This window comes from Rhinopithecus roxellana, chromosome 11 (genome assembly GCF_007565055.1).
Source record: "Rhinopithecus roxellana isolate Shanxi Qingling chromosome 11, ASM756505v1, whole genome shotgun sequence".
Classification (NCBI taxonomy): Eukaryota; Metazoa; Chordata; class Mammalia; order Primates; family Cercopithecidae; genus Rhinopithecus; species Rhinopithecus roxellana.
The window spans coordinates 73,930,806-74,074,984 of NC_044559.1; the positions used below are offsets into that span (position 1 = coordinate 73,930,806).

Below are 144,179 nucleotides of genomic sequence, written 5' to 3' on the forward strand. Positions count from 1 at the left end.
TAACAGGCGAAATAAAAGCTCAGAGGTTGTAATTTGCCCAACTTCACACGGCAGAGCTGGGAACTAGACTCAATGTCTTTCAGTGCTTATTCCTAGTGGGATTTATCTAAATTGGCATTGAAGATTTGCTGCCAAAAGTGTTTTCAGGGTTAAACAGAATCCAAAGGTGCTAGAATTACCATGGTTTGATATTTGCTAAAATTAGAATTATTCTGTCATCCTGCTAAAGAGCATCAAGTAACTTTTAGTACAAAATAACAGATCTTTTTTTTTTTTGCTATTTACTGGTTAGGGAAACTCAAATCATACTGTGAGAGAATGAGGACGAGCATACAAGGCTTCAATTTCACTATTTATACACAGCCATTTAGCCAACTGCAGTCCCATGAAAGACATTCCTTACCCATCATGTCTGACACCATTTCTTAAAGTCATAATACACATACTGTATTTGAGATAGTTCTGACCTGACCCATGTATAACAGAGAGCAACACTAACACAGCAGAAAGGGCTAAGCCTATACGAGTTACACACATTTTTTAAAACCACATCCTGCTATTTCAGTAGATTGACTTCTATCCAGAAAGTGCAGGAGCATTAAGTCTGTTCATACAATAACCCTATCTGATTACCCAGGGTCAAGCTACTGTTTATCTTTGCTAGACAGAACCCATATCCTGAGTGGGGGACCTCAAACCTTCCGTGTTTTTTGCATTACCTGGCGTACCACTTCCAGGCAATCCAGGCTCTGACATTCTTTATACATAATCACCTAAACCATAATAAAAATACTCGGAATCTTTTTTTTTTTTTCTTTTTATAGTAAAAGTAAACACAGACAGAGGGATCAGGAGCTTTGCCTTTATTTTCCTTTTCAAGAGTGCTCAACATTTTGCAAAAGAAGGACAGTGCTGCCCTCTACTGCTGAATGTTGAAATATTATTAATACAAGAGATTCCTACTAGCTTTGTGTACTAGATTACCACAATCTATTATATTGTTCTAAATGAACCCTTTAAGAGTTATTTAAAAGACTGTGTTCTTGGCAAATACACTGAATTTGTTTCCTTCATTATCTCTTCATATACCTTCATCTTGTAACATCTTGCATCTTAGGACATGATGCAACCAAAAGAAGGACATTACAACTTAGGGGAAAAAAGCTTAACATGGCTCTAGAAGTAAGAGGCTGTACTGGTGATCCATTTAAGGAGAAACAGGGCAAGGAGAGGAAATTTTCTTCTGACTTCAAGGTCTGTAGCTTTCCCATTCTTCTGTTATTTGGAGTGTCTTTGTTTTTTTGCTAAGGCAATTCATTTCCTTCTTTGTGTTTCTTTGGAGAAGGCTACTGCCCCAGGATGTGGACAGAATAGTGTTTCTAAAACATTTTCTATTCTTCAGAAAAAGATAATACAGGTATACAAAGGGCTATCATTAACATTTATGTTTTAATTAATTATTAATAAAGTTGTCTTGTTACCTTTAAATTGCCTTGAGATTTTATAGATCTCTACAAAGACTTCTCGGACGCTTCTAGATAGTTTGAAAATTGTGTTCTCTGCTTTCTTTTTCATTTGAAAAATATTTCGGAGTACATGCCTGCAAGGGGCCAGATCAAGCAGACTTCAAAGAGAGTATGCTTAACCATTACCACCCTACAGCAAGCCAGGGGCTAATTTCTTATCTATGACAATAGTAAAAATAATATTTCTATAACTGTGTTAAACATGTGTATATCAACACTAAGCAAAATCCTTTTAAAAAATAATTTACATATAAGAATATTAAAACTCAGATACATCAAGTAATTTACTCAAAGTTTCAAAACTAGTAACAGGCAAAGCTAGAATTTGATTCCAGGCCCAAGCCTATGTATTGTTCTACTATGCTGCTCATAATTTAATAAAAAAGCTAAACAAATCTCAAAGGCAAGTGCTTGTAAACAACATCTGTAATGATAATGACAGGCCCAGTTAATATTTGAGTACTAAGTGCCAAGTACAATTCAGAGTTTTGTATGAAATCATTTAATTAAATTAAATAATTTAATCCTCATAGCAACTCCATGAGGTAGAACTATTATTATTCCCAGATGAGGAAACTGAGGCATACAGAGGAAATCTAGTTCCAGAGGCCATGCTTTTAACCATTAGGCTAAACTGCCTCTTAAGCAACGTACAAAAACTATACAGCACAATTTTAAAATGGTGCCATGGAACTTAATCACGTTCAACAAGTAGGTAAAACCATCAGTTTTCAGTCCTATTGATCTATCTGTTATACAAATATTTCAGCAGCTTTAAATAAAGTTCTGCATGTGTGGGTACTCAGTTCAGGAACTAACCTTAGACCCTGTCCACTCTATGCCCTTCTATGAGGTAGGAAGCAGATAAATATTCTCACTTGGTTCAATCCATGTGTGTGGATTATGGGAGGAGTCATACATAAGGGAGGGAAGGAGATAACTGAGGGAAGAGAAGGAGACATGGTTCCATGAAGGCACACTCAGGAAACAAGCCAGATAATTTGAGAGGAGAGGTTGATAAAGGATCACTTTCCTTAGCAAGAAGAGTAAACTCATTACAGTGGGAGAACAGCACCACCTCAGGAGCCCTATGCTTATCTTATAGCACACTATTTAGCCACACTGTGACTCTAGAACAGATCTCTTCATACAGCTTTGGTTTTTAAAGAAGTATTTGCTCAGCACACAACTCAGCTTCTAAATAATATCCTACTCATAGTGCAAGCACTCACCCAAATATAACGACTCCAAAGCACTTTGTGCTTGAGTGCAAAGAATGATAAACTCATCCCTCCCCTGACTTTTTCCTAAGTTTAGGCCTTCTGGGTATTCAGGGGCAAGATTGAGTAAAATAAGCATGTGTGGCCTGGTGCAGTGGCTCATGCCTGTAATCCCACACTTTGGGAGGCCGATTGCTTAGCCTAGGAGTTCCAGACCAGCTTGGCCAACACAATGAAACCCCATCTCTACAAAAATTCGCTGCGCATGTTGCTGCACACCTGTGGTCCCAGCTACTTGAGAGGTTGAGGTGGGACAATCACCTTGGACCAGGATGCGGAGGTTGCAGTGAGCCAAGATCGTGCCACTGCACTCCAGCCTAGGCAACAGAGTAAGACTGTCTCAAAAAAACCCAAAAAACAAAAAACCATCCACATGCTGATTTGCTTACAGGTTCATGCAGTGCTCACTGCTCTTCTTGCCTGTCCAGCCCTGCAGGCTTTAGATTTCCAAGACAGTATGTTCTAAAGGAATTCATTCCAGGTGATGCTGTTGCTATATGGGTTCCCTGTTCCTCTTTTCCACTTCTTTTGAAGAAAAGGTTTCAGGGAAGGGAGCACGGCAGAAGGGAGATGCTAGGAGGACTCCTGAACAGACAGTCATAAGGAAGGCAGGAGGCAGTGACAACACCAGCCTCTTTCTCTTCTGACCCTTACTGCCCTTTCCCTGGGCACTCACTTCATCTGGCTGCCTATCTGTCTGGGCAGCATCCAGCTCTTGAGTCTTTTGCTTGAATTATCCATTCAGCAAGGAGGCAGTGTTGAATCAATTCTAAGCCAAAGTGTTAAAATTAGCGATGACTTGGAAAGCATTCTGTTTATTTCAAGACTGGCATTAAATTAGAGGAGCAGCCTACAGGGCTCAAGACAGAAAGGTACTGCACTTAATCTCCAAGAACCTCACACTCCCTAGGAAAGCAGTTTGAGACTTGGATCCTACGTAATATACAGGCTTCCTTCTCCCCCAGTAATTGCCCTTTTTAAAATTCAGATCGGATATTGCGGGGACATGGAGAAAAACTGCACATGGCACCCTCTTTGTCCCTATCAGCGTTGGCTTGATTATGGGGCTGCTTAGGATGTTAATAAATATTTGGTCTTAGCCAACAGTGTTTAGGTAACCTAGGGCTGTTTTTCTCCCAGGGAATGACGTAGGGAGTGACCATGATATTGCTGGCCAACGCTGTGAAGATCATACTTTTAAATCAAATTCTGAGAAGGTTAGGCTATACAATGTCCCCCTCAGCAGTTGCCCTCTGCCCCTGCTTTTGGAAGGACTGAAAGTTCATTGTCATTTGACCTTCGGTGTTGAACTTGTAATGCTTAAAATGTTATTAGTGAAACACTGTGGGCAGTAACCTTTAAAACCAGAAGCAGTGTTTCGGAAAAGAAGTAGATAATACAAAAAGTTGACAGATGTTACATATCTACAAAACTTTGGCTTGTGTTTATTACTCTGAATGAAAATTCATTTTAAGATTTATAGTACTATCCAGTGGAGAGGGTCTGTGATATTGTTTTCTTCTGAAACACCAAGAGAATTGACTCTTCTATCATTTGTTGAAGGCTTAGTAAGTGCAAGAAACTTAGGGAGACTCACAGGTCCCTAGACAAAAGAAGCTACATGGCCAAGAAGCATATAAAATACTCAACATCACTAATCACTAGAGAAATTCAAATCAAAACTACAATGAGATATCATCTCACACCAGTCAGAATGGCTATGAATAAAAGTCAAGAAATAACAGATGCTGGTGAAGTTGTGGAGAAAAGGGAATGCTTATACAATGCTGGTGGGAACATAAATTAGCTTAGTCACTGTGGAAAGCAGTGTGGCGATTTCTCAAAGAACTTAAAACAGAATTACCATTCGACCCAGCAATCCCAGTATTGGGTCTATACCCAAAAGAATACAAATCGTTCTACCATAAAGACACATGTACATGTATGTTCACTGCAGCTCTATTCACAATCGTAAAGACATGGAATCAACCTAAATGCCCATCACCTAAATGCCCATCAGACGGGATGAAGAAAATACGGTACATACACACCATGGAATACTATGCAGCCATAAAAAAGAAAGAGATCATGTCCTTTGCAGCAACATGGATGCAGCTGGAGACCTTTATCCTAAGTGAACTAATGCGGAAGAGAAAACCAAATATTACATGTTCTGACTTATAAGTGGGAGCTAAACATTGAGAACATATGGACACAAAGAAGAGAACAAGACACCGGGACCTACTTGAGGGTAGAGGGTGGGAGGAGGGAGAGGATCAGAAAAAGTACCTGTCAAGTACTATGCCTACTATCTGGGTGACAAAATAATTTGTACACCAAACCCACCTGACAAGCAATTTACCTATAAATCAAACATGTGCATGTACCCCTGAACCTAAAAGTAAAAAAAAAAAAAAAAAAAAAAGTTTACCATCTACGAAGGGTGTGGCAGATATGCAATGGTAACAATAGCTGACATTTAGAGAGTGGTTCTTATATGCAACTAACCACTTCGTATATGTAATAACTCACAAAATCCCCACACCAACTCTGAGGAAAATACTATTATTTCCACAGAGCAGGAACTTCCACAGAAAGGTTAAAATAACTTGACTAAACCTGCCAAGTTCGTAAGCGGCAGCCAGAATCTAAACCTAGATAGTCCGGTCCCGGGGATAGGTTCTTAACCACAAAGGCATTTTCTAAAATTGTTAAAAGTACAGAAGCACAGGAAAGAGACATTTTGGCTAGAATAAGGGTTAAGGGAAGGTTTCATGGATGAAGTGGCATTCGCTCTGGGTCTTGAAGGTCAACAGATGGAGAGGGCTCCTGGGGAGGAAGGACTCTTAACGGGGAAGGAACAGCCTGACGAAGAGGCACTTTGGGTACCAGCCAGCTGACGACAGCAAGATTTGGTCCGGTGCGCGCGGGAGGAAGCTGGGAAGGGACGCCGCGCCCAGATCCCGAGGTCCTTGAGCACCAGGCCCTCTGCAAGGAACCGGGGAGGAAAATCTCAAATTATTAATAGAAGAGCGGCAAAAAGGAATTCGTGGGCACCCCTCCCTGTTGGAAGGACTTTCCCTGCCAGAGACCAAGGCTGGCAGCACAGCTACACTTCCCTCAAGGGGAAACAGCCGACCAAAGTGGTCAAGGTCGCCCGCGCGGGCTCCGCAGCTGTACGTCCTGGCCGAACACTCGCGTCCCGAGCACAGACGCTGCGTATTTGGCTGCTAGCCCGTGCCCGCCAGGCCGGGCCTGGCAGCGCCAACACCTGCTCGGCGTGAACAGGAAGACCTGTCCTCGGGAACTCCCTCCAGACACTTCCCCGTATCCTCCTGGTCCTCGAAGGTCGAAGAGGCGCCCTCTCCGGGGCACCAGCCGCGCTCTCGGCTCCTCCCCTCAGCCGGGAGACCGAAGGAATAACAGCCTCTGCGATAGGAACACGCTCTACCAATCAACCGTAGTCTCCGCCCACGCCTCAGCCGGAGTAAATTGCATTGGTTACATCATTCTCGGCCCGATAAGATTGTTTTCTTGGATTGGCTAATAGCGTTCCTTCCCGCCTGGCTCTTCTTCGTCACAAGCTGACGATTGGTTAATCGCGTTGCCAAGCTCTAGACGCGGCTCGACCATTGGAGGCCGCAGGCCCGCCCCCGTCGGCTAGGTGAAGGTGAGAGTCTCCTCCAGTCGCAGCGGCCAGACCTGACCGGCCAGCTCCGGGCGCGGGGTGAAACCATTCGATTCCTGCTCTCTCGATATGGCGCCTCCGTCAGTCTTTGCCGAGGTTCCGCAGGCCCAGCCTGTCCTGGTCTTCAAGCTCACTGCCGACTTCCGAGAGGATCCGGACCCCCGCAAGGTCAACCTGGGAGTGGGAGGTAAGGATGCAGTGCTCTGGAGTGTGAGCAGCTCGGGGAGTGGAGCGGACCCACCCCAGGTCGTGGACGCTGTGGGAGAAGCCGAGGCCCAGTGTGGCGCTGCTTGAAGAGGGCGGCGCCGGAGAGGAGGCTGGATCCACGAAGGCTTCCTAAAACCTGCCCATTTTACAGATCCGGGTGTGGAGTCCCTGGAAAGGGGTAATGTGTCCGAGGCCGCACAAACCAGATGTAGCAGCCAAGACACAAATTCAGTCTTTCTGATTACCCATTTTGCGTTCTTTATACTACAGCCTCATAAGAAATGGGGCTGCCGGAGATGGTAGAGATAGGGAGAAAAATAGGAAGCCTGATAGGCTTAGGGTTCTGGTTGCTGGGAAATGGGTAAAGGAGAACTTTTAACGCTAGGAAGCTCTGTTCTGGGTCGGTAAATATTTGAGTGACCACCGAGTGTCAATCAACTACCTTATTAAGCTTTGTGGAGGGAGACTGAGGTTTGATTTTTGCCCTTAAGGATTTAAAAATCTGCTGATGTTACACATGCTTTGAGACAGGTTAATGCTGCCCCCGGAGGGTCTGGGGAAATGTTCTGGCCCTCACAAATGTGGTAGGAATGGGTAGAGATGGTGGAAAGGAGTGAAGTGGATAGTAGAAGCTTACTTTCCACACATCCTGTCTTCATTTCTTGATTCAAATGATTCTCATCTGTACCTTGGACAGCTAAGAGCATGGGCCTCAGTTTCTCCATCTACCAAGAAGATTTGTATTGGAGTGCCTCTCAAATTTTTTACCCCTCACCCTCTCTGATGAGTTTGTTATTCTTCTCACTGTCATTTGGATGTTTGAAGCCCCACAGACACTTACTTTCTCCGTTTGGATTTTGCCACATGCAAAGCCAGAGGGATGAAAATGGGTAGCATAAAGCCTTATGCTAGGGAATAGACTTAGAATAAAAGGACTAGAAATTGTGGAAAGAGAAGGTGGAATCATTTTGTAGCAGAGTGTGATATGAAGGACGCTCAGAATCAGGTTTCTCATAGATGATGTTTTGTCTATGCATAGGATTTGTTAAAAAAAAAAAAAAAAAAAAAAAAAGTCGGCCGGGCGCAGTGGCTCAGGCCTGTAATCCCAGCACTTTGGGAGACCGAGACGGACGGATCACGAGGTCAGGAGATGAGACGATCCTGGCTAACACGATGAAACCCTGTCTGTACTAAAAATAGAAAAATTAGCTGGACGTGGTGGTGGGCACCTGTAGTCCCAGGTACTCGGGAGGCTGAGGCAGGAGACTTGCTTAAACCCGGGAGACGGAGGTTGCAGTGAGCCGAGATTGCGCCTGGGCGACAGAGTGAGACTCTGTCTCAAAAAAAAAAAAAAAAAAAAAAAACAGTCTTCCCTAAGGAGTATGTGGAGGGGTAAGGAAAAATCCATTGAAAAGTGATGGTTTGTTGAAGCTGGGTGGTGGGTACATGGGCATACGTTATATTATTCTCTCAGCTTTTGTATAGGTTTGAAATTTTTCATCATAAACCTTTTAAAATAAGTCAGTACTACATAGTTTAGCCCACTGAGGGAAAATGATGTTTTTAGCAGGCAACAGAGTGGGAGAAATGTTGAAAGATTGCCTCAACTTGAATTTGAGTGGACACCATTTGATCTCTTAATTTAAATCCAGTCCAAAACCTCCAAGTGTTTCTTTGCAGCCAAATATATACAAAGAACTAGTATTACTGTCAGTGTAAATACATCTTTTTAAAACGTCAGATTTGGCCAGGCGCGGTGGCTCACACCTGTATTCCCAGCACTTTGGGAGGCCAAGGCAAGTGGATCACCTGAGGTCAGGAGTTCAAGACCAGCCTGGCTAACATGGTGAAACCCTGTCTTTACTAAAAATACAAAAATTAGCCAGACGTGGTGGTGCACACTGGTAGTCACAGCTACTCGGGAGGCTGAAGCAGGAGAATCGCTTGAACCTGGGAGGTGGTGGTTGCAGTGAGCCAAGATCATACCAATTGCACTCCAGCCTGGGTGACAGAGTGAGACTCCATCTCAAAAAAGAAAAAAAAGTAGGGTTTATATAAGTGTTAGCTCTTACTGTTATTGTTTTTCTGGCATTTCTTTGAGTGATTCTCATAAAAGATATTGAATAAAAACTTTCAGTTCAAGAACTGCAAAATGAACTAATTTATGACATTAGTTTGGAAATAAACTGCTCGTGCAGAGAAAAAGCACCCCGACAGCACAGGCCAGAAGCAATGGACTCAGGATTGGAGTCATTGGCTCAGACGGCCACCCCAGCTGTGATGGTGCCTTTGTCCTGTTTTCCAGGAACTCCAGCTCCTTACCATGAGCAAATGATTTATGCATGTAATCTCATTTAATGCTCACAACTCTGGAGGGTGGTTTATTACTATTACTGTTTAGAGGCAAGGAAGCCAAAGACTGGAGAGGTGAAGCAATTTGCCCCAGGTCATTTGACCACTGGGTGGTCGAGCTGGGAATCCAGGCCAGGTCTCTCAGACCTCAGAGTCTCTGCCCGCACCTCTATTTCAGGTACCTCCAGGTGGTAGCCAGTACACTGTAGTGGGAAGAGCCAGGAGACCTAGGTACAGGCCCAGCACCGTGGTCCAGCAATGTGACCTTGGAAGGGTTACTTAACATCCCTGGGGCTCAGTCTGTTAAATGAGGAGCCAAGACTGAATGACCTTCTCTGAAATTCTACCTTTAAGATTCTACTGTACTAAAAGTCTACTCCACAATTCACTAGCACATTCTGTGACTATAGTGTAGGATAATAATTTTACTGGCCTCATCAGTTGTCTGAGGATTAAATGAATAATTATGTGTGAAATGTGATATGTAAATGAAAAGTGTTATATATAAATGTTATTTTTGATTATCAATGTGACCCGTCTTTTTGTGGATAGCAGGTGTTTGGATAAGGATCTAATTACAGTAGAATAAAAGGCCTCCTTCCAGCTTTTATATGTCCTAGCCTTATTTATACACATCCCCAATTATACCCCTCGTGAAGAAAATGTAATTAAAAATTGACCTTAGGGAAGATACTTTTTTTCCCCCAAGTTAAGATAAAACCGAATGGAGGTTATCTAGTTAATATACCAGTGATTTTTGACACGTTTAGAATAAACTGCAACTGTAATCTCAAGTCAGTTTCTACTTGGAACTAGTTTCCCCAGAGTTGTTCTTCTTGCTGTGATGATTTAAATAATTTCCTTATAGGTAAACAGAGGAGAGCATCACATTTTCCACTGCTAAGCACAATGCTTTCTAAGTTGATCATTTTAGTGCTTCTCAAAGCTTCAGACTGAAGTGGTTTTAAGGACATGGGAGATGGATCCAACCTGGTACAACCTGTAGCAAGAAGTTTCTTCAAAGACTCCAGTCCATTTTTTCATGTGAGCCTAGCTTTCTTTTGGCCCAGATATACTCTGCTAGCTTTAATATTTCTTGTTTTCAACATGGTTTCCTAGCATCTTCAAATAAAATAGTTGGAAATGTATATTTTATCAGGTGTTTCTGAGTACCCCGGCCTTCTCCCTAGTATCCTAATTGGGCTTTTGAGTGGGGATGGATGAGGGAAGTGGAGATCTTAGGAGGAAGATGTGGGTGATGGTTTGACCATTTAAATCTCCGTCTTCTTTCTTCCTTTCCTTCTTGCAAAGCAAGACTGCTGGGCCCACATGGGCCCACCTGTAGACTTTGTGAGTCCCCTAAAAGGGCTTGTACCCAAGAAGAAGACCAGTGGGGCATGGAGCTGGGGAGCATGCTGATAAAAAGGCCCTGACATGGTCCCAGGGGTCTGCTTGCTTCAGGCTTTCTCTAGACATCTCTTGCTTTTAAAAAAGCACGTGGATCCATGAACTGACAGCCTAGCTCTTGTTATCTCTGTGATCCTGGGCAAATCATTTGACTTTTCTGGCCACAGTGGCCAGATCCTTAAAATAGACATCACAGTATCTATTTTGTGGGTTGCTATACAAATTAAATGAGAGTAAAGAAATGTATTTAGCGCAATACATTGTATGTACAAAGTAGTAAATCCGTGTTATTATTCTGCCCTCAGGTTCCATCAATGTCTTTCTCTGTGTCCCAGACCTCATCTCTGAATGTCAGGCCTATAGTGGACACATCCTACAGCTCCCTCAAATTCAGCGTGTTCAAAGCACAACTCATCATTTCTACCTTCCCCTTGATCTTTTCTTTTATCTTCCCCTTGTGTTCTAGAGCTTGGTCCACCCCGCCACCACCACCCACTCATTATCCAGACGTGAGGGAGACCTTGGAGTCAACAGCAGTCCTTTCCCCAGTCCCCTGTTTATTTGGTCAATAGGTTCTGTCTTTTCTACCTCAAATCTATTTCCAGTGGCACTCCTTTTCTTTATCCCTGCTGCCATTGCATGAATTCAAGGCCTCATTATTTCCCTTCTGGAATATAGCGGTAGCTTTCTACTGCTTCTACTTCTAATGACTCACCCTTCTTAACTACTGTCTCTGTCCTTCTCTCCAGTTTATTTTCTGTGGTGTCACTCAAATGATCCTGTTAAAATGTGCAACTGTTCATGTCACTCTCTTGCTTAAATGCTTTCAGTGGTTACCCATTGAAACTGAAGTTCCTTAAAAGAGACTCCAGGATTCTTTTAGCCACTCCTTAATAATAATAAGCTAATAATTAATAATAAACTAATCCTTAATGGATTCCACATCAGAGTCATGAAAATGCAGATCCTCAAAGACCTCATGCTCCCCAGGCCTCTGGGGCCTTACACAGGTGTCCCCTCTGGCATGCCCTTCTTCCCTTGTTTACCTTTTAAACTCTAATTCATCTTTCATTCTTCATCCTCTGCAAAATCTTCTTTGACTCCTCAAAGTAGAATTAAAGGTTCTATCTATGCTCTGTGTTTCTTGGAGGGCAGACAGGATCTTATTGTATCAATCTCTGTAGCTTCTACTAGCCAGTGCCTGGCTCATGGTGAGACTTAGTATTTGTTATGTGAATGGGTGAATGAAAGAGTGAATGAGAAACTCAAGGATCCAACAAATAGGAATAAAAATTCTTGGGGAGAGCAGGAATAGTGGTTGCTGATAATGCCTGACCTCACTGCTCCAGTCACCCAAGAGGAATCTGGTTCTGCTTCACTAGGGCAGTTAGAAGAGGCATTGGGAACAAATCTAGAACTCAGCCTGGGAAAAACTGGGCAATGGAGAATTGGCCAGTTTTTTTTAGTCACAGTATAGACGCAATGCCTCTCCAACCATCCCTAACCCAAGTAGTAGGAATTTTAGAGTTTCACAAAATATGCAGTAGTGTTAAGAACAGCAGTATTCCAGTTTTTTCTTTCTCTTTCATATTTTATTTATCTGTAACACATTATTTAGAGTGACATATTATCATAAATGTAAACATATAGCCTAATAATGTTATAGAATAGATATAACACCCAGACACAGAACTAAAACATAACAGAACTGGTTTTTTATAAACACCCCAGATTTTTGTGCATCTAAATAGTATCCTTTGTAGGTAGTTCAAATATGCTTTTCTTGTTCCAAGATTTCTGGAAACCCCTTTTAGACTGGCTGTCAAGGCATGTAGGACCCACACAAGAGATCATTTTTTAAAATAATTGTTCTCCGTGAGTTTTACTCAGTGTATTCACCCACACTCTTCAATGGAGATGATGCAAATGCTATTCCCAAAAAATAATTAACTTTGAAAGGACAAAGATTTGGCACTATCGAGGATATTCAAAATAATGAGATGTGGCCTCTAAAAACAATTCCAAAAGAAGTTTCAAGAATATTTTGAACAATGGTAGCATTATGATCATAGATAGGTTGATGTGCTTTAGGGACAACTCTTACTTGGAAGTAGTTATTTTGGTACATCTTTAGAGAAACCAGACCAAATCCCAGCTGGTGAAGGAAGCTTTTTGAACTTGTTGAGAAGTTTGGTGGACTAAGGGGTATACTATGAATGGTATGAGAGTATCGTGAGTTGGGCCAGGCATGGTGGCTCACGCCTGTAATCTCAGCACTTTGGGAGTCCGAGGCAGGAGGACTGCTTGAGCCCAGGAGTTTGAGACCAGCCTGGGCAACAAAGTGAGGCCCTGTTTCTATGAAAAATTGAAAAAAAAAATTAGCTGGTCATGGTGGTGAATGACTTTGGTCTCAGCTACATGGGATGCTGAGGCAAGAGAATTGCTTGAGCCCAGGGGGTTGAAGCTGCAGTGAGCTGTGTTCATGCCACTGCACTCTCGCCTGGGCAACAGAGTGAGACCCTGTCTCAAAAACAGAGAAAAATATTGTGAGTTAGATTCACTAGAGCCGGAAGGTAGACTATGAGTGGTATGAGAGTATTGTTTGATTTTCCTACCCAGAGGCATTTGGTCAGTGGCTCTCAGTCCGTAGCCCTGCCCACATTTCTATTACTAGCTTGAAATGTTTCTCAGATTTGCAGATGACACATTCCTGGAGGGTAGAGTTAGCTGATAGAAGACATTCAAAGCGATCTTATAAAGTCTTTTATTTACTGTATATCCTGTGACCTAATAAATTAACGTTCAGATATTTTTCCTAAGAAAACACTCAGGAATATGCATAAATATGAGCATTTATCACAATGTTTATAATAGCAAATAATTTAAAGCAACACAGTTAATACATTATATATAAAAAGAAATATTATTTATTCTCTAAAATGATGTTGTAAATGGCTCATATGTATGAAAAATACCCAATTGCATTCATAATAAGAGAATTGCAAATTAAAACTACTTGACATATTATATTGGCAAAAATTCACTCAGTGCATAAGGCTATGTGGAAGCAAACACCCTTAAACAGTGCTGGTGGGAATGTAAACTGATATAATTCCTGTATCAATTTGGACAATTTGGAAATATTTGTCAAAACTACAAAAACACATACTTCTTAGCCCACTCTTTTGTTTTCCACCCGGCATCTTACAGATATATTTGCATACATGTGAGATGACGTATGTACAGGGTTGTTCACTGAAGTATTGTTTTAATAGCCAAAGATGGTAAACAATTCAAATGTCCAACAAGAGACTGACAAAGTAAAATATGGTACATTCATCAGTTAAGCAACTGTAAAAAAGAACAAGGACACTATGTGCAAATGTAAAACAATCTTCAAGTGGAAAAAGCAAGGAACACAAAATAGTGTGTAGTATGCCGTATGCTACCTTTTGTTTAAAAGGGCATATGTAAGAAGCTGTGTTTGCTTGTGTAAGCATAGGGAAATGCTGGAAGGATATTTAAGAAATGTTACTGGGAGGGATTTGATAACTAGGTAGATAGAGGATAAGAATGGGATGGAGACATGCAAATATGTCACCTATTAGAAGAATAGTTAATAAGGAAGAAAAATTCATAATATATATTTAAATGGAAAAAAGCATGTTGAAATTCTATGTACAGTATGATCCATATTTTATAAAAGAATATGGCCATCGAAAATAAAGCTTAGAAGGTTGTACACCAAAATTTTCATACTCCTTGTCTCTGAGTACTGGGATTATATGTTATGTTAGTTCTCAACACTGCTATAAAGAACTACCTGAGACTGGGTAATTTATAAAGAAAAGAGGTTTAATGGACTCATGGTTCCACAGGCTATATAAGAAACATGGTTGGGAGGCCTCAGGAAACTTACAATCATGGAGGAGGGGTGAAGGGCAAGCAAGCACCTTCACATGGCGGAGCAGGAGAGAGAGCAAAGCGGGAGGTGCTGCACACTTTTAAACAACCAGACGTAGTGAGAACTCACTCGCTGTCATAAGAACAGCAAGGGAGAAATCTGCCCCCATGGTCCATCAACACTGGGGATTACAATTGAACATGAGAGTTGGGTGGGGACACAGAGCCAAACCATATCATTCCACTCCTGACCCCTACCAAATCTCATTTCCTTCTCACGTTTCAAAACACAATCACACTTTAATTATGTTTATTGTTTACCTTCTGGGCTTTTCCCAATTTTCTGCAATCAACGTGTTGTTCAGTAAACGATAACAACAACCCTAAAATGTGATTTTTTTTTTTTAAAGTCAGGGATTAATGTTGGGCAGAAATCAAGAAAATAAAAATCAGAATCAGTCTTAAAATTTTGTTTCCATTTCACAATCACTTGCATAAGTGTAGGCTTATTCAGGACCTAAACATTCAAGCAGAGAGGCAAACGACCCCTGCCAGGAGTCCTACTTGGAGAGATTATTGACGTGGGTGCAAGGCTAAAGCAACTGCCCTGTAAAGCTCTAATCCTAACATAATCATAGAATAGTGTAGGGAAAGAAATTGGTGATGGGTAACTCAGAGTGACTTAAAAATACTTTCAGAGGAAGAGGAAATACCTAGAGGTTTACTGTAGAGCAAGATTAAATATTGTGAAACAGATCAATTTAGATCAATGAAAGGGTGAGGCAGATGAAGTGGGATGAAGTTGGAAGGGTAAACACTGGCTGAGTTCAAAATACAGAGAGGATAAAGATGTGTTTAAGTGGGTCCTTGGGTGATTGTGTCACCTGTTGTTGAAATCCTCAGGGCATTTGCTTATCATTCGTCTTATTTCTGCTCTTCTAGGACAGGAGGAGTGGTGGGCCTTCTTCCACTCCTTCTCGATGTTTGTGTTAAAGGTGCCAAGTTCATGTGGAAGTAGCACCTAGGCTTTTTCTGGAAGTCTTTTGGGGAGATGCAGAAGGAAGAAGACTGCTGGGCCAATGGCCTAGAGACCTCAACGCAATAGCGATATTGACATGACATTTGCAAGATGCTTTTTACTTTGCAGAATGCTTTTCTATGTACTGTCTTATGTGACCAGGCTCTGTGATGTCCCAGTTTTATTTCAGCATTCTACTTTTTGGAGGTCACATAGTTAAGAGCTGTAAGTTGCACAAGGATGGGGACCACATCTGCCCTTATGTTTGCCCAACACCTACCCCAGTGCTTGGCTCAAATTAGGTACTCAGTAAGTGAACGAACTTTTCTCCAATTTCCTTCACTGTTCTGTTTTGACTGGAAGGTGGTGGGATTCTCCCAGTTCACAGTTACAAACTCTTACCTTGGATACAGCCTGAGCCTCCTCTGTGTATAACCCTTTTCCATTCTCCAGCGTATCGCACGGATGACTGCCATCCCTGGGTTTTGCCAGTAGTGAAGAAAGTGGAGCAGAAGATTGCTAATGACCATAGCCTAAACCACGAGTATCTGCCAATCTTGGGCCTGGCCGAGTTCCGGAGCTGTGCTTCTCGTCTTGCCCTTGGGGATGACAGCCCAGCTCTCAAGGAGAAGCGGGTAAGTTTTGGGTGAGAATGTATTTTCTCTTTAGAAACGGAAAGTCATCCTGTTCTTACAGTTGCTGACTTCCCCTCACTCCACTAGAGGTCCTGCCATTCTAAGAGCCTTGCTGTTTTCTAGACTTACTGGGCCCTGCCATGACTAAGAACCTTTGCCTGGCCCTTCCCTCCACTTGGAATGCCCTCCCTTACTTCTCTAGCTCTCCAGTCCCACCTCTGAGTCCTTCAAGAGCTGAGCAGGGGTCACTTCCACACTGAGTCCTTAGGTATTTTAGGCAGAGCTTGTTGTTTAAGCTCTCTAAGTTATCACAGGACTTTGTTCACAGCTTGGGAATAACAGTACTTAATTGTGCTTACTACAGTGGACAATTTTATAAGTCTTCATCTTCCACAAGACCCTAACTTTCCCCAGAGCAGGGATCATTGCTTACTTATTTACCTTGCAGATCTTCAGCATTTGGCTCTTATCTGGGTACCTCAGATTACAGAGGTTTGGATTCATTCATTCCTTCAGTCATCAGATGCCCACTACTAGAGCCAGGCACTGTTCTAGATGCTGGAGCACAGCAGTGACTCAAACATACAGAATCCCCTGCCTTTGCTTTCAGTTTTGGGGAGAGGAACAGACTATAAATGTAATCTTATTGACTGTATCAATAAGAAAATGATGTAGTATACTAAAGATGATAAATGCTATAAAAATAGAGCAGGAGGAGGCATGTTAGGAATTCTGGGAGTGGATACAGTTTTAACTAGGGTGGTTATGATAGAAATAGAAATGACATTTGAGCCAAAACTAAAGATGAGACATAAATGAAAGAATGAATGAACTAGAAAACCAGCAGTAATCATTTCTTCCCTTAGATTTTTCTTCTCTAGATTCAGCATTTCCAGATCCTTTAGCCATTTTGTGGAGACCTATTTTCTACACTCCTCACTGCCTTGTACTACTTTTCCACTTTTAGATCTTAGGATCCAGACAGAAATGTTCATTTTTCATCCCCAGCATAGTATTGTTTCAGCTTTGAGATTACTGAGCATTGTAGAAAGGAGGGCTCGTGGGCCATAACTCATTGTCACATCATGACATCCCACTCTTGCTTTGATTGCCTGTAGGAGACTTGGGGCTTTTGCTGTGGCTCACATCTTTTCACCACTTGCTGAGACCAGCTCAGACGGGGAGACCCAAACCCAGCAGCGCTAGAGGAATTAAAGACATACACACAGAAATATAGAGATGTGAAGTGGGAAATCAGGGGTCTCACAGCCTTCAGAGCTGAGAGCCTCAAACAGAGATTTACCCACTTATTTATTGACAGCAAGCCAGTGATAAACATTGTTTTTATAGATTATAGATTAACTGAAAGTATTTCTTATGGGAAACAAAGGGATGGGCCAAAATAAAGGGATGGGTTTGGCTAGTTATCTGGAGCAGGAGCAAGTCCTTAAGGCACAGATCGAGCTTGCTATTGTTAGTGGTTTAAGAACACCTTTAAGCGGTTTTCCACCCTGGGTGGGCCAGGTGTTCCTTGCCCTCATTCCGGTAAACCCACAACCTTCCAGCGTGGGGGTTATGGCCATCATGAACATGTCACAGTGCTGCAGAGATTTTGTTTACGGCCAGTTTTAGGGCCAGTTTATGGCCAGATTTTGGGGGGCCTGTTCCCAACAACCACTGTCTTCTTTCTTCATCTAGTTCAGCACATGCTTATGTAGTACCATGTGCCAGATGCCGTGAGAGATGCTGGGGCCACCCAGATGAATGAAGCATGGCTGTGGCCACAGGCAGCTCCTGGTTGCTCTCCTAGTCCTCACAGTGAAGTCATAGTATTGACAAATTGTTATCTCAGACAAGGGTTCTAGAATCCAGCAATCATATGCTGACATGTCTAGCAGTGGCCTGCTCTGTCTAGCTTCATACCAAGTCTTCCTGGATTTCCCTTGTTCTGGATACTCCTGTTTACCCAGGTCCAGTTGCCTGGCTCCTTGTGAAGTCTGTACTTATTTCCTTTGATGTTATGATTTTCCTTTATAACAAGTACATTCTTAGGCTGTAGGACAATTTGCCAAAAATCATTTCGCAGAATGACCAAATTGCTATGTTACTGATTCACCAAAAATTTGTTTCTGTTAATTGCTGATATTTAGAGCAACTTGTGTTTCACTGAAGCCATCCAATATTTAATATAGTTTTAGGGAGTGATAACTTCTTGAGAATTTGATATTTCAAGTGTCATATATATCATGGATGTCAAGGATTAGTTAATGTGGAGTCGGTTTATCTCTTCTAAGCACATTTTTAATGTATTCTGACTTTTTCAAAAAATGAATTGGCTTTCTGTAGTGGGAGAGAAAGGGTGGAGTTAAAAGTTGGGCACAGGAAGTGAAAAATTATGCCTGGAAATGTTTCCACTGGTATCTATGCATCTGTCATGTTTCCAGAAGTTAAAACCATGTTCAAGGGAAGTCTTGCTCATATGCTTAGGAAGTATTAGCACTCCAGAGTGTCTTAGGTATCTGAAATGTGAAGTCATGTATGAAATTGACATTCAACTTAGCTGGATGACAAACTTATAAAAAATAAATGCACATTTGTGTTGTATCATCTTGGTAGCAATTTGCATAAAGAATTCAGGTAAGCCACAATGTGGGGGCAAAACTTTTAAAGTAATAGCAAAGGATGAGTGCTCAGTAAAGATCACTGTAAAGAACAGAGAAGTTAGCCCACCAAATCTGACATACACTGAGCATTTTCACCCCAGTGCACTGCCTTCGCTCCTCTCTGTAATGTACAGCTGTGTTTACTTCTGCATCCCTTTGAGTGTCACCTTTGCTTATGTTTCATTTTTCAGATAATATTCTTTCACAGATGCTCACACCTATAAATACAAACAGAACATTGGTGCATAATAGTGCTGATAATTGGTATCATTGCCTTGTTCCTGGCTTAAATGGGGTTTCTGCTAAACGATTTATTGTTTTTAAGCTGACTTACGGGTTGAATGAATTTTTTTCAGTCATTTTCAGGGAGTATCCACTGTTTCCTATTTTACTAAGCATTTATCTCAGGAATAGCCAAGCTTTTCTTATCTGTTGTGATGATCATTTGGGTTTTCTCTATCTAGCAGCATGACAGGCTTTATGTCTCTTATAATCCATTCATGGGATGACTCTCAATCAAGGGGGTAACTTGAATGTACTGCTGGATTAATACTGTTCATTAGTGTTTACTTGGGAAGTTAGTATCAAGGTACGAGCTAAGTCTCTCATTCTACTTTTTTCCCTTTTGTTGTCTTTTAGCATCAATGTTATGTTAGGTTCTTAAAAAGATTTAGGAAGCTTTTCTTCTCTAAGAAGAGTTTTAAAACCTTTTTATTGGCCGGTGTGGTGGCTCACACCTGTAATCCCAGCACTTTGGGAGGCCGAGGCAGGTGGATCACCAGGTCAGGAGTTCGAGACCAGCCTGACCAACATGGTGAAACCCCATCTCTACTAAAAATACAAAAATTAGCCAGTTGTGGTGGTGCGCACCTGTAATCCCAGCTACTCAGGAGGCTGAGGCAGGAGAATCACTTGAATCCAGGAGGCAGAGGTTGCAGTAAGCCGAGATCATACCTCTACACTCCAGCCTGAGCAACAGAGCGAGACTCTCTCAAAAAACAAAAAGCAACAACAAAAAACCCTTTTTATGATGGAAAATTTCAAATCCATATGAAAGTAGAGAAAACAGTATGAAGAATGAATCCCTGCTAGTATGAGGAATGTATCCATCACCTAGCTTCGACAATTATCTGTATAGGGTCAATCTTGTATATTTCCCTCTACCCCACTCCCTGCCTCCCTGCCTCCCTGCCCTCCACCAAAGCTGGATTATTTAATAGTAAGTCCCAGACATCTAAATAGATGTTTTAAATTGTTGTAAAATTTTATGACTAATACATGAATACGTTCATCTTATTTTTGAAAAAACGATTTACAGATTAGGCCAAAGTCCCTTTCAACCACTACATCCTTGGACCCCTCTCCAGAGGTTGCCACTGTTAGAAGATTGGTGTGTGTCCCTCCTTGTATTTATTTATTTATTTGAGACAGAGTCTCGCCGTGTTGCCCAGGCTGGAGGGCAGTGGTGCGATCTTGGCTCACTGCAACCTCTACCTCCCAGGTTCAAATGATTCTCGTGCGTCAGCCTCCCGAGTATGTGGGATTACAGGTGTGTGCCACCATGCCTGGCTAATTTTTTTGTATTTTTAGCAGCAGCAGGGTTTCACCGTGTTGGCCAGGCTGGATCTCAAAACTCCTGGGCTCAAGTGATCCACCTGCCTTGGCCTCCCAAAGTATTGGGATTACAGGCGTGAGCCACTGCGTCTGGCTAGATATACTTTTTCATGTGATCTTTTTCTTCCTTTCTCTTCAATCCTTTAGACAAATTGGGCAACGTGGTTTATGACATTTTTCTGCTGACTTATGCTGAAACGTAATTAGAATTTTGAAGAGGCAAAGTCAAAGATCTATAGGCAGAGAACTACATCATTAGAATGTAGTGACTCGGTCTGTAATGGAAAACCTGGATTTGTGCTGAGCTGTGCCACTCACAGCTTTGTATCCTTTGGGAAAACACATCTCTGAATCAGTTCCTCATGTGTCAGGGGATATAGACTTGACTTTTGAGGGCATGTGGGCATTGAATGTACGTGAAAGCATTTTGTAAATGATAAAATATAGGAATAGGAAACCAAACACCACATGTTCTCACTTATAAGTGGGAGCTGAACAATGAGAACACGTGGACACAGGGAGGGGAACATCACACACCAGGGCCTGTCAGTGGTTGGTTGACAAGGGGAGGGAGAGCATTAGGACAAATACCTAATGCATGTGGGGCTTAAAACCTACATGACAGGTTGATGGGTGCAACAAACCACCATGACACATGTATACCTATGTAACGAACCTGCACATTCTGCACATGTATCCCAGAACTTAAAGTAAAATAAATAAAGATAAAATATGACTTTTATTGTTGCCTATGTTAGGTCACTTTAAGATGAGAGGAAGCCGGCCAGGTGCAGTGGCTCACACCTGTAATCCCAGCAGTTTGAGAGTCCAAGGCAGGTGGATCACAAGGTCAGGAGTTCGAGACCAGCCTGGCCAAAATGATGAAACCCCGTCTCCACTAAATATACAAAAAATTAGCCAGACGTGGTGGCAGGCACCTGTAGTCCCAGCTACTCAGAAGGTTGAGGCAGGAGAATCACTTGAACCTGGGAGGTGGAGGTTGCAGTGAGCCGAGACCATGCCACTGCACTCCAGCCTGGGCAACAGAATGAGACTCTGTCTCAAAAAGAAAAAAAAAAAAAAAAAACAGAGAGGAAGCCAAGGAGAGGAAAGTAGTATTCGTGCATCACCTCTGTTTTGTTAGAATGTACTTCTAAGGATTAATAAGCCTGAATTCTAGAGATGAGGAGTAGTACAGATTGATGTCAATGACAAGTTAGGAACACTGTTTTAGAGGCTTATGCTAGAGGGTAAGTTTGATCTTAGGATGGGTGCTGAGGAGATGGGTTTGCCTTCCAAGGCATGTGCACGCGTGAACATGTGCGCACACACACACACCCACACACACACATACACACTGTGGCCTTCGTGTGTCTACCTCTGTGTTCAGAAAGGAAGCTTCTTCTAGTGTCAGACCTCCTGGGTTGAAGACTGGCACTCCTGCTTAGTAGCTGGTAACTTTGAGCAAGGTTCTTCACCTCTCTCAGCCTCAGTTTCCTTAGTTGTAAACATGGGCAAATCATAGTACCTTTTTTATGTAGTTGTTGTAAGGTTTTGATGAGATAATATAATTAAAAGGCTTAGCACAGAACAGGCACAGAGTAAGTACTCATTATTACCTTATTTTTATAAATATTATCTAACCTCACCATTATCAGCCTGTGACCTATTTCTTCTCTTTCAGGTAGGAGGTGTGCAGTCTTTGGGGGGAACGGGTGCACTTCGAATTGGGGCTGATTTCTTAGCGCGCTGGTACAATGGAACAAACAATAAGAACACACCCGTCTATGTGTCCTCACCAACCTGGGGTGAGTTTTTCAGTTGAAGTGAGAGGAAAAACAGAAACCAGAGAGAATTATCCTCATGACTCTCCCTGGTTACACAGAAAATGTAATCCAGCCCTGGAACAACTTACCGTTGGGAATGGTTTGAACAGTGGGTTATGGCAGTGCGTGAGAAACCTGCTGCTCAAAATCAAGTTAAGAATGCTCTTTCTCAAGACTCTTGGTAGACTTGTATCTACCAAGGCTATGTTGAAACTCCCCAGAGGAGGCATAGAATGTAGATGCAGGAAGTATCATTGTAGTAGAATATAAGTCTGGCATTAATGTGACTGGTTGAACTTGTTCTTGGTTACAGTCATTCCTCTACATCTTAACCCCCAACCTGGATGATGCCCAGTGGACATTGAGCCTGGGAGGGCCCTGGAAGCTGACTTGCATCCTTTCCACTCATGCCTCCTAGTGTTTGTAAAAGTGCTTAACTTTTTACTCCTTTGCATGCAGAGAATCACAATGCTGTATTTTCTGCTGCTGGTTTTAAAGACATTCGGTCCTATCGCTACTGGGATGCAGAGAAGAGAGGACTGGACCTCCAGGGCTTCCTGAATGATCTGGAGGTGGGTGATTTAGAGGAAAAAGTAGAGAATCGCATGGTGTCAGGAATAGCAGGCAAAGTCTTTGGACCAGTTGCTAAGTGAAGGGGTCTGAGACACCTTCCCCACACCAGATGGTGGTTTCTGACATAGCATGTAAGAGAGAGGGCACAAAAGAGACATGAAAGAGTGACAAGAATATGATTGCCCTTTGCCCTCCATCACTGACTGACCTGCTGCTGTCTCCCAGTATTCCCGTCAGTGTTAGAGCTGACATAGCTTCCTTCTCCTCAGAACGCTCCTGAATTCTCCATCGTTGTCCTTCACGCCTGTGCGCACAACCCAACTGGGACTGACCCAACTCCGGAGCAGTGGAAGCAGATTGCTTCTGTCATGAAGGTAACTGCCTCTTCTGAGCATCTCTTAAAGAATAGTATGTGTATTTAATGTATTCAGAAGTAATACCTGTTTGCTGTTTGCTGAGAAATTAGGAAAATGGGAAAAGTCCAAAGAAAAAATAAGTATTAACTGTAAATTTTATTACCTAAAGAAAGACACTGTTAATGTTTTGGTAGATAGAATGTCAGACTCTGTGTGTGTGTGTGTGTGTGTGTGTGTGTGTGTGCGTGCGTGTGTGTGTCTAGTTTTAGATATATATGTTTTACAAAGATGAGATCATTTTGTCCGTACTGTTTTTTGCAACACAATTTGTTTTTCATTTTCACTTCTTTATATACATGTCATTGAACATTTTGCAGCATCATTTTTCATAGCTATATTATATTCCTTTCATGGATGTGTCATATGAGGGATGGGGTAAATATCTGATGAATATTTAGGTTTACTTCAGATTACTTGATCTGATGAACAATTACGTAACAAAACTTCCTTTTATGATTTCTTTGGTGTAACTTTCTAGGTGGGAATTCCTAGCTGAAACTGTGTCTATTCTTCGTTAACGAGTCTGTAGAATACTTACTGAGGAACTGCTGTGTATTGGGGACTGTGGGAATACAGTATTGAACGGAGCAGATGCAGTCCCTACCCTCAAAGACAGACAGCCTGTCTGGGGAGATGGACGAGTACTAAGACAGCTGTGATACTGTGAAATAGCTGTGTTGATGGTGTTATATGGGGGTACATAGTGCAGACTTTGGGCAGTGTATATGTGGGAGTTGGGGGGGTTGGTGGCAGGAACTTTCCTGGAAGAAGTGGTTTCCATGTTGAGTCCTGTAGGATGGGGAGGAGTTAAGAAGGCATCAGCAGACAGGCGTTGACAGGGAAGGGATGTACTCTGCAGAGGGCAGAGCATAGTCAGAAGCCCCAGGCAGAGATCATGGGGAGTGTGAGAGATGAGGCTAGAGTGAATAGGGGCAGGCTCTGTGCTGAGGCTTAGACTTTATTCTCAGGGCAGTAGGGAACCACTGAAATCTTGGATGTCAGGGAATGACATGATCTTAAGGTCACCCTGATGTCACAGCGGGGAATGGATCAGAGAGAGGCAAGACTAAACAGGCTGTGGGAGCAGTTAGGAGACTGTTGCCATAGCCCAGGTAGGAGTTGATGGTGACCTGGATGAAGTAGGTAGCAGTGGGGACATTGAGATGCAAAAGGATTTGGGAGCTCTGAAGAGACAGGACTGATAGGACTTGGGGAGTGCCAGGATGGGGGGCATGAGCTGCAGAGGAGTCATCCTGGACTAGGAGTCCAGATACCCCCCCAGTCCCGCCTAATCAAGATACACCTAAGAGATGGGAATCAAAGTACAACCAAAGGCTTGGACAGTTCTGGGGAGGGAAGCGGTGTCCACTCAGAGAGCTCAGCTGTAGAAGCAGGTTCCCTGTGGAGAGCTCTTTGAGGAGATGAGTGACAAGAATGGAGGCTACTCTGTTCCCTTCCTCTTGAGTACCTAGTAGAATAGCCTCAAGGTTTTGAGGAGCCCTGGGGATACTAAGCCTACACTTGACTAAGGCTCTCACGCCAGAAATTCATGGAGGAGAATCCACCAACGTAGGACACTGCCTCCTTGCATCAGAAGTAAGCCCTGTTTATATAAGCTGAATTGGGACATTCTAGGACAATGTACTTTTAAAAAGTTTACGGAAAAGGTGGCACTTGCTGGTTGTAGAGAGAAACGGATGTAAAGTGGTGTTTGGGTGCATATAGTCAAGAAATAGGAGAAATGGACAGCGTTTGAAATTCCCTCCAGGCATCAGCTGGGGAAGGAAGGCTGGTATCTGAGGTTGGTGCCAGAAGGATTTCCTGCCTTGACTCACTTTCCTTCCCCGCAGCACCGGTTTCTGTTCCCCTTCTTTGACTCAGCCTATCAGGGCTTTGCATCTGGAAACCTAGAGAGAGATGCCTGGGCCATTCGCTATTTTGTGTCTGAAGGCTTCGAGTTCTTCTGTGCCCAGTCCTTCTCCAAGAACTTCGGGCTCTACAGTGAGTGCTCTCCCGAGGAGTTACAGCCCCATCTCCCCGCATCACTCCCCGCTTCGGCAGCCACAGCTGATTGTGTTCCCTCTCTTTAGATGAGAGAGTCGGGAATCTGACTGTGGTTGGAAAAGAACCTGAGAGCATCCTGCGAGTCCTTTCCCAGATGGAGAAGATTGTGCGGATTACTTGGTCCAATCCCCCCGCCCAGGGAGCACGAATCGTGGCCGACACCCTCTCTAACCCTGAGCTCTTTGAGGAATGGTAAGGGGCTCCCAGTTTGGTGGGCCAGGGGGTGGAGAGTGCAGAGCAGTAATTGTCCCAGTACATTTAACGGGGTCTCTTCCTTTCATTTTGGCAGAAGCAGGATCAAATTACTTTAACTTCTTTGACTCTCAGATATTTGTAAAATGGGCTGATACCTACCTCACATATGCATAACACAACACCTGGAAGAGAGGAGGGGGCACTCGGTGAATGGTAGTTTTCCCCAATTCCCCCTCCACCCAGTCTTCCTCCCCATAAAGTTAGAAAACCCAGGAAGGCATTCCCAACAGAATAGAATACCCAGCATCTAGGCAGTTTCACAGTTTGGGAGCTCTTGGTTTTTGTCTGTAATTTACCTACACTTTATCTTATTTTAGAACAGTAGTTTTATATAGTAGCTACATCTGCAATCTCTATTTAATAAGTCCTGATGAAACATATTACCCTATTAATATCTATAGCAGCACCTCGGTGAAGCCTGAGTTGAAACGTGAGTGTATTATGGCCAGTATACCCAAGACCAGCACTAGACTCGCTAGGAAATGTAGTCCCTTCTTTCTTCCCCCTAAGTCTCTCTCTCTCTGGTATGTTCATCCACCCATCCAGACATCCACATGCCATAATAGGCAGGTTGTGATCCCATTGTCGGCTGTCATTTAAATTACGGTTTTTAAACCTGTGTGTTTTCGGGTACCATCTTTCCTGTCTGGATTGGTATTTATGTCGCTGCCCATGCTTCAGGAAAGGTAATGTGAAGACAATGGCTGACCGGATTCTGACCATGAGATCTGAACTCAGGGCACGACTAGAAGCCCTCAAAACCCCTGGGACCTGGAACCACATCACTGATCAAATTGGAATGTTCAGCTTCACCGGGTTGAACCGTAAGTGGCCCCCACCACCTCCAGCACATGTGTGCATGTAGACACACAACATTCCTTTCAGTCGCTGGCCTTGAGCTCACCTTCATGGCCTTTGCCTAATTGGGTAGCCATTGCTTTGGACCAAGACAAGTTAGGTTTTCTTATGGTGTCCCACGGTCTCGCAAACTCTTTGGGTCTCAGAAGAGTATTGTGGTCTGCCCTGCGACCCACAGCCAAGATATTTCCATTTTTGTGGGCTGGGAAGTGGCTCAGAGCCAGCCGGTAGGTAACAGGATTGGTAGCTAGGAGCCTTAATTTATGAAAGGTTCTTATAAATGCTCAGGTACGTTTTGGGTTTGTCTTAATCCTGAATATAAATATGTATGATTATTCAGAGACCTGATTTCTTAACAGATCTTTCCTATTTCTAGGTATTATCCTCAAAAAGGGGTTACAAAGTTATCTCTGCATTTCATAAACAAGAACCTAGATTGGGCTGGGCGCAGTGGCTCACACCTGTAATCCCAGCACTTTGGGAGGCCAAGGCAGGCAGATCACGAGTTTGGGAGATCGAGACCATCCTGGCTAACACGGTGAAACCCCGTCTCTACTAAAAATACAAAAAAATTAGCTGGGCATGGTGGTGGGCGCCTGTAGTCCCAGCTACTCGGGAGGCTGAGGCAGGAGAATGGCGTGAACCGGGAGGTGGAGCTTGCACTGACACCACGCCACTGCACTCTAGCCTGGGCAACAGAGCGAGACTCTGTCTCAAAACAAAACAAAAAAAAGAACCTAGATTGGTGGTTGGAATTAAAAGCTGATTGAAAATCTAGTAGGCCTCCCGAATTCAGGTGATTCTCCTGCGTCAGCCTCCCAAGTAGCTGAGATTACAGGCGTCATTTCTTTAGTAATTCCCACAGTGCAGATGTGGCCACTCACCTGTGTGTCCCAGTGACTCTAGGGAGGGATGTGTGGCTGGCTTGGTTTGTAGATAGAACAGCAGAGGCCATGGGGAGGTATTTAACTGGGGCCATCACGGCGCCAGCGTGAAGTGCTCTCAGAAAAATCCAAAGAAAATAAATATAAATGAAAGTGAATAGAGCTTGTATTGTGGGCCCCTCAAAATACTTTGGGGTAAAATGAAGCTACCTAAGAAAGTAAAGAAATAGCTCAATTAGCTATAGATGTCCTCTTGACTGTGGAACGGAGAATTAATTCACTCACAATTGTAAAAATATTACAAGTAACAGAAATATTAATAATCTTTAGTAGTAATAGTCTAAAAGCTCACAATATGGGAATGTCTCCCTGTAAAATATCCATATCTTCCCATTATCCACAGGAGGAAATTAGTTTTATTAATATTATGAATTGGGAAAATGATGAGAATAGAACTGTGCTTATAACACAAAAGTTGTATTTTTAGCGCTTGACATCATTTACCCTTACTAAAAACAGGGGTTTTGTTTTCCTCCCAACTTTTTTTTTTTCTTTTTGAGACAGAGTCTTGCTCTGTTGCTCAGGCTGGAGTGCAGTGGCGCAGTCTTGGCTCACTGCAACCTCCACCTCCTGGATTCCAGCGATTCTTCTGCCTCAGCCTCTCAAGTAGCTGGGACTACAAGCATGAGCCACCACACCTGGCTGATTTTTGTATTTTTAGTGGAGACAGGGTTTCACCATGTTGACCAGGCTGGTCTCAAACTCCTGACCTCAAAGTGATCCACCTGCCCCGCCTCTCAAAATGCTGGGATTATAGGCATGAGCCACCATGCCCGGCCTTTTTTTTTTTTTTTTTTTTGAGACAGGGTCTCGCTCTGTCACCCAAGGTAGAGTGCAGTGGTGCAATCTCGAGTCATTGCAACTTCTGCCCCCTGGGCTCAGGTGATCCTTCCACCTCAGCCTCCGAGTGGCTGGGACCACAGGCGTGGACCACCATGCCCATCTAACTTTTTTGTAGAAACGGGGTTTCACCATATTGCTTAGGCTGATCTCAAACTTCTGAGCTCAAGTGATCTGCCTGCCTCGGTCCTCCAAGGTGCTGGGATTACAAGCGTGAGCCACTGCACCTGGCTGGAAAAGTTTTAAACATACAGAAAAGTTGGAGGAATCGTACAGTGAACTCCCATACACTCGCCATCTAGTTTCTACAATTCTCACATGACAATACTTCCTTTGTTATCTTTTTTCTGTCAGAATGGGGCTTTTAACCTGGAGTCCCTGGATGTACTTTTACCCCTGAACTGATGTTTAAAAAATTGTGTATGTGTATTTTGGCCCTACTCTAGGGAAAGAGTCCATAACGTTTACTGGCTTCTCAAACTCTGACACTCCCTTTTCTGAAAAAGTAGAAAGGCCTCATTTTTACTAAAACAAAACCAAAAACCAGCCTAGGAGCCGTTTAATCACTGCCTCAGGGCACAGGTTTTTAGAAACAGTGGTGCGCCTGGGGCTGTGTTGGCTTGAGGCTCTATCCCCTTGGGTGACCAGTTCACACAGGTAAACCATTTCTGAAGCTTGCTTTGTTTGTTTGTTTGGAGGGGTCAAGGGAAAACTTACCCTTTGCCCTCTGAAAGTTGGCTGGAAATCAGCTGACAAAAGGCAGATTAATAGGAGAAAAGGCATACACGTTTATTTATTTATTTTTGAGACAGTCTCACTTTGTTGCCCAGGCTGGAGTGCAGTGGCACGATCATGGCTTACTGTAGCCTTGACCTCCCAGGCCCAAGCAATCTACCCACCTCAGCCTTTGTAGTACCTGGGACCACAGGCATGTGCCGCCACGCCCGGCTAATCCTTAAGATTTTTTTGTAGGGACAGGGGTCTCCTTATGATGCCCAGGCTGGTCTTCAACTCCTGGGCTCGAGCAATCCTCCCTCCTTGGCCTCCCAAAGTACTTGGATTACAGGCAGGAGCCACTGTGCCTGGCCAGCATGCAAATTTATTAACTTGCACAGGTGTCTTACAAAATAAAACTAAAATAAATGGCCAGAAGATTGATGCTTTTATACCATCTTGGGGTTACAGAAAGAATGGGAGCTTGGAGCTTGGCAAAACAGGTTCTCTTGGCAGACAGAGAAGAGAAGGCCTGGTTAGCAAAGGTGGTCTTGTTATATTATGTAGATAAGTCACAGGTAGCAGCCCTCGGAGAAAATAGCTGGTAAAGATCTATTTCTTTTAGACCTTTAAAGGCATCAGACTCTCAGTTAATTTCCCCTAGATCTGGACAAGGGAGGTCATCAGAGAAAGTCTAGCTGCAGCCATGCAGATGTTCTCTACAGATACAGATCTCTCTCACAAAGGACAGCTTTGCAGGGCTAATGTGTATGTAGGCCCTCTGAACAGCCATCTCAAAATATGTCAAAGTATCTTTTGGGGTGAACTGTTTTGGTTTCCTTCAAGGAGCCCTGAGTCCAGGGTCCAGAGTTTTTACTTCCATAGAGAGGCAGTGTAGCATCACAGTGTACAGCCTGGACTTAAAATCCTGCCTGAAAATCCCACATCCACCACTGACCGGCTGTGCGACCTCGGAAGGCCATTTAACGTCTTTATGGCCTATCTGTAAGACGGGCACGATAAAGTTATTATCAGGATGAACTAAGATGCAGTGCTTAGAACATTGCCTGGCACATAAGTGTTCGCTCCTCTGATTATGATGATTTTATTATTATTCCATTTCCTCAGGTTGGTGGTATCTTAAAAGTACTAATTACTTAAGCAATAATTCACTAATTTTTTTTTTTTTTTTAATTTTTTGAGACAGAGTCTTACTCTGTCACCCAGGCTGGAGTGCAGGGGTGTGATCTCGGCTCACTGCAACTTCCTCCTCTTGGATTTCAAGCAATTCTCCTGCCTCAGCCTCCTGAGTAGCTGGGACCATAGGCACGTGCCACCACGCCCAGCTAATTTTTGTATTTTTAGTAGACACTGGGTCTCAGCATGTTGGCCTAGCTGGTCTTGAACTTCTGACCTCAGGTGATCCACCTACCGTGGCCTCCTGAAGTGCTGGGATTGCAGGCGTGAGCCACTGTGCCCAGCCAAATTCACTAAAATTCTATCAATGGATTTGCCAACTCGCAAAACTGCTCTAGAGACTGTTGTATAAAGGAAGCACGGTAGTCTGTTCTTACTCATATGTGATACATTTCTGCAAACATGGAAAAACTCTGCTGCATCTGCAAGAGAGCTGAGAAATGAACAGAAGTCTGATGGTGCCAGGTCAGAGAGGTCTGTGTCATTTCTCAGCTCATTGGTTAATTCACACAGGATTGATCAGTACCTCATGCCTGGGGCCTTGTCCAGTGTATTGTCAATATGAAATGTCAAAGGGAGGCTGCTGCGGGTGCTCAGCGTTAAGTCCAGGTTAGGGAAGAACTAAAGGAAGCACTTCATAGCCAGCGTTTTATAACGCTGTCCACCTGATGTTGTTTTTAGTTGATAGGAGTGTCCTGGTGGATGTAAATATATAAGGCTTGGTTGGAAGGCAATCCCAGATTAAAATTCCCATCAGTAGTAGCCATATTGAATTTTCTGGGGCTTCAAAGGTGAACTAGTAAGAGTACTTTCCAGAATCTAGTGAGTATATTTTTCTGTTTGTCAGTTGTTCAAAATAGCACCTTTTGTTTTGCTTCTCTCTGATAAGGGGAAAGAAGGAAAGCTGTACTTGTCATACAATTGCTGAGCCTCCACTGCTTTAAGGATCCCCTCTGCTCTGATTGTGTCTCCTTTTGGTTTTCAACAGCCAAGCAGGTTGAGTATCTGATCAATGAAAAGCACATCTACCTGCTGCCAAGTGGTCGAATCAACGTGAGTGGCTTAACCACCAAAAATCTAGATTATGTGGCTACCTCCATCCATGAAGCCGTCACCAAAATCCAGTGAAGAAACACCACCCGTCCAGTACCACCAAAGTAGTTCTCTGTCATGCGTGTTCCCTGCCTGCACAAACCTACATGTACATATCATGGATTAGAGACACTTGCAGGACTGAAAGGCTGCTCTGGTGAGGCGGCCTCTGTTTAAACCGTCCCCACGTGAAGAGAACATCCCTTGAGACGAATTTGGAGACTGGGATTAGAGCCTTGGGAGGTCAAAGCAAATTAAAATTTTTATTTAAGAATAAAAGAGTACTTTGATCATGAGACATAGGTATCTTGTCCCCCTGGCTAAAAGGCAGGAGTGTTGCGTGTGGCAACCATGTGCTTCTGTGTGGTGTTTGACTCTATACAAAGTCTAGTCCCAAAGATCAAGTTGTCTGAAGGAGCCAAAGTGTGAATGTGGGTGTCGGCTGTGGCATTAAACTCATCATCTCAACCCGGAGTGTCTGGTCTCCCTGCTCTTTCTGCATGGTTGTGTCCCTAGTCCTAAGCTTTGGTTCTTTAGGGCGACTGTGTTAAGAAGGATATTTAATCATGACACACACATATTTAACTGAAACAGAAGTTTGACCAAACAGTATTCACTCGTGATGTGTGTAGTGCGTTCTATTTTTGAGCCATTCTACTGTGTTCTACTTCACCTAAAAAAGTAAAATAAAAATGTTGATCAAGACCCATGGAGTTGATTTTGTGACCATTAATAGGTTGTGACCCCCAGTTTAAAATGAATGCTTTTGAGGGTTTTACTAGTGGCTAAAGGAATAGCTTCCTTCAGTGAACTCACCATATAACTCCCTGGCGATTTTGCGGGCTTGTCGTTTGGAGGCCAGCTGTCTTCTTATGTTACTTAAGAAACTGGACTTCTTGGACTTGTGAGAGGGGATGACTTCACTTAGGTTGATTATAGAACATCAGCCTGTCCCCTGCTGTCAGAGTCCCTCCTGGTTTATTGAAGCAGTTAGAACCATAGAAACATAGATCACAATTTTCAGAGTCCAAGGGCCACTCCAAGTGGCCATTTTGTAGAATTTGGTGGGATTGGATGTTACTTAACACAAGAGGTCTATTATTTGGAGTTTTTAAATATTTAAAGTTAATTCTTGTGATTTTAATAGGATCTGCCACTTTCTAGGACTCATCTGGGTTGTTAGAAAATCCTACAGTCCTGAGGGATGATTGGGGTCTTAGAAGTCATCAAGTCCTGCCTCTCCCCCAGTGAAATAGTCTCTCCCATACGTCGCTGACTCATCCATTTAAATTGGTGGGGTGGTGGTGGTGGTGATGGATTCTTTAAATACCTGCTGAGGCATCCCATTCTGCTGGTGGAGCCTCTTAATTAAAAAAAGAGGCTTATTTACCTTTAGCTCATGGTGAAAGTTCATCTACCTTCAACCAGAATTTGATCTTTGTCCCACTCCCTTGCCCCTCCTTTCCTTCCTTTAAACCACAGATAGTAAATCTACTGGCATTTCTAATCTACCACCTTTCAAGTATTTGAAAGTAGCAGTTGTCATTCCTTGTTTACACTTTTCCATGTGAACCGCCTCTCCCCCACCACTTTTGTTTCTGCACAGGATGTGGTTTCCAGATCCTTCCCTGTCTGGCCGGAGCCCCGGGAGTCCTTCAGAGGGTACTCACTCTGCCAGTGTGTGGTTGGACTGGTGGAAGTTCATGAGTGAACATGATTAGATGCCCTCCCACCCATCTCTTCACAGCCTTCTGAACAAATCAGTCTTTGTTCTCCTTCCAATTTAAAGACACTTGTCATTAGTAAGGGAAGGCAGCCAATAGAGAAGTGGAAGGATTCTACCTTCTGTCAATCTGGCATTCTCTCCAAACACTTTAAACCACTCATTCTCCATGGGGATGATACTGCCTCCATGGGGACGAAAATTGGTTCTTTGGGGGGCAAAAAAAGCCTGAAATACTAAAATGTCACCTTCCAAAGTGCAATCCTACCTGACCGTCTTATTAGTATTTAATTTCTCGTTAGGGAAAATTAAAATTTTCTCTTTAGGGGGCTGCCAAAACCATTAAAGATAAACACATCTTTAAACCTAAGTGACAGTACCAAAGTGCTCAAATGTTTTTAGCACTTGAAAAAAGCCCATCTCAGTGGGAATCTGGCCTTCTTACTTCTATTCTGACAGATATATTGGTTGGTGTGCCTCCCACTGCATTCACCTGAAAAAGGGTTGTGAGTTTGGGAAGCCAGCAGGACTCCTCAGGCTTCTGACATGCCAGTGAACTTCAGAGGTGGGATTTTCACCAATTTTGCCCACTCAAGAGCAGGGCACTCCGACCTCCAGGTTCTGCCAGTTCCCAGGTGTATAACCATGAGCAAGAAGACAGTAACCTCGCAGACAGTAACTGCGCCTCCACAGGGTGGTTGAGAAGGAAATGAGCTAATGGGTACTTGACACAATACTTGGAACATAAAGCCCTTGGCAGAATAGTTGTTTCCATCATTTATTATTACCGTTAGTGAAATGAATAGCCTCTACTGAGGTTCCTGAGAAGAACCTTAAGAGGTTTTGGCATAGGCCCCTAATCCTCCTGTTTGCTTTGAGAAATTAGTAGTAGGTGTCAGATTTCAGCCTTCCTTCCACACGGGCATTAAATGCCCAAACACACCTTCCCACCTGCCTGGCTGTTCCCTCCCTCCAGCATCGGCTTAAAACTGACCAACAGGCCTGGCCCATTCTTGTGTTCCGTTCCCTAGCCTTTGGTTGCAAACTGCCAGAGTCATGCCACTTGGACTCCTTTCCGAAGGTTCTGTGGAAGCCAGCTAGTGTGACCAACATTCTGTCTCAGGGGCTTGTCTGGGTTTAGCCCCCAAGACCTTGAATTTGGACCGCACCTAGCACAGCACCTCACCCATCACGTGGGTCCAGCAAATGCCAGCCCTTCTCACTGTTATCTTAGTGTTCCTTCCTTGTCTTTATGCACACTGGCTTCTCATTTGGGTTTTACTTCTCATTTCTGGCATTCACTCCTGAAAAATCTTACCATCTGCCCTCCCAAAGTAGTGTGCCAAGGCCTCCCCGTGACCTCACCACAGCCTTACACCTGGCCCGGAGCGGCATGCTTCTTCATGCAGGTGGGCCACAGGTGAGATCATTACACATGGGCATCACTCAACCTGCATCTCAAATGAAGCCACGTCAGAAGATTCCAGGGGCAAGGAAAACAGCCACATTCCAGGAAAGGCATTTTCATTTTATTTAAAAATTATTTACAATTTATTGAGCCTTCATAAATGCTTTATTTTAAAATCTTTTTTTAAACCATTTTTTTTAACCTGAAGAAAATCTTTGTGGGGGGGGGCGTGTATTGGGAGGGGAGTGGTGACAGGCTCCATAGGGATTTTGCAAAGGGATGGGTGTAATGCAACAGCAGTGGCTTGAGTCTGGTGGCCTCAGGGGTGATGAAGACCAGCCAGGTAGGCACCCCCGGGGCCAGTGGTCAGCTGGCAGGAAGCCTGCATGATGGTAGTTCTTGCTCAAAACTCACCATTTATTGGTTTGGGTCTAGGTACCCAACGCTGAGGGCTGACACTTCGCCTATTCCTACCAGGCAAGAGCAGGTGTTGGGACTGGATGGCTGTGAAGTTATCTACGAGAAGTCATGCACTGCTGAGCCTCAGGCCAGGCCAGGCAAGGGGTGTGGTGACGTCAATAATCATTGCTGGACAAGGCGTCTCTAGCTCCAAAGTCTTTACTTCCACATGCTGTGGCCCTCCTGTCTGCAACACCTGCTCTGGGTTATTGGGAAGAGGGGACAAAGTTATGTGGGGGTGTTGGTTGTGCAATACTCTAGGGTGTGCCAAGAATTTCTGAGGACTTCCACTTCTTGGTGGGTGCCAGCCTTCCCCATCAATTCATGGACACTTGAGAAGACCACTTATAATGAAAAACCTGTCTCGAACTGCCCAGTTTCCACTTCACTCTGCATTATAGAAACCCTGGGCTGAAAGTTCCACTATTTAAAATAGTAGTTTTATTTGTTTTGTTTTGTTTTGTTTTTTGTTTTTAACTCTTTGTAGGTCTGAGACCTTTGAGAACCTTATGAAAGCTTTAACGCTCTGGAAAAAACATACACGAATAAATACATTAAATACTAACAGTTTTAGGGGTTTCATAGACCCTCTGAAGTCCAACTATGGACCGCCTGGGGTGATGGACCCCAAGTTAAGAACCCCTGAGTTAACGGTTCCTGTGGGTAAGCATTTTCTTCTGAGATGCAGATAACCCAGAGGAATGATCGGTATCCCTCCTCCCTGTGAATGATTGATGGGTGTCGGGAGGTGGGAGTGAGGGTTTTGGAGGAAGAGGAGGGAAGCTGGATGGTATACCATGGGGAAAGGTTTGGGAATGGTTTGGAGATTTAGCAGACAGCACTCAATCAATGAGTTCAATGAGTACCTGACTGAGAGCATCTAAAGGGTAGGAGATAGATTGGAAAGGGAGATACAGATTCTGAAGACAAACCTCACTTACTTCCAAGTTTTCCCTAAGGCTGGCTGTGGTGCTTTTCTCTTTCTTTCTTTCTTTTTTTTTTTTTTTAGACAGAGTCTCGCTCTGTTGCCCAGGATGAAGTGCAGTGGTGTCATCTCAGCTCACTGCAACCTCTGCCTCCCAGGTTCAAGTGATTCTCCTGCCTCAACCTCCCAAGTAGCTGGGACTACATGCCCAGTAGAGATGGGGTTTCACCATGTTGAACAGGCTGGTCTCAAACTCCTGACTTCAAGTGATCTACTTGCCTCGGCCTTCCAAAGTGTTGGGATTACAGGCCTGAGCCACCACGCCCAGCTTTGTGGTTGCATTTGAGAACTGTTTTAGTCTTGGAAGCAGGTATGTGCGGTCACTCTGCCATCTGGTGGTTATGCTTGGAATTGCACCTGCCCCAACTTCAGGAAAAAACCAGAGATCTAGTTAAGTTCTTGGAATAAAGTACACTCAGCTGGTCTGCTAGGGTGTAGTAACGGGTGGGAGAGGGACAAATGCATGAAAGAGAAGAATGATTCTTCAACATTCCTGTGTAACTCTCACTGACGTCCCATGAGAGTATGTATCTTTCTTGGCTAGGTCACCTGGGCACTCTTTGGCTTGTCATGGCTAAACTTGCTTTCAGCACTTACAGTTTTTCCATGTAAGTTTTGTTTGTTTTTTGCTTTGATTTGCACTTAAGACCTGAAGTTCCATCTCTGGCTCCCAACGGGGTCTCTCTGCATCCTGTTCCTTCTCTTCCAGGGCAGAATTATTGATCTATTGAAGACTGCTGATTGGGAGCCAAAACAGATGTGTCCCTGGTAAAAACAGTGACTTGAGGTTCCATCTCACATTCTTCCCATTCCAGCTGAGACATATTTCCCCAGGCTTCTGGAACCCTTATCTAACAGGAAACCAGTCACTAACAGTTTTCTGTGCTGTAATGTCAATCACATGCCAACATGGCTGAGTCCCACTTCTTTAAAGCTCTGGGGGGAATTCTTGGTCCATCCCCTGAACTAATCTTCAGACTTCCTACTGCAGCCTCCCATGTGCCTGTCTGCCAATGGCACCTTGTGAGCCAAGCTATGCATGAAATATATTAGAAAGTTAACATTTTGTTCTGGAGGAAAGAATGGCGAGTTCCAAGATGATAGGTCTCCTGTGGCATCAGGGGATCCCCAAGAATAAAGAAGAACATCGGGGTCCCAGAGTGGCATTATCAGCTTGCAGTCAGACATCTCTTCTCCAGTCCTAGACTATGCTGTGGAAAAGACCATTTCTAGCATGTTCCATTAGCGGCACCTCCTTCTGTTATGGCCATGTCAAGGTTGTGAGTCAAACTGGAGGTAATGAGGGAAAATCTGCCAAACTGACAGCTAGGAAGAGATGGAAGGGAAGGCAGAACGTTCTGTCACCTGTGGGAGGCCTTGGGGGAAGCAGATGATGGGAGGGTGGGTTCTTCCCCAAAGCTCTGGAATTTCACACACCCAATGAATGCTGGCTTCCCCCTGTCATGTGATCAGAGGCGTTAAATTGGAGTTGTCCTCAGAGCTTCTCTTTCCTTCTGGTGACCTCTTCCTTTTTCGGCCACCTGAAAAAAAACAGGTTGCAAGTATCAGCCTGTAACACTGGAGGAACATTCATAATTGCTTGGCAGTCTGAGTTATTTTCAAAACAGAAGCAGAAATGGAGACAAAGCCCTTGACAGCTTGGCTAGAACTAACCTGCATTGTATGCTGGTGCTGATATTGGCATATTTACATCTTGAAAGATTAGGATGTACTTTTCACATAAGATGCCATCTCTGAAAAGTCACAAACCCAGGCTAGTGCCTGGAATTGAGATTTCCTGGAGGGGATTGAGTAAAGTCCATGTAACACCTCAGGCCCATGCCTCCCGCGCCCCTTGGGGGCCAGCCCCTCTGACTGCCAGACACCCTCAGAGAGGACCAATCTCATAGGCTTTGATGTCCCATGAATCAGGGTTGATTGCTGTAGCTGGGAGCCATTTCCAGGGACCTGCATTCTCTAGCTCTGAAGCAACCTCCTTTCTGCAGTGGGGCAGGTGGGCATAATTACATAGTTGTCCTCAAGGATGAGAGAGCGATCTGTTCCCAGGTCTGTTTTTAGGAAGGCATATCTTCACCTTGTTCTCTCCACCATTGACTTCCGTGTGTGGAGGAGAGTGCTCTCTTTCTATTGAGTCTCCTGGACACTAATTCTTTAAAGAACTAGACAGTAAATATTGGAGGCCTGTGGGCCATATGGTCTCTGTCACAATTACTCGTCTCTGACATTGTTGCCATAGATAACAAATGGATCTGTCTGTGATCCAGTAAGTCCTTACTTACAAAAACCAGTAAAGGAGGGAGGTCAGAATTGACCTGTGGGCATGGTGTACAGTCTCCTGTCCTAGAGGAAAACAACTGAATGAGACAGATCCCAAAACTATCAAGGGTGCAGTGCTGGCCCAATCCCTTTTGCGGATTTCCACAATTGTACTTCATGGCTAAGAGGAGTCCATGGCTCCTCCCCCAGGAGGAAGATGCTAACATGCTTTTCCTACTAACCATCAGCAGGGTGGCTTTCATCTGGGTGAAGAACTAGCTACTCACTCAAGGTTCTCAGCAGCTTCTTGCCCACGTTTTCCTCAAAATCGCTACTGCAGGGGCTGGTCTCTGTATCCAGGTTGATGTTACAACATTCACTATCTGATGCTGAGAAAGGAAAGAAGAGAGAACTCAAGTTGTCTCAACCTACACACTCAGGCATCAAGACAGGGTGATTCTGAGTGACATCCCTCAGTAGGTGAAGTTTAAGACTTGAGCCAAGGCGAGGGTGGTGTAATAAGGCAGGGATGCCCAGGAAACTGCTGGGTGTCATTAGTTAGCAAGAGGCATTTTAGTGCCACAAAAGGAAGAAAAAGATGGAGAACAGGAGCAGGAATCCAATGATCCATGCAAAGTCAGAAATCATTCCCTCTCCTCAAACACTGTTTGGCAAGAGAGAGGGGTTAGAGAACAATGTGTTCTCCACCCAGTCTATTTGCCAGACTAAAAGCACACGTGAGGACAGGTGGAGGTCTCCTTGGTCCATTTGCACAAACCCTGGAAAGCCACAGGGTTCAACAACAATGTCCCTGTCTTCTCCCGCAGGACTCAATGGGAATTCAAAGAATTACAGAACCTGAGAGCCCAGAAGGGGGCCAAGCCCTACCACCAATGCAAATAAAAAACTAAACAGAAGGCAGAGTGGTGTGCTGGAAACTGCACTGAACTAAAGCCATGAGGCTGAGCCTGCTTCTGATGCAGTGTTTGGACTTGAGCAAGTTGTTTCCCCTCTCTAGGCCTCCAGGGTCCTCATGTGTCGCAGGACGAGGGTAGACTAGACGATCTCCAAGACTACTCCATCACCTTCATTCTTACTCTTTTGTTACATTTTCATGCTGTGTGCTTTAGCTACTAGATTTGGTGTTGAGGGCAGAAAAAGAACATCAGTTCTAAATTCAGGTCCTGGAACAGTGACCATGTATGTCCCAGATTTTCTGGGTCAGTCACAAGTTCAAGCATATTGTCTTGTTGACTTTAAATTTTTTTTTTTTTTTGAGACGGAGTCTTGCTCTGTCGCCCAGGCTGGAGTGCAGTGGCGCCATCTCGGCTCACTGCAACCTCCGCCTCCCAGGTTCAAGCGATTCTCCTGCCTCAGCCTCCTGAGTAGTTGGGATTACAGGCACCCACCACCATGCCCGGCTAATTTTTGTGTTTTTAGTAGAGACGGGGTTTCACCATGTTGGTCAGCCTGGTCTCGAACTCCTGATGTTAGGTGATCCGCCTGCCTGGGCCTCCCAAAGTGTGGGATTATAGGCACGAGCCACCATGCCAGGCCATCTTTAAAAATCTTTGAGCGCTTTTTCAGGTTGTTGCTCTGGACTTGAGGAGCCCTATACTATGGATTGAAGTAGGTCTGACAGGTCGGGCAGGGGAACTACTGGCTTGGGTGCAGGCCTAGGGGGCTACTGAAAGCTTGGGGAAGTACATCTCGGTGAGGCAAACACAGAAGCTTCTCAGGACTGCTGGGACCCTGGGCGCTCAGAGCAACACCACTGTCAAGGCAGCAGTGTTCAGCGTCTCGGAGGTGATATGATCTGAGACCTCAGGAAAAGTCTATAGACTACACCTTTGGTCAAAGCCACAGCTAGTTAGAATGTTTCCTAATCAGTTTCCTAATCTGTGAGGTAGGCCTAATAATAGCTACGTAACATTTATAAAGCATGGTACTGAACACTGTGATATGCCTTTTATGTACACTATCTCATTTATACTCAAAGCTACTTTATAAGATAGCTGTCATAATTTATACCTATTAACATAAGGATACTTATTCCGATAAAAAAACTGAGTCTTAGGTTTAATAACTTGCCTAAAATTGCATAACTCCTAAATGAAGGAGCCAGGGTCTGAATCCAGGCAGAAACCCAACTCCTAATACTGCCCTACACAGTTTTCCTGGGAGAATGAATCAGACAGGGCCTGATGCATGGTAGGTGCTCAGTAAATGTTTCCTTTCCCTGGCTGTGTAAGGAGGTTGGAGGTTTAACGCAGGGGCTGCGGTCCCAGGGCTCCCCTCAGCCAGCTTTCCCTGGGCCATCCCAGTACCCAAAGGCAATGATCCCCCTAGTTCCGCTAGGCCCAGTCGGCCTCCCTGACCTGCTCTCGTGGGAACGGCTGCAGGAGACAGCGTGAGCTGCTGTGTGCTGTGCTCCTCGAAGTCAGTCATTTCTTCCTGGGTGAAGGCCAGCTCCTCCATCCTCAGGTACACTACCTCGCCGGGGCTTCTCAGCCCATCTGAGCGGCTGCCTGGGGAGGACAGCGAGTGCATCACCTCTCTGCTTTGGAGAAGACCCAGGGCTCAGGTGGTGTGAGCCCTGGGCAGGGCTAGAAGAGGAAGGCAGGGTCGTCCTCACCCCACACCAGCCCGGCCTGCCCGTCTGCCCAGCTGACTTACACGGCAGGCTGTTCCTGTTGTTCAGGAGCGTGATGGCGGGGTCATCCTTAGGGGTCTGGGGTGTGCCCCGGGTTGTGGGGGCCTTGGTGGAGTCCCCGTCTGTGAAGGCCTCCATGTCAGGGGACTGAGGTGAGCTGTCCATGTGGCAGGCAGTGAGTGCGTTCTGATACTGCTGCCGTGTGATCTGGAAGGAAGAGGGCAGGAGCTTAGGAGCAGCTAGGCAGAGCCCTTCTGGATGCAGCCAGCCTTCCCAGGCTCAGGGCCAGCCTCGCTGGGGTGCTTGGAACCCTTGGCCTCTGAGGCCTGAGATCCACCAACGGGGGCCTTACTCACGCTGTAGCAGTCCAGCAGGGACAGTGAGGGGCCCTTTGCTGCTCTGCCACCAGCTCCCACTGTTCATTTTTATTGGCACCTGGAAGAACCAAACCTTCTGAGACGCTGGAGAGGATGGAGGGCATCTTCAGAAAGCAGGGTGGTTGTCCATGGAGAAGTTTAAAACACACATTTATACTATTGCCAAAGGCCCAAAGGGTCAGTCGGGGGTGACTTGGTGAGAATAAGGTAGGACTCCAGCAGCGAAGCTCTCAAGCCCTAGGTCTCAGTGTTGGGAAGCTGGAGGCTAAGGCCTGAGAGAACACGGGCATTTCTGATTTGGGCTAAGCGCATCCCTGGATGTAGGGTCATGCTCCTATGTTGGCAGGGACCACAGCAGGAGGTCTCCCAGCTGTCTCCTCAAATCACAGGAGTCAGACTTGTGATTTTCCTGATGTGTCCAATGTCACCCACAAGTGAAGGCATCTGGAGGGTCAGGCTGCAGCCAGACCAGACAGGAGTCTCCACGATTCCAGGCAGGAAAAATACAGATCAAATGTCTCTTCTAAAAGGCAGCAGGGTGTCTCGGTCACCCCTGTTCTCTGGGTATACAACACAGACTGGCACTGTGAATCCTTGCTAGCAGTGAAAACAGACTAGGTTGTGTGCCACCCTGTACAGGGATGTGAAACCGCTCGCCAGTGGCTGGCACTGGGGGAAGAATGGAAATAGTATGTGGCATAATATCCTTCCCAATCATACCATCTCCTAAAGCGTTTTCATCCCCCCTTCACTGCATTAGCGCTAGAGAACGAACAAATTCTGCTCATTTTGCCTTCTCTTTCCTTTGGGGCAGAATTGGTATCACATGTTGAAACAGAAAAGATTTCTGCTGGCAGTAGGAGAGGGGATGGTTAAGGCTTATACACTGTGACTGAGAGTAGGCTTGAAGTTGGCTTTGTATCTGGTAAGGTCTCAACAGTGGCTCCTAGTCAACTACTCACAAGACCCATTATTTTACTGGACACGATCAATCCTTTCTTTAACAAACTTCAGGATATTTTGCAAGAGAACCAAGCAAATTCTAAGCACAACTAATCTAATCACAAAACACCAGTTAAGAATGCATGCCTTTTTGCAGAGCATATGGGATACACACATACAGAGATTCCAGGCTTCTAATCATACTCCTGCCCATTTGGGTGGGCAAATAGGGTTTTCTATTGATGGTTTAAATCAGTGATTCTCAAACCTCAGCATCAGAATTATCTGAAGGACTTGTTAAAACAAGATTGTTGGCCGGGTGCGGTGTCTCAAGCCTGTAATCCCAGCACTTTGGGAGGCCGAGACGGGCGGATCACGAGGTCAGAAGATCGAGACCATCCTGGCTAACACGGTGAAACCCCATCTCTACTAAAAAATACAAAAAACTAGCCGGGTGAGGTGGCGGGCGCCTGTAGTCCCAGCTACTCGGGAGGCTGAGGCAGGAGAATGGCGTAGACCCGGGAGGCGGAGCTTGCAGTGAGCTGAGATCCGGCCACTGCACTCCAGCCTGGACGCCAGAGCGAGACTCCGTCTCAAAAAAAAAAAAAAAAAAAAAAAAAAAAAAAAACCAAGATTGTTGGGTTTAACTCTGAGTTTCTCATTTGCTAGGTCTGGGGTGGAGACTGAGAATTTGCATTTTTAGCAAGTTCCTGTGTTCCTGGTGCTGCTAGTCTGGAGATCACACTTTGAGACCTGCTGATTTAAGACCTAGTTAAAATCAGATACAGGTACTACTCAGGTTTTGTTTTTTTTCTTCTGAAGGATTTTAAAGGACAAAGCAGCAAAGTGTTAACAACTGGCTTTGATATTTTTTAGGTCAAAATGGTATGTTCTTTGTTCTATGGCGTGGAACCACAGGTCTCCACTTAGCATTTATCCAAAGTCTTCAATCGATTCAATGTGCTTGTTGAGAACACCTGACTTTTGCCACTCCCTCTGTTGGGAAGTGAGAAGTCAGGTTCCAAAATTTCCCCCAAAGATGAGGAAATTTGGCTCTAACACCAAAGGGCGGGAAAATTCCCTAAATGACCCTTGGTAAGCCCAGTAAAGCAGCTGATCTTACTCTATTTGGGTTCTTTAGTTATTTAGATTTGGCTTCTACTTTAGTCAAAGGACAAATGTCCCTTCACCTAAGAAATACGGCAGGAAACATACTGCCAAGAACTGAAGTTCAAGTCCCAATTTTGCCACTTTCAAGCTGGGAGACCTTGGCCAAATATATATACATTTTTAATCAGCCAATGGGCAAATGAATACACTGGCCACATTGTTAACCTCTCTGATCTTATAAAAGAGGCCCAGAGATAATGAGATAACATGAGTGAATCTATTATACAAAACTGTTAGGAATGGTTGTTTAAAACATGCCCACATGCATGTCTCACCATTTGACTTTATAATGGGCATACATTTCAAAGACAACTGTCAAGCTTACCATCTCATCATGTCTAAATTGCCCATGGCACACAGGGTGGAGGTGGGGCAAGGAGCAGTGTCCCCTCTGCCCCCAGAGTCAGTGTGACTGGAGACACTGTGAAAGCAAGACTAGGTCTTGGAAAAATAAAACCTTAATCAAGAAAATAAAGCAAAAGGAAAAGTAGGGGAAGGAAGGCAATTCCAAGTATGGACAGTGGAGAAGGGGGACAGAAGGAAAGGGACAGTAAGTGAAGAAAGGAGAGGAGAAAGAGAGAAGGAAGGGGCTGTTTCAGTAGGCTTTGAAATGGATTTGCTGGCTCAGGGCTCCTCTGAGTTGGTAGACTGGCTGCTTCCCCCAAGCTGGAAGTCTCTTGGGAATGACTATTGTTGCAAAATGCTCTATATTATTCAACTAATTTATTTTTGGAAAAGTTCTGACCAGATTTTATCTTCAGTGAGTTCTACCAGTCTTTTTAAAAAATTTTTTTTTGAGATGGAGTCTCGCTCTGTCTTGCCCAGGCTGGAGTGCAGTGGTGCAACTTCTGCCTCCCAGATTCAAGCAATTCTCCTGTTTCAGCCTCCTAAGTAGATGGGACTATAGGTGCACGCCACAGCACCCAGCTTATTTTTTTGTATTTTTAGTAGATACAGGGTTTCACCATATTGGTCAGGCTGATTTTGAACTCCCGACCTCAGGTGACATCACCCTCCTTGGCCTCCCAAAGTGCTGGGATTACAGGTGTGAGCCACTGCGTTTTTAAGAAACAATGATAAGCCCCTCTTGTTACCCGGAATCAAGGACCCAGGAACTCTAACCCTCTCTTTAAGCATCATCAGGGAGGAAAGGATGGGAAGAAAGTAGTTTTGGTAACAATACTGAGTGAATGGGACACAATACCTTGTAAGGTACTGAGTTCCTCATCATTGGAGGCATTCACACAGATGTTAAACCACCACTTGTCAGTGATGCTAAAGAGAAGATTCAGACAGCCACAGCCAGGGTCTGCCATTAGTGGGAAGAAGCACAGCAGTGTATGGCAGTGAGAGTGGGGAGGGGCAGGGGCTGGAGAGGGTCTGCACTGTTGGTGGGTGTTTATATAAAAGGAAAGGTACCACCCAATGGCTAAATCATCTATGTGACTCATGGCCTTAACAGCCTTGCTTTCACACAGCTCCGTTTTTTTAAAAAAGTTTTTAAAAATCATGAATTCCTGCCATGTCATTGTGTTGCCTTAAAAGAAATAGTTGACAAAGTGCCAATGTATCCAGGGAAGCAACTCTGCTCTGCTTCTTCCACAGGCATTTCTAGGTTCGGGTATCACTTCTTGTCAGTTCCTTCCCCTTGTTCAACAACTTACGATAACTTCTTTTAATCTAGCATAATACTGCTGAAGATAAATATAACGTGAGTCCCACGGGTAATTCAAAGTTTTCTAGTGGTCACATTTTACAAAATAAAAACAGGTAAAGTTAATTTTAATAACATATTTCATTTAACCCAATATATCCAAAATAATTTCCCATCATCATGTGATTAGTATAAAGTGATTAGTGAGGAATTTTACATTCTTTTTTGTACTGGTCTTGAAATACAATGTGTATTTTGCATTTATAGCACATCAGTTTGAAAGAGTCACACTTCATGCGTTCAACAGCCACGTGTACTAAATGGCTGTATTTATACATGGCTACTGGCTACTGTACTAGATGCTGAAGGTTTAGTGGACCGCCTAAACGGCTGTGCCCAGTTTCCCTGACCTGGCCTCGCAGGGCCGGCAGCACTCCCACTACTCACCAGGACAGAACCACTGGCCCCGCCCAGCTCCTCTCTCTACCCAGTCCCTTGAATGCACCATGTCTACTTGCCTTCCATATGTGTTTAAGGGTGTCCCTTTGCATGGCATTGCCTTACCTCTCCTTTTGTTCTTTCCAAATTCCTAAAGTACATTCTCCAGCCAATTAGTGCTTAAAAAATTCCAGATAGTGGCTCACGCCTGTAATCCCAGCACTTTGGGAGGCCGAGGTAGGTGGATCACGAGGTCACGAGTTCGAGATCAGCCTGACCAACATGGTGAAACCCTGTCTCTACTAAAAATACAAAAATTAGCCAGGCATGGTGGCGCATGCCTGTAATCCTTACTACTCAGGAGGCTGAGGCAGGAGAATCACTTGAAATCAGGAGGCAGAGGTTGCAGTGAGCCAAGATTGTGCCACTGCACTCCAGCCTGGGGGACAGAGAGAGTCTCTGTCAAAAAAAAAAAAAAAAAAAAATTCCACATAATTTTGTAATGAATTAGATAGTACCCACATTGGTCACTATTATTTAACTTACCTTAAGTTTCCTCTCTCTAACTAGGTCTTAATCTACTTATAAGGCAGAGGATATATTTTTATTAGATTTATATTTCTGTAGTATAGCTCATGGCACCCAGAACTGTTGTTAATGCTTAACAAATATTTATTGATTAGCTGATTGAGGGAATCAAGCCACTTTTCAACAGACTCCATGTTTTTGTTTCCTCTTCATTGCAGTAGCTATAACCATTTATTAGCAACAGCTTTAGTTCAAATTGTCTTCTCTCATAGAGTGGCCAGTTTAGAATCCAAGCACCCACTAAGCTACAAAGGAAGCGGAGGTCTGTTTATTCTGAAACTAGCAAAAAGCAAGGGTCTTTCTGGACATTTTGACTTAGCAGCCAAGGTGTCCAGAAGTTAACCTTTAGGCTAATGTGATGTCTCCTGTCATTTTATTTTAGAGACAGGGTCTCGCTCTCTTGCGCAGGCTGGAGTGCAGTGGCATGATCACAGCTCACTGTAACCTTAAACTCCTGGGTTTAAGCAATCTTCCTGCCTCAGCCTCCCGAGTGGCTGGGACTACAAGTGCATGCCACCATGCCTGGCTAATTTAAAAATTTATTTTTGTCGAGATGGGGTCTTACTTTATTGCCCAGGCTGGTCTCACACTCCTGGCCTCAAGTGATTCTCCTGTCTCAGCCTCCCAAAGTGGTGGGATTACAGGTGTGAGCCACTGCACCTGGCCTTCTGTCATGGTATGATGTTCTGTTTTCACTTTCAAGTGGTTTATTCCTCCATGAAGACACAATGCTGCAATCTAGGGATTTGGCCACCAGATGGTGATGAGGAATCTTGGTCAAGGTTATGCAGTCCAGACTGTAAGACATCTGCCAAGTATTCTTAGCTTAATGATGACATAGAGCACATTTCAAAAAACCTTCATAAGAATTCTTTGGTACCTTCATAACTTATTAACTACGATTAACCATGGCTTTGTTTAACACCTTTCCCAGATAACTATTAGATGCACCTTTCTATCTTATTTTGTAACTTATCTTGAAGTTCAATTACTCCTGGACTTAATTCTGGACCTTCAGTCTGTTGGATATAAAAAGCCCTTGCAAAACCTTCCAGCAACCAACCACAGGGGCTTCAACCTGTGAAACTACTTATATTGCAGTCTTCCCTTTAGCTTCCCCGCAAACCCTCATGTTAAAAAACACAGTAACAACAAAAGGAAACGGGGAGAGACAGGTGAGGGAGGTAGATAAATGAGCAGCCTAAATAACGTCCCTAACACAGTCTAATCAATCAGGAGGAGGTAATTTTCAATGTTAATCTAAGGCAGAATTTTATATTAAAAAAAAGAAAAGAGAAAATCAAAACAAAAAAGACACGTGTTAAAACAAGAGTTTGAACTCACAGAATTCCTTTTTGGAGAACTACCCATTTTAATCAAAGTTTTTTTTTTTTTTTTTGAGACGGAGTTTCGCTCTTGTTGCCCAGGTTGGAGTGCAATGGCACCGATCTTGGTTCACCGCAACCTCTGCCTCCCGGGTTCAAGCAATTATCCTGCCTCAGCCTCCCGAGTGGCTGGGATTACAGGTGCCTGCCACCATGCCTGGGTAATTTTTATATTTTTAGTAGAGATGGGGGTTTCGCCATGTTGACCAGGCTGGTCTTGAACTCCCAACCTCAAGTGATCTCCCTGCCTCACCCTCCCAAAGTGCTGGGATTACAGGTGTGAGCCACTGTGCCTGGCCTAAAGAGGTTTTTGAATAACACTTTTTTTTTTTTGAAGACAGAATCTCACTCTTGTCACTCAGGTGGAGTACAATGGCGTCACCTTGGCTCACTACAACCTCCGTGTCCTGGGTTGAAGCGATTCTCCTGCCTCAGCCTCCTGAACAGCTGAGATTACAGATGTCCACCACCACGCCGGGCTATTTTTTCTTGTATTTTTAGTAGAGACAGGGTTTCACCATGTTGGCCAGGCTGGTCTGAAACTCCTAACCTCAGGTGATCTGCGTACCTCAGCTTCCCAAAGTGCTGGGATTACAGGTGTGAGCCACTACACCCAGTTGAATAACACTTAATTGGTTTCCACTTTCCTCTCAACTTCTCTACTTTTGAAATTTAGTCTTCTTAACTTCAAAATATCCAGATGGAAAGAAAGACCAAGTTCTGTGCTGCTCAGCTGCACTGATCACAGCAAAGTCTTCTGTTTGGACAAAAAGGACAGACACACCTGAGAACTGACCTGGGATTTGGCATTCTCAACACTGCCACTATCTCACATTAGGAAACAGACTTTTATGTTCCTTGTGATTTGCAGAATGTTCCTTTTCCTTATGTTCTAGGGTTGGAGATATGAGATCATTGGCAAGTTTTGTTTTTGTTTTTGTTTTTGAGACAGAGTCTCCCTCTGTCGCCCAGGCTGGAGTGCAGTGGCACGATCTTGGCTCACTGCCACCTCTGCCTCCCAGGTTCAAGTGATTCTCCTGCCTCCGCCTCCCGAGTAGCTGGGATTATAGACGCCTGCCACCACGCCTGGCTAATTTTTGTATTTTTAGTAGAGATGGGGTTTTGCCATGTTGGCCAGGCTGGTCATGAACTCCTGACATCTGGTGATCCACCCACCTCGGCCTCCCAAAGTGCTGGGATTACAGGTGTGAGCCACCATGCCCAGCCCATAGGCAAGTTTTAAGAAAATCCTTACAAACTTAATGCTAGGTAATCATCTTACCACATTCCTCTGAGGAGTTGCCAAATCCATCTCCTGAAAGTACTGTCCAATCTGTAAAGCCTAATGATGTTTTGCCCATTGAACATGACTCTTCAAAATCTCCTTCACTTTTCTACTCCAAGCAGCAAACCAAATCTTCATACTGATTTTCTCAACTTCTGATATGAACGGTTATGGATTGAATGTTTGTGTCCCCTCAATATTCATATGTTGAAACTCTAACCCCAATGTGGTGGTATTAGCAGGTGGGGCCTTTGGGAGGTGATTAGGATATAAAGGTGAATTCCTCATGAATGAGATTAGTGCCCTTATAAGAAGAGAGCTTGTCAGCACTTTGGGAGGCCGAGGTGGGAATAGAGCTTGTCAGCACTTTGGGAGGCCGAGGTGGGAATATCACTTGAGGCTAAGAGTTTAAGACCAGCCTGGTCAACATGGTGAGACCCTGTCTCAATTTAAAAAAAAAAAAGAAAAAAAAGGAGAGAGTTTACTTCCTTTCTTTGATCTCCACCATGAGAGAATACAATGCGAGGTAATCTGAAAACTAGGTAGTAAGCCTTCATCAGATGCTGAATCTGTGGGCACCTTGGACTTCGCAGCCTCCAGAATGGTGAAAAATAAATATCTGTTCAAACCACACAGTTCATGGTCGTTTGTTACAGTGGCCAAAACTGACTAATGTAAATGAAAAGAGAAACAAACATAAAAATTCTGGCTGAGTGCCATGGCTCATGCCTGTAATCACATCGCTTTGGGAGGCTGAGGTGGGAGGATTGCTGGAGGCCAAGATTTTGGAGTGAGAGCCCTGTCTCTACAAAATAAATAAATAAATAAAATAAATTAAATAAAAATCCCACCACACTTAAAATAGAATCCAAATTCCTTACTATGGCCTAAAGATCCCAGGTGTCCACCTCTGATGCTACATTCTCATGGAGCCTCTGCCTTTGCACACCATGGGCCGGCACTCAGACCTTTAAACTACCAAGCTCCTTCCAGCCTCTGTTGTTTCTATCTTGAACATTCTCCCCCTCCCCTTTCAAGTCTCAGCAAAATTGTCCTTCCTCAGCCTATTTGATAACCATTTCAAGAGCAGTCTCCTTGCCTTCTCTGCCCAATCACTGATCCCAATGACCTCTTTATTCCCTTCACAGCCCTTATTACTACCTGAAATTACCTAGGTTATGTACATGGTTGTCGTCTTTCTCCCCCATTAGCCTGTAAGCTCCCGAAAGGCAGCAGCTTGCTGTCTTCACCACAGTATCTCAACAGTGCCAAGAACACAGCAGGCCTCCATTAAATATTTGTTGAATCATGTACTCATATTATGACTTTCCATTTCTTTCCTCACAGATCACATGTCCAACACGACAACCAACCAGACTTAACATATTAGAGTTCTTCTTTTCCCACTTTTTTCCCTACCTCCCCTTCTGGGGAAGGTCTGCATTAGCAATGAGAAAGCTTCAGGACTGGAAGCTACGAGGAGCAGAATCATGGGCTATGGTTTTCTAAGGTTTAACCTCCTTGTCACATTAGACTTAAGTGTCCACAGTCGTATGCACCCATGAGCATTGCCCGGTCAGCTTGTAAAGGCACTTCCCTGGGTTCCTTTAGCTCCGATGTCCTATCACTAACTCTAAAGCCCACTGACTTTAGGGCTTGGATTCTGGAGGCGGAAAGACCCAACTTTGAAGCTTGGCTGTGCCATTTACTAGCCATGTGACCTTATACTCCTCAAACCTCAACTCTTCATCTAGAAAATAGGAATGACAGCAACACCTACCTCATAGGGTGGCTGTGAGATTAAATGGATAATTCAGGCAAAGGACTCAGTAAAGTGCCTTGCACAGTTTACTGCAAAAAATAGTTATTGTCTCACCCCGTCCCCCAGGTTCTATCCCTCCCTCGGAACATTCCACGGTTACTTTTCAAAGTTACTTTTATACGCTGATATCAGTTTTAACTCAGGGCTATCCACAAAGTCCTGAAACACAGAAAACCAGCCAGCACACACCCCTCTCCAAATAATCAAGGTATGTATTCTGGAAAGAAGGACCTTCTTCCACCCTAGTGTTTTCAGTGCACCTCTCATGACCCAGCCTGCAACTGGTACAACAGCTACCAAGTGAACTCACTGGGTGTTTTGTTGGCCTGGGATAAATGGGGCTCTAGCTAGATCTCAGGCCAAAGTTTGTAACGGTTTGCAGAATACTAGGAAACAAAACAGGCCGGGTGCGGTGGCTCACGCCTGTAATCCCAGCACTTTGGGAGGCCGAGGCGGGTGGATCATGAAGTCAAGAGATCGAGACCAACCTGACCAACATGGTGAAACCCTGTCTCTACTAAAAATACAAAAATTAGCTGGGCATGGTGGTGGGCGCCTGTAGTCCCAGCTACTTGGGAGGCTGAGGCAGGAGAATCGCTTAAACCACAGAGGGGGAGGTTGCAGTGAGCTGAGATCATGTCACTGCACTCCAGCCTGGGCGACAGAGCAAGATTCTGTCAAAACAAAACAAAACAAAACAAAACAAAAAAACCCAAACCAAAACAACAACAACAAAAAACACCTACGGAAACAAGAGAAAAGGGAAAATGTTAAAGGCTCCTGTGTGATGCCAATCCCAGTGAGGAGTATGAAGAAACAGCTCCCCTCCTCTTTAATTATGAGGCCATGAGCCTTGCTACCTCTCTCCTGGGCAATTGCACATGGTTCTTCAAATAGCTTAGTAATTTTCAAGCAGTCCCACTAGTGACTACAAAAGATTTTCAGTTAACACACAGGTCAAGTTGTGTTTTAGACTTTAAGGTATAAAAATATATTATCATATGTAAAAGTATAGCATGGTTTCTTCTTTTTAACCAAAAGACAGGTAGATGTATAGCATGGTTTCTTCTATACATCACTTGGTTTATTAATCACCTGCAAACTTATCTTAGAAAAATCTTATCTTAGAAAAACCAATGAATAAAATCAAGCTGATGCCAATGGTAGGGGATCCCAAGGAAATGATTCTGGCAGCAACTTGTGTCAGACAAGCTAACCTATTGCTTTGTGCTTCATTTTCCCACATGGTAAAAGGGGGCCAGGAGATGTCAAAAGAGTGACAAATAATGAACAGTCCTAAAGCTGACTCAAAACAGCCTTTATACAGCCAGTAGCAGTTACCACCCAGCAGTGTATTGGAACACAGGGGGAGTCTTCTTGCCCCGGACACCCAGCCAATGCTGCCCACTGGGAAGGAGAGGATAACCTTCTGGGAGAGTTACCTTCACAAACTGCACATCGCTGAGGATGTGGACTGAGTAGTCGGGCATGTAGAGGTTGTTGTTGCTGCTGTACAACTGGGTGTTGCTGCCCCCAAAGTCACTGCGCTCTCGGTTTGGAGACTCAGAGCGATTCAACCCACTGCAGCGAGAAGGGGACCGGTTTACTGCAGATGGTGAGAGATGGAGAAAAGACAAGGAGGGATGGGTGGGGAGGAAGAAGTGGAAGGGAGGGAGGGAGACAGGGAAGGAGGGGGAGACAGATGTTGTTTACTGAGGTCCTATACAACTTTCAGGCAATGGTAACACTGGGTGGTGGTGACAGGGCTCACCCGTCCCATCAGAGCCTGGGAAGTTGCTGAGCTGCTTTGTCGATGTTTATTCCTTTGAGGAACAAATACCTAAGACAAACACATGGCTCCCTTCCACTTGGGCTGCTCCCCACAACCTCTCCCAGTGAGGAGCTGGAGCATCTGTTTCCCCCAGACGGGGGACGGGTGGTTCACATTTTCCTTGGTTCTTGTCTTCAGATTAGGTGCACATGGACCCTGCACGAGATGATGTCGGTACTATAAGCGTGGCTTGCTACCCTAGACCATGAGCCCCTCTACCATGGTGAGGTATTTTACATCAACTCCAATCACAAAACTTATTTTAGAAAGGCCAAGGCCTTGGGTTTGCCCTCAAAACCATCGTCACAGCATAGGCAACCAATCCTCACGTGGCCTTACATTATAGTGGGAAGAACTCAGGCCTGCTCCCACATTGGCAGGGCCTGGGACAAACGGAAGCCCACAAACCACAAGGATAAATATTTTTAAGTTAGAAGTTACATTAATAAATGGTAAAAATAGGCTTATCCTCTTCCTTGACAAATGTTCATAGCAACCATGCCAGAAAACAGAACTGTGGGTGGATAGCCAGCCCTGTCCCCAGGGCTTCTGGACCCCTGGTCCCCTAGGATTGTTTGGGTGGGGATTCCAGGATTCTGGATATCTGAAATGTGGTTTAGAAGGGAGGACACAGGCTTTGGCTCAGCACATCCCTTTGGCCCTGAGAACTCCTTGCCCCGTATAGATGGGCTGGACTGAGAAGGGCCAAGGTGTGGGTCTAGGACTGGGCTCCCTCTTGCATAGGCCTGAGGGGGGCACTGGGATAATCTGCACGTCTTCTGTCAAAGATCTCCTGAATGCTTTAGCCAGGTTCTTTTCACATTTTTAAGAAACACTTCTTGGAAAAGTTCGATTAAGACCGTGTCACTTGGTTTTATGTGAGCTGCCCTCTCCAGGAACAACAGAAAAGAGGATACCAAAGGTGACTCCAACATCATCTCAACCATGGAACCACCCCAAGTGGTAGACTGCAAAGCTCCCCCAATCCTTCCGCTTCTTCCAAAAAAGGGGATGAGGAGGCTGTCAGCTTCTCTTAACACAGATTTAGCTCAGGGGGCTCAAATGAAGAATCAGATTATTTATAGATTCTGCTCTTTCAGGGTAGAACCTTGGGAATTTAATCCTGTCTCTTGAGATAAAGCAAAATATTTGATTAGCATCGATTTGGAATGAGTCATGGAAAGTTGATGATCTATTTAGCTGCCAAGCTGTTGCCTGGCAAACCATGCAGCAGAAAGAGTAAAACGATAGGTTGAATCATTTTCTCATTAGAACCATAATCATCACTGCCTTGATCTGATTACAGAATTAAGGAGTCCACTTCCAGTCTTCCCCCTTCTCAGTAAGTGTCATCCACTTACATGCAGTTCCTGAAACCAGAAACCCGGGATTGTCCTTGACTCCTGCCGCTCCCTCAGCCCCACATGGAGCCTCGCTATCCATCTGACATAATGAGCCCATCGGTCCTATCTCTGTCTCCACTCAAATCCCAGCTACCTCAGCCTCACCTGGACCACAGTCTCCCCACTTACTATCTTATAATCTGTTTTCACCTCAGCTGCCAGAATCGCATTTTTAAAACACAAATCAGCTTCCTATTGTGTCTGAATAAAATCCAAATTCCTTGCCGTGACCTGTTCCCTGCTTTCCTATCTGATCTTATCTTGGGGCCTCCTTTCCCCTCTCTTGCTTTGCTTTAGCCACTGGCCTCCTTGGGTATCCTTAACCATGCAGGCTTTGCCCACCTCAATGAATACCATTTCCCCTCCCAATCCCACATCCTTCCCCCTCAGCTAATGGCTGTCTGCTCCTCAGTCACTAGCTCTCAGCTGAGGCACCACCTTCTCTGAAGACCTTGTCTGGTCACCGTAGGAAGATTCCTCCTGTTCTACTCTATCATGATCCCCTGTCCATCCTTTCAAAGCACTTTCACAAGCATTAATTACATATTAGTAACTACTTGTTACATCTACTTAATTCAACTTCTAATTCCACGAGGGCAGAGATGTTGTCTTCTCTGGTTATCCTCATTGTACGCCCAGCACCTAGCACCGTGCCTGGCCTAGAGAAGGTACTCAAGGAAAATGTGTAGAATAAATGAATCAGCACGTCAGGGTCCCACAGGGCAATACAATGACTCTTATAGTTTATAATCTAAATTTGTTGTAAAAAAAGGTTTCAGAGATCTTAAATCATCACAAAGCTAAAGTCATTAAAGCTCTTAAATCATCAAACTAAAGCTCTTAAAGTCACCAAAGCTCTTAAATCATCACAAACCTAAAGTCATTCTGGGGAAGCTGACTTCCCCAAGAAGCGAGGGTGGGGAGCAGGACACTCCAGAAATGTGGCTGGATAGAGTAAAATAGTGTGCAACTAGAATCAAAGGGCACCAAGAAGCCTTAGGCCTTGGCCCAGTAACTTGAGGAAGAGGCCACATGGAGCAGAAAGACTGTTTGTTTAATAAGGGCATGTGAAACAGGGGGCCCTGAAGTCAGATGCCTAGGGCCCTACCCATCCACTGTGTGATGAGGGACCAGACCCTTCTCCAGAGCGACTAAGAACTGACAGGGACAGGGACAGTGATGGTGCTGTAGAGAACAACATGCAGCACCAAGGTGATTGTAAAAAGCAGTAGTGTTGGACAGAAAAAGGTACATTTCACTTCTGGGCCTGATCCCTTGAAAACAAACTGATGAATTTTTAAAAATAGAACTACCATTCAAGCCAGCAATCCCACGGCTGGGTATCTACCCAAAGGAAAAGAAATTATGTAAAAAAGATACCTGTACATGTATGTTTATTGTAACACTATTCACAATAGCAAAGATACAGAATCAACCCAAGTGTCCATCAATGGATGACTGGATAAAGAAAATGTGATTCTCTACATATGTGTGTGTGTGTGTGTGTGTGTACACACAATGAAATATTATTCAGCCATAAAAAGAATGAAATCATGTCTTTTGCAGCAACATGGATGGAAATAGAGGCCATTATCTTAAGTGAAATAACTCAGAAAGTCAAAGGCTGCATCATTTCTCTTGTAAGTGGGAGCTAAATAATATGTACAAATGGACACAGAGAAATAATAGACATTGAAGACCCAGAAGGGCAGGAGAGGGTGAGGGATAGAAATTACTTAATGAGTACAATGTATACTATTGGGGTGATGGCCACACTAAAAGCTCAGACTTCACCACTATGCAATAGATCTGTGTAACAAAAATGCACTTGTATCCCCTAAATCTATAAAAAAAAAAAAAAAAAGAAAAAAAAAAAAAAAAACAAACAAATTGATGAGTTCTGACTTGGCCAGACCCACCTGTGGCTGTTTTAGGGTAGCGGCTGGATAAGTCTGCGTTCTTTCCTCCAGGCTAGTTGCTACAGAAAAGGGGGGCAGAGAGTCCTGCCCAAGAGTAGCTTCTTCGGCCCCAGTGCAGCATCTGGAAAACCATACCTTGACCTGGTGGGTTTTGACCTCAACTCGGTTTGGGCATAACCAAGGGAAGACAGTGTGAGCAGGGCTTGTGGCTTCAGCTGCCCAGAGAATCACCACCATGTCTCAATAATCCTCCACTTTGCCTGGCCAGACATGGGCTTCACACACCCTACACCAGTTGTTCCACATCCTCATCTCTTATGTCACAGTTCAAGATATGTTCAGGGAGGACAGCAGGGAAATAGCCCTATTTTATCTACCAAACTCCTTCCATCTGTGGAAGCTTCTCCTGTTGGAGACAGAGGCAACAACTACATCCCAGTTCCCTCCAAAGCTCTCATCGTTTCACTGGCACCCAGTGTGGGTGACACCCACAGGGACTCACATGTCAAACACAAGCTACATCACTGTTATGCTGGGAGGAGGAAAACCACGTCTTTTTTTTTTTTTTTTTTTTTTTTTTTAAGTAAAAACAATGCTATTGAAAGTTTATTTATAAAATCATAAAGGATTTCCAACACCAAATGATACAACTGTCTTACAAAGATCGAGTCTATAAAAGCGATTTTTAAAAGAAAAAAGAACCTTTACTCCACGAGAAAGTCCTAGCTCCTCTGAGTATTGTGCAAGATCAATGTTTTCGTGTCCTGGAGTCTGACATTCCTCAATATGTGGGATGCTGATGACTTGGCATTTTGGTAATTGTGCACATACACTCAGAGGTTTCTGAGCAAGGGACATGGAAATGCTTTTAATAAAAAGCAGAAGAAATCAGTAACAGACGAGTGTCCTGGCAGTATGGCAAACTAGTTCAAGTTGTGTAATTCCCCTTGGCATATCCAAAAAGCACAGAGGCACAGTTTGGGGGAGTGAAGCAAGGAGGAAAATCCTAAGTATAGTGCAAGGAGGTCTGGAAGGAGACAGATCAAACAGTGATATGTAACACCGACCATGTGACCTGTCAACAGGCGGCAAGCTAAGCCACCAACCTATCCCTTGCCCACTCTTGCTCTTGCATCAGACCCTCAGGTTGGCTCAGGTGTAACTGGGTGATGAGGAGCAGGGTTTTCTGCTCTATGAAATTGTGACAGACCTCATTCCTGTAGCCTTTGAGTGGTCAGTCTGTAAGAGATATCTGTCCTGGGTTGGCTACTTGGATTGCTGAGGTTTGGGTGGAGAAGGCACCAGGGTAAAATCGGGGGCAGGGTGGCAAAGGGTATGGAAGAGGAATTCACACTGTAGTTGGGGCTGGATGGAATCTCCTCTCCTTCTGCAGTCATAGTCAGGGGCCCTGAAAATCTGGACGCAGCAGCTCTGGGACTCTTGCTTCATTTGTGACACCTGTATCCAGGGAGCCTTCACAACCCTATCCTGGAAGCAGACCCCAAGATACAGAAGTAGAATGCTAAGCTCCCATTTTCCTTATGGGGATTTGAGGAAAAAGGAGGGTTCAGGGGTTGCCTGCCTGTATCTTTTGTAGCATCAGTGAGGGATGAGGGGGAATGGCCTACTTTGGTCTGACTGTGATTGTGCCATGGGCCATCTCTGTTCTCCAAAATGGATAAGGAAGCTTAATTACATAGACCTGTAAGAGTACAAACTAGAATTATTAAAATTCATTATACTGGGGTAACATTTAGCATCAGATAACCAAACACCAAAGCCAGCTGTCTGTCAAAACTACAGTGTGAACTCTGAGCCCAAGTTAGGATCCCAGATGAACTCACTCACTTTACATGGAGCTTTAACGGTTCCCAAATGCTCATCACACACGAGCCAACCCGAAGGATTATTTCCACTTACCACATTCTGCAAAGTAGAAATATTATTTTTAGAGATTCCCTGTATATTTGAGGAGAAAACTGTCATTATTGATCTCAGTGCACATTATGAATTGATAACTGAGCACTGAAAAAGAACCCTTGGTTCCAAAGTCTCTGTCTCTGTGCTTTTGTGGATTTGAAAGGACTGTCATGGGGAATTCAAAATTATCTCCACCACCAGGAGAAGAAAGGAGAAGCGAATCTGGGGAAAGGGAATGATAACTGCAGTGGGGCTGTGTACTTTCAGGGGAAACCCCTCATCAGAAGTTTCATTTTTAAATGAAAGCACCTGCCAAGTTGGTTAACCACACCACACCCTGGAGGTAATCTGCAAACCACTGTGCTCTTATTTCAAACTAAGGCTCAAATAGAAAGAGACTCCCCATGGATAATGATGGCAATATTTGGTGCAGAGACCTCTGGCCTCAATCTAGTGTGAGCACCAGATTTGTTATTAGCACTGCTTTCAAAATGCAAATAAATCACAGCCCTCTAGAGGGCACAAAATGTCTATATTCAGAGGTGAAGCAAGGTCTCAGGCAGTAGGTGGAGAGCACGATCTAAGACTTAGATTCCAGTCCATGTCCCTCTACCTACCTACTACACATACAACACTGACTTTCTCAGAGTCTGTTTTTTTGTCTGTTGTTTTTCAATGACAATTCCTGCCTATCTCCCAAAGTGATTGTGGGGAGTCAAATAAGACAATGACAGTTCTTTTTTAGACTTAAAGACCCTACTGGTTTCTAGGATTTATTTTTCCCCCATATAAGATAGGGTTGAAATTTAGCATATATGTAAATTAATGTATCTGGATCAGAAATCAATATTTCCACTCAGCACATTTTGCAAAGTAAAAAGATTTTTTTAAGGTACTTTGGCATATTCTAGGAGAAAATGGCGTCATTGTTGATCTCAATGCACATTATGAATGGACAATCGAGCACTGAATAAGAACCCCTGGTTCCAAAGTCTCTGTGCTTACAGGGCCAGAAGTTACCTGGAACTTCTTTCTACAAAATCCCAGACCTCTGAGGCTACTTCTTTTAATGATATGGAACAAAAGCAAGAATGACAGAGGAAATATCACAGAATAGGTCCTGTGGATGTCACCTGATCACTGGGAAGGCACAGTGATTAGCTCTAGATAGAGACCAGACATAAGGTGGAGAGGAATAAGCCAAAGGAGAAGCTAGGCACTCCCTACCTTTGGTTTTCTCCCACTGTACCGACCATTGCTCCATCCTGCAGAGTTAAACCAAGGGTGGGAATAAGCTTACCTCTTTATGAGTAGGGTTTGCATTGTGTTGACACTAATCTCTTGTTGTGTTGAATACCCACAGTCATGGAAAAGGGGGGAAAGTTGAAAATACTCTCAGGGGCACGTGACAGCACCCAGAGTTGGATCAGAAGCCTCAGCACTTCCTGGAGGTTCTGCACAGCAGGAAGGAATCACTTTCATCTCTGTCTGACATTGGGTTATCATGAACTTCATCATAATCAATACAGATGAACTAGAATTAACCTTCCTTTAACTGGGAAGTTACAGTTAACTAGGTCATCTGGTTAACTGAAGGTTAATTAAAAAGGAAAACGTATCCTCGCTTTGATCTTTTGGGCTGAAAGTCTTTTAAAATGTGCATCTCCCCTTTCCTCTGAACCTTCACAGCACACTGTTGGCATCACCAAGATTCACTGCATGTGAAGGAACTTGAAGGTCCATCATGTGGTCATTTCTAATTTTGCTGGCATGTAGGAGTAGACCATTTAGCTGGCGAGGGCACCAGATTGGTATCTCACATTGACTGTCCGTTCCTGTAGTCATCATTAAGGCATGAGCTCTCACAAGGCAAGAAAAACTATTTCTTAGTGGAAAATCACCATCGAAAGAGAGAGAGAGAAAATGTTGGTGAAATTTGAGAAGGTGGTTAACTTATCTTATATAGATCAACATGAGGACCAGATGGTTTTTGATGAAAAAATTTGATTTTGGGAAAAAACAGAAGTCAACAGAAATACTACTGAGGTTGCAAATTGGAGAACATAGCCTTTTTTAAATGTTGAGGGTCTACTATACAGACAGAGAAACATAAGCAATTTCTCGATGACTGAGGATATGGTGGGGTCTTAGTATCATTACCCCAGCAATGCGATAAGGGATACAGATTTAGAGGGTAGAGGAAATGGAACTATGTGCTCACTGCAGGGCAATTTAACACATACATTCCTGGTTTAGTCATTATTTGCTCTATGAGCCCAAGAGAACAACCTCTAGAGACAAAAACAAACAGTTGATCATTCAGATTTGTTGCATTCTACTCAGTCATTCAATTATTGTCTAGCTCTATGAGGAATTGTTACCTGATTTAAAAAAAACCCAGTGACTATTTCACTTATTAACAAAAGAGGTTAAACCTAATGAAAAGTTGTTTTGAAAGTTTTACATATAGCATCCTTTGTATGAGCAGAGCTAGTGAGAATATGATGATCACACAGTAACATTATTAGGAAGATTAGGACATGGAAGGAAACAAAAGTAGAAAGAAAATAGGTAGAAATAAAGCATAGTATTCCACTATTCCCATTTCATTCATGCTGTCCTCCTCATCCCTCCATTCTGTAGTCAAACAAATGAGGAAAAACTCACACTATCCCTCACCCCCACCATTTTTCCATGTGCATACACAGATACATTCCTGGGAGGTAAGCTCACAAATGACACCACTGAACCAGCAATGCCTGGGTGGTATGTGCAAATGAGTGCTGTTTGTGCAAAGTGCTATGCCTTAGTCACAAGAGTGCCTGTTGGAGAGATTAGTTCTCAGGCAGGAAAGTGACAGAGGCCAAAGGCTTCTTGCAAACCCCTCTGGATCTACGGAGACCCGAGACACCCGTGCATGTTTACCTGGGGAGCCTGCCAGAGAGTCCCCTCTGCTGACAGCGAAGGTACGAGACACAGAGATGGGCACTAAAGAGTCAGGGGCCAAGGATTTGAGTTGCAAAAGGGAAGATATAAACACAAAAGGAAAGAGACAAAGAACAAAGTGGGTGAGACAGTCTGTTCCTGGATCTTCACAACATCACACTTCTCTGCAAAAAGGAATCTTGACTCTGAAAACACAGAAATCACATCCTCTTACAAAGTCACTCTCCAGAAAGACAAGAAAATAAAATGGATTTTGCTGAAAGTCATCTGAAAAGATGTGCAACACATCTTGGAATCAGAGGCACAAGCACAAGCCGAGCCCTGTGGGAAGCATGTAGGCAGCACTCTCTGAGGCCCCCATTTTGAGCCAGCAAACATGCTGGGAGCCCAGAGCTGCATTCCCACCAAGCTCTCCCAGCTCCCATGGAGCTCAGCTGCCAAGGGCACCTGCATGGGTACTCAGAGGCCTGAATGGAAAGCGTGTGCTCTTGCTACAGGCATCCTTGAGGAAGCTACATCCTGCCTCTGACTCCTAGGAGCTCCCTCTGGTCACAGTGTTGGTGAAGAACTGTGCATTGCTAGAGGATAGGGATAAAGGAATAACAATATCTCTAGCAGTGTTAATGTGAATCAACTTGAATTAAATCATAGCCACTTCGTGGTAAGTACCAGTGGTCCAAAGCATCTCTCTGTTCCCTTTTCCTTCTCTTTCCCCACAGAGTTGGAAATGGTGCTGGCTATCACTTGGGGGCCTGGGTAGAGTTGAGTGTGTAGTAACAGTCCAGTCCCTCCCCCTTCAAGTGGTGTCTGGGCACGGGACCCATGGGAACCTGTCTTCATCTCTCTTCTCTGATCATTCCCAGAGTCCTTTTTAAGGAGCTAAATGAAACCAGTCTGCAGATGATAGCATACGGAAATAGATAGCTTCTGCAGTTTTATTTGCTAAACCAAATGATTTTATTTGAAATGACCTACCTGATAATCCTTTACTCTGACATGAGATGTTAATGAATATTAGAATGGGCCTCCAATATTATGAGACACAGTTAAGAAACCCTCTATTCTCAAGAAGAATCATAGTTCTAAATGTAGAAATGTATACACCAAATTGTACCCATTGTATACACCACACTGTAAACATTGTATACAATGTATTATACAATGTATAAATGTATACACCAAACAGAAAGGAGACTTGTTCTTTCCACATCTGCACACCTGTGTGTGCACCTATTCCAGCTACCCTGGGTTCCTGGCAATCAGAACCAAGAAGAAGACAGTGTAGATTATGTTCCCTTCGCCTCATACAGAAAAGCCAGAGACTTCTTTGTAGCCTCAAGTTCAACTTTGAAGCATAGGTCATTGTGCCAGTATTCCAGCAAACTCATAATCTCACTCCTCATCCTCAAAGGCTGATCAAGCTAGCTTCAAGCATAGGGGGAGGGGGCTGGGCCAAGACCCTACAAGATTTTATTGCCTTTTGGCTTAGACTTAAGCTCTCCCTCAACCTATAGGGTTGAGGTTCTTGGCCAATGAAAGATGCTGGGTGGCTGGGCCATGGGCTGAGCCTTCACCTGGGATAACTGGGATATGGCTGGCCTTTGCAGTTACTTCACACTTCACTACACTGAGTATGGATTCAGGGAGGAGGGAAAATGTCTTTTTATCCCTATTGGCTAATAATATTTCTTTTTCCTTCTGAAGATTTACAGAGATGCTCAGTAACATGGGGAGAGAAAAAGAAAGAGTGTTATGCTTCTTTTCAGTTAACTAGTTTTAAAGGAGAAATCAATGTTGCAACTTTATTTCTATCTCGCTGATGCCATTAAACACTTTTGAAAGAAAGAACTAGAGACAGGAAGGAAGGAAAGGAAGAAATTGGATAACACATTCCTTCTACTTAAAACAATTTTTTTTTTTTTTTTGAGATGGAATCTTGCTCTGTAGCCAGGCTGGAGTAAGGTGGCATGATCTTGGCTCACTGCAATCTCCACCTCCCCAGTTCAAGCGATTCACCTGCCTCAGCCTCCCAAGTACTTGGGATCAAAGGCATGCACCACCATGCCTGGCTAATTTTTGTATTTTTAGTAGAGATGGGATTTCACCGTGTTGGCCAGGATGGTCTCGAACTCCTGACCTTGTGATCCACCCACCTTGGCCTCCCAAAGTGCTGGGATTACAGGTGAGAGCCACCATGCCTGGCCACAGCACTGGGCTAGGAAGCCATATGTAGGCCTTTTTTTTTCTCAGAATTTCCACCTCTTTCAGTCTTCTGGAAGAGATCACAGACATTTCTAGGTAACATATTAGAATCCCAGTGGTCGTCCCTAATGTGATGGATGATGGAAATTTCCTTTAGAGAACTAAGGTTTGCTAATGTCCTGTAACCCGTCCCTCACCCATCGAGAATTCTACTGAGCACTGAGATTCGTTGTCTTAAGTATAATAATGTACCAGGGTCTTTTCAGTTTTACAGATCTCCTCCAACTCAAGTTCTGCCACTCTTCAGACTGGACAGGTACTTCATTTCAGCCACTGGCTGGGCTGTTACACTGTAACAATTACACTGTAAATTGTTCCACTATTTTCACTTAGAAATTGCATTCCAGAATATGATGGATCTGAAACCTGTATTTTCTTGTGCTGTGTGAACTAGCCAGGACACCGGGAAGCATCTTGGCCAGTCACCAACTTACTGGGTGATTTGAAGCAAGTCATTTCCTTAGTTTCACTCATGTTAAAATGGTATCTACCTTGGCATGTTCCGGGGACTATGATATCAAGCTCTGGGACTCTCTGACAATTCCCACCACAAGGGAATATGTAAAACTTTTCTTATGATGCGAGGAAAGACCCTATTTGGCATTGAAGTGGCCACTGTAAACACTAACAGCTGAAAGCAAAATTCAGATCCGTGAATCAGAAAGAAATGTAGAGAAATAATTCTTTCTGGATCACACTTTTAATCACAAGAAATGCCATGCCCTTTAAACACAAGTGCAATAACTACATAGGAAACAGCAAGAAGGCACAGCACAGAAGGGGCAGAGCAAACCAGCCATCAGCCCTGTGCCTGCACCCCACCAACAGCATGCATGGCCAGCTGGCAGATACCTCTCCACTAGCTGAGAGGTGGAGAAGCAGGAAAGAGAAGCAGATAAGCAGCGTATTGCACAAGGGTGGAACTTACATCCCCAAATCTTGCAGTCACTTCTTACTGCGGACAAACCCCACAGACACAATAATAGCATATGAGAGTTTTTGAGTAAAGGCCATGGGTGAATTGTTATTGCACAGAAGGAAGGGCTGAACCTCTGCCCAAGCACACAAATCACCTGCCTGCATTTCCTGGAAGGTGGCAATAAGCAGTGCCTCCCCTCCCAACCCCTGCATCCCCCCAGCCATGTGAGCAGAGAAGCTGCAGAAAACATTCCAGACACAAGAACCTAAGCTCCCATGGTCTGTGGGTACCTGGCAGGAAGCAGTGTTCCTGGCAGAACATTACAAAGAGGCTGCCAGCATTTGTCTTAGCCCCAGCCCAGGTCCAGGTCCCTAGAGTGGGCTGAGGCAGGACTATGATGGGGAGGACGAGGAAGGGGTTTGAGAGATACATACGAAAGACAGAAGATCCAGCCAGACTTCCAACCTTCCGCACGTCATTATCTAAGGACAGAAGGATGCAGTGGGTTTCAGAGGCAACTCAGAAAACACACTTCTTATGGGAATCTTCCCTCTTCTATCTACCCCCAGCACCAATTAACCCTGTAAAAACCAGGCAATTAAATGGAAGGGTAGGGAACCAGTATAAAAAGCAAAATAAACTTGTCTTTTCACACTGAAATCTACCACTCTAGATCCCTAACACTTGACAATATTACTGCTTTTTACAATTCAATTTTTGTCACTTTTCTTTAAGCACTAACTGAATGAAAAGTGATTCATACACCCATTTTGCAGAGGAAGGAACTAAAGCCAAGGAAGTTAAATGGCTTGTCCAGGATGATTAACAGGAGTCAAAGGAGGAGTCAAGACTTGAACCCCTCTGCTTTTTCTACCATATCCCATTAGTTTCCCAATAAACAAATGGAAACTAGAATACCTGAGCAAGCAGTGGTCATGATGGCTGGGACGCCATAGTAAGTAAAGGCTCCATTCTCAAAGCGAAGGCCTTCCTTACCAACCTCCACCTCCACTTTACCCTGGGAAAAAAAAAAAAGGAAGTGTACTATGAATGTGTATGAGCACTTCCAGTTCTACTATTGACTAGAACCCTAAGCATTTCTGCTTGGATAACAAGTGGACTAGACCCATGTTCTTATCACAGAGGAATGTTAATTCTCTCCAGATTTACATTTGAGAAAGCACCTCCAAATTTAGTAGCTCTTTGTAGTAAATTCAGTGCTTCATTGCTCATAAAACAGCATCCAGTCATGAATAACCAAGCTGTCCTTGCGTACTGTAATGGCCCTTCCATGATGCAGGCCTAAGCACCAGCTAACCCAGGGCCTCATAAACTGCCCCACTGGTTTAGTCCAAGACTGGACCATTTCTAAGTCAGGTCAAGATAAAATCTAGGCCGGGTGTGGTGGCTTACGCCTTAATCTCAGCACTTTGGGAGGCCAAGGCGGGTGGATCACGAGGTCAGGAGTTCGAGACCAGCCTGGCCAATATGGTGAAACCCCATCTCTACTAAACATACAAAAATTAGCTGGATGTGGTGGTGCACGCCTGTAGTCCTAGCTGTTCGGGAGGCTGAGGCAGGAGAATTGCTTGAACCAGGGAGGCAGAGCTTGCAGTGAGCTGAGATCGGGCCACTGCCCTCCAGCCTGGGAGACAGAGCAAGACTCCATCTCAAAAAAAAAAAAAAAAAAAACAAAAACCATAAAATCTAATTCTGTGCAAAGCTTGTTTAATTCATTGCCAATAATAGTGATAGCTGACGTGTAATGCATAGCATGCATGGACATGACACTGTGTTATGTGCACTGCATAGATTCTCATGCAATTAGCCCCACAACCCCATGAAGCCCATGCCATTTTTATCCCTGATTTACAGGGGACTCAATTTTGAGGCTCAGAGATTGAATAACTTGGTCAAGGTTAGTTAGGAGATGGCAACAATGGAATTTTAAAGCCATAGTTTTCAAATTTCTGAGCCTACACTCTTGCTACTACATTTTATTCCATGTTTTATTTGAAAACTGTTAAGTTTATATTCAGTATAAGACATGAAACTATGTGCTCATTACATTATACAAACAATGTAACAGGATTCTTGTTGATTTCCAGCAGTGAAGCACATGACTCCGTTTTTTGGAGAAGAGAGGTCATTTTGTTCAGACCATTTGGAAGGATATATGTGAGGCAAATTACAGTGACAGAGCAGAGAGGTTGGAAGTGGACTGTAACAAGGAGACAATTTCTAAGTTCATGTGAGCTTAATTAAGATTCTAAAACACAATCAGCGTATTTAGGATTCACAAGGTTATGTTGGGAAGGGACAGGGAATCAGTGACAGCGCTCATGGTGAAGCCAGACAGGGCACCAGCAGTGTTACAAGCTGTAATCATGTCAGACACTTATTTAAGACAGGCCTATTCAGGTATCCAGAGCAGAAGGTGATCATACTTATGTGAGCACTGGGGAGAGGTTGCACTTCTTTGAACAGGTCATTTTTCCCCTTCCTGGTCCTCTTAAGGGGGAGAAGATTCCAGGAACTACAAAGGCTGAAATGCAGCTGAGAGAATGAATGTGTCCCGTGCACCTCCAGAGAGCAGAGCAGGGACCAGTAAGGAAGTCAGAGATGGTGAGATTTCCACTGGACAGAGAGAAGGGTTTAAAGAAGAGTTGTCTAAAGTTTAGCAGGCAGTGGGCAGTTTCATTTCAGGGGATGTTCAAGCAGAGATGAGGAGGTATTATAGTTTCTGCAGAGCAGCAGTTCTGGAAGTTTAGAAGCAAAACCCCTATTGGAGAGGTATTCACCCCACCCCAAACACTGCTGAGTTGTCAGACTAAATGCTAAAGATCCCAGCACTCCCAGGACACCAGTCTTCTGTGTCTAGCCCCCTCCTGTGGGTCATGAAGAAATGTCCACCCAGCTGGCCTTGTTCCTGAGGCAGCCAGCTAAGTCTCGGAACTTGGTGCTGAAGGAGGCATGGCCATTTCTTCACCCTGGAGATACCCTCATCTGGCTCTTAGAGGTTCCCTGACTTTCCTACTCACCTGTAAAAGCAGCACAAAGTAGTCCACAGGGCGGTTGCGCTGGTAGAGGTAGTGTTCCGGGGCCTTCTTGTTCTTCTCATCAAACTTCAGCTCCTGGATCACGTTGGGATGTTTCAGGAGCCGGAGCAGGATCTTCTCCGAAAGGTACAGAGATTTAAAGGGCTCCACTTCTACAGGAGAGTGACGGGGGAGGGAGGAATCAGCATCAGCTGTGTCCCACCCATTCCAGCAGTGGCAGCTGGGAGGAGTCAGAGTGGGCACGAGGGCTCCCTATGCATGTACCAGGGCACCAGGCTGGCAGGGCTTCTGCGTTCCTTTGGAGTGGAGGATCCTAATCCCAAGTATGCATCTCAGGGCCTCACCCATGTCCTCTGGAGATGTGTGTCCCTGCACTGGCACCTCAGGAGAAACAGGTCTCCATCTGGAAATGTCTGTTTCGTTACTAATTTTCTTTGATTTTATTTAACATTGGACATGGATAACTAAGCCACATAAACAACAAAGACTTTACTGCTATAATTGAATGAAATGCAGATAATTTAATCCGGCTTACTTGTATGACATATATCTGCTGAATGATATGAAATCCCACATTACTAGAGACAGGCAATTATTTAAATAATAAGTTGTCAATAATATGAGGCATCCTTGCATCATATTTATATATTACAGCTATTACTTATATTACATATGTTAAACTCATATTACTTATATTATATATGCTCTGGGAAGTAGTTAAAAGAAATCTGTATTCAGAACTAGAAATTCTATCTTAAAGCAGCTCCAACTGAAAATTTTCTACTCGTTAGCATCTACAACAGTGCTAGCGCTCATTATATACTCAATAAATACATGCTGGATTAATTCAATATTGAACGTCGTGATAGATATGATCATTCTAGGTCAGCACATTAATTAGGCATGGATGGTCAGAGGGTTCAAAGACAAACTTGACCTTCTTCACAAGAAGCAGCTTATCTTTGGATTGTCTCACTTTTTTTTCCTTTCTAAAGATCCCAAGATTCACAATCCACTTCTGTATTTAAACAATCCATAGCTCACAGGCTTCTATGGCATTGTTCTAGGGCACCGCAAGTCTAACAGACAGGGAGATGGCCTCAGGCTTCAGCCAGGAAGTGAGTAGAAAAGGGAAAAGTGCGGCAATGGTTTCTTTAGCTCTTTTCTCTGGTAGAAGAGTTGAGTTATACTCATTTCTTCCTCTATAAGATCAGGCCTGGGGCTCAATACGACAGTAGGTGGCATCCATTACTCTATCTAAGGCAACCTCCTTCCTAGAACAGTGCTTCTCAGTCCTGACAGCGTACTGGAATCAGGCTGGAAGATTTTAACAAGGATTGGTGCCTGGGTCCCACCCTAGAGATTGTGTTTTAGCTTCTCTGGAGTGGAGACTTGTCCTACCTGTGGCCATGAAGCGGTGTGTGGCCAGCAGAAGCTGTGGTGAGATCTTCACCCGCATCTCTGTGTCCGAAAGCTTAAACAAGGAGAAGTCATGCCGCTTCCGCTCCCGGTGTGGGACCCTCTGCTTTTTCCGATTATCAGCTGCGGGGTCACAGAGGACAGATTGCAGCTATCTCAGAATCATTGTTGGTCTTTGGAGGTTTTCCCAGAATCACAGGGGACAGATAGAACATTTCTGCAGTGTCAACTATGGATGACATCACAGTATCACCCAGGAAGTAGAAGGATGTTGGTGAGGGATAGACAATGGGAGACTGCCATCATTTCAGTGTTTTCCACACTTAGCGAGTGTATAGTAGAAAAAGGGGAAAGGTGGCTTGGGGTACCCAAGTCTGGGGTTCTGAGGCTGGTTCCACTACTTACTCACCATGCAACCTCTCTAAGCATCAGAGTTTTTATTTTAACCTGTACAAGGAGGCTAGTCATATTTAATATAGCTCTCGTACTCATCTTGTGCAATTAATTATGAGACTCCAACTGGAAGCGACCTGTGAGAATGCTTTTACACAAAGTCATACACACACAAGGGACCTGCATTCTTAGTATCGAGTGGGTTGCAGGGGCCCAGGGAATTTCTGACTCTGTCCCCCTCCTTTCCCCTGAACTGGCCTCAACTAGTCTCCTGCTGCTTATCTGAACCATGATCTGAGTGGTACCTGAAGCATGCCACACAAGGGAAGAGGGCAGCCACTACCTCTTATCTCACAATTTCCCTGCTTCAACCCCAGTCCCTCCACTGGGAGGGAATCAGGGGAAATATAGGGAAGAAGAGAGGAGAAGAAATAAGATTGGACCTATAATCTCTAAAGGTGGGTTTTCTGGGTGGGGGGCCTCAGGCAGGGTCTGGTACCTCCCAAGAGCCTATATATCAGGCATGTAATTATTGGTTGACAAAATTTGCTTTTTCCAGTTTAATTTGTTCTCATTCTTTTTAAAGCTTGTCTAAATATATCTACCCCCCCCCTCCCTTTTTTTTCCTTTCTCTTTTTGGTACAGGAAATGTCTCCTTTGGTTCTTTCTCTTTTGTTTTCCCTGAGTTTTGAGTAAAATTTTGAAACTGCTAGCCCATCTTATCTGCATTAAGGGGAACAGGGAAAAGGATTTGGGTTTTCTCCAAACTTGGCCTAAAGGGAAACAGGGCTGTGGGGGAACATCTGGTGCAAGCTGAGTGGCTGCAGTGAGAATGAAAGGGAATGAACACTTGTGGCAGGAAAACAAGGCCCCAGAATCTGGCTCCTTGGTGTGCCCTCTCTCCTTTTGGGGCTTGCTTTTGGGTTTCCTTCTAGAAGGGACAAAGTGCCCTCCTGCCGGTGCAGCTCTTCCATGGCTCACTCTGACTCTGGGACTTTGCAGTCATCTGGCCCCTGCTTTGACACTCCTTTTGCTCAAGTCACAGTGGGCAGACCTAGACCCAGGTGTCCAGATCACCTGAGGTCAGGGTCATGCAAGAAGAAAGACAGTATCCCTGGCTTCTGGGCCTTTTCACAGTTCTTAAGGAATCATGCCAGCAGCTGATTTACCCTAATCTGCTCCTGTAGAAAGAGGATCACTCAGCAAAAGAGTAGCAGATACAGTTTATCAGCCTCGCTCTCACTAGTGAGCAACTTTCTGATTTGTATAAGTTTGCCTAAATAGTTCCCCTCTCCCCCATCAGATTGCTACTTAAAATGGCATCATTAGGGAATCATTCCTCTGCTTGCCCCTTCATTCCTTAGATTTTAATAGTGTGTGCTTGAAGCCTTAATGTTGTTCAAACAAGTGCCCTGGGAGTTTACTCATTTAGACTATTATCAGCACCTAACACCTTAGTGTGAATGGCTTCACCAGTTTATTTGAGACATCCGGGATTTTTCTTTTTTTTTTTTTTTGAGACAGTCCTCCCAGGCTCCCATGCTGGAATGCAGTGGTACAATCTCAGCTCTCTGCAGCCAGGACCTCCCAGGCTCAAGGGATCCTCCCACCTTGGCCTCCCAAGTAGCTGGGACTACAGGCATACGCCACCACACCTGGCTAACTGTTATATTTTTTGTAGAGATGGGGTTTCACCATGTTGCCCAGGCTACACCTGGGAATTCTAAATCATGAGTGGCAGGCAGAGGTTGGGGAGGGAGAGGACATTTCCAAGCTCGATCCCCACATGAGGAAGACATGCCTGGTTGGGGCAAGCACAGTAGTGCCAGGCTCTTGGAGGGAGGTGCCATGATTCTCCTGCTTGTTTTTGTCAAGGCCTGGCCCACCTTTAGGGTTGATCTCTTTGTCCAAAAGGAAGGCACCCTTTCTGCACTGCTCACTGCCTTATGGCATCAAAGCTCTTTCTACCAGGAGCCAGTTTCTGAAAGGCCGCATCTCACAAACTAAGGACCCAAGTCTGAAATGAGTTATCTCTGTGAGGAAGAAAAGGATGGCTATTCCATGAGATTAAATTCTGAGGAGGTAACAATTCCTGGCCTAGGGACTCCCATGGACTTAGATAACATTCCAATCCTAGAGACAAAGCATGCCTTTGTAGTGTTTGCAAGCAAAGTTTTGATAAAGTTCAGTAACCCAAAGTATTCACATCTGCATAGAAAAGTCTATATTGTTCCTGAGTGAGGGAGTTAGGACGGGGAGCAGACCAGAAAGAAGGAAACAGAGACAAGAGCAGGGATTCTAGTGGCAGGGAGAGAACAGAAACCGAGGGTGGTAGGCTGAAAGGCGTAAGAGGCCAGGGAAGTGTGTAAGAAGGAATATTCCATTTTTGGCTTAGGTTGTGAGTAGGCAATCTCATGACCGTCTCCACTGCTCACTGCTGTTCTGGTGTGAGTGGAACCCCTGTTGGGGTCTGCATCTAGGTGAATGAAGCAACCAAACAAGAACACGGGGGACAGAAACAAGGGCAGAGAGGCCTCTGGGCACCGTCCTGGGAACACTGTGTTGCCTGTAGTCCCTTTTCTACCCAAAGGCTGGGAGGTCTCCTTTTCATAGTCTTGGCTCAGTTCCTGAAGGCTGCCTCCTGATAAACACTTAGCTAGCATGTTCCCAGTGACTCAGAAGTGATTCCAGCTAGGGTATCTTGCCACAGCAGCACCTGGCATAAGTGGCTGACACACATCAGGGCACAGAATTTGCCCTGACACCCTTTCTACAAATCAAACAAGGCCTTACCTGAGAGTCTTGGAGGGAAATAAGATGACCCTGGGAACAGCCAAGGCTGTGCACTTACTGTAGAGATCCGTTTCATCCAGGATCTCTGACTTGATGATCTCCTCTATGATATCCTCCAGTGTGACAATGCCCATCACCTCATAGAAAGGGTCTCCTTCTCCCTCATTATTCACCCGCTGGACAATGGCCAGATGAGATTTTCCTAGAGAACAAATGAAATCACAGTTAAGTATCGGGGACATCTTCATAGACCTTTCTTTGTGAGAAAAATGATACAAAGTTGCGTCTGACCAATCTCAGGACTGCACTCATCCCTGGACCTCCTTAAAATATGAAGTTTTTATGCAAGGGCTTATAAATGTAAACCTTATTCTTTTAAATTTGTGTTTCTATTTAGGGAAGTTACTGAATATACTCAAAACCAGCTGATTTTTTTTCTTTGAACTTTTACATATTAGCAAGTATGTGTTAGCTGATATAATATATACGAATTGAAAGAGCAATAATTTAGAGTCAGAATTATGGTAAAAGTCATTCTCCTCCCCAAGCCCCCTTCCCCACTAACTATCCCAGTTACTATTCCTTGGCAAATCATTTAATTTCCACTGATTTACCATCTCTTATCTAGAATCAGGAAATAATGCCAGTGTGGTGATTTTAAAACATGGCCTTCGTGGTATGCCTCCCACGGAGAGGTGTGGTCTACAGCCCCTTCCCTTGAATCTGGGTGGGCTTGTGACTACTTCAACCAAAAGAGAATGGGAAATGAATGTCCATTATAAGATTTCTGAGGCTAGGTCATAAAGGCATGTAGCTTTAGCTGCAAGAACATTGTAAGAAGTCTGACTATTACCCTGAGGCCACCATAGTGGAGAGGCCACATGTAGGTGCTTAGGTGCCAGTCCCAGCTGAACCCAACCTTCCAGCCTTCCCACCTAAGTGCCAGCGAAGAAGCTGTTTTGGAAGTGGATCTGCCAGTCTCAGCTGATCCAGCCCCTTGTCTCACTTACTCCCAGCCAGGCAGGCAGCCTGCCTGCCTGCCATCCTTCCTTCCTTCCTTCCTTCCTTCCTTCCTTCCTTCCTTCCTTCCTTCCTTCCTTCCTTCCTTCCTTCCTTCCTCCCTCCCTCCCTCCCTCCCTCCCTCCCTTCCTTCCTTCCTTCCTCTCTTTCTTTTCTTTCTTTCTCTCTTTCTTTCTTCTCTCTCTCTCTCTTTCTCTCCTTCCTTCCTCAGCCTCCCAAGTAGCTGGGACTACAGATGCCCGCCACCACGCCAAGCTAATTTTTGTATTTTTAGTAGAGATGGGGTTTCACCGTGTTAGCCAGGATGGTCTTGATCTCTTGACCTCGTGATTCTCCCACCTTGGCCTCCCAAAGTGCTGGGATTACAGGCGGGAGCCACCTCACCTAGCCTCTCCCCAGCCTTTCAAGCAGCTTCCAGCTGTGGCCCCAGACACTGTGAAGCAGAGATAAGCCATTCCTGCTGTACTTCTTTGGAATTCCTGACTCACAGAATCTGTGAGCATAATAAAATAGTTGTTGTTTTATGGCTCTAAGTTTTAGGGTAGTTTGTCAGTAGCAATGGTAGCTTGAACAATCAGTACCTGTAAGGTGATTGTGGAGCTCCAATGACCTAGTGAATATGTGAAAAGACTATAAACTACAAGATGTCACTGGCAGAGAATTCACAGACTTCATTTTTATTGACTGATGACTGAATAATAATAGTTTCCATTTATTGAGGTCTTACTATGTGCCAGAGAACTCTAAATTTATCTATTTAATTCTCATAACAACCACTGAGGTAAGTGCTATTCTCCACATTTTACAGATAACAGAACTGAGGCACATATTGGTTAAGTAGCATGTCTGAAGTTACATAGCCTGTAAGAGCAGAGCTGGATTGCAAACCCAGGTAACTAGGTACAGTACTAACCTGGGGACTGAAGTTTTGTCTAACATTCCTGCTTCATATCAGTTTGTTTTCTTCTGCTGTATGGACGCATTTCCTGGTCCTTTCTCTCTCTCTCTTTTTTTTTTTTTTGAGGTGAAGTCTTGCTCAGTCGCCCAGGCTGGAGTGTAGTGGTGCAATCTCGGCTCACTGCAAGCTCCACCTCCCAGGTTCACGCCATTCTCCTGCCTCAGTCGCCTGAGTAGCTGGGACTACAGGTGCCCGCCACCAGGCCCAGCTAATTTTTTGTATTTTTAGTAGAGATGGGGTTTCACTGTGTTAGCCAGGATGGTCTCGATCTCCTGACCTTGTTATCCGCCTGCCTCGGCCTCCCAAAGTGCTGGGATTACAGGCGTGAGCAACCGTGCCCAGACTCCTGGTCCTTTTTCTAAAATGAAAATCTGGTTGGTTCTTTTCCTTGGCTCAGAGACATTTAAGGAGAAAATCTGGGGTACTGACTCAGATGTTATTATGATAAACAATAAAAAGTAAGTTCATGCTTTATTAGTACACTTTATAAACTCTTGCTTAGCCATTGCTAAAAAATATCAGTCAAGAGGAGTCATCAGTTTGCAGGAGGCATAATTAACCATTAAAATGTAAATGAACTTCTGTATCAAATATCTGAAATCATAAGATAGCTACCCCTTGGAGTTTTTAAACTAAAACGTACTGTACTGATCTGATCCTGTTACAACTCTCCTCAAAAACCCTCTATGGCTCCCTACTGCTTACAGAATCAAGTCCAGGCTCATCAGTTTGGTATAATATCATCAAGATTCCACAATGTGGCTCTTCCCTGTCTAACTGTGTGCCCTGCTACATCCCCCAATCATTCCACACTCCATGTGTACCAGGTTACTACCACTTCCTCGATTTCTCTTCGCCATTGCCGCCATCTCCCCTACCGCCAACTTTGAGCTCTAGCCTAGGTACCAGCTCTCCAAGAAAGCTCCTCCTGATCTACCCCACTCTGAATCTGAACCAACCTCTCTATTTCAGCATTTATCACAAATTGCTACTTCCTGTAACTAGCAATGTATGTGTCCTACACTAGACAGCATTTCCTCCTCAGATCATGAACTGCTTTAGAACAAAGGATCATATACTTAAATAAGGTTCCCTCCATATATCGGACAGCCAATCAGTGCCTGATGAACTGAAGACTGAATAAAAACTCATAATTTATACAATAGGTGATATTAAAACTGGATACTAAAGAAAGCCTTTATTTTCTGATAAAATATAATTGTATGTTTAAATTAAAATTTAAACCCTTTAGAAAGGTTCTAAAATTATCCTTTCTGAAAACAACTACATCCTACCCAGTTGGGCCAAAGTACTTTGTAGCTTAAATTAGATTATATTAATTGTTAGAATGTGCTCAATTTAAAGTTTTTCATTTCTAACACATTTTTCTTAACTTATGGCACCTATTCTTACTTTTCTGCTAACATGTGCTAGCAGATGACAAAACAAATGACTAGTATAATGAAAAGCCTTGGAAAAGTGATTTCATAAAATTGTTTCCTATAACTGGATTTTTTTTGTAATGTGAACCCTGGAATACATATAATACAGCCATACTCCCTACCACTAAGATAATTTTTTCCTATGATGAAATTAAATTAACAGTTTTTGATCTTTTGCAGAGTACGATAATTTCCACATGAAAAACCGCCATTGCTGTATACTCTGAAAGTTCAGTTTGAGGACACACTATGTTATCCCCAAGCAACAGAGACTTTCAGCTCTAATTATATCATATTTAAGATAATGTGCCCAGGTAAGCTATTTAGAAACATTTTATTATTTACTCTCGGCCTCTGAGCTTCCCTCCAAAGCCTGTCAAGATCTTCTAAGACAAATGAAGGAAGCCATTTCTTCTTATGTACAGACCGGCATGGGAATTGCTGATCACAATCCTTATTCCGAGTTGGCACTCACAGAGACAAGAAAACCAGCTGTTTCCATGACACACATACCATACACACTCATGAAAGGTTGGTCTTTTAGAGCCCTATGCCTGCACCTCCCCTACTCCCTTCCTGGGCCCTAGAGGTGCTGGGGGTGGCCCTATGTGAAGCCAATCTTGAGACAAGCACAAGTCACTCCCTCTTGCCACAGCACTTTGCACACATCTCTGTACTGGCATTTATAATAACAATGATAGCTGTTATTATTATTATTGAAGCTACCTTTTGCTATGCACACTCCAGGGGCCAGGCACAGTGTCAGGCATCGCACACACATTATTTCACCTTGTTTTCTATTTATATGTGATCTCCACCCCCACCTGTGAGGGTAAGCTCCCTGAAAGGCAACAGGTATGCTACGTCCCATTTACTTCTGTTTCCTCAGCATCTAGAATAGCACCTGGCATATCATCAGTAAGGAAATACAAATCAAAATCTTACAACACTTACAAATACAACTCCAAAAGTGGGCAAAAGATTTAAGTAGATATTTCTCCAAGGAAGATAAACAATTGGTCAATGCACATGAAAAGATGCTTAACATTGAGAAGTCAACAACTAGTAGCTGATAACTGGATATCCACATGCAAAAAAGTGAAGTTGGATGCCTACCTCATACTATACATAAAAATGAACTAAAAATGGATCAAGCACCTACATATAAGAGTAAAAACTATAAAACTCTTAGGAAAAAAAATAGGAGAAAACCTTACCATAGGCAGTGATTTCTTAGGACACCCAAAACACAAATAAAAAAAAAATAGATCAAATGGACTTCACCAAAATTAGAAACATTATGCAAAGTACACCACCAAGAATGGTAAAAGACAATTCACAGAATGGGAGAAAATATTTGCAAATTAAAGGACTTATATCCAGAATATATAATGAAATATTACAACACATAAAAAACCAACTCAATTAAAAGGTGAGCAAAGGATTTGAACAGATATTTCTCCAAAGAAGATATACAATTGGTCAATAAGCAAATGAAAAGATGCTTAACATTGTCATCACGAAGGAAATTCAAATCAAGATGCTAATGAGATACTTTATACCCACAAGATGGCGATAATAAAAAAGACAGATAATAACAAATGTTGGTTAGGATGCAGAAAAAATTGAACCTCTCAGACATCATTGGTGGGATTGAAAAATAGTCTGGTGGTTCCTCAAGATGTTAAACACAAAATTATCAAATGTCCTGGCAATTCTACTTTTAGATAAATGAAAATATATGTCCACACAAAAACTTGTACACAAATATTCAGAGCAGTATTATACCTAATAGCCTAAAAGTGAAAACAATCCAAATGATTCCAAACAAAATGTGTTATATCAATACAATTGGATATTAACCTGCCATAAAAAGGAATGAAGTACACTCTACAACATGGATGACCCTTGAAAGCATTCTGCAAAGTGAAAGAAGCCAGACACAAAAGGCCATATGTTGTATGATTCCATTTATGTAAAATTTCCAGAATAGACTAATCTATAAAGGAAGAAATTAGATCATGGTTGCCAGAAGCTGGGGAAAGGAGAGTGTGGGGCATGCCTAAGTGAGTACAGAGTTTCTTTTGGGGTGATGAAATGTTCTGGAATTAGATTAGTAGGGATGCTTGCACAACTCTGAATATACTAAAACACATTAAGTGTGCACTTTAAAATGATGAGTTTTACGGTATGTGAATCTTATCTTAATGAAGCTATTATTTTTTAAAAAGAAAGCCAATTGGAAAAATTAATAATCCATACCTGAATGAGCAGGAAGTTGGTGTGGCTGAAAGTTACAACCTACAACACAAGTTGAGTAAAAGTAGGGACTGCTTCATAAAGAGAATAAGTTGAAATGAGAGGAATGCTGGTTTGGACTTGGGTAATAATTTACAGTACACATTATCTAGGATGTGTGGAGAGTAAAAATGGTCTCCCACAGGTGAGGCCACTGGGAGACCAGAAATAGGGGAGAAGGCACCATATTATGAGTTATGTGCAGGTGGAAATGGTGAACAGGGATGAGGGCTTGATCACAGACGAGAAGGAAAATATGAGAACAAAGAGTTGTTGGCCTGGGACATAGCGGGTTCACATCTTTCAGAAACCTCATCAACTCTCGGGGATGACTTGTGAATATTTACAACTCCTAAACCGGGTCCAACTGGGGCAGTGGGGGCTCAAATATCCCAAGTGTTTCCATCTTTCTCCGGGCAAATCCTCGTATCTAACACACGTTATTTCTCCTCTCTACCTGTTCACCATTTCTACCTTTACTTCCTAATGGCATATGTCATAGAGTGGCTTAAGTTTTGGTTTTTCTCTTCTGCCTTCCTATGAGATTATGTGAATGAGAACTGTGGCCTTTTCTGTTGAGCCATCCCTCTACAGACTAGCAAAACTTCTCAAATGCCTTCTCACAACTATTAGTCCGATCTCAGTTTCCTTCCAACTTCCTAGAAAAGTGAGATGCCTGTGAAATAATTTAGGCTAATAATGAAGAAGAATATCATTTATACAGAACTTCATAGTTTGTGAGGAGGCTTTATACAGAGTACAGAAGAGCACTGAAGTTGGATGTTCTTCAGGACCTCCTGTACCCCTCATGGTGTGAATTAATGATTGGACAGGCTCTCAGCTTTCTCCAGAATCTATTGAGACATGTGTCTTGTGCATATTTTTAAACAAGTTAGCCTTGTTTTCAACTTCCATTAAAGAATTCTATCTCATTTGGTGGGCATTTTCCTTGGTGAGGAGGTGGTGGTGGCGGCAGAGTGGAAGCAGAGACTGTATTCCCTTAGGATCATTACTGCAAACAAGACCACATGGTAAAGTCATATTAAGCTACAGATGTTGAGGAGCAGACTAAGCTAAGTTTGCTCCACACACTCTCAGTCTTGAATCAGGTCCAAAACAATTGGGGCCCTGGCAAAGTCACCCTTCCAATTTCTAAAAATAGTGAAAGTGACAAACTTTAATCCTGCTAAGTCCAAGGGCATAATGTATCTCATAAAGATTCAGCGGAGGCAGAAGGTACTTCTTTGGGTGGAAAATTCTTGAATGATACCAGTTTATGAGGCATTTTTACATGTTTCTTGAGCATACTACTGTGCCATTGAACATCAATAGATGAGAAATCTCTGGGCTGTGTTGAAAAGTAAAGGAACAGTGGGTTTTATGAAAATGCACTTTCTAAAAATGAAGGCTACATCTGTCTCTGAGGTCTAAAGAACATATTTAACTCTGGGCTCACTGGTGTCTCACTTCGGATCTGGTGACTGCAAACTCTTTGGCCTCTGGCTTGATTTTCTGCCATGTTCCTGGTGCTCAGCCTCAACAGAAGCCCAGCACTGACCTGATGGCCTTTCCTGATTTCTACCAGCTGTGAGCTCCTCAAGCCTTGGTTTGCTTCCCTCAAGCCTTGACTACTTCTTCCCAGCCCAGCCTCTGATTTACAATCTCTGGCTCCAATCCTGCCCACATCTTGTTGAGACACAACAAAGATGAACTGCAACTGAGATTTGAACCTTGTTTGGACTGCAGTGTTGAGATGCATTTGGGTGGAACAGGAGAAATAATCCTCAATGAAGCCTGAGGGGTTGGAGTCATACTTCTCTAGGATTAACTGATATTTACTGGTGATCTATCTTTCCTCTATGAAACAGGGCCACCTGGTAAGACCCTCCACTCTCAATGCTTTGGAATGCATCTCACCTAGTTCAATGGTTTTCAATGCTGGCTGTGTATTAGAATTACCTGAGAAGTTTTAAGTATATTCTGTTAACATAACTGGATCTCATACCTGGAAATTCTGATTTCATTGGTGAGGGGTGGCGTCAATAGTTTAAAATGACCCCCAGGTGAGTCTAACGTTCAGCCAAAGTTGAGAACTACTACCTTGGCTTATGACATTGGTCCTCAAAGTGTGATCCTTGGACCACCAGCATCAACATCACTCGAACTAATTAAATATGCAATTTCTGGCTGGGTGTAGTGGTTCATGACTGTAATCTCAGCACTTTGGGAGGTTGATGTGGGAGGACTGCTTGAGCCCAGGAGTTTGAGACCAGCCTGGGCAATATGGGGAAACCCTGTCTCTAAAAAAAATACAAAAATTAGCTGGGCACGGTGGCATGTGCCTGTAGTCCCAGTTACTAGAGAGGCTGAGGTGGGAGGATCACCTGAGCCTGGGGAAGTTGAGGCTGCAGCAAACTGTGATTGTACCACTGCACTCCAGCATGGGCAACAGAGCAAGACCCTGTCTCAAAAAATAAAAAAATAAAAATGCAAATTCTCAGGCCCAACCCTAGACCTAGTGAATCGGAATCCCTGGGGGCATAGTCCAGTGATCTGTGGTTTAATAAACTTTACAGGTGGTTTTGATGCAGGTTAAAGTTTGAAAACCACTGGTTTATGGGTAAGATTTGTCCAATGGTTATGAGGAAGAGAAATCAGTACCGAGACGTCTAGTAAATCCTGGTCCCTTTGGTGTACCTAGCTTAAAGATCACAAGATGCTAAGTACTCATGAAAAGAACCTCCCAAAACAAAGGGTAGCTGCAGTGGCAAGGTGATTAATGCTGTATCTTATACTGTGTGAGTGGCTGTAGTATTTTGTTGACATGGGCAAAAAGTAGTCATTGACTCTTCAACGCTGGGTTTGGGAAAGGGTCTCTTTGTGGCTTCTGTACCAATCTCCTCTGAGACACGCTTGAGATACCACATTACCTATTAGGCTCTTGGCACATTTGAGGTCAGTAAAATTACCCATTCCAGAAGGTCAAATTAGTGTTTTCCATGACCCCAAGAATCCAAAGTGCAGTCGTAGTACTGGTTACTGGCAGTGTTCTACCTAAGGTTTTATATCACTACCTCGTATCAACATACTCGAACTACAAGTCAGATTTCTTAGAAGATGAGGTTTTCAGGCATTGCTTTTAAAGCAGTGGTTCTCAAATGGAGCTGATTTTGCCCCCCAGGGGACATTTGGCCATGCATGGAGACAATTTTGGTTGTCACAACTTGGGGCAGGGAATGCTACTGGCATTTGGTGGGTAGAGGCCAGGGATGAAGCTAAACATCCTTCAATGCACAGCACAGTCCCCAACCACAAAGAATTACCTGGCCCCAAACATCAATACTATTGAAAGCCCTGGCCTGTTGGGGGTGGGGTGGGGGGAGGGAGAACATTAGGAAAAATAGCTAATGCATGCTGGGCTTAACACCTAGGTGATGGGTTGATAGGTACAGCAAACTACCATGGCACACGTTTACCTATGTAACAAACCTACACATCCTGCACATATACCCCGGAGCCTGAAATAAATAAAAGTGTAAAAATATACAGAAAGGCAGTGACAGCAACATCACAACTGTATTTTGATATTTGAAGAAGCTAAAATAGCTTCCAAAGTCTTTAATGAATATAGCCTCATCTCTTCTACATGGTTTAGGCACATCCATAGAGAAGAGCTCTCAAGGACCCCATTAGCATACCTCCGATGCCTTGGGGGAACAAAAAGGCAAATAATTGATTTGCTTCCTCTCTTCTTCAAAAATAGCTACAGCGCTTTGGTAACTGTTCCCAAGATAAAATATAAAAGCTAGGAGGAAAGCATATTGCTTGGAAATAGAGAACTAAGCAAAATCGTTTTAGGATTTTATGGTTTCTGTCTCACTTGTGACCTTCACCTTATAAAATATAGTGGCTTTTGCTACGTTCTTCTTCCTGGTGTGCTTGCAGCATCTTTTATTCACTTGGCAGACAGAATTGAGTGTCTCCTCTTTCTTACTTTGGTCTTGGTGACTCGGTACCAATGGAAATGTATTCCTTGGAGAAGCAGCATGAACACTACCTGGGCCTTTGTTCAAAATGCAAGATCTGAGGTCCCATCCCTGCCCTACAGAATCAGGATCTTGCAGGTCCAGATAGCTGTTTTTTTGTTTTGTTTTGTTTTGTTTGTTTTGTTTTGAGACTGAGTCTCGCTCTGTCACCCAGCTGGAGTGCAATGGCGCAATCTTGGCTCACTCTGCCTCCTGGGTTCAAGCGATTCTCCTGCCTCAGCCTCCAGAGTAGCTGGGACTACAGGCGCCTGCCACCACTCCCAGCTAATTTTTGTATTTTTAGTAGAGATGGGGTTTCACTGTGTTAGCCAGGATGGTCTTGAACTCCTGACCTCGGGCAATCCACCTGCCTCGGTCTCCCAAAGTGCTGGGATTACAGGCGTGAGCCACCACGCCCAGCTGAAACACTACTCTTGACATGTGCTACTCAAAGTGTAGTCCTTGGATTGGAAACATGGTATCACTTGGGAGCTTGTGAGGGAAGCAGAAATTCAGGCCCTCATCCTAGCCTTCTGAATGAAAATTTGCATTTCCTCAAGGTCTCCAGGTGATTATTGGGCACACTTGGGTATCAGAAAACCTGGTCAAGACTACTCTACTTCTCTTCCCACCCTTATGACTGGAACTTTTCTGTTTCCATTGTGGATTTCTTTTTATAATCCTCACCTACAGATAAATATATCTTAAAGACTCCGACTCAGTGATTCTCAACCCTGGCTACACATTGGAGTCACCTACTGATGCCTATGTCCTACTCACAGAAATTCTGATCTAATTGATCTTGGATGAGGCTGGGACACTGGAAGGTTTAAAACTTCTTCAGGTGATTCTAATGGGCACTTGCAGTTAAGAACTTCTGCTCCGGTCCTTGATCTTCTGCTCATCTCTCCTGTTGATTAAAGATCCCAGCAAAGCCTATTAATTTAAATATCACCATCACCTCTTTCCTGAGAACTGGATTTATATCTGAACATAGGTGTCTATTTTTTTGTTTTGAGACACGGCCTCACTCTGTTGCCCAGGTTGGAGTACAGTGATGCAATCTCAGCTCACTGCAACCTCCGCCTCCCAGGCTCAAGGGATCCTCCCACCTCAGCCTCCTGAGGAGTAGCTAGGACAACAGACTCAAGCCAGCAGGCCTGGCTTTTTTTTTTTTTTTTTGTAGAGATGGGGCTTTGCGATGTTGCTCAGGCTGGTCTCGAACTCCTGAGCTCAAGTGATCTGCGCACTTTGGCCTCCCAAAGTGCTGGGATTACAGGTGTGAGCCACTGCACCTGGCCTCGATGTCTATTCTGAACATCCATCCTGTTTTAGATAGTTTGCCTGAGGGGTCCTCTTGTCAAAATCACTTAACCAAATAGGAACTCCTAATCTTCAAGACACACTGCCCCTGCTCTCCCTCCGTCTTTGATACACTGCCCCTGCTCTCCCTCTGTCTTCACTACAGTAAATGGTACCATTAACTCTAGTTACCCTAAGTCATAACCCAAGAGTCATCTTTTATCTTTCCTTTATGTCGGTTTAGAAACAAATCCCCACATTCTTTCAATTCTTCTTCCTTTATTCTTTCAACAAGTACTTACTGAATGACTACCATGTGCCGAGCACTCTTCTAGGCACTTGAAATGCAGCAGTGAGCACAATGCACAAAATCATTTTCCTCCTGTGGCTTACACTCTTGTAAGCAGAGGTAAGAAATAATAAAGCAAATACATATGTAAAATATATAGTGTAAGGCTGGGTGCCGTGGCTTAAGCCTGTTATCCCGACACTTTGGGAGACTGAGGCAGGAGGACTGTTTGGGCCCAGGGGTTTGTGACCAGCTTGGGCAATGAATCAAAACTTCATCTTTATAAAAAATTAAAAAAAAAAAAAACTAGCCAGGTGGGGTGGTGCATGCCTGTAGTCCCAGCTGCTTGGGAGGCTGAGGCAGGAGGATTGTTTGAGCCTAGGAATTTGAGTCTGCAGCTAGCCATGATTGCATCACTGCACTCCAGCCTGGGTGACAGTGAGATGTTGCCTCAAAAAAAAAAAAAAAAAAAATATATATATATATATATATATACACACACACAATCATATATATATAAAAAATATATATATAGCACAGTGCTAAGGGGAAAGCAAAGCAGGGAAGAGTGACGAAGGAGTGTGTGGGAGTGAGAGAACAGGTGTTACGATTTTAGGGAGTGGAGACCCGGGATGAACTCCCTGAGGTGATGTTTCAATAAAGCTCTGAAGGCGGTGAGGTAGGGAGCCCTGTGGAGATCTCTGCAGCAGAACAATGTGTAAAGGCCATGCACTGGGAGTGTAACTGCTTAAGGAATGGCAAGGAGGCCAACGCGGTGGCTGTAGAATGTGGGAGAGGAAAGTAGTGGGAGCCAAGGTCAGGGAGCTGAGGGGTGAGGGAGGTGCTGATGGGACAGAGCCAGGAAGGCCTTTGTAAGGACTTTGGGTCTTCCTCTTAGTGACATTAAAAAAAAGCCATTGTAACATTTTGTGTGTGTGTGTGTGTGTGTTGCAAAAAGGTGATATGATCTGACTTATGTATGTGTGTTTTTGTTTTTTTTTTTGATACAGACTCTCGCTCTTTCCCCCAGGCTAGAGTGCAGTGGCGTGATCTTGGCTCATTGCAGCCTCCGCCTCCCGGGTTCAAGCAGTTCTCTGCCTCAGCCTCCCAAGTAGCTGAGATTACAGGTGCCTGCCACCATGCCAGGCTAATTTTTTTTTGTATTTTTAGTAGAGATGGGGTTTCACCATCTTGGCCAGGTTAGTCTTGAGCTCCTGACCTCGTGATCCACCCGCCTCCACCTCCTGAAGTGCTGGTATTACAGGTGTGAGCCACCGTGCCTGGCCGACTTATGTTTTAAAAGGAACTCCAGCTGCTGTGTTGTTCTTTTTTTTCTTTTAACTTTTATTTTAGGTTCAAGGGTATATGTGCAGGTTTGTTATATAGGTAAATTCGTGTCACCGAGGTTTGATATACAGATTATTTCATCACCCAGGTACTAAGCATAGTACCTAATAGGTATTTTTTTCTAACCCTCTCCCTCCTACAGTGTCTGCCGTTCCCCTCTTTGTGTCCACATGTTCTCATTATTTAGTTCCCACTGATAAGTGAGAACACGCGGTATTTGGTTTTCTGCTTCTGCATTAGTTTGCTAAACCACTGTGTTAAGAATAGACATAAGGCCGAGCGCAGTGGTTCACGCCTGGAATCCCAGCACTTTGGGAGGCTGAGGCAGGAGGGTTGTTTGAGCCCAGGAGTTCCAAGATCAGCTTGGACAACACAGTGAAAGCCCATCTCTATAAAAAATTAAAAATATTAGCTGGGCATGGTGGCTCATACCTGTAATCCCAGCTACTAAGGAGACTGAGGTGGGAGGATCACTTAAGGGGTGTGTTTGGCAAAAAGAGTAGGAGCTCAGTTTTGGGCAGGTTTAAGTTTGAGACGTCTTTTAGACCTCTAAGTGGAGATGTTCACTGGCAATTGGAAATGTAAGTCTGGAGTTCATGTTGACAAGTTTGGCAGAATGAATGAAATAACCGAGGGAACAAGAGTAGACAGAGAAGAGTTCAATTTCTGAGCCCTGAGGCACTGTAACATTTAGAGGTCACAGAAATGCAATTCATGGAACAAATATTTGAGCATCTGCTATGGGCAGGCACTGTGCCAGGTGCTGAAGATACATCAGTGGATATGATGTAGGCAGAATCAGTAAAGGAGATTGAGGAGGAGTGTTCGTATGTAATGAAGTCTAAGAGATTTTTTTTCCTCTTCTAATTAAAGGTATCCTTAATTTCTATGCCCTCATCCCATCTTGGACAATTGCACCAATATCCTAACCATTCATCCTTTTGCTTTTTCTAGCTCTAATACATCTTGTACACCAAAACCAGATTAATGATCCACCAAATACTGCATTTGTGAGGTCACTCCCCACCTCAATCACATGTAGGAGGATCACATAAGACTAAGCAGGATCATTTCTGAACTCTTCTCCCTTGCATTAAGGGCTCCCATGATTTTTTGGTATATTTTTTGCCTTCTTTCCCACTACTATGTCAAAACGTATCATGCTTAGTCCCCATTCATAAAATAGCTGGTCCAGAGGCAATCCAGAGCCAAGTGTGGTGGCTCATAATCCCAGCACTTTGGGAAGCTGAAGCAGGAGGATCACTTGAGGCCATGAGTTTGAGACCATCCTGGGCAAGATGGTAAGACCCCACCATCTCTTAAAAATTTTTCTTTAAATTAAAAAATATAAAAGAAAACAAAAATAAAATAACTGGTCCAAGAATACTCAGCCAATAAATGGTGAAGCCAAAACTGGGCCCTGGCTAGGATTTGCGGAAAGCTTCAAGACCCAACTAGAAAAGGCTGGATACATTAAGCTCAGGCCTCTCAGATACAGAACGAGTCTTGGAGACTGCCTGGGTGGCCAGTTTGACTCTCTCTCTCCAGGTTCAGACTAACCATACCCAGGATCCCCTGCTTAAAAATCCCATGGTGACCCAGAGTGATTTGGCTAACCTTTGGCAGATGGTGTCATTCTCAGGACACAAACCAACCTCAGATATGAGGATGATACATTGAAAGGCAAATAGGGCCAACTTTAGTCATCACTTAGTTCTGGGCCAGCCAGGGAGTGTGGTCAGTCCAGTCTAGTCCCTGGGAGAAGACAGACATGTGGACTCTCAGGGGCGCTATTCGAAGTAAGCTAGACACCTGAGATGATCTTTAAATCTACACTTTTGAAGGTTCTCATTGCAGCTGCAGACAGCCTACAGATTCTTCAGTGTTCTCCACATCATTTTTGATCTAAACCAAGCTGAATCCTGAGACTCCATTTCCCAGTTTTTGCCATAGTAGTTTCTGCAATACCTACTGTACATTAGGTGCATATGTTACCTCTGGTCTTCATCATATCTCTGCAAAAGGGGGATTGTTATTACTAAAATATAGATGAGTAAACCGAGATTTGGAAAAATAAAGTGACTTATCCGAGGACAAATATTAGTATGTGATGGAGCCAGGAACAACCCCAGGTCTGTCTGCCTCCTGATCTTGTGCTCTTTCCAACACAATGCAGACTCCACATTCCTGGCCAAATCTCAGGTTTACTGTCTCTGACGTGTTAACGGCAATGGGCACATATTCTGTAAATGCCTAGAGGCTGCAGGAAGGCATGGTGAGCTAATGCCTGGCACCTCCCTAGTGATTAGCAAGGGAGGAGAAGGGCTTTGACCTGGGAAGGGGAAAGGAGTCACAATTCCACCTCCTCGCTACACTTCTGCCTTCAAGTCCAAGCCTTCCTATGTTTAGCCTGATATTTTATTTTAGTAGACTGCTTGGAGCTTTGAGGAGTTTTGTTTATATGGCTGTGATATTTGTTTATATGGTCAGGTTTTTTTATTTGCCTGAGATGTCTGAGGAAGGGCAGAGTGATGGGGGAGGAAACTGAATTCTAACTGACGACAGGATAAAAGAAATAGAAAGAACCTCCCACGGCCCATTTTTCATCCCCTGGGCCCTCCCCAAAGTAAACAGCCTTCAATTTTGTTTTCTTATTATACATAGTTTTACATGGGCTGGATCAGAGAGAGAAAGAACTTGTTATACAAGATGACTAACTGTATACAATTCATTTAACTAGATCAGGGAGGTAAGAGGCAAATGGTGGAGTCTCTTTAGGGCTACACAGGAACTGTCTTCAGCCTTCACAGTAAACTCACAACGTAGTATCACTATTCCCCCCATCCCCCCTTGTTTTTTTGGAGTTGGAGTCTCTCTCTGTTGCCTAGGCTGGAGTGCAATGGCATGATCTCAGCTCGCTGCAACCTCCACCTCCCCAGTTCAAGTGATTCTCCCGCCTTAGCCTCCTGAGTAGCTGGGATTACAGGCACCCGCCATCATGCTTGGCTAATTTTTATATTTTTGTAGAGATGGGGTTTCACCATGTTGACCAGGCTGGTCTTGAACTCCTGACCTCAGGTGATCCGCCCACCTCGGCCTCTCAAAGTGCTGGGATTACAGGGGTGAGCCACCACACCTGACCTATCTTCCTTCTTCTTAAAAGGGGAATAGGCTGGCGCAGTGACTCATGCCTGTAATCCCAGCACTTCGGGAGGCCGAGGCGGGCTGATCACCTGAGGTAAGGAGTTTGAGACCAGCCTGGCCAATATAGTGAAACCCCATCTGTACTTAAAACAAAACAAAACAAAACAAAAATTAGCTGGGCGTGGTGGCAGGTGCCCAGCTAATTTTCGTTTTGTTTCAGCTACTCAAGAAGCTGAGGCAGGAGAATCGCTTGAACCCAGGAGGCAGAGTTTACAGTGAGCCGAGACCATGTCACGGCACTCCAGCCTGGGCAACAGAGGGAGACTCCATCTCAAAACAAAAACAAAAAAAAAAAAACAAAAAAGAAGGAAGACAAGTCTCAGAGTGATATAGTGAACTGCCCCAGTCATAGCTAGTCAACGAAGGTGCTGGGATCTGAGTTCAGGCCCCTGGGCCCCTCTGTCTGTGTCTGTGTCCATGACTCCATGGTCTGAGGTGGCAAGTCACACATGTGAGTTCTGGTTCCACCTCTGTCACTAACATTGAGCAGGACACTTCTGTCTTTAGATCTCTGGTGCTGCATATACAAAACAGGGGTAAAAAATGCTGACCTCACATTTATGGTGAGCACAAAATGAATTACTAAATTGGACATTTTGTTTATATGGCTGTGATATTTGTTTATATTAAAAACATTAAAAACATTTGCCAATAAATAAATGTAACGCCTTTGCAACTATGAGGGATTATCATTGCTCTTTTTAGTATTTGTCCTTTCTGTGCCTCAGCTTTCTCAGTCATAAAAGATGTACCAGCTGGTCACGGTGGCTCATGCCTGTAATCCCAGCACTTTGGGAGGCCGAGGTGGGCAGATCACCTGAGGTCAGGAGTTTGAGACCAGCCTGGCCAACATGGTGAAACCCCGTCTCTACTAAAAATACAAAAATCAGCCAGGAGTGGTGGCGGGTGCCAATAATCCCAGCTACTTAGGAGGCTGAGGCAGGAGAATTGCTTCAAACTGGGAGGTGGAGGTTGCAGTGAGCCATAATTGTGCCACTGCACTCCAGCTTGGGTGACAAAAGTGAGACTCCATCTCAAAAAAAGCAGGGGGCGGGGGAAGGTGGGACCAGGTTCCATTTTTGGTTCTAAAATTCTATGCTTTTATAAGTATAAACAGCTCTGGGCTACAAAACAGTTTGGTTTCACAGGGTACTTCTTTGCAATGATATATACCAGAATTTTAACAATGCTAACAGTTAGAGCCTCCTGTGTTTATGAAGGGCTCTGAGCTCCTAATCTTTGTATCTTAATATTTGAAAGCCTCCTTTGGAATGAGATGAGAAATAGCTACCCTGACACATGCTAGATTTTTTTTTAAACCTATACAATCAAGTGAAATCACTCTCTACTAAATCAGGAAGAGAAACACAAAAATGTTATTCTACCAATCTTGCAGCAACTACCTTGATTTGGAAAAACAAAACTGTCCCTTTCTGTAGCTTAAAAAAAAGGCTGTGCTTTATAGTAATTATCCTGCTCTACTTTATCAGAAATAATCAACACCTTTAACACAAAATAACTTCTTGAGCCACTAAAAGGCAATTATAAAAAAGCCAACCGTGTCATCCAAAGCACCATGGTAACCAACATCACTAGGGCATGAAAAAATAGTTGTTCGTCACTAGAATCTAAGCCAGTTGGTGGTTTGGCTTGCTAAGCAACACTGTAAAAATAGCAGAGTAACAACCCATTATCTGGAGGTCTGACTTCCCACTGTTTTGAATATGGTCCCAGAAAGAACTGTCCCAGGTCTCTCCATTGACTCCATACCCTAGGCTTACAGTCAAAACCTGACTAATCATTTAACCAACAAGTACTGATTGAAGCATACTGTATATCAGGCACATGATTCTCAACATGGTATTCACTTAGTTTATCAGTGCAACAGAAACTATAAGTGAGATGAACACAGGAAGAGTGGGTTTGTGGAGAATGGTGGAGCAGGGATTTGCTGGAGGCAGGTTCAAAGAGAACTAAGAGCTGTTAGCCAGAGGACAGAGAAAAATGTAAAAAATAGGGAATACAACATAAAATAACTACACTCTCATGATCATGATCCTGCGTCATCAAGAAAAGATTAAGTTATATTTAGAATCCTTTGTTAAGGAAGGCAGGAATGGGTATAAAACATTTCAGAAATATCACCATCAAAAATGGTTAAAACATACAGTTTTAGCATTTGAAGGAAACAAAATTATGTTTGACAAATATCTCCTGCTGCCTAGCTCCCCGTTTTGCTGGAATAAAAGCAGCATTATGATAATGGCTTTCCCAGTGTTCAGACACAGTGTCAGCTCCCTCTCTGCCTTTCTTTTTCACCTCAAACTCCTGCCTCAGCTGGAATATTCTTTCCCTTCATAATTGCTTAGCAGGGTCCTTCTCCTTTTAAGGCTGAGTTGAAATTCCACTTTCTCAGAAAAGTTTTCTCAGATCATCCTGGGACTATTTCTCCCTTTCCTTTTCACCCACAGATATTTTCTGGATTCCATTGTCTGGACCCCAGGCTGCTTCGTATTATCATTTCCATCATGACCCTTCCTTCTTTCTTGTTCCTGGAGGGCAGGGTCAGCACTGCATTTATATCGATGTCTATCTGCCGAGCCTGGTACTCAGTACATGCTACTGAACTGATTTGCCCAGATGATGTTGAGAGTCACTGGGGGAAAACGGGAGGGTGGCTGGCAGAGGTGGTACTTTCCCTCCTGGATGTTACACAGCCCAAGAGCCTGGCATGGCACCCATGCTGGCTCTTCTTCCTCAGGGCCTTTGCATGTCTGTTCCTATCTCCTGGGAAGCTCTTCCTCTGATGAACTCCTTCTCACCGTCCTTTAGGATTCAGCTCAAATACCACTTGGTGAGGGACAGTCTATCTTTACCTATAAGACCAAGTCTATCCATTATATGTTCAGAGCTCCCCATACTTTTTCTTCAGCTCACTTAGGACAATTTGTAATTATTTATGGCTTGGTGTCTCTCTCCTACTCGACTGCAAGCCCTAGGAGGGCAGGAATGGTGTCAGTCTTGTCCACACTGCATCCCCAGTGCCTAACACAGGCCTGACAGAGAAGAATGGCCATTCAATACAGGAAGGAAGGAAGGAGACAGAGAGAGAAAGAAAGAAAGAAAGAGAGAGAGAGAGGGAGGGACGGAGGGAGAGAAAGAAAGAAAGAAGGAAGGAAGGAAAGAAGGAAGGAAGGAAGGAAGGAAAGGAAGGAAGGAAGGAAGGAAGGAAAGGAAGGAAGGAAGGAAGGAAGGAAGGAAGGAAGGAAGGAAGGAAGGAATAGAATTGAGGAGAATCTCATTTTGAAAAGCAGCATAACAGCAGCAAATAAAAAGAGAATGTAGAGTTGTTATTGAAGGTCTCAGAATCCCCAGACATGGGCCTAGAAGGAACTCAGTTTAAGAGAATACTACTAGGAAAACCCACAGACCTTCCTCGGAGACACCCAAATGCTTTAAGGGAACGAGAAACACAATCAAATGTATTTGGCGGCTAAAAAATGGAATTGAGATGAGTTATGATATTCTTCAAATAAAAGAATACTCACAAAGGATGATAAATAGAAAAAATGGAATTTAACTGCAGCCTATGGGATTTAGATAGATAAATAAAGTTTGACAATGAAGGCTGGTATGGCCTGGAAAAGATAACTAAATCGGAAAAAAGTGTGAATGAGATTCCCTCACAGGTTTTATTAGTGTCCCTTCCAGTTCAGACTCTATTGTTACCTGGCATTTCTTTTGCCAGACTGGAAAAAAAAAGAATATAACAACATTATAACAATCACAATGAAAATGTTTAAAGGAAAAAACCCCACAAGTTTATCATCTTGAATATTAATTATTTTCCCTTTTTCCTTTCCTTTCTTTCTTTCTTTCTCTGTATATACAATGGACTACACTTTGTTTACTCTTTGCTCTATTGTTTAGAAAGTAAGCATCTCATTATACATTTTACTAATTATTATTTAGCAACATTTAACACATTTTAAAATGTAATACGTCTATTTACACCAGTGAAATGCAATTGTGAATGAAAAATTTTATTTTCCTTTATGGAAGACAAAGAATATAGCACTAATGTTTTGGCAGGTTTTTATAGAATTAAGCAATGGAATGGTTATTCTTCCTGAAAAAATAGCTAAGGTCAGCATTTGGAGTGTAAAGTAAAACACTGGCTTTTTGGACTAGATTGTTCTGCAGTGAAAAGGTCACATTGTGTGTCTGGGCCAGGAGCACTTACTGGCTGGTTGGACATGCTTTAGGCCAGAGGTCCCCAACCTTTTCGGCACCAGGGACTGGCTCTGTGGAAGATGATTTTTCCATGAACTGGGGTGGAAGGAGGGATGGTTTGGGGATGGAACTGTTCCACTTTAGATCATCAGGCATTAGATCCTCATAAGGAGCATGCAACCTAGATTCCTTGCATGTATAATTCACAGTAGGGTTCTCGCTCCTAAAGCCCCAGTTGATCTGACAGGAGGTGGGGCTCAGACAGTAATACTTGCCCACTGCTCAACTTCCACTGTGCGGCCCAGTTCCTACCAGGCCACAAACTGGTACCGGTCTGCAGTCTGGGGGTTGGGGATCCCTGCTTTAGGCAACAGACCACTTGCAGGAAGACCAAAGATGGAAGAGGATATTTTTAGCTCCATAATGTCTGCCTACCTCACCACTGTATTCTCAGAGTCTAGTATAATGCCTGGCCCAAAGCAGGAGTTCAAAAAATGTTTACCGAATGAATCAATGAATAAGCGAAGACTGAGTATGGATTGTGCAGTAGACTGTGTTATAGCCATGCTAGTGTACAGGTGGAACAACCTAGCATACATGAATTGTGCTCTGTTGTTTGCAAAGATGGTGTTACTAGTCCAGCAAAGCTAAAATGTTTAATTGAGTTAAATGTCAGTCAGTGCTGTATTACTCAGAAGTCTTTGACTTCAGAACAAAGCTTTATTCCTTTCCCCTGTTGTCTATACAGGACTCGGTGTCTCCTAAAAGCAATCCAATAATAGAGTAGTAAATTTAAGAAGTATGATAAATCTCTACGGCTCCATTTTTAAAATTAGTCTTCCCAAATTATAGAACTCAAAGCTGAGGAAACTATAGCAAAAATGCCATCCTGTAAGAAAATCACTGTTAGGATTAGAATGGGACATTTGATTTGTGCTTGATGGCAGGACAATGGGTTTTTCCTTTTGTTTTCTTTTTAAGAATTTCATTAAGATTGTTATTATGTGCAATATATTTTTAATATGACAAAATATTGAGTTACTATTTCAGGACAGTGGGATGATTATCCTCATATGATTTTCATACTTCTTTTTTCTACTATTCTATATTTAAATTTTTTTCTGTATAAATTATAGAAAGATAAACTTCAGTAAAAAATTTATAAAACCAAATATGACTGGGTGCAGTGGCTCACACCTGTAATCCTAGCACTTTGGGAGGCTGAGGCTGGTGGATTGCCCAAGCTCAGGAGTTCGAGACCACCCTGGGCAACATGGTGAAAACCCGTCTCTACCAAAATACAAAAATTTAGCCGGGCATGGTGGTACATGCCTGGAGTCCCAGCTACTTGGGAGGTTGAGGCAGGAGAATCACTTGAACCTGGGAGGCGACATCATGCCACTGCACTCCAGCCTGGGTGACAAAGTGAGACTCCATCTCAAACAAACAAACAAAAAAATGCCACGTAGTCATACTTATTGTATCCTCCATGTCTCCATTGCATTTTTGCATTTCTAGTATAGCACTTTCATTTTAATGCTTTATGTACCAAGGTCCGTCTTACCCATATCCTGTACTTATATACTGAGACATGACTTGTAAGTTCGAGGTCACTGGAAGTCATGGGAAAGGTGAGTGTCCAGCTTGCCTTCTAGCTTTACAAAGGAAAGTGTTATTCATCCACTATGCTCTAGGCTCCTTGGGAACAGAGATTTTTATCTCATACCCCTAAATCTTAGCACAGTGCTTTACATATGAAAAGAAATTGTTGTAATAAATATTAATAGATGTACCTAAAGAAACTGAGAAACAATATATGCAACACTTTTCTTCTAACACTAACAAACTTCTAAGTTTGATTTATTCTGCTGCATAGTCCAAAATGATTTAATTCATTTACTAGTGCTCTGCAGATCTCTTCCATTATATTAAAGTTTAACTCCTTAAGTCATCCATTCAGTCTTTAAACAAACATTTATTGAAAATGTACTATGTGTCATATCCATCGTTAGCTGCTGGAGCTACAAAGATAGATAAGACAGCCTTGCCCTGGAGATACTCATTGTATGGGTGAGAGGCACTTATAAACACACACTGATAGTACAGCTTGTTAGTTCAATGATTGAGACATGCACATAAAACAATGTAGCTGGCCAAAACATCTATTTTTGTAACAGGAGAAGTTTGGAAACAGGAGAAGTTTCCCAGAGGAGGTGGCCTCTGAGCTGAGTATTAAAGAGCTGGCAATGAATTAGTCAGGCAAAGCATATTCCTGACAGAAGTGCAGTGTGAATAAAGGAACAAAGACAAGAATAGCACAGTGCACCACAGAGTTCAGCGTTGCTGGAGGGTAAAGCTGTGGCAGGGAGTGGTGAGCGATGAGGCCGGAGGGGAGGGCAGGAAGCAGGTCATGAGTGCATTGCTGGCTGCCTTGCCAGCTTAGCTCCTCTCCCGTAGGCAGCGGGGAGCTGCAGAAGGGTTTTAAGCAGTGACGTTACTGGAGATTATTTTAGTGGCACTGGAGAGAATGAATTTGAGGGAGACAAAAATGTGAAAAAGTGTAACTTCTTAGGAGGCATTTGCATAAATGAGTAATAGACTTGTGTTTATATTTAATAATCATAGCTAACATCTACTTAGTAATTACATGACAGGTAGCAAGTTAGCATAATGCAATGGTCTTAATATTTCACACAATCTTATGAGTAAATATTAGTATTATTTTCATTTGAAATAATGAAACAGACATAAGCAGTTAAATAATTTGCCCAGGGCTGGTATCAACTCAGGCATTCTAGTAAGTCTTATGTTCCTTTTTTGAGACAGGTTCTCATTCTGTTGCCCACACTGGAGTTGACTTACTGCAACCTCTGCCTCCCAGACTCAAGCAAGTCTCCTGCCTCAGCCTCCTGAGTAGCTGGGATTACAGGTGTGCACCACTACTGCCCAGCTAATTTTTCTATTTTTAGTAGAGACGGGGTTTCACCATGTTGGCAGGCTGGTCTCTAACTCCTGACCTCAAATGATCCACCTGCCTCAGCCTCCCAAAGTGCTGGAATCACAGGTGTGAGCTACCACGCCCGGCCAAATCCTATGTTCTTAATCACTATCCTGTTTGCTTAATTTCTGTCTCCTGTATTAGAATGAAGCTCTATGCAGACAAGGACTATGTTGGTGGTGTTCTCCACTGTGCCAACACAACTATTTGCTGAATAAAATCAGTGAATAACCTAAGTGGAAGAAATAGTGGATTACGTTATGTACAGATTTAAGAAATCATCATGTACTGCTTAACTATGGAGACACTTTCTGAGAAATTCATTGCTAGGCAATTTCATGATTGTGTGAACATCATAAAATGTACTCACACAGAACCTAGAGGATATAGTGCACTACACATATAGTCTATCTGTTATAACCTATTGCTCCTAGGCTACAAACCTGTAGAGCATGTTACTGTACTGAATACTGTAGGTAATTGTAACACAATGGTAAGTATTTATGTATCTAAACACAGTAAAGGTAATGTGTTGCTTTACGACAATGTTAGGTGTTATGACTGCTAGGATATCACTAGGTGATAGGAATTTTTCAGCTCCAGTGTAATCTTATGGGACCACCATTGTACATGCAGCCCATCATTGACCAAAATGACATATGACTGCAGTTGGATGCAATATTGGCATCCAATTATTTGACCAGCTTTGGTGATTGTTATGGACTGAATGCTTGTCTTCCCACAAAATTCATATGTTGAAGCCCTAACAACCCCCAGAGAGGCCTCTAAGGAAGTACAGTGGTTAAGATTAAATGAGGGCATAAGGGTGGGCCCTAATCCAACAGGATTGGTGTCTTTCTAAGAAGGGAGGACCAGAACCTCTTGCTCTCTGTGGGCATGCACTAAGGAAAGGCCATGGAGAGAAGGTACCCATCTGCAAGCCAGGAAGAGCATCCTTACCAGAAACTGAGTTGGCCAGAACCTTGGTCTTGGCTTTGAAGCCTCGAAATGTGAGAAAACAAATTTGAGTTTTTTTGTTTAAGTCACCAGTCTATGCTATTTTGTAATGACAGCCTATGCAGACTAAGACAATGATTAATAGGATGAGGTGAATGCAAAGGAGAGCGTTCTAGCCTGGGTGACTAAAGGCACAAGTGGTGCCACTTACTGGGGATAGAGGCCCATGAAGAGGAAGAGGAGAGATTTGCTGGGATTAAGGAACAACATTAACTATTCTGTACTTAGAGGTCACCTCACTCAAACATAGAAATAAAGAAGTTAGGTATTAAAAACCATTTATTCAATAAATGTTTATACATCCCCTAGCCATGGTGGTCACTGTACTTGTCCTGATAATACAAAGTAAATAAGATTCATTTTCTGCCCTCAACGAACTTATAGTCTAGTGGGGAGAAATACTGTTCCCTTTTGTAAACCTAGCACTCTAGTGTGAAAAACCATTTTCCTCTTCCCCACTTCTAAAGACTTGCAACTCGTAAGAAGTAAAAAGATAAGATCCCATATCATCACCTGTAACTGCAGAGTTGTTTAAGGTTGGACAAGAGAAGGTATATAGAAACGTTCTGTCAAGTGCAATATGCATGTTAGCAATTACTGTAATTATAAAGCTACATTACTGACCTCCAGAACTGGAGGTGAATCAGCCATGGGCAGCAATCAGAGGTGAAAAAGCTACCTTTGAACCCTGTGGGTGGCAGGTATTCCAGGATGGAGGAAGGAATAAGATGGGTGAAGCACGGAAAGAACAGGCTTTGGGGTCCTACAGATGTAGTTCACATCACAATTCAGTCAGTTATTAGTTATGGAAAGTTGTACAGGTCATGTTATTGATCCGAGCCTTAGTTTCTTCATCTGTAAAATGGGGTTAATCACATCTACCCAGGAGGGTTGTTCTGAGTATGTAAAGGGCCTGGCATGGTGCCTAGAAGAACTGATGGTGCTCAATTAATGGTAACTGTGGCTTGTATTAATATCATCATTTTCCTCTTCTACCTTCTAAGGGATTTGTTGGTGGTTAAGTTACTTAAGATGCAAGGAAGTAAGAAAAATGGAAGAGCTATTAAAGACCTTCTTTAAAAATTATTTTTTAATTAATTATTTATTTATTTTGAGAGAGAGTCTTGTTCTATCACCCAGGCTGGAGTACAGTGGTGCGATCTCGGCTCACTGCAACCTCCGCCTCCTATCTCAGCAATTCTCCTGTCTCAGCCTCCCAATTAACTGGGATTACAGGTGTGTCCCACCACACCTGGCTAATTTTTGTATTTTTAGTAGAGATGAGGTTTCACCATGTTGGCCAGGCTGGTCACCAACTCCTGACCTCAGGTGATCCACCCATCTCGGCCTCCCAAAGTGCTGGGATTACAGGCGTGAGCCACCGCACCCAGCCAAAAAAGTTATTTTTAAAAGCAAAGAAAAGCAGTTCAACCCAGCTTTCATCTCCTAACCTACGGTGCAAATGTATAACTCCTAAAGAAAATGACCACTATGTTAATAAGGAGTCTCTGAAGGCAATGCTTCTCAAACTTTAATGTCACATAGGAGCCACCTGGAGGCTTGCTAGAATGCAGATTTTCATTCAGTGGATTTAGGGTAAGGCATAAAATTCTGCATTTCTAATATGTTCCCAGGTGAGACTCATGCTGCTCTTTCATGGACCTTACTTTGAGGAAGTGGCAAGGCTATGAAAGGAAGTGGAAATATCTTCCTTGGCATAGTATTCTCTGTAATGGCTTTCTTCTCTTTAGTGATCTACCTAAAAACAAAGTAGCTATTAATAGAACACTAAAGGAACTTTTTTCAGACCAGGTTTAGAAACTCTGAACAGGGATTCATTTCAGATCAATATCAACTTTTTGGAACAGCTTACTATGTACAAGGCACTGTGTAAGGTGCTGGGGATATAAGAGTTGATATGACAATTCCTGCTTCAAAACATTGCTCATTATGCCCTGTATATTGCTAACCTCCTGAGGACAGTCTTCTTGTCTCCCCGGTTGCCTAAAACTATACAGATGTTTAAAAAATACTAAATGAGGCTGGGTGCAGTGGCTCTCTACTAAAAATACAAAAATTAGCCAGGCCTGGTGGTGTACTCCTGTACTCACAGCTACTTGAGAGGCTGAGGCAGAAGAATTGCTTGAACCCAGGAGACAGAGGTTGCAGTGAGCCGAGATGGTGCCACTGCATTCCAGCCTGGGCGACAGAGTGAAACTCTGTCTCAAACAAACGAACAAAAAAACAAACAAAAAAACCTAAACAAGTGAATGAATGAGTTCATAGGAGTTTCATTTAAAAGATCTTCTGCCAGCATATGACAATGACACACTGCTCCGTATCTTAACCATCACTTTTAAGAGGTGACTGAGTTAAAATGAGGCCAGTAGGGTGGGCCTAATCTAATCTGACTGGTGTCCCTGCTAGAAGAGAAAATTTGGTCACACAAGGAGACACCAGGGATGCATGCATACAGAGGAAATACCATATCAGGACACAGTTAGAAAGTGGTGACTGCAAGCCAAGGAGAGATGCCTCAGAAGAAACCAAACCTGCCCAGACACCTTGATCTCGGACTGCTAGCCTCCAGAACTTTGACAAAAGAAATTTCTGTGGTTTATGCCCCCCCAATGCCCAGATCTAAGACCCTACTTCTGTAAGATACATAAAATATCAGCACAATTCTAAGAGTGGATACATGAACCTCAAGTTGCAGTGGGAACTATGAATGCAAGGATTAAGGTGAGATGGACTGAACAGGGTGAGACAGCAGCCGAAAATGGACTAAAATAGCTGCCATATATACATTTCTCTCCCTTTTCATCATACCAACACAAAGTCTAGGGCTGTTCTCTCAAATCTGAGACTGAAAGTAGCTTTTAGACCTTTTCCCCCCTCCCAGGCTACATTTTAATATTTAATATGATTTCAAAATATTGTGGCAGGAACAAGACCCCAGATTTGTTTGTATTCAAAGTTCTAAAGATTATTTATGACGTTAAAGTAGTGAGATTGAATTTTTCCTTTCCTTTCCTTTCCTTTCCTTTCCTTTCCTTCCTTCCTTCCTCCCTCCCTCCCTCCCTTCCTCCCTTCCTTCCTTCCATCTTCTCTCTCTTTCTCACTTTCTTTCTTTTTTGAGACAGGGTCTTGCTCTGTAACCCAGGCTACAGTTCAGTGGCACAATCATAGCTCACTGCAGCCTTGGGCTCAAATTATCATGGATTACATTTTTGACAAAAAAATTTATACAAAATGCAGTCAAATGAGAGTACTGCTAGCCACAAGGAAGCTAGATCTGAAGCCTGAATCTGAAGTCAAGGGATTGATTTTTTGGTTTTTGTTTTTGATAACATTCCAACTCATATCAGATGAGTGCCTCCTTCAAAGGAGTCATTCTGGAAAGTTCTACACTTATTCTAATTATGTCCCTATTTTCAAATTATGATGTCTGGAGTTGCCTTCAGGGTTTATGAGATAGTCTTTTGAATGCTCTCAATGTTGACTCTTGAAAGTAGATTTGATTTTAAAAAACAATCAAGGGTTCTGGGCCAAATCTGGTGAACTAGGGGGGCAGTCAAACTGTGTAATGCCAAGAAGAGTGACTCTAATGTATCCAGTCTGATTTTTCTTGAGTGAATTTATAGTCACCAGAAGGCACTTTCTGAAGACAAACTCAGACATTAAGTAACCATGTTATAAGCATGACATCAAGCTTGAGTTTGGGGAGGAGGGTTGAAGGATGGTGACTGCGCTGAAAGAAACCCCACTCATTTGGGTATGCAAGTTTTCTTTTTCTGTTTTTTGAGACGGAGTCTCTGTCGCCCAGGCTGGAGTGCAGTGGCCGGATCTCAGCTCACTGCAAGCTCCGCCTCCTGGGTTCACGCCATTCTCCTGCCTCAGCCTCCGGAGTAGCTGGGACTACAGGCGCCCGCCACCTCGCCCGGCTAGTTTTTCATATTTTTTTTAGTAGAGACGGGGTTTCACCGTGTTAGCCAGGATGGTTTCGATCTCCTGACCTCGTGATCCGCCCGTCTCGGCCTCCCAAAGTGCTGGGATTACAGGCTTAAGCCACCGCGCCCGGCCTGGGTATGCAAGTTTTCTAGGATCTCCTCTACCCAGAATATTTCTTCAGGTCCAGATCTATCCTATTTCACAGGACCACAGTTCTTAGAATTACAAGGATCCTACTGCCTTAGTCAACTTTTAACCCCCAACCTGAGTACTTCCCCCCCGCTCAAAGACAGCGTCTTGTTCTTTTGTATAGTGGTGGGATTACAGCTCCTGCAGCTTTGAACTCTTGGGCTCAAGTAATCCTCCCGCCTGAGCTTCCCAAAGTGATGGGATTACAAGCATGAGCCACCGCGCCAGGCCCTGAACCTTGAGTACTTGATATGTGTGCAGCCAATACCTGATGGGAAGTTAAATATGGGGAAGAATGTCTAAGGTGTTTGGGTTTAGTCTACATGATTCAAAAGGCAGAAGAGTTAGGAGGATTTGGAGACACAAATTTCTGCTCTATATGGGGAAGACATTGTCAGCCACTGGAGCTGTCCAGCAATGGGACTAGTTTGCTCTGTAAATAGCTTTCAGCCCTGGGAGTTTAAAGCAAAGGCTGCTTGTATGGGAACCTGTAGAGGTGCCTCCTGTAATATGTGGGGAGCTATGCAATGACCTTCAAGGGCTATCTCCGACCTACACAGTATCTGACACTTGGTAGGCTTTGGAAAAACACTAGTGGAATGGAACAAATAAGGAATATGTTGCATCTTGTGAGTCAAGTAGAGGGGAAGAGGCCTGGGGCTCAATCAGGAGCAAGAAGTGAGGTAGAAGTGAGATGAAAATAGCCAGGGAGCCAAGTGGTAGAGTCTTCCTTGGGTTTTCAGGTACCATAGGAGAGAAATTGCTTTGGGTACCTAGAGCCTCACGTGGTTAGGAAAGGATAAAACCTTTGAAGGGGATAGGAGTTGGGGGAGAAGATAGACTCCTGCTCACCCTTCTTAAACTCCTCCAGTACCGTGTCCAGTCGGGTGTCATTGAAAACACAATGCAGGGGCCGGTTGTAGAAGCGGGTGACAGTGAGGAGCGGGGTGCAGTCGTCGGGGTCTACGAAGGCCAAGTCCTTGACAAATAAAATGTCCACAATGTTGTGCCGCTGGTCGCCCTCATACACTGGGATGCGAGTGTAGCCGCTGCGCAGGATCTCGGAGACAGTGGCGAAGTCGAGTACCGCGTCTGAGCGCAGCATGAAGCAGTCTCCCAGGGGGGTTAGCACCTCCTCCACCACTTTGGTGCGTAGCTCCAGGGCACCCTGTATGATGTTGAGCTCCTCCTTCACCAGGTCGCTGTAGGGGTCTGCGGCCCGCAACGTCTCCAGCAGCTTTTCCCGCGTGTAGAAGGTGCTTATCTCCTGGCGCAGCGCCCAGTCCAGCAGGCGGCCCAGCGGGTAGCACACGGGGAAGGCGGCTGCCATCAGAAGCCGGGTCAGGCACACGCTGTGCGAGGCGATGGCCAGCCCGTGCCGCGAACACACTGAGTAGGGGCAGATTTCGGCGCCCAGGAATACCGCGCCGGTGCACACGAGCGCCGGCAGCCAAGGGAAGTGGATCCCCTCTTCGCTGTAGTCTTCCCCAGTGCCCCCGACGCCCGGCGGCAGCGAGGCGTACAGCCAGCCAGCCAGGGCCGCGTTGGCTCCGGCTTGGCCCAGGAGCAGGGTGCAGAGCAGATGGGTCCCCCTGCCGCGAACGGCCTGCACGCGGCGCGCCTGCTCCTGCTCGGCGGCCGAGCCGCTGTTCCGCAGCACCCGTAACTCCACCGGGTCCAGCGACAGCAGGCTCAGGCGCAGGCCGCTGAACAGGGCCGACAAGGCTAGCAGCAGGAGCGCCCCGAGCGCCCGCAGCCACGCAGGGGGCAGCAGGTCCCCGCCTGGGCCGTACGACCGCGGGCGGACGCGCAGCAGGAAGCCGCCGGCGGCGCCGTGGTGGTGCCACGCGCGCCCATCCCAGGCGCAGAGCGAAAAGAGCTTCCCGCCACCGCCCGCGCCGCCCCGCTCCGCCTCGCCCTTGCGCAGCTCCCGCACTCGCACCTGGACCAGGGCCGAGCCTGCCACGCCCCCGGGACGCAAGGGCCCCAGGACTTCTACGTCCGATGCCCAGTCGCTCTGCTCCCGGCAGCGCTGCGGTCCCGGGGGGCGCGTGGGGACCGCGCTAGGGGCCACGCTGCTACCGCCCGGGGGCTCCTCGATGAACACGAGCCGCGGAGCCCAGTCGCCGGTGCCATTCTCCCCCGAGGAGAAGGTCGGTGAGGGCACCGGTGCGGCGGTCGCCGGCGGTCCTGGCTGGAAATAGACACGCAGGAGGAAGCTGGTGCCTTCGGCGGCGCGCAGGGTGCCCCCTTCCAGGGACACGCGGCCTCCAGCAGTGTCCTCTGGCCGCAGGCCCAGCAGCCAGGCGGCGGCGGCCGGGGGCCGAGGAGACAGGGAAAAGAAGAGCAGAAGCACAGCGCCTCGGCTGCAGCAGTCCCGGAGCCTGACACCCACCGCTGCTGCCGCCGCCGCGGCCGCCGCCATCCTGCAACCAGCGCTGCTGCACGTGATACTGCAGAAAGCCGAGCGAGAGCTGGCGGGAGGAGGAGCCGGAGCCGGGAACCCAGCCGCAGGCAGGTCACCACGTGTACGCCCACTGCGCGCGTGGGCTGGTGGCGGTGGGCATTCAGACTCCGCCTGGGCAGGGGGTCCCCGCGGGAGGCTGGAGGTGGCCAGGCATCACCACACTGTGCGTAGCCGGTACACACTTCGATATATCTGAGCTGCAGCCTGAAAAGTCTCGGCTTGCAACACGGCCTCCTACTCCAAAAGTAAGGTGCCCCTCTGCGAACTCCTACCCGGCAGTAATTCCCTGCCGGTTGCACTGCTTCCCTATTGGCCCGGGAAATTTCCCAGCTTTTCGCTTCTCCTGCCACTTGCATTCCCCCTTCTGGTCAAAAGAATATTCTGGAGTCAAGTCTTGAATATGTGAAAACTTTTACCCTCAACTCCAGCCTACTTTCATTATTCTAAAAATTTCTGAATTATTTAAGTTCAATTCTTACTTAAGATCAAAATTTCCATCAATAAGAAACTGTTGAAATAAATGAAACCACTGTGCAATGGAATACTATGTGGCAAGAAAAAATAATGAGGTGGATCCATTGTATATGTGATATGGAAAAAAATCTCCGAAGTAATTGGGGAAACAATGTGAGGTGCAGAACAGCAAGTATAATATGCTACCATTTGTGTTAAAAGTATTTATGCATAAATTTGTACACATACATTTATATGAGATTTATTTATTTATTTATTTTGAGATGGAGTCTTGCTCTGTCACCCAGGGTGGAGTGCAGTGGCACAATCTTGGCTCACTGCAACCTTCACCTCCCGGGTTCAAGCGATTCTCCTACCTCAGCCTCCTAAGTAGCTGGAATTACAGGCGTGCGCCACCATGCCCAGCTAATTTTTGTATTTTTAGTAGAGACAGGGTCTTACCCTGTTGGCCAAGCTGGTCTCGAACCCCTGACTTCAAGTGATCCATCTGCCTTGGCCTCCCAGAGTGCTGGGATTACAGGCACGAGTCACCGCGACCCACTGGTTACATCTTTTATTTATTTTTTAATTAATTAATTAATTAATTTTGAGATGGAGTTTCGCTCTTGTTGCCTAGGCTGAAGTGCAGTGGCGGGATCTCGGCTCACTGCAACCTCCGCCTTCCAGGTTCAAGCGATTCTCCTACCTCAGCCTCCATAGCTGGGATTACAGGCGCCCGCCACCGCGCCCGGCTAATTTTTGTGTTTTTTTTTTTTTTAAGTAGAGACGGGGTTTCACCATATTGACCAGGCTGGTCTCGTACTCCTGACCTAAGGTGATCTGCCTGACTTGGCCTCCCAAAGTGCTGGGATTACAGGCGTAAGCCACTGCGCCTGGCCGGTTACATCTTAATGATAGTACAATATCAAAAGCAGGAAGTTGATATTGGTGTAATGTGTGTGTGTACAGTTCTCTATCATTTTATCACGTGTATGGATATATGTGACCATCACTGCAACCAAAATACAGATCTATTATCACAAAGACCTAGGAGGGAGACTTTCTTATTAAATTCCTTGTATTGTTTGAATTTACCCTGGGACTATATTATTTTTATACATTTATTTTTAAACTTTATATAGTAAAATTCACTTTTTGGTGTACTGTTCTATGAATTTTGACAAATGCATATACATGTAACCATCACAATAAAAAGTAATTCCATCACCACCACCCCCCTGCCAATTCTCTTACTGTCCTATTGTAGTCAACCCCTCCCTCCGTCTTATCCTCTGGGAACTGCTGATCTGTTCTCCCCTATAGTTTTCTTTTCTGGAATGTCATATAAATGGAGAATATGGTCTGTAGCCTTTTTGGGTCTCCCTTCCTTTACTAAGTTAGCATAATGCATTTACGATTCATCTATGTTGTTGTGATTTGCAGTAGTTCATCCTTTTGTATGGCTGAGTAGCATTCCATTATATGGACATGTCACAGTTTGTTTATCCATTCAATAAAGAATATTTGAGTTATTTCCAGTTTTTAGCAATTATTAATAAAGTGGCTATAATCATTTGTGTGATAGTTTTTGTGAGAACATAAATTTTTATTTCTCTTGGGTAAATTTATAAGTCTGTATTACATTTTAAAATATAGTAATCCCAGCTACTTGGTAGGCGGAAGTGGGAGGATCTCTTGAGGCCAGGAGTTAGAGACCAGCCGGAGCAACGAAGGGAGACCCTGTCTCTAAAAAATTAAAAATTAAAAAAATTAGCCAGGCATGGTGACACATGCTTGTAGTTTCATCTACTTGGGAGGCTGCAGCAAGAGGATCACTTGAGCCCAGGAATTCGAAGCTGCAGTGATCTATGATCGTATCACTGCACTCCAGCCTGGACAACAGCATGAAACCTTGTCTCTCAAAATAATTAATAAATTAAAAAGGAAGAGTTATTTTACATACGACCCTTGGCACCTCTGTTTAGTGTAAAAAATCATCCCTATGTGTGAAATCTCATTTTCCATGGCATTTGTGACATGCCATTGTCTCAAAATACACTAGATCCTGTCCACTATAAGCTGCTTCTTGCATGGGCTACTTAAGAGACAGAATGACTGGTAGAACTTGTTTGGACCCTAGGTTGATGCTCCCTCTACCTGGTAGAGCTGACTGAAATAAAATATTTAAAAACTATTAGAACAGGAATTAAAAAACTGAAATTTCTGGTTATAAAGTATTACACGCTTATTAACAAAACTTTTAATGCAGAAAAACATAAATAAAAATACACTATGACCCACCAACCAGAGGTAAACACTGTTAACATTTTTTGTACTCCTTTTTACATTTTCTACATAGATAAGTAATTGAGAAATACATACACACATACACATATGTGCTCTCCATATAATTATATATTTTATAATTGAATATGTATCATATATATAATCTAGTCAGCTCCTGTTACTTAACACATCAAGGGCTTTTTCCCCAATGCAATAAAAAATCTTTCGTAAATGTAATTTAAATAAATCAAATATATATGTATTACAGACGTATTGAGAAAGAGAGAGAACTGTAAGAATGAGCCTATTCCCAATTGCACCAGCTCTATTATTAACAAGTGTTAGGCTTGGAAAATCAATCCACTTTTCTGGGCTCATTTCCTCATTTGCGAAGTGAAAGACAGTTTTAAGCTCCCTACCCTTTCATGAGTCAGTAAGGGCTAATGTACACTGTGTGAAGATAATCTAGAGAGACTGAGTACTTTTCCTTTTACTGAACAGGAGGTTCTGGAAAAGTACTGGGTTTCCAGAGCTCTGCTGTAACTGAAGGGATTCCTGGGGACAGGTTCAGGCAGTGTGATTCTCCTAAGGAAGAGCTGCCAAAAATAGCTCCCCAGAATCTGAATGTTTACTGTCTTCTTAGCTCACAAGATGGGCACTTCCTCTCTTCTTGGAGAGACGGAGGAAATAATACTTACCTTTAATATCATGACTATGTTATTTCAGAATGTACATGCTAAAATGCTTTTGTTTATTTCATTTCTTGTTCATCCATTCCATAAATATTTGTTAATCAACAAAGTGCCAGGCCTTGTGCTAGATATTGGGCATAGCCGACACCATCTTTGTCATCTTGGAGCTTAGATTCTCCTGAGGAAGACAGACATAAACCAGAAATTGCCTACCTGCCTAATTAATTAATTACTCCCATGAAGGAGCTGTTCAAAGTGCCCTGAGGGTGTATGGGACTCATCATCTAGAGAAGAGGGTCTGGGAACTCTATCCACAAAGATTAGATGTTATAAAAATGGAAGAATTTATACATAGGAAGAACATAAAATTATTAAATTTTATATCTTCTATTCCTTTTTTGTACTTTAAAACTATGACAGTGTATTAGTAATATTCCTAATAATATAATCTGTTAGCTCTTTTTTTTTTTTTTTCGAGGCAGGGTCTTGCTCTGTTGCCCAAGCTGGAGTGCAGTGGCGTGATCTCTGCTCACTGCAACCTTCGCCTCTGGGTTCAAGTGATTTTTGTGCCTCAGCTTCCTGAGTAGCTGGGATTACAGAAGCACGCCACCACTCCTGGCTAATTTTTGTATTTTTAGTAGAGAGAGACGAGGTTTTGCCATGTTGGCCACGCTGGTCTTGAACTCCTGACCTCATATGATCTGCCCACCTCGGCCTCCCAAAGTGCTAGGTTATAGGCATGAGCCACCATGCCCGGCCTGTTAGCATTTATTGAGTGTTTGCCATGTGCCAAGTACATTATCCCTTTTAATTCTCACAATAGATGAGAAAATTGAGGTTCGGATTGGGTGACTTTGTGAAAGTCACATGATTAATGGCTAATGGAGCTCAATGAGACACATAGTTTGAGTCCAAGGTCTACAGTTCCAAAAGTTAGGAAAATAGTAATACCAGGTAACCTTTACAGAAGGCTCACTATATAACATGCATAAATTAACTCTTTTAATTCTCGTAAGAACCTTTGGAAGTAGGTATTATTATTATAATTTCCATTTTACATGAGGAGGCTGAGCTACAGAGAAATTAAGTACACTGGTGTCCAAGATTATACAATGGATGGCCAAGGCACTGCCAATACACCATACTATTTTACACAACACTACATTATAGCAATCTGTTGTACTTTTGTTTGTTTACATACATCGTTTCACATAGTTGCACTTACTTTTTTTTTTTTTTTGAGAGAGTCTTGCTCTGTTGCCCAGGCTGGAGTATGGTGGGGCAATCTTGGCTCACTGCAACCTCCGCCTCCCAGGTTCCAGTGATTCTTGTACCTCAGCCTCCTGAGTAGCTGGGATTATAGGCATGCACCACCTTGCCTGGCTAAATTTTTTTTTGTATTTTTAGTAGAGATGGGCTTCCACCATGCTGGTCAGGCTGGTCTCGAACTTCTGTCCTCAAGTGATCCCCCCGCCTCAGCCTCCCAAAGTGCTGGGATTACAGGTGTGAGCCACTGCGCCTGGCCAGTTGCACTTACAATGTTCTTACCACTGTAGACTCTAAACTTTTTTTTTATTCCTCATTATAGCACATTTTCCCTCACTAAAACTATAAACTTGCTTTTCCTTTTTCCTTCCCTCCTCCCACCCTCAGTTGTTGGTGGTGGTGGTGTGTGTTTGTTAGTTTTATCACAGGCACAGAGAATTGAGTTAATCATCTTCCTCAGTTGATAATTGATGGTACACTAGCATCATCAGCTATAAAAAGCCTCTCTTACCCCATTCTAATCCCCAATCTCATCCCTTCCCCTTTCAGATAGCCACTCCAATATTGATTGATATATCCTTAAGAATGTATGTATCCTTGTAGAATACTTAGTATTGGTTTGTGTTTTTCCTTTATTGAGATACAAATTACATACCATAAAATTCACCTTTTTATTTTACGTTCTGTCTTGTTCTGTCACCTTGCCTGTAGTGCAGTGGCATGATCATAGTTCACTGCCCTCTTGACCTCCTGGCCTCAAGTGATCCTCTCCAGTAGCTGGGACTACAGGTGCACACCACGATGTTCAGCTAATTCTGTTAAAAATCAAAAAAACTTTTGTAGAGATGGAGTCTCTTCATGTTGCCTAGGCTGGTCTCAAACCCCCGGGCTCAAGTGATTCTTCCACCTTGGCCTTCCAAAATTCTGGGATTACAGGTCTGCACCACTGCACTCAGCCAAATTGACCCTTTAAAGTGTAAAATTCAGTGATTTAATTTTTTAAGAATATTTACAAACTTGTTCAACAATCACCATGATCTCATTCCAGAACATTTTCATCACACCTAAAATAAATCCTGTACCCATTCACAGTTTCTCTCCAATCCCTGCCCCAAGCCTCCAGCAACCACTAATCTACTTTCTGCCTATAAATGTGTTTTAAATTTTCATAAAATTATTATAGAACTTGTGCTGCTTATTACATTTTCACACAACACTCTTTGTGTAAAATCTGTTCATGTTGCTGAACATACACCTGGTTTGGTGTTCTAAATGCTGCATGGTGTTCCATAGTGTATAGCCAGAACGTTATTTTTATCCATTCCTTTGGAGATGGACACTTAGGTTACTTCCCACTACTACAAATAGAGCCACAGGGAAATCCTTGACCATGGTCCTACTGGATCTGTGAGGCAATTCCTTTAGGATGTAGCTGCCATGGGACTGTTGGGCCACAGTGTATGCATTCACTCAGAATTGCCTCTCCACCAGTAGCGCCTAAGGTTTTCTGTTTTCCTACATCATAGCCTGCATTTGGTTTTGCTCACTTTCCAATTTGGCTAAGCTGATGGGCATGAAGTGTTACCTCATTCTTTCAATTTAAATGTCCCTGATTCCTAGCAACCTTGTGCCTCTCTTCATATATTTGTTAGAATTTCAGGTGTGAAATTGGGAGCTAAAGTTTTGAATTGGCATTTAAAGTACATCTGTTCTCTTTTATAGGACATTCCACATTCAACAGAGCTTCACACATGGAAACATGAACCTAGGCTTTACTGTGCTTAAATCTCTGGACCCAACTCAAGCAGAAGCTGAGAGATACAGCTTCCATTCCACAGCACAGAGCTGGCTGCTTCTACACCTGCCAGTAGAGCAGGTACAAGACAATCTAGACTTGTTAATGTCCACAATAAATGATTAATTTTGTGTACAGCATTTCTGAGATATGCTGTTTCTATCAGTTAGTAAGAGAAGCTGCCTAGGCTAGGGAGGTTTTTTGTTTTACCAAAAAGGTTAAGAAGTTTTTCTGGAGGGAATGAGTAATCCCCAGCATCTGGGCAGTCAGAAGGTCAATCCCACTTTGGCTACCAGTTTATTCAACACCCGGATCAGGTGACCTATCAGACTAGGTCAACAGAGAGCCAGAAGCAGAGGTGATAAACTCTAGCCAAACAGAGAAAAGACTGAAGATGCTTTCTTTACTGAGAGGAGATGAAAGAATGGAAAGTTGTATATATGTAATTGGCTTTGAGTGTTGTTTGTCAGGATAATCGGGCTCTTAAATGGGTAGGGGAAAAAGTCTGATTGAGACAGTCTTCAGTGCAGTTAAACATTCATTCTTTCTCTTTACAGAGCAATGGTTCTCAAATTTTATTGTCATAAATGTCATATAAATCATGTGGGGAGTTTGTGGTGGTGGCTGTTGTTGTTTTCTTTGTTCTTTTGTTTTTTTCAGGTTCTAAAAAAATACACAGAAAACCGGTAACAGTGGTTGCCTCTCTGAAAAGAAACTGGTAGCTAGGACACAGGGATAGGAGACTTTTTGGCCTTTTAAATTTTATACAATTAATGTACTTATCTCAGTCAAAAATAATTGACATTCCTATCTCCATTTCCATTATGTATGTCTAGAACAGGACCCAAGAATCTGCATTTTACTAAGCATCCCATGTGATTCCAATTGAGCTGACTGTTGGCTCAGTCTTTGGGAAACAATGATATAAAACAATGGTTCTTAACCTTTTTGCAGTTTACACACTCCCATGAGATTCTTTTTTGTGTGTGTGAGACAGTCTCACTCTGTCGTCCATCCAGGTTGGAGTGCAGTGGCGCCATGTTGGCTCACTGCAACCTCCGCCTTCTGAGTTTAAGTGATTCTCCTGCCTCAGCCTCCTGAGTAGCTGTAATTACAGGTGTGTGCCACCATGCCCAGCTAATTTTTTGTATTTTTAGTAGAGATGGAGTTTCACCATGTTGACCAGGCTGATCTCGAACTCCTGACTTCAAGTGATCCACCTGCCTCGGACTCCTAAATTTCTGGGATTACAAGCATGAGCCACCACACCTGGCCCTCCATGACATTCTAATGAGAGCGATTGGCCTTTTCCCTAGAAAACTGCGTATCTACTCAAGGATACAACAATATGAATTTATTGTGAATACAATCACAGGGGTGCATGGGAACCCCAGTGTGCTATCGTGTCTGTGATCACCATGTTAGGGATCCCTGATATAGAGGTTTTTTCACATCAAGGAGTGTGTGTGTGTGTGGGTGTGTAAGGAAAGAGTAGAGACAAATTCTACTTTTGATGAATGGGCTCCTTCTCCATTTCTAGAACCAATACCTAACTAATAAAGGAACAGAAGATGAGTCCCTCAGCACTTCCCTTCTAGCTACATCCTGTTCACAAACATGTTAATGAAATTTTCAGATGACCCTAAGAGAAGACATGTTGCAAACACCAGGAAAGCCAAATAAATTATATAAAACATTAACAATATGGCAGAGGGAATGACACTCAACTTGGAAAAATTTCAAGCAGAAGCATCTGGGGAAAAATAATTGGAAAGAAATTTTTTCATGAGGCGGGCAACACCTGGAAAATAGTAATAGCTGTAAGAGGCCCTAGGGTGATGCTAAACGGCAAATTAGATACATGTCTGCTGTATAATATTGTGAGAAAAATATGACATTGGTCTCTTGTCATAAAGCAGGGAGATAATAGCTCTTTCTGTTTGGCCCTAGTGAGATAGCACCTGGGATGCTGTTTTTAGTTTTGGACACTTCATTAGCAGAAAATTGTTGATTAGCATTTGGGAATTTGGAGGCAAGAAACAAGAACAATTAAAGGCATTTATTTGACATGACTCAACCATTTAAAACCAATGGCACAAACAGAAAAAGAAATAATACAGCTCTGTACTTAGATTGTGTTGCTGAGAAATCAAAGGTCTCTTCAACTTCAGCATCGAACCACTGATTATTAGAATAGGAGGGACTTTGGAGATGACTTTTCATGAACTTTAAGTTCCTGAACAGTGCTAAAATTTTGTTAGCTGAGCAGGTTGCCTGGGGCAATGCATTTCACAGAGATCTAGAAAGGGCCTTCTTAAAACATAGACCTGATAATATTATTTACCTGCTTAATACCCTTCAGTGTCTTCCCATGACATTGAAAATAAATCCAGCCTCTTAACAGGATACACATGGTTCTGCTGAATATGGCCTTCACGTAAATGTTGACTTTAGCTTCTGCCACTCTCCCCTGAGCTCACCAATCGTCAGCCACACTGGCCTCTTGTTTTGAGATCTCTCCAAGCTCTTTCCATCCTTTTGATGGTTCTTATGGTCTTCGAATTTGTTGCTTATTTCTCCAGCTCCTTGCATTGTTGATTCCATCTCATCTTTCCTCTGTCCATGACCATCTAACCTAAAGCCTCCATGCTCACTCCATTATTCTCTTTATAAGATTATCATACTCTGCAGTTATCTTTATTTACTTGATTGTTTATTATCTTCCCCTTCATTAGGATATAAAGTCCAGGAGAGTAAGAATCTTTCCTATCTCACTCATTGCTATATTCCCAGTACCCAGCATACAGTAATAGCCAGCACTTACTGAGTTCTTAGAATATTCCTGACTCTGTTCAGTATTTTACATATATCAACTCACTTAACCCTCAGAGTAACCCTATGAGATAGGACCATTATCTCTAGCTTACAGATAGGGAAAGTGAAGTGAAAAGCAACTAAGTATAACTTGCCTAAGGTCACACAGCAAGTAAGTGGTTGAGCAGGGATTTGCATCTCAGCAGTATGACTTGCCCAGGGTCTAGAGAACAGGCAATGAATTAATTACTTGGATAGTTATGGACTATTATCTTTTTTCCTATGAGAAATTCTGGTAAATAAGAATTTGCCTCCCTATTTGAGAATGTGTGATCTTAAGTCATTTCTTTTGGGGAAATGAGGAAAAGAGACAGTTTAGGGAGAGGAAAAGGGGAAAAAAACAGGAGAGAAAACATATAGAAGAATCAGATTTGAACTTTTTGCGATACAGGCTTGGGAGAGGCAAAGGAAGCTAAGACGAAGTAAAGCAAGGATTTGTTTTCTGGTCTATTAAGAGGCAGGGAGTTGGGCTGGTGTAAGAAGAGTTGAGGGCATGTGCCTTGTCATGAACTTATGCATCATGGGCTGAAACAAGACCTATAACCCTGTATTCTGGTTAAAGGATTAAGAAATACCTCTTCAGCTAGGCATAATAGACTAAAGTATGTCGAAGGCCTTTCTGTACTGAGTATACATGTGACTCTGTCTCTGTGAACTTGTGGGATAAAGGATAATGGGAATCAAAGACAATCCTGTGTTACAAAATCAGAAAGACATATTTGGATGGAGGAGCCAATAGGGACAACATCTTCTTAGTTTGCAGATTATTTGCAATGAAGCAAAACAAATTTCCAATCATCTTGTCAAAACTGGTAAGTTTTTGGCAAGCGAGGGATGATACATTGAAAATATTTGAACACACTGCTATTATTCATGTAGGTGAATGTTAACATTAACAGCCTTCACTGTTTTATTAACAGGAATGAAAACATATCTATGAGGGGTTTCATTGGTTCACTCATGGTGGCGTTGGCTTCTTCAAGTCTATTTTTCCTGACTCCAGTCTTGTTTTATTTCTCTCCAGCATTCTTTACAATGCAGAGACTAATCTTTATACAATATAAATCTAATTATGTTAATCCCCTGCTTAAAACCTTCCAGTGGTGCTCTATTGTTCTTAGGATAAACCCCTTAATGTGGCTTACCCAAGTCCTTCACAAGTTGCCTTTTCCAATCTTTTAAAGATATTTAATTTTATTAACTTGATTTTTTAAATTGACAAATAAAAATTGTATATATTCATGAGGTACATCGTGATGTTTTGATACATATACTGTATGGTGATCAGATCAGGGTAATTAGCATATCTATAATCTCAAACATTTATCATTTCTTTGTGTTGGGAACATTCAATATCCTCCTTCTAGCTATTTGAAACTAAACTATATATTATTGTTAACTATAGTCATCCTACAGTGGTATAGAACACAAGAACTTATTTCTCCTCTCTAGCTGTCATTTTGTATCCTTTAAAAAAAAATCTCTCTTCTATCTCCTCTATCCCTCCCTTCCTGCTTCTCAGTAGTGGCAAGTGGGATTTGAACCCAGATAGGCTACCTCCAGAACCAACAGTCATAACTACTCCCTGCACTGCTACCATTCAGCCATACTGAGTTTGTTTCAGTTTCTCCAATGAGCCATGCTTTCTCTTGTCTTCTCTTGCTACACACTGTGGCTTTTGCCTGGAATTTTCTCTCTCTACTTTCCTTGACTTAGAAAACTCTTCCTTATTTATGTTTTAGGTCTCAGCTTTGAAGTTTCTCTAAGCTTTTCATGATTCCCCAAGTATGGGTCAAAAGCACCCCCATGTTGCCAAAGATTCTTGTTCTTCTGGCATTTATAATGTGATATAATTATTATATCCATTATAAAATAATTATATGTAAAATAATATAAAATAATATAATTATTTTATAATTTAATTATAAATGTCAGGAACACTCCCATGTTCCCATAGATTCTTGTTCTTCTCCTGGCATTTATAATGTAATGGATAATAGCTTATTTTTATTTAATGGTAAGTAAACTGGCCAGTAATAGCCAGTTTTATTTATTGGCAAGAATTTGGATTCTGTCAAATTCTTGCCAATAAATCATACATATGATGATTCCATGGACATGTATCGTTATATTTCCAGTATCTACCACACAGTAAGAGCTGGGAATATATTGTTTGTATAAACAAACAGAAGATTTAAAAATCCATAGTAGGGGGTTCCCCCACTCTGGGAGTTTTTAGAAAGGTGTCCAGGCCAGGTGGCTCACGCCTGTAATCTCAGCACTTTGGGAGGCGGAGGCGGGCGGATCACCTGAGCTTAGGAGTTCGAGACCAGCCTGGCCAACATGCTGAACCCTTGTCTCTTCTAAAAATACAAAAATTAGCCATGCGTGGTGGTCGGCACCTGTAATCCTGGCGACTGGGGAGGCTGAAGCAGGAGAATCGCTTGAACCCCGGAGGCGGAGGTTGCAGTGAGCAGAGATGGCGCCACTGCACTCCAACCTGGGCGGCAGAGGAATACTCCGTCTCAGAACAGCCACCACCACCACCCCCCGGCCCCCCCCCCCCCCCCCCCCCCCCCCCCCCCCCGCCCAGGCTGGGGTTGGGAAAGGAATACTGTAGTTATTTTCTCGTTTGGCTCCGAGGGGGCGGAGGAACATACTCTGGGACAAATGGAATCTGGCGCCGTTTTGCTCCGAGGGCTTCCCGGTCAATGTCCCTACTCTTCTGGTGAATCAGTATTTAGGCTGGGTGGGGCTGAGACTGATGAGGTGAGAGGCTGCGGCCACACAGTCCCCTGCGTGAGCGCGGAGCAGGCTGCTTACCTTCAGCCAGGCCCGCCATTCGCGGAGCCTCCTCACAGCCCCGGAACTTTTCTCCTTCGACAGCGCTTCAAGGGTCGTGGAAATTCGAGAGCTAACTCATAGGCTGTGATTGTGCAGTGACTTTCTAACACGTGTTCCGCCTCTGCCCTCACATTCCGTGGCTTGAACGCTCCAGAACAGCTGACTCGAGTCGACAGAGCCTGGGGGAAGAGTGGTGGTCTCTGGAGCCGAGCTCCTGAGAGGAAAAGGCCCCTGAGCGCACCCGAGTCCGCCTGAGCCTCCGCGGAATGGCATTGAGAGCAGCCACCCGGGGCCTGGCGGGAGCCTGTGCCCTCTGAGGGGCAGACCGCGGAGGGTCCAAGAAAACCGATGACTGAGGGGCAGACCGCGGAGGGTCCAAGAAAACCGATGACTGATGTCAGAGGGGCGAGAAGGCTCTACTTCCAAACAAGAGGGGGCCAGAAAGGATTATTTTCAGCGCCCCCGGGTGGGTGGACAGAGGAGGCTGACCACAGCGCGGAACCACTGGCACCTGACAGTGGGCTGAGGGACCCAGGGCTGAGGAACCTGGAGCTGAGGAACCTGGAGATGTGGGACTTGGAGCTGAGGGTCCGAGAGCGGCAGGTGGCGGCCGAAAAGAGAGGTGAGTACCCCGCTCTTTGAGGACTCCTAGAGGGACTAATGGGGAGGGACTATCCCAAGAAAATATGGACTCACTGTTAATTAAGGGCACAAGATTTGGGGCGTGGCTGTGAAGATGCCGTTTGGGGAAGACGGCTGAAAATCCTGGTTGTATTGGGACTTGCAGTTCTGCAGCCGGGTGACCCTATTTATGGAACTGAGGAAGAGATTAGTGGGTAGAATTCAACTGAAGAACCTAGTTGTTACGAGATGTTAATATGAAATCACCATAGAAATAACCACAGCACTGGCTGTGAGTCTGCAAGCTTTTTGTGTAGCCCGAGCCTAGAGATTGAGATAGATTTCCTTCTTGCCTGTCTTCATTCCCTCTCTTCTACCTGTCTGTCTCCTCCTTTCCTCGCTTCGCTTTTCACCTCTCCCCTGACTGCTTCTCTTCCCCATCACTCCCTTCTTCCTGACATTGTTAAACTAGGAGTTCTTAACCCTGAAATTCTGGTCGTCTGTGAACGAGGGTGGAAAGAAAAGAACATCTTTGTTTTGTCTAATATCTGAGTAAATGTTAGCATTTTCTTCAATTATGAAAACAATCACAAAGCACAGTAATATTAGCGGTACCTGTGACTGTCACCAATAGAAATCACAGGAGTGTTAACAGTACCTGTACCCTCGTCACCATGGAAATCACGGAAATGTCACGCACTTTGGGGCATGTAGAAATATTTTTGCTCATGGCTGTGAAATTATGAGGTATTTGACCTGCTGCCTGATCTTTTACGTAGTGCATTAACATTAAAACGTGTTTAATACTATGTCCCTAGTTTTAAAAATATCTTGATAACTATATTTAAATAAAATTAGTGTTCTTTGTATTATTCTCATCCATTCCTACTCTTGCTAAGGTGCATGGAAGGAAAATTGGTGCTGGTTCTGAAGTGATTGACTCAAATCTTCGAGTAACAAATCTTTTTCAGTTTAAGTGGTTTCTTTCTTTCAACAAAATTGAAGAAAGACCTAATGTAGGTGTTAACCAATAGATACTTAAACATAATTTTAAATCATAAATCACCATGGGATGTTTGGCATATAACTCTGAGGAGATCAAAGAATTTTTTGACATTGTCATTAAGAAAATGGTCACTTTTCCCATCTACTTATTTATGTAAGCAAGCTTTCTCAGAGCTTATATTTAAAAATAAAATAAAAAATGATTGATTTTGTACATTGACTAATACTATTATAAGTGCATAGATTTATAAAATAAAATCCACATTAATCTCATTAAGAGATATGGGCACACCTCGGAGATACCGTGGGTTTTGTTCCAGACTAACACATTGCAGTAAGTCAAAGTTTTTGGTTTCCCAGTGCATATGAAAGTTATGTTTACACTATATTGTAGTCTATTAAGTGTGCAATAGCATTGTGTCTAAAAAAACAGTGTGCATACCTTAATTTAAAAATATTTAGCCCGGGCGCAGTGGCTTATGCCTGGAGTTCCAGCACTTTGGGAGGCTAAGGTGGGAGGATCGCTTGGGCTCACGAGTTTGAGACTGGCCTGGGCAATATGGCGAAATCCTGTCTCTACAAAAAATATAAAAATTAGCTGGGTGTGGTGGCCTGCATCTGTAGTCCCAACTACTTGAGAGGCTGAGGTGGGAGGATGGCTTGAGGTCAGGAGGTGGAGGTTGCAGTGACCTGAGATGGTGCCACTGCATTCCAGCCTGGGCTGTAGAAACAAACCTTGTCTCAAAACACCAAAACCAAAAACTTTATTGCTGAAAAATGCTAAAGCTCATCTGAGCCTTCAGCAGGTCATAATCTTTTTGCTGGTGGAGAGTCTTGCCTTGATGTTGGTAGTTGCTGACTGACAGGGTGGTGGCTGCTGAAGGTAGGGGTGACTGTGAACATTTCTTAAAATAAGGTAACAAGAAAGTTTTCTTCTATTGACTTACAAAGATTTCTCTGTAGCATGTGATCCTATTTGATAGCATGTTACCTACAGTAGAATGCCTTTAAGAATTGGAGTCAATCGGCTGGGCGTGGTGACTCATGCCTGTAATCTCAGCACTTTGGGAGGCCAAGGCGGGCAGATTATGAGGTCAAGAGATCAAGACCATCCTGGCCAAAATGGTGAAACCCTGTCTCTACTAAAAATAAAAAAATTAGCTGGGCATGGTGGCACTCACCTGTAGTCGCAGCTACTCAGGAGGCTGAGGCAGGAGAATCACTTGAACCCGGGAGATGGAGGTTGCAGTGAGCTGAAATTGCACCAGTGTACTCCGGCCTGGTGACAGAGTGAGACTTTGTCTAAAAAAAAAAAAAAAAAATTGGAGTCAATCCTTTCAAACCCTGCTGCTGCTTTATAACTAAGTTTATGGAATATTCTAAATCTGTTGTTTTCATTTCAATAATATTCACAGCATCTTTACCAGGAGTAGATTTCATCTCAAGAAATAGCTTTCTTTGCTTATCCATTAGAAGCAACTCTTTATTCATTCAAATTTTATTCTGAGATTGCAGCAGTTCTCTCACATCTTCAGGCTTCACTTCTTCTTCTTCTTTTTTTTTTTTTGAGACGGAGTTTCGCTCTGTCACCCAAGCTGGAGTGCAGTGGCCGGATCTTAGCTCACTGCAATCTCCGCCTCCCGGGTTCACGCCATTCTCCTGCCTCAGCCTCCCGAGTAGCTAGGACTACAGGCGCCCGCCACCTTGCCCGGCTAGTTTTTTGTACTTGTTAGTAGAGACGGGGTTTCACCGTGTTAGCCAGGATGGTCTCGATCTCCTGACCTTGTGATCCGCCCGCCTCGGCCTCCCAAAGTGCTGGGATTACAGGCTTGAGCCACCGCGCCTGGCCCAGGCTTCACTTCTAATTCCAGTTCTCTTGCTATTCGCACCACATATGCGGTGATGGGAATCTCCACTGAATTTTGGAACCCCTCAAAGTCATCCATGAGCATTGAAATCAGTTTCTAAATTCCTGTTTATGTAGATATGTAGTCCTCCCATGATTCACAAATGCTCTTAATGGCATCTTGTATTAGTCTGCTCTTGCATTGCTAGAAAGCAATACCTCAGGCTGAGTAATTTATAAAGAAACGACGTTTACCAGATATAAAGCCTGCACAGTTTTGCAGGCTTTACAGGAAGCATGATACTGGCATCTGCTCAGCTTCTGGGGAGCAGCTTACGATCATGGCAGAAGGTGAAGAGGAACAGGTTGCACATGGTGAGAGCAGGAGCAAGAAAGGGAGGGGCGAGGTGCCACACACTTTTAAACAACCAGATCTCATGAGAATTCACTGACTATCATGAGAACAGCACCAAGGAGATGGTGCTGAGCCATTCATGAGAAACCCACTTCCATGATCCAGTGACCTCCCACCTGGACCTACCTACAATATTAGGGATTGCAATTCAACATGAGGTTTACATCTAGAACTTTACATCTAGAACTTTGCCCAGACCTGCCAGAGGAATTGCTGTCATAGCCTTATGAAATGTATTTCTTAAATAATAAGACTGAAAATTAGAAATGATTTCTTCATCCATGGGCTACAGAATGGATGATGTCTTGGCAGGTGTGAAAACAACATTAATCTCTTTGTATATCTGCATCAGAGCTTGGGTAACCAGGTACATTGTCAATGAGCAGTAATATTATGAAAGGAATCTATTTTTTCTGAGCAGTAGTTCTCAACAATGGGCTTAAAATATTCAGTAAACTTTGCTGTAAACAGATGTATTGTCATCCAGGCTTTATGACAACAGAATGGAATATTATTTATACAACACAGGCAGAGTAGATTTAACATTCTTAAGGGCCCTAGGATTTTTGGAATAGTAAACGAGCACTGGCTTCAACCTAAAATCGCCAGCTGTATTAACACTTAACAAGAGAGTCAGCCTGTCTTTTGAAGCTTCAAGGTCAGGCATTGACTTCTCTCTAGCTATGAAAGTCCTAGGTGACATCTGCTTCCAAGAGAAGGCTGTTTTGTCTACATTGAAAATCTGTCAATTAGTGTAGCCACCTTCATCAATTATTTTAGCTTGATCTTCTGGATAACTGGCTGAGGCTTTTACATCCAGCACTTGCTGCTTCACCTTGTAATTTTATGTTATGGAGATGGCTTTTTTCCTTAAACCTCGTGAACCACACTTTACTAGCCCCAACTTTTCTTGGGCAACTTCCTCGCCTCTCTCAGCCTTCATAGAATTGAAGAGATCTAGGGCCTTGCTCTGGATTGGGCTTTGGTTTAAGGGAATGTTGTGACTGGGTTGATCTTCTATCCAGACAACTAAAACTTTCTCCATATCAGCCATAAGACTATTTCAGTTTTTTATCATTTGCGTGTTCACTGGAGTAGCACTATTAATTTCCTTCAAGAATGTTTTCTTTGTATTGATAACTTGGCTAACTTTGGCACAAGAGGCTTAGTTTTCAGCCTGTCTCAGCTTTTGACATACCTTCCTCACTAAGCTTAATTATTTCTAGCTTTTGATTCAAAGTGAAAGATGTATTGCTCTTCCTTTCATTTGAACACTTAGAGGCCATTGTAGGGTTATTAATAGGATTAATTTCGATATTGTCGTGTCTCAGGGAATAGAAGGTGTGAGATGAGAAAGAGAGATGGGGGAATGGCCAGTCAGAGGTGCAGTCAGAACACACACATTTATTATTAAGTTTGTCATCTTATATGGGCATGACACCCTCAAACAAGTACAGTAGTGATACTGGAGATTACTGATTACAGATCACCATAACAAACATAATAATAATAATGAAAAAGTTTGAAATATTAACAAGAATTACAAAAAAGTGACATAGAAACATGAAGTGAGCACATGTTGGAAAAATGGCATTAATGCAGGATTGCCACAAACCTTCAGTGTGTAAAAATCACAGTATCTACAAAGTGCAATAAAGTGAAGCATAATAAAATGAGGTATGCCTACACATTGCCAATAAAATTTTTATGTTCAATATCTATATACATTTTATGATGTTTATGTTATTTTGCTCAATTGGGTACTAATAATTGTCATGACGATATGACTCAGAAGACTTTTTAAAATACTCGAAGCCTTATGGTCAGAAAAGTTAAAATATTAAGTTTATCATACTTTTAGTATCAGAGAATTATGATAGGATGATTGATAGATCTCCAAATATAAAAGTATAATACACTCAGATTAAATGCATTAGGAAAAGTGGAATGGAAAATTATGTTATAGGAGAAATAAAAATGATATGAATTTCTGAAGATCTTGTTCTTCTATTTTTAAAATGGATGATGGGTGGCTCGTGCCTGTCATCCCAGCACTTCGGGAGGCTGAGGCAGGTGAATCACTTGAGGTCAGGAGTTTGAGACCAGCCTGGCCAACATGGCAAAACCCCATCTCTACTAAAAATACAAAAAATTAGCTGGGTATGGTGGCTTGTGCCTTTAGTTCCAGCTACTCAGGAGGCTGAGGTGGGAGAATTGCTTGAACCCCAGAGGCAGAGGTTGCAGTGAGTCGAGATCACGCCACTGCACTCCAGCCTGGGCGACAGAGTGGGACTCTGTCTCAAAAATAAAAATAAAATGGATGATGGTGGATGGGTATTAAATCATTACAATATTTACATTCCACTGGGTAGATTTGAAGGGGTGATATAACAATTTTCTTTAAAAATATCTTTAAAAATTAAAAATTATGCTAAAATTCACTGTATATCCAACTATTTACACTTTACAATGAAAAATTTTAGATATTAATTAATGATGAGCAAAGAGCACTATAGGTTTTTCTTTTCTTTGAAGTATAACATACACACAGGAAACACTAATCAATCACAAAGTTACAACTCAATATGTTTTTATTTATTTTAGTGATTCCGTACACCCTGGAGTGGAATTGTTGGATACGCTGATAATGGCTCCCAAAGATATGTCTATGTCCTCATACCAGGAGGCTGTAAATGTTACCTTATTTGGAAAAAAGGTCTTTGCAGATGTAATTAAATTAAGGATTCTGAGATGAGGACATACTTCTGGATTTTCCAGGTGGGCCCTGAAAGCTGTCATAAGTGTTCTTATAAGAAGGAGCTGGCAGGAGGTTAGAAACACATAGAGCAGAAGGCAGTGTGAAGGTGGAGTGATATAGCCACAAACTAAGAATGCTGGCAGCCACCAGAAACTGGAAGAGGTAAAGAATTTCCCCCTAGAGCTTTTGGAGGGAGTGTGGTCCACCTGATACTTTGGTTTCAGACTTCTGGCTTCCCAAACTGTAAGAGAATAAATTTTGTTGTTTTAAGCCACTAAAGCTGTGGTAATTTGTTACAGCAGCCTCAGGAAACTAATACACAAAACATATAGCATATGCAAATGTTCAGTTACAGTAGATACTGCCAAATAGTTTTCCAGAGTGGTTGCATCAATTTTTTAGCCCCAGTAGCAGTGTATCAGAGTTCCGGTTGCTCTACCTCAAGGGTGGTGGGCCAGATATTAAAAAGCTAGATAATAGATACTTTAGGCTTTACAGACCATATGGACTTGTGGCAGATACTCAGTTCTGTCTTTGTAGAATGAAAGCCATAGACAGTACATAAATGAATGAGCATGGCTGTGTTCAATAAAACTTCATTTAGAAAAGTAGGTGGTGCGTAATAGTTTGCTGACCCTGCTCTGTGTCTTCATGGACACGTATTTTCTGTCCTTTTCAGTTTAGCCATCTGGTTGATGTGTAGTAGTATCTCATTATGGTTTTACTTCACATAACCCTGATGACAAATGAAGTTGAGTACCTTTTCACAAATTGACTGTTTAGTTGTACTCTTTTGTGAAGTGCCTGTTCAAATGTTTTGCTCATTTTTAAAGTTTTATTGAGATATATTCCACATAATATAAAACTAATCCTCTTAATGTATACAATTCACTGGTTATTAGTATATTTACAGAGTTATGGAACCACTATGACTACCTAATTTCACAGCATTTTCATCAACCACCCCCCAAAAAACCTACTTATACCTATTAACAGTTACTCTCCATTCCTTCTACACCCAGGCCCTGACAACTACACATCTACTTTCTCTTTCTATGGATTTTCTAATTCTGGAAATTTCATATAGATGGAGTCATACAATGTGTGGTCTTTTGTATCTGGCCTCTTTCATTTAACCTTTTTCTTGTTTAGGAAAAAAAAAAAAAAGTACAACTCTCTGCCAGCACTCATTTAATTTTACATAAACACACTCTTTGAGGCTGAAGCAAATCTGCCTGATTCTCAATGTGAAAATAAAATACAAAAACTGTTCTTGGAGCTATTTCTAAACCAAACTAACATCAGCATTGTCTGACTCATCAGAATCACCTATTTTGGAAAAATTGGATTCATCAAATGAATCTTTGGCCAAGAATTGTTCAAGAATGATGTTAACATCACATGTAGGAGTGCTATGTTTTCTAGGATTTGACATTTTCAGTGATCAAGGATTACTATATTTTGTAAATGGAAATGCCACTACTAAAAACAGAATGCTATAAATAGAATGATGTATTTTGTTTCCAAAGTTGATATACTAGAGTCATGCAAAAATAATAATAAAAGCGAGATATTCTGTGGCAAAGTTATCTCTGGGTAACCCTTGCAGCCACAAGTGCTGCCAGCAAGTATTCCTGGGGCAAACAGAAAAAGAGTTAATGAGTTTCTCATAATGTTTTCAAAGTTCTTTCATGTTGTAACATGTATCAGTACTTCTTTTCATGGCCAAATAATATTCCATTGTATGGATATGCCACAGTTTGCTTATTTCATTGGTTGATGGGGATTTTGATTATTTCCTTTTTTTTTTTTTTTTTTTTGAGACAGAGTTTCGCTCTGTTGGCCAGGCTAGAGTGCAGTGGCACGATCTCGGCTCATTGCAACTTCCGCCCCCCGGGCTCAAGCAATTCTCCTGCCTCAGCCTCCCAAGTAGCTGGGATTACAGGCATGTGCCACCACACCCGGCTAATTTTTGTATTTTTAGTAGAGACAGGGTTTCACCATGCTGGCCAGGCTCATCTTGAACTCCTGACTTCAGGTAATCTGCCCGCCTTGGCATCCCAAAGTGCTGGGATTACAGGCATGAGCCACCGCGCTTGGCCGATTGTTTCCATTTTTTTGCTGTTTTGAATAATGTTGCTTTGAACATTCATGTACAAGTTTTTGAATGGACTTATGTTTTTAACTGTCTTGTGTGTATCCATAGGAGTAGAATTGCTAGGACATATGATAACTTTAACATTTTGAGGAACTGCCAGAGTAATTTCCAAAACAGATCTTATTTGGATCAAATTGTGAACCTCTGTTTCAGGTTTTTGTTTCTTCCCACTGTAGCCATTTGTATGTGTATGTGTGTGTGTGTGTGTGTGTGTGTGTGTGTGTGTATTTACTAGGTATAATTCAAGGGGTCTCTTCTCTATTATGCTCATATTTATCATTTTTTCCTTCAGAGATTCTCAAATTCATATAATCAGGGTCAAGGGCATACCCCATGGTATGGTTGTTAAGGATTTAAGAATCCTGGGTTTCATATGAGCCTGAATTAACTCCTTGGATGTGCCATGGGGGTGCCATAGACATTTTTCTCTATAATCATAAGGATCAGGATCTCTATAATCATAAGGACCAGGATCTTCTTTCTTGGAGACAGAGGCCTAGCCAACAGAAACAGAAGTGAAGGTGTTTAAGGCATAGGGTGTTGTTGAGCCATATGTTCTTAGAAGCGTGGACTTCAGCATGCCACTTGGTGTCTACTCCTCCTCCACATGAGTGATTGGCCATGTATCATACAGTGTATTGGTCTTTTCTCTGAGTGTTCTATAAAACAAGGGGCTACCATCTGATTGAGATGCACAGTGAATAGTCACAGGGTAAGAGTCATTCCCGTGAGTCTAGTGTTATAGCTTATGTTGGAAGCGAGACATACAATTTAATATGAAACACACAGATAAATCCCGGTCGAGACATATGACCCAGCTAATTTTTTGTATTTTTAGTAGAGATGGGGTTTTGCCATGTTGGCCAGGCTGGTCTCAAATTCCTGACCTCAAGTGATTCACCTGCCTCAGCCTCCCGAAGTGCTGGGATGACAGGCACGAGCCACCCATCATCCATTTTAAAAATAGAAGAACAAGATCTTCAGATGTATGGATCCACTCCCATACTCCTGTTTCTAAGTGCCAGCTATGGGAACTTCCAATGTAGATCTGTTAAATTTCAAACAGGAGTCACTAAATACAGCACAAAGCAGCACAGCTCCAAGTGCAAACTCTCCAGCAGGCAACAGCATAGCTCAAAAAGCTCACTTGCCAGCAGGCAGCAACGTAAAGTATATTCTTACTAGCAATCAGCAAAGCCAGTTAGCAGGCTAAAACAAGTGAAGAAAGGCCGGGCGCAGTGGCTCACGCCTGTAATCCCAGCACTTTGGGAGGCCAAGGCAGGCGGATCACCTGAATTCGGGAGTTTGAGACCAGCCTGACCAACAAGGAGAAACCCCATCTTTACTAAAAATACAAGATTAGCCGGGCATGGTGGCACATGCCTGTAATCCCAGCTACTTGGGAAGGCTGAGGCAGGAGAATCGCTTGAACCTGGGAGGTGGAGGTTGCAGTGAGCCGAGATCGCACCATTGTACTCCAGCCTGGGCAACAAGAGTGAAACTCCATCTTAAAAACAAAAAACAAAAAAACAAGAAAAACACAAGTGAAGAAAGATCCCCATGGCGATGACCATTATCTCAACATCTTGCTCACAGTACCAGTTGTCTTATGGTTGTCCTGTGGAGGTCAGGATCAACACACTCCACCCAACATTTCATTCGTATGTTGGGACTGATGATGCCACACATACACCAAGATAGCATAAAAAGATTTATTATTCACATAATGAGGTTTTTCTGGGGGGTAACAGGGCAGGTTGCAAAGCAGGCCCAAAAAATGGCTTGAGAGAGCAATGAGGAGAGACTGGTTTTAGCTTTTATTGTGGATAGAGTGTGGAGCCAGAGTAAGTGCACATTGGCTAGGGCTTATGTGGTTTGAACTTCTTGCCAGTGCCAAAGGAGGGAGCATGCGGGCTGTCTTATTGGCTTGCCCAGATATAGGTCAAGAGGGTAAAATGGAGGAATAGGGCTTGAAAGCTGCCCCAAAATGGAATCAAACAATTACAGTGGATCTTTCATCACTTGTAGAAAATGCTCCAACATATTTCCTCAAATAACTGCTAGTGTTCCATTTCCTTTCTCCTCTCTTTCTGGAACTCTAAATACATGTATATTAGTTCTTTTGCTCATGTCCCACAAGTCTCTGGGCACTGTTTTCCCTCTCTGTCTTTTTTTTCTTCATTTTTTTTCTTCTCACTTCCCTTGTCCTCTCCTACTCCCCAGCAGTCTGGGGTGTGTGTGTGTGTGTGTGTGTGTGTGTGTGTGTGTGTATGTGGGTGTGTTTCAGTTTGGATATTTTCTATTGATTTCTTTTGAGTTTACTATCCTATCTTCTGTTAGGTCAATCTATTTTTACACACATCCATTGAGTTCTTAATGTCAGATATTTCATTTTGAGTTAGAATGTCCATTTGATTCTTTCTATAAATTCCATTTCTCTGTTTAAATTTTGTATTTTTTCATTTCTATTGTCTGTCTTTTCCTTTATTTGAATGTATATTCATATATATGAGTCATAGGTATTTTAAAATCCTGGTCTACTAACTCCAATATCTATATGACCTATGGGTCTGCTTTTACTGGTTATCAGCCATGTAAGATATATTATGTTAAAAAAATAGCACCCCAACTGTCAAGGCTTCAGAAGATGGTTTCTTCCACCAGAGGTGATTTACCCATCAACCTTTCCTTCCTTTGTTTTTTCCTTCCTTCCTTTTAAACATTTATTTTTTAAATTAAGATTCACCTTTTCCTAGTCTAAGAAAATAGAATGGGGATCTGAACACCTTAATCCAGTTTATGCACTTATTTCGGTCAAGTCTGGTTTGCAATTTTGGTCAGACTAGTCTACTTTTGTTTCCTTGTTCCTAGGAAGTGGTACTTCATGGCTTTTCATTGAGAGCCTGGGGTCCTGTGTTTAGAACCAAAGCTCTGTGGAAATTTTCACTCCACTTTACAGAGGTTTTGGATTAGCTCTTTAGCCTTCCACCCCATGAAGCTTCAAAATATCACAGATTTATTGAGGAATAGAGTGGCTGTTGGGTTGAAGTCTATCAAGTCTCCAATTTCGGTACAACTGTACAACTGTCAAAACTCCACCAGTTTCTCTAGTTTTCAGAAGCAGCCTTCTGACAAGTGGGGATTCTCGGCCTCTAGCTGTGCCCATATTGGCAAATGTGACAGTAGATGTTAGTATTAATCTCCAGGGCTTTCACCTCTCATGGCTGTATTCAAGGCTCTTTTCCCTAACCAGTCTTTGTTTCCTAAGTATTAAGTATTCATAGACTCTGGGAAATTCCATTCTGTTTTTCTAATGTTTTGGCTTATCTTCAAAATTCAGAAAATACCTTGAAGAGGAAGCTTGTGTTTGAGGCTTCTCAAATCTTCCATTTTGTCACTCCTGCCCATGTGTCTATAAAAAAAGTTTCATTCATTTCTGTCTGTAAGCAGCATTCCTGTGCTTGGCCCAATTCCAGATCTCAACCATTAGCCAAAGTCCTTGTCCCAGGAGTGAGCACATACCCCAAATATTTGCTTAGAAATGGCAAATGCCCCCAAAACACTTTAGACCCTTAGATCACCTATGAATGGTTCTCTGCTCTCTGGAATTTTGTTTCTGATATTCCTTATTGCCTTTGTAGCTCTTAAATGGATGATTTTTGCAATGTATCTGATGCAGGGCAGGTGAGTCCTAAAGTGGAGCTTAGCCCACTTGGCTTTGCTTAGGGAAGAAATCAAGGGCAAGCCAGAGGTAGAAGAAAACAGCATTATTGAAGAAACAGTGTTACAGCTCTGTGACTGCTCCTGTAGAGCAGGGCTATTCTGTAGGCAGAGAGTAGCAGCTCAGGGCAGCTTTGCAGTCATATTTATACCCGCTTTTAATTGCATGCAGATTAAGGGGCAGTTCATGCAGACATTTCTAGGGAAGCAGCAGTAACTTTTGGCTCATTGGGTCATTGCCATGGAAAGGGCAGTAACTCCCGGGTGTTGCCATGGCAGGCTGGTAGGCATGTCTGATTGAAAGTTGCTTTTGCTCTGGCCCTGTTTTAGTTAGTCCTCAATCTGGTCTGATGTCTGAGTGTCACCTCTGGAGTTGAGTCCTGCCTCAGATTAGATACTCCTCTTTAATCTTAAACAGGCTTCAGAAGGGTGGAGGTCCATCTTCTGTTACTGCTTTCTGCTGAACTTATGGGCATAGGCTTAGCCCATAGTAAAAAATCTCTGGATGCCTAACCTAAGGGGCCCAGAGGCAGAATGCTTTTATTCTCCAGGTCAGTAGATGGGAAGGGTTGGAAGCCTTGTACCAGCAATGTTTTACATGGAACAGTTGTAATCTAGAACACGTTAACTTTAAGAGGTTAAACAAGCAGGGCAAAAAATTTGTGAAAAGAGAGCTATCAAAGATCCTAGCAGGGGTAAAAAACAGAGCAGGAGGAAGAGCAAAATTAAAGTGCCTTTTCCTACCCACAGCATCATGCTACCACTTCTGGCTGAGTGTTGATTCTTTTAAGCAAGTAGCAGAAATCCTCCAAAGGCTCATATATGTAGGTTGTGGTGTTCTCCTTTTGTGCCTACGACTCATACAAAACACGTTTAATCCTGGACGGGTGTGCCCAACTAGCTATTCCCTGAAGTTTAACAGTAGTGTGGGTACTCAATAACACCTGATAGGGGCCCTTCCATTTTGATTATAAATGATCTTTGGGGATCCTTCTTTCCAAGTTTTTAGCAGGACTAAGTTTCCTGGTTGAATAGGGAGGTTAATTATTTCCCTTTGAGAAGGGGGCAATATTTTATTTCCATATGCTTGGAGGGCCTTCGGAACCTGGCCTAAGTTGATAGTATGGTGTCTCTTAATCAAGCAGGAGGTCTGAAGTTAAAAAGGGTCTCCATGAGTCAATTCAAACAGACTAAGTTTTAGAGTTCCCTTTGGAGCCATCTTTACACATGAAAGGGCTATTGGTAAGAGAGAAACCCAGGCCTCTGAGATCTTCTGACAGAGCTTTGCTAATGTCCTTGTTAAAATATGAGCTTTTTCTGCATTACCTGAGGATTGAGGTCTCCAGGAGGAGTGAAGCTGATAGGTAATACCTAAGGCTGAGGAAACCTGCTGGGTCACTTTAGCTGTGAAGGAGGGTCCATTATCACTCTGCAGACTTTTAGGTATCCATATCTTGGGATCATCTCTTTAAATAAAAATTTGAACTTTTTTTTTTTTGAAACGGAGTCTTGCTCAGTCGCCCAGGCTGGAGTGCGGTGGCGCCATCTCGGCTCACTGCAAGCTCTGCCTCCTGGGTTCACGCCATTCTCCTGCCTCAGTCTCCCGAGTAGCTGGGACTACAGGCGCCCGCCACCATGCCCGGCTAATTTTTTTGTATTTTTAGTAGAGACGAGGTTTCACTGTGTTAGCCAGGATAGTCTCGATCTCCTGACCTCGTGATCTGCCCGTCTTGGCCTCCCAAAGTGCTGGGATTACAGACGTGAGCCACCGTGTCCGGCTACCTTTTTTTTTTTTTTTTTTTTTGAGACGGAGTCTGGCTCTGTCACCCAGACTAGAGTGCAGTGGTGCAATCTCGCCTCACTGCAAGCTCCGCCTCCTGGGTTCAGGCCATTCTCCTGCCTCAGCCTCCTGAGTAGCTGGGACTACAGGCACCCGCCACCACGCCTGGCTGATTTTTTGTATTTTTATTAGAGATGGGGTTTCACCGTGTTAGCCAGGATGGTCTCGATCTCCTGACCTTGTGATTCGCCTGCCTCGGCCTCCCAAAGTGCTGGGATTACAGGTGTGAGCCACTGTGCCCAGCCAAAATTTGTACACTTTTAATGCCTTCGCTGTCCTTGAAGGGAAAGCTTCAGTCCATCAAATGAAAGTGTCTATAAATACTAGCAAATATTTTAGTCCCCTGAAAAGTGTCATCTGAGTAAAATCTAGTTGCCAGTCTTCCCCAGGATATGTCTCTTGATGTTGTACAGGTTTGAGTAGAGGTGGGGCTATGTGGTGGCTTCCTGGGCCATTACAGTCACAAAGTTCACAGGCCCTGGTGACCCTCTTTACAGTCTGGAATAGTTTATTTACCAAAAAGATTTGAAAACCTAATTTGAATAGGGAGTCCCATCCCAGATGTGAGGAGTCGTGGAAATACTTAACTATCTTCCATTGCTCAGCCTTGGGAAGAAAAAGTTTGTTGCTTCCTACTAACCATCCTGAGGGATCTTTTTGTAAGCCTTTCTGTTCTGCCCAATTAATTTCCTCATGGATGTAATATCATGTGGCCGACATGGGTGGAGTACCTGGCATTAGTGCAGTGGCCTGTAATACTGGTGTTCTTTAGCTGTGGTCTTAGCTGCTCTGTCAGCCAGAGCATTTCCTTTGATAATAGAGGTTTCTCCCTTTTGGCATCCCCAGCAGTGAATAGTGAATAACTGCTACCTCCTTTGGGAGCTGGACAGCATCTAAAAGTTCCAGGATCTCAAAATGATATTGTATGGGGGGGTCTCTTAGCTGTTAATAGTCCCTTTTTTTTTTTTTACCATATAGCAGCAGCATGAGTATGGAGCACCAGGAGCCCATATTTAGAGACAGTATATATATTGACTTTTAAGTCTTTTCCCAATTGGAGGGCCCTGATTAATAAAGCAGTTAGTTCTGCTTTTTGAGTGGAAGACTGGGGAGACAATGTTTTTGCCTTAGTGACTGCTTGTTGGCTAACTACTACTGCATAACCCACCCTTTTTACTCCCTCATGTGTAAAGCTACTCTCCTCTGTAAACCACTCAACATCAGAATGAGGCAGGGGCTGATCTCTGAGGTCAGACCTGCTAGAGTAGATCTATTCTGTGGTTTCCACACAGGAATGAATGAGTTGGGGATCTGTTTCCTGGGACATGAACTTTGGGAACAAGGTAGCATGGTTTAAAATTTGACATATATTAAAAGTTACTTCTGGGGTGTGAAGCAGAAGGGCCTTGTATTTAACTAAGTGAGCGCCTGTTAACCATTGGTGTCCTTTTGTTGCTAAGACCTCCTGTACTTGGTGGGGGCTCATGATATCTAATTGTTGTCCCAAGGTAAACTTTCTGGCTTCTTCTACCAGTAGAGTGGTGGCAGCCATGGCTTACAAGCACCCTGGCTACCCCGCTGCCATCTGGTCTAGCTGTTTAGAAAAGTAAGCCACTAGTCTGGGGCTATTCCCTAACCTTTGAGTTAGGATGCTGTATTAGTCCGTTTTCACATTGCTGATAAAGACATACCTGAGACTGGGCAATTTATAAAATAAAGAGGTTTAATTGGACTTACAGTTCCATGTGACTGGGGAAGCTTCACAATCATGGTGGAAGGCAAGGAGGAACAAGTCACGTCTTACAAGGATGGCAGCAGGCAAAGTGAGAGCTTGTGCAGGTAGAGTCCTGTTTTTCAAAACCATCAGATCTCATGAGAATTATTCACTGTCACGAGAACAGCACAGGAAAGACATGCCCCCATGATTCAATTACCTCTCACCAGATCCCTCCCACAACAGTTGGGAATTCAAGATGAGATTTGGGTGGGGACACAGCCAAACCATATCATTCTGCCCCCAGCCCCTTCCAAATCTCATGTCCTCGAATTTCACAACCAGTTCCTTCCTGACGGTCCCCCAAAGTCTTAACTCATTTCACATCTCGTGAAACTTATTCACTATCAAAATGAGATTTGGGTGGGGACACAGACAACCCATATCAGATGCCCAAAGCCATCTCTTGTTTTTCAGTCATATAGAGAGTGAAGGGTTTTTCTAAGTTAGGGATTCCCAAAGCAGGAGCTCCTTCCAGCTTTTCTTTTAGGGTTAAGAATGTTTGTTGGCAGGTTTCATTCTAATGTAAAGGCTACTGATCACTCCCTTTAATGCTTCATAAAGTGGCTTTGCTATAAGCCCTACCCCAGGAATCTAGATCCTGCAGAATCTAGCCATTTCCTCAAAGGCTCTTAACTGTCTCTTAGTCTGAGGAGGCTAGAGTGCTGTGATGGTCTCTTTTCACCCCTGGGCCAAAGTCCTTGTCCCAGGAGTGAGCACATAACCCAACTCTTTAACCTTCTGCAAAGATCTGGGCCTTGTGGGGGGATACCCAATACGCTCACTTTCCCAGAAAATTAAAGAGCTGGATTGTGTCTCTGTCAGAGTCTTCCCTAGTAGGGTGAGAAATTAATAAGTCATCTACATATTGCAAGAGGGACCCATTAGTTTACTCTAGTTCCCTTAACTCTTTGGCCAAATCATTGCCACAGAGGTGGGAACTATCCCCAAAACCTTGGGGAAGGACTGTCTAGGTAAGCTGAGATGCAGCATGAGTGTTTGGATGAGTTCATTCAAAAGCAAAAATATACTATAAAAAGAAAGCATCCTTAAGTCTAACACTGTGAACCAATGAGCATCTTCAGGGACTTGGGTCGATATTATAAGGATTAAGAATTATTGAGTGAACTGGGACTACTGCCTTATTAACTGCCCTTAGATCCTGAACAAATCTATATTCCCCATTTGGTTTCTCTACAAGTAAAGCGGGGGTGTTACATGGAGACTGACAGCATTGTAATAATCCATACTTTGGGAACTTTGTTATTAGGGCCTGGATGCCACTCTGAGCCTCAGGTCTCAAAGGATACTGTTTTTTCCATGGGTAATTAACATTGGGTTTTAAAACAACCTCAACTGGGTGTACATTAACAGCTCTGCTGGGAACTTCCGTGTCCCAAACAGAGGGGTCTATTTGAGAAACAATATGTGATGGAAGGGAGGTCTTCTCCTTATCTGTGTTAAGAAAACCACTTAGAGTTAGGAGAAGTGTCCCTTCCCAGCCTGTTGCCTTCTCATGACGCATCCCAAACTGAACTGTGGCCTGTAATTGGGAAAGTAAGTCTCTCTCCATTAGAGGGATAGAACACTCAGACATGAGTAAGAACCTGTGGGAAAACATATGGTATCCCATGGTGCAACCAAGGGGGTGAGTGAATCTCCTAATTTTTGGCTGCCCATCAATTCTCGTTACTGTACAAGAGTAAGAACCCTGAGAAATGGTTTAAATCTGAGTAGGCTACTCCTGTATCCAATAAGAACTCAGTATTTTTGCATGTTACATCAGGAGTTACCTGAGGCTCTTCTGTGGAGATTGTAAGATGTCCAGTGGGAGCTGTAGAGGACCTTGGGCCTCATCAGTCCCCTGCCTTCTTGGCCATTATGGGTCTGGGTGTTTTAAACTCCCTCTTAAGCCTGAGGCAGTCTTTCTTTCAGTGGCCTTCTTGATTACAGAAGGCACACTGATTATGGCCTAGAGGCCGATGAATGGGGAGCTCTTGTCTGAACATCCCAGATGCTGATCTGATGACCTTTCCTTGACGTGGGTAACCCTGAGGCAGTAGGGGGCCTACAGCAGGCTCTAACAATTGTGCTTTTTGGCCAATTCTTTTTTTTTTTTTTTTTTTTGCCTCTTCCTCTGCCCTGTCCCTATTATTGTAAACCCCGAAAGCAATGTTTAAGAATTGACTCACTGAGGTTTGGGGTCCCATTGTTCCTTTTTATAGCTTCCTCCTAATGTCAGAGGCAGACTAAGTAACACAATGCACACCCAGGAGAGCTCACTCTTCTGGGGAATCTGGGTCTGTAGTGGTATATTTCCTGAGTGCCTCAACTAAACAGCCCTGAAATAAAGCAGGATTTTAATCTTTCTTCTGAGTTATTTCTCTCACTTTTACATAGTTTACTGGCTTAACTGCACACTTCTTCATACTGTCTATTAAACAAGTTAACATATGATTTCTGCATTCAAGATCTTGAGGTCCTCTCTGGTAATTCCACTGACGGTCTAGATCTGGAGCTGCATCTCTTCCCATATGATACATGGCATGGCCTGGATTATGCACAGCCACTCCAACTGCATGTTCATGAGCAATACCTTGAATTCTTTGTTTTTCCTGTGCCGTACAACAAGTGGATGATGATTTCTGCATGTCACGCCAAGTTAAATCAAAAGACATGGTCAGCTTAACAATCTCCTTTATAAACTCTCCTGGGTCCTTTGAAAACCAACCAACCAAATTTTTCCCTGCAGAAAACCAAATCAAATGTGGAAGAAGGCACATATACTCTGATTGTTTTTCCATCTCCATCAGCTGCCTCCTGCAATATACACAAGTTCAATTTAGGGGGCTGATCTGGGGCCCCACTCCTAGTAGTACTGGTTCGGCTTACTTCCTCAGGCAGTGGGGAATAGGGACCAGGGCTTGTTGGATGAGGGAGAGGGGTTCCTGATGACTTTGGAGTAGAATTCTGCACTAGAGAACTAGTGGGGCCCCTGTCAGAACTAGGGGACTGGGGAGGCTCCAAAGAGGTAGTGCAGACCTCCTATGGGGAGCAACTAGGAGGGGGTCATCTAGGATAGCTGATGCAGCTTCTGGGTCTCTGGGAGTATCAGGAGCCAGAGATATTCTATAGCTAGCCCTTAAGTTAGCATTCTGGTAGAGAGCTATAAAAACCTGTACAGGCTGGGCATGGTGGCTCACACCTGTAATCCCAGCACTTTGGGAGGCCAAGGCGGGCAGATCACAAGGTCAAGAGATCGAGACCATCCTGGCCAACATGGTGAAACCCCATCTCTACTAAAAATACAAAACTTAGCTGGGCGTGGTGGCGTGTGCCTGTAGTCCCAGCTACTCGGGAGGCTAAGGCAGGAGAATTGCTTGAACCTGGAAGGCAGAGGGTGCAGTGAGCCACGATCATGCCACTGCACTCCAGCCTGGCGACACAGCGAGACTCCATCTAAAAAAAAAAAAAAAAACACTTAGGGAACTTCTTCCCATTTTCTTTACTTTTTACAGAACAAGTCTAATTGTACAATATCATTATGACAAAGAACCATCTATGCCAGATTTGTTGATTTGCCAATTTTTATTGAACCCAAACCTTATTGCCATGGTAAATGAGTTTTTTCTTTATCACTTTGGCTGATAATGTGAACTTACTCCAGTTGCCTGAAAGACACCCTAGTAGCAAGACTTTTGGGATGCTTGCTGTTGTCCCTATGTCTAGTAAGGGTCACTACAAGGGGTTTCAGTTAGCCTAAGTTTAGTAAATGCCTACTTACTTTTCCCTTTTCATTTCTCACTTTCTATTGATAGCAAGGTGTTACGAAAGTAAATTACAAGCTTCAAATGGGCAGTTGGGTGTTAAGCCTAAATTCCACAGAGAGTGAGGGTTGTGCAGAGAGAGGGGCTAAACAAATGGTGACTGTGTAAGGGAGGAAAAGAAGGGTAGACAGCGTTGCCCAAGTGGAAACCTCAGAGGCTCTGACTTGCCAGAGAACCTACCCAGTAGCAGAGACACTGAAAAAGAATATTTGGGTGGCCACTTGTCTAATGCTGTAGGTGGGTCTGTCAGGGCAGTGGCCTGGGAACTCCCATTTCCTTTGACCAAAGGGGCTTGAGCAAGGCAGTTATAAGACAGCATACAGTAAAGGACTTGGAATTGGCAATTAAGAAAATAATACTTCTAACTTCAGGGCAGAAAAAGGCAAGACCAATATTCCCCTGGGGGAGTGGCTATAACCTACAATACTAGAGGGAATGTCGACACCAAATACCCCAAAGTATCTTGGGGGTGGTCAAAATTACCAATGCTGAAAATCCAGAGTGCCCGAATTACAGCCAATAAGGGTCCCCTCGCCAAGTGCTGAAAACCCTGGGACACCCAGGGGGTGGCCAGCAGTGAACCCAAGACCAAGTTGGGGTCACAGAACGACATGACTCTGGCATCCTAGAGTGAACAAAACAGGATCTCCCACAATCAAGTGTCTTGTTATAATTGCCCACACACAACAGAAAGTTAAAAGCAAACATAAGACTGCACCCATTTTAGGACTGAAAATAAAATGACTGATGGAACAATACTATGGAGTCAGAAGACAAAGGAGTGGGTGAAGGGGTGACAAGGACCTGTTTTCCGGCACGCAAACAATGAGGGAGTTCTAAGCAATCGCCTAGCCAAAGGCTGTTACTTTATTCCCTAGTTCTCCTGATACTATGGGAGTGGGGACAGAAGGGACAGTCACCTCTTCACCAGAGTGGAAACGGCGCTGACTGATTTTTTGTGTGGGACCTGGGTGAAGATCTCTCCAGGATACCTCCGCTTGCATGGGCTTGGTTTAACTGCAGCAGTGGGAAGGGCTCGCGTGGGTGGTAACCCACCGGGCTGCCAGTGGGAGGTGGGGAGTGTCACATGAGGCAGACTGCATTATGGCCACTCCACCAGTAGGCTCAACTGTGGCAGTGGGATGGGCCTGCACAGGTAACCCACCAGGCTGCGGTGGGGAGAAGCAGGCCCTACATGAGGTAGTGGAACTATGGCTGCTTGCCCTTCTGATGGGCTCTGCTGCCTGCCGGGGAAAATGTAGCTCTGAAAAGAGCCCTTGGTTAGTGTTAGAGTATTACAACTCTGCTTTGCTCCCTCTCTGCTCCTCATCTCGCCAGTTGCCATCCACTGACTGCTGTCCTGCCTTCCTGCCCTCCCAATTAATGATGACCTTCCTGCCAGCTGCCGTCCAGATGATTACTTTCCTGCTGACCATCACCCTGTGGATTGCCAACAGGCTGATCTCTGACTGCCGCCTGACCAGTCCTTGACTACTGCCTGGCTGACTGCCACTGGTCAACTGCCACCTTACAGACTGCGGCCTCCGGATCTCTGACTGCCATATCTCATGAAGCCATCTTCTTTCTTCACCCTGCATTGGGTGCCAAGCTAATGCAGGGCAGGCAAGCCCCAAAGTGGAGCTTAGCCGGGGAGGGTTCTTGGCTTTGCCCAGGAGAGAATTCAAGGGCAAGCCAGAGATAGAAGAAAACAGCATTATTAAAGAAGCAGTGTTACAGCTCTGTAACTGCTCCTGCAGAGCAGGGCTACCCTGTAGGCAGAGGGTGGCAGCTCAGGGCAGTTTTGCAGTCATATTTATGCCCACTTTTAATTGCATGTAGTCTAAGGGGTGGTTTAGGCAGAAATTTGGGCTCATTGGGTCATTTCCATAGAAAGGGGCAGTAACTCTGTGTTCATGGCAAACACAAATAGAAACGGCACGCTGCGGTGGGCATCTGATTGAAAGCTGCTTCCACCCTGGCCCTGTTTTAGCTAGTCCTCAATCTGGTCCAGCATCTGAGCCCTGCCTCTGGAGTCCAGTCTCACCTCCTATCGCGTATCCAGCCTTTCTAGTTATGCTAAGTGGTAATGTTTACATGCTTCAGAGTACTCCATCCTACATGGAAAGCTAAGTGTTCAGAGGCCTGTATTTAATAAAAGTCTTTTGGAAGGCTATATGAGCAAACTTTTGAAGTTTGCTGCAAACTTCAAAATAGTTAGTGAAGGCCCCGCAAATAGAAAGTGATTAAACAGACAATACTGCAGTGTGATAAGTGATACGTTATATTTAGGGTTTAATTGCTACCCAAGCCAAGGCTAAAGAAGCTAGATTTAGGCAGTCAGGGGACACTTTTTGGAGGCAGTGTTAAGATGATAACCTAAAGGTTATGCTGGCCTGTACTTCAGACTGAGAAATAATACCAAATTTCTTTCCAATTTGTTTCCACCTGAACCATCTTATTTGATCTTTGCAGTGATTGTAGGGTTTGTTTATATCCCCATTCTACAGATGAGGGTAAATCTTCCTTACAGGGTTTGGGTGGAGTGTTTCAGGTTTTTCAGCTTAAGTTTTTTTATTCCAAAGGCATAATCTTTATCTGCCTTACCTTGCTATTTTTCATAAATATGTTTTTGGAAACAGTGTATCACTGAGATCTATTCTCTCATCAGTAAAAGTATGGCTGTACTTCCCAGTTGCCTCCTGTGTAAAAAAAGTTAAATATAGTATTAAAAATATTTTAGAAAATATAGGGAAAAAGGAAAAAAAATCTTTAATTCAGTCTTGTCTTGTTTTACATAGTTGGAATAATAACTGTGAGTATGTGTATGTATGATTTTTATCTTGCTTTTTTTCACTTAACATTACAACATAAGCATTTCCAAAGTTTGAATACATCATTCATAAACCCAAATCAGTGGTTATTTAGTAGTCTATTGTATGGACATACCGTAATTCCATTCTCCTGAGAGGCAGTATTTCATGGTTGTTAAGAACACAGACTTTGGATTATTTTCTGCTTCTACCACCTTTTATCTGTGTGACTTTGGACATCTTAATCTGGGTACGTCAGTTTCTCTATTTTTAAAATTGAGAATATAGTACTCGTCTGTTGAAAGGATTAAATTAGTCAACACATGAAAACCCCTTAGAATATTGCCTGATACAAAGTAAATGCTATTTATGGGGCGGAGCAAGATGGCCGAATAGGAACAGCTCCAGTCTGCAACTCCCAGCGCGAGCGACACAGAAGACCGGTGATTTCTGCATTTTCAACTGAGGTACTGGGGTCATCTCACTAGGGAGTGCCGGACAATCTGTGCTGGTCAGCTGCTGCAGCCCGACCAGTGAGAGCTGAAGCAGGGCGAGGCATCGCCTCACCTGGGAAGCTCAAGGGGGAAAGGAATCCCTTTTCCTAGCCAGGGGAACTGAGACACACAACACCTGGAAAATCGGGTGACTCCCACCCCAATACTGCGCTTTAAGCAAACAGGCACACCAGGAGAATATATCCCACACCTGGCCGGGAGGGTCCCACGCCCACGGAGCCTCCCTCATTGCTAACACAGCAGTCTGCGATCTAACTGCAAGACAGCAGCGAGGCTCGGGGAGGGGCGACCGCCATTGCTGAGGCTTAAGTAGGTAAACAAAGCCGCTGGGAAGCTCGAACTGGGTGGAGCTCACAGCAGCTCAAGGAAACCTGCCTGTCTCTGTAGACTCCACCTCTGGGGACAGGGCACAGTTAACAACAACAACAACAAAACCAGCAGGAACCTCTGCAGACGCAAATGACTCTGTCTGACAGCTTTGAAGAGAGCAGTGGATCTCCCAACACGGAGGTTGAGATCTGAGAAGGGACAGACTGCCTGCTCAAGTGCGTCCCTCACCCCTGAGTAGCCTAACTGGGAGACATTCCCCACTAGGGGCAGTCTGACACCCCACACCTCACAGGGTGGAGTACACCCCTGAGAGGAAGCTTCCAAAGTAAGAATCAGACAGGTACACTCGCTGTTCAGCAATATTCTATCTTCTGCAACCTCTGCTGCTGATACCCAGGCAAACAGGGTCTGGAGTGGACCTCAAGCAATCTCCAACAGACCTACAGCTGAGGGTCCTGATTGTTAGAAGGAAAACTATCAAATAGGAAGGACACCTATACCAAAACCCCATCAGTACGTCACCATCATCAAAGACCAGAGACAGATAAAACCACAAAGATGGGGAAAAAGCAGGGCAGAAAATCTGGAAATTCAAAAAATAAGAGCACATCTCCCCCTGCAAAGGAGCTCAGCCCATCGCCAGCAACGGATCAAAGCTGGTCAGAGAATGACTTTGATGAGATGAGAGAAGTCTTCAGTCCATCAAACCTCTCAGAGCTAAAGGAGGAATTACGTACCCAGCACAAAGAAACTAAAAATCTTGAAAAAAGAGTGGAAGAATTGACAGCTAGACTAATTAATGCAGAGAAGGTCATAAACGAAATGACAGAGATGAAAACCATGACACGAGAAATACGTGACAAATGCACAAGCTTCAGTAACCGACTCGATCAACTGGAAGAAAGAGTATCAGCGATTGAGGATCAAATGAATGAAATGAAGCGAGAAGAGAAACCAAAAGAAAAAAGAAGAAAAAGAAATGAACAAAGCCTGCAAGAAGTATGGGATTATGTAAAAAGACCAAATCTACGTCTGATTGGGGTGCCTGAAAGTGAGGGGGAAAATGGAACCAAGTTGGAAAACACTCTTCAGGATATCATCCAGGAGAACTTCCCCAACCTAGTAGGGCAGGCCAACATTCAAATTCAGGAAATACAGAGAACGCCACAAAGATACTCCTCGAGAAGAGCAACTCCAAGACACATAATTGCCAGATTCACCAAAGTTGAAATGAAGGAAAAAATCTTAAGGGCAGCCAGAGAGAAAGGTCGGGTTACCCACAAAGGGAAGCCCATCAGACTAACAGCAGATCTCTCGGCAGAAACTCTACAAGCCAGAAGAGAGTGGGGGCCAATATTCAACGTTCTTAAAGAAAAGAATTTTAAGCCTAGAATTTCATATCCAGCCAAACTAAGTTTCATAAGTGAAGGAGAAATAAAATCCTTTACAGATAAGCAAATGCTTAGAGATTTTGTCACTACCAGGCCTGCCTTACAAAAGACCCTGAAGGAAGCCCTAAACATGGAAAGGAACAACTGGTACCAGCCATTGCAAAAACATGCCAAAATGTAAAGACCGTCAAGGCTAGGAAGAAACTGCATCAACTAACGAGCAAAATAACCACTTAATATCATAATGGCAGGATCAAGTTCACACATAAGAATATTAACCTTAAATGTTAATGGACTAAATGCTCCAATTAAAAGACACAGACTGGCAAACTGGATAAAGAGTCAAGACCCATCAGTCTGCTGTATTCAGGAGACCCATCTCACATGCAGAGACATACATAGGCTCAAAATAAAGGGATGGAGGAAGATCTACCAAGCAAATGGAGAACCAAAAAAAGCAGGGGTTGCAATCCTAGTCTCTGATAAAACAGACTTTAAACCATCAAAGATCAAAAGAGACAAAGAAGGCCATTACATAATGGTAAAGGGATCAATTCAACAGGAAGAGCTAACTATCCTAAATATATATGCACCCAATACAGGAGCACCCAGATTCATAAAGCAAGTCCTTAGAGACTTACAAAGACACTTAGACTCCCATACAATAATAATGGGAGACTTCAACACTCCACTGTCAACATTAGCCAGATCAACGAGACAGAAAGTTAACAAGGATATCCAGGAATTGAACTCATCTCTGCACCAAGCGGACCTAATAGACATCTATAGAACTCTCCACCCCAAATCAACAGAATATACATTCTCCTCAGCACCACATCGCACTTATTCCAAAATTGACCACATAATTGGAAGTAAAGCACTCCTCAGCAAATGTACAAGAACAGAAATTATAACAAACTGTCTCTCAGACCACAGTGCAATCAAACTAGAACTCAGGACTAAGAAACTCAATCAAAACCGCTCAACTACATGGAAACTGAACAACCTGCTCCTGAATGACTACTGGGTACATAACGAAATGAAGGCAGAAATAAAGATGTTCTTTGAAACCATTGAGAACAAAGATACAACATACCAGAATCTCTGGGACACATTTAAAGCAGTGTGTAGAGGGAAATTTATAGCACTAAATGCCCACAAGAGAAAGCAGGAAAGATCTAAAATTGACACTCTAACATCACAATTAAAAGAACTAGAGAGGCAAGAACAAACACATTCAAAAGCTAGCAGAAGGCAAGAAATAACTAAGATCAGAGCAGAACTGAAGGAGATAGAGACACAAAAAACCCTCCAAAAAATCAATGAATCCAGGAGTTGGTTTTTTGAAAAGATCAACAAAATTGACAGACTGCTAGCAAGACTAATAAAGAGGAAAAGAGAGAGGAATCAAATAGACGCAATAAAAAATGATAAAGGGGATATCACCACCGACCCCATAGAAATACAAACTACCATCAGAGAATACTATAAACACCTCTACGCAAATCAACTAGAAAATCTAGAAGAAATGGATAATTTCCTGGACACTTACACTCTTCCAAGACTAAACCAGGAAGAAGTTGAATCCCTGAATAAACCAATAGCAGGCTCTGAAATTGAGGCAACAATTAATAGCCTACCCACCAAAAAAAGTCCAGGACCAGATGGATTCACAGCTGAATTCTACCAGAGGTACAAGGAGGAGCTGGTACCATTCCTTCTGAAACTATTCCAATCAATAGAAAAAGAGGGAATCCTCCCTAACTCATTTTATGAGGCCAACATCATCCTGATACCAATGCCTGGCAGAGACACAACAAAAAAAGAGAATTTTAGACCAATATCCCTGATGAACATCGATGCAAAAATCCTCAATAAAATACTGGCAAACCGGATTCAGCAGCACATCAAAAAGCTTATCCACCATGATCAAGTGGGCTTCATCCCTGGGATGCAAGGCTGGTTCAACATTCACAAATCAATAAACGTAATCCAGCATATAAACAGAACCAAAGTCAAGAACCACATGATTATCTCAATAGATGCAGAAAAGGCTTTTGACAAAATTCAACAGCCCTTCATGCTAAAAACGCTCAATAAATTCGGTATTGATGGAACGTACCTCAAAATAATAAGAGCTATTTATGACAAACCCACAGCTAATATCATACTGAATGGGCAAAAACTGGAAAAATTCCCTTTGAAAACTGGCACAAGACAGGGATGCCCTCTCTCACCACTCCTATTCAACATAGTGTTGGAAGTTCTGGCTAGGGCAATCAGTCAAGAGAAAGAAATCAAGGGTATCCAGTTAGGAAAAGAAGAAGTCAAATTGTCCCTGTTTGCAGATGACATGATTGTATATTTAGAAAACCCCATTGTCTCAGCCCAAAATCTCCTTAAGCTGATAAGCAACTTCAGCAAAGTCTCAGGATACAAAATTAATGTGCAAAAATCACAAGCATTCTTATACACCAGCAACAGACAAGCAGAGAGCCAAATCAGGAATGAACTTCCATTCACAATTGCTTCAAAGAGAATAAAATACCTAGGAATCCAACTTACAAGGGATGTAAAGGACCTCTTCAAGGAGAACTACAAACCACTGCTCAGTGAAATAAAAGAGGACACAAACAAATGGAAGAACATACCATGCTCATGGATAGGAAGAATCAATATCGTGAAAATGGCCATACTGCCCAAGGTTATTTATAGATTCAATGCCATCCCCATCAAGCTACCAATGAATTTCTTCACAGAATTGGAAAAAACTGCTTTAAAGTTCATATGGAACCAAAAAAGAGCCCGCATTGCCAAGACAATCCTAAGTCAAAAGGACAAAGCTGGAGGCGTCACGCTACCTGACTTCAAACTATACTACAAGGCTACAGTAACCAAAACAGCATGGTACTGGTACCAAAACAGAGATATAGACCAATGGAATAGAACAGAGTCCTCAGAAATAATACCACACATCTACAGCCATCTGATCTTTGACAAACCTGAGAGAAACAAGAAATGGGGAAAGGATTCCCTATTTAATAAATGGTGCTGGGAAAATTGGCTAGCCATAAGTAGAAAGCTGAAACTGGATCCTTTCCTTACTCCTTATACGAAGATTAATTCAAGATGGATTAGAGACTTAAATGTTAGACCTAATACAATAAAAACCCAAGAAGAAAACCTAGGTAGTACCATTCAGGACATAGGCATGGGCAAGGACTTCATGTCTAAAACACCAAAAGCAATGGCAGCAAAAGCCAAAATTGACAAATGGGATCTCATTAAACTAAAGAGCTTCTGCACAGCAAAAGAAACTACCATCAGAGTGAACAGGCAACCTACAGAATGGGAGAAAATTTTTGCAATCTACTCATCTGACAAAGGGCTAATATCCAGAATCTACAAAGAACTCAAACAAATATACAAGAAAAAAACAAACAACCCCATCAAAAAGTGGGCAAAGGATATGAACAGACATTTCTCAAAAGAAGACATTCATACAGCCAACAGACACATGAAAAAATGCTCATCATCACTCGCCATCAGAGAAATGCAAATCAAAACCACAATGAGATACCATCTCACACCAGTTAGAATGGCAATCATTAAAACGTCAGGAAACAGCAGGTGTTGGAGAGGATGTGGAGAAATAGGAACACTTTTACACTGTTGGTGGGATTGTAAACTAGTTCAACCATTATGGAAAACAGTATGGCAATTCCTCAAGGATCTAGAACTAGATGTACCATATGACCCAGCCATCCCACTACTGGGTATATACCCAAAGGATTATAAATCATACTGCTATAAAGACACATGCACACGTATGTTTATTGTGGCACTATTCACAATAGCAAAGACTTGGAATCAACCCAAATGTCCAACTGTGACAGACTGGATTAAGAAAATGTGGCACATATACACCATGGAATACTATGCAGCCATAAAAAGGATGAGTTTGCGTCCTTTGTAGGGACATGGATGCAGCTGGAAACCATCATTCTTAGCAAACTATCACAAGAACAGAAAACCAAACACCACATGTTCTCACTCATAGGTGGGAACTGAACAATGAGATCACTTGGACTCGGGAAGGGGAACATCACACACTGGGGCCTATCATGGGGAGGGGGGAGGGGGGAGGGATTGCATTGGGAGCTATACCTGATATAAATGATGAATTGATGGGTGCTGACGAGTTGATGGGTGCAGCACACCAACATGGCACAAGTATACATATGTAACAAACCTGCACGTTATGCACATGTACCCTAGAACTTAAAGTATAATAATAAAAAAAATTAAAAAAACAAAACAAAGTAAATGCTATTTATGAAAGGCTATTATTACTGTTAATTTTCCACTGATAAATATGTAGCTTAAATTCATTTCTCATCTAACAGACAATGCTATTATGAACATCTCTGTTTTTATAGATTTTTGCAAGACTATAGTTACTTCGGACTTCAGAGAGTAGAATTACTGAGTCAAAGTGTGTATGTGTTTTGAGACTGAGTCTCACTCTGTCGCCCAGGCTGGAGTGCAGCGGCACGATCTCGACTCACTGCAACCTCCACTTACCAGGTTCAAGCAGTTCTCCTGCCTCAGCCTCCTGAGTAGTTGGGATTACAGGCGTGGTGGTACACACCTGATTTTTTGTATTTTTACTAGCTGATTTTTTTTTGTATTTTTGGTAGAGACAGGGTTTCACTGTGTTGGCCAGGGTGGTCTCAAACTCCTGACCTCAGATGATCTACTCTCCTCGGCCTCCCAAAGTGCTGAGATTACGGGTGTGAATCATCACGCTCGGCCAAAGTGTACTTTTTTAAAGCTCTTGAAATATCTCTCCCAATAGATTGCTAATTTACAATTTGCCACTTCCACTTACAATGTCTTAGAATGAGTATTGCTCTGTCCTGTGAATGCTGTCGATAAAGTATAATAAATATAGCACAGCAATATATAGATGATATATATTTTTATATAAATATTATTTGTTATATTTTAATATATATTATGTATTATATATTATATACATATAATATATGTATATAATAAACATGTATATAACAAATATATAAGATAAAAATTTACGTATAATATATAAATACATA

General features: G+C 43.4%; 2 protein-coding genes across 7 annotated transcripts; one reads left to right on the plus strand and one right to left on the minus strand.

The window, feature by feature from the left end:
• The first annotated feature begins 6,301 nt into the window (after positions 1–6,301).
• GOT1 (glutamic-oxaloacetic transaminase 1) lies at positions 6,302–31,777 on the plus strand. 2 transcript variants are annotated; one of them, XM_030940593.1, is made up of 9 exons: positions 6,302–6,681; positions 15,835–16,016; positions 21,978–22,101; positions 22,579–22,691; positions 22,962–23,066; positions 24,959–25,109; positions 25,199–25,364; positions 26,109–26,251; positions 30,870–31,777. In XM_030940593.1, the coding sequence occupies exons 1-9, from the start codon at positions 6,564–6,566 to the stop codon at positions 31,106–31,108; spliced, it is 1,341 nt and encodes a 446-aa protein (XP_030796453.1). In that variant the 5' UTR covers positions 6,302–6,563; the 3' UTR covers positions 31,109–31,777. The 2 variants fall into 2 exon arrangements, with proteins under 2 accessions (XP_030796453.1, XP_010354373.1); XM_010356071.2 differs by having other exon boundaries at positions 30,969–31,777.
• A 2,525-nt stretch (positions 31,778–34,302) lies between these two features.
• Positions 34,303–102,089, minus strand: CNNM1 (cyclin and CBS domain divalent metal cation transport mediator 1). Of its 5 annotated transcripts, XM_010356070.2 has the most exons (12): positions 100,228–102,089; positions 71,161–71,304; positions 67,899–68,039; positions 66,480–66,649; positions 64,357–64,456; positions 63,873–63,920; positions 60,237–60,299; positions 51,681–51,844; positions 40,601–40,784; positions 40,303–40,452; positions 38,212–38,313; positions 35,670–37,188 (listed from the first exon to the last, which is right to left on the minus strand). In XM_010356070.2, the coding sequence occupies exons 1-12, from the start codon at positions 101,798–101,800 to the stop codon at positions 37,109–37,111; spliced, it is 2,919 nt and encodes a 972-aa protein (XP_010354372.2). In that variant the 5' UTR covers positions 101,801–102,089; the 3' UTR covers positions 35,670–37,108. The 5 variants fall into 5 exon arrangements, 4 of the variants coding, with proteins under 4 accessions (XP_030796751.1, XP_010354371.1, XP_030796752.1 ...); XR_004060053.1 differs by lacking the exon at positions 60,237–60,299 and having other exon boundaries at positions 34,303–37,188; positions 40,303–40,448; XM_030940891.1 differs by lacking the exon at positions 40,303–40,452 and having other exon boundaries at positions 34,303–37,188.
• Positions 102,090–144,179: the final 42,090 nt, after the last annotated feature.

Bases quoted from the DNA above. Each gene is read 5' to 3' on its own strand.
- GOT1 (XM_030940593.1), top strand. From the start codon at position 6,564: ATGGCGCCTCCGTCAGTCTTTGCCGAGGTTCCGCAGGCCCAGCCTGTC. The intron at 6,682-15,834 runs GTAAGGATGCAG...TCCATTCTCCAG, and splicing joins GGTCAACCTGGGAGTGGGAG to CGTATCGCACGGATGACTGC. The intron at 25,110-25,198 runs GTGAGTGCTCTC...CCCTCTCTTTAG, and splicing joins CAAGAACTTCGGGCTCTACA to ATGAGAGAGTCGGGAATCTG.
- CNNM1 (XM_010356070.2), bottom strand. From the start codon at position 101,800: ATGGCGGCGGCCGCGGCGGCGGCAGCAGCGGTGGGTGTCAGGCTCCGG. The intron at 40,785-51,680 runs GTAACTCTCCCA...TCTTCCTTCCAG, and splicing joins GCGATGTGCAGTTTGTGAAG to ATCACACGGCAGCAGTATCA. The intron at 40,453-40,600 runs GTAAGTCAGCTG...TGTCCTCCCCAG, and splicing joins CAACAGGAACAGCCTGCCGT to GCAGCCGCTCAGATGGGCTG.